General features: G+C 41.1%; 4 protein-coding genes across 5 annotated transcripts in view; 3 read left to right on the forward strand and 1 right to left on the reverse strand.

Moving 5' to 3' along the window:
* The first annotated feature begins 42,477 nt into the window (after positions 1 to 42,477).
* hey1 (hes-related family bHLH transcription factor with YRPW motif 1) lies at positions 42,478 to 48,663 on the forward strand. Its single transcript, XM_012868678.3, is given in 6 exon segments — positions 42,478 to 42,545; positions 44,579 to 44,887; positions 44,994 to 45,069; positions 45,161 to 45,244; positions 45,363 to 45,444; positions 46,871 to 48,663. Coding segments are annotated over 6 exon segments (1,275 nt in total). The 5' UTR covers positions 42,478 to 42,492; the 3' UTR covers positions 47,542 to 48,663.
* A 3,555-nt stretch (positions 48,664 to 52,218) lies between these two features.
* On the reverse strand, positions 52,219 to 65,087 carry stmn2b (stathmin 2b). Its single transcript, XM_012868612.3, has 5 exons — positions 64,924 to 65,087; positions 57,128 to 57,223; positions 56,524 to 56,696; positions 55,773 to 55,964; positions 52,219 to 53,851 (listed from the first exon to the last, which is right to left on the reverse strand). Exons 1-5 carry the CDS (start codon positions 64,940 to 64,942, stop codon positions 53,792 to 53,794), a joined length of 540 nt encoding a protein of 179 aa, XP_012724066.1. The 5' UTR covers positions 64,943 to 65,087; the 3' UTR covers positions 52,219 to 53,791.
* Positions 65,088 to 69,318: 4,231 nt separating this feature from the next.
* Positions 69,319 to 92,005, forward strand: si:dkeyp-120h9.1 (uncharacterized protein LOC566469 homolog). Of its 2 annotated transcripts, XM_036145226.1 has the most exons (13): positions 69,319 to 69,598; positions 77,121 to 77,189; positions 77,315 to 77,467; positions 77,583 to 77,758; positions 78,658 to 78,800; positions 82,270 to 82,395; positions 83,735 to 83,879; positions 84,019 to 84,142; positions 86,334 to 86,437; positions 86,564 to 86,660; positions 86,760 to 86,909; positions 87,551 to 87,734; positions 90,462 to 92,005. In XM_036145226.1, exons 3-13 carry the CDS (start codon positions 77,339 to 77,341, stop codon positions 90,554 to 90,556), a joined length of 1,473 nt encoding a protein of 490 aa, XP_036001119.1. In that variant the 5' UTR covers positions 69,319 to 69,598; positions 77,121 to 77,189; positions 77,315 to 77,338; the 3' UTR covers positions 90,557 to 92,005. The 2 variants fall into 2 exon arrangements, with proteins under 2 accessions (XP_036001119.1, XP_036001118.1); XM_036145225.1 differs by having other exon boundaries at positions 77,121 to 77,467.
* Positions 92,006 to 114,888: 22,883 nt separating this feature from the next.
* ripor2 (RHO family interacting cell polarization regulator 2) overlaps positions 114,889 to 144,179 on the forward strand; it is a 130,948-nt gene continuing 101,657 nt past the window's right edge. The window contains exon 1 of the mRNA XM_036145231.1: positions 114,889 to 115,144. Coding sequence (XP_036001124.1) covers positions 115,066 to 115,144 — 79 coding nt within the window. The 5' untranslated portion in view covers positions 114,889 to 115,065. The remainder of the gene's footprint in view (positions 115,145 to 144,179) is intronic.

Here is a 144,179-nt window from a genome sequence, read left to right on the forward strand (position 1 = left end):
TTTTTTCACCGATACTCCAAAAGGCCTCGAAGGTTGTTTTTTGGGGGGATTTTATTTGGAGATCATTAGTGAACAAACAGGATCATAAAGACTGAGGAACAAAGCAGACCAGGCCAGGCATAAACCTGTTGAGAAGTTGAAAAATTCTAAACATCAGAATTCACACAGTATGAACTGCAAACCAACCAAAGCAGAGTGGGTTAATTAAAGTGGCAGGCCAGGTAAGGAGAGCGTTATTCAAAGAAGCCGCCCAAATAAAATATGTGAACAGGACAACCATCAGCCTCTCCATCAGTTTGGACACTGTGGCGGAGTGGCAAGAGCAAAGCTGTCATAGAAATAAAGCCATAAGTAATCCCATTTGAAGTTTGCCACAAGCCACGTAAGGGACACATCCAACAATGACCCTAAACATGTTCAGATTAAAGAATATGTACGTGTTAGTACAGTTCAGTCCAAGTGCATACCCCAATCGGTGTCAAGACTTGCAGATATATATGCACTGATGTTCTCTGTTCAGTCTGACTGCGCTTTTGCTTTTCTGCAAAGAGGATTGGGCCAAATTTCCAGCCTCTAGACATACGAAGCAGGCGGAGACATTCCACTTAAAAAGACCTGAGGCTGTAACCGCAATTAGAAGTGGTTCTACAAAGCGTTGAATCAGAGGAGGCCGAATCCACATGCACACCACACTTTTCAGATTTTTATTTGTACAAAAAAAAAAAAAAACATGTATTGTTTTCCTCCTGTTTGACATTTTTACACTACTTTGTGGTATTCTATCACATACAATTCCTATCAAATAAACTGACCCCAAACAGCTACTTTTGCGTGTGTGTGTGTGTGGATGCACATAAATTAGTCTCTATATGCTGGCATTCAGATTTCAAAGCTTCTTGCTTTTACCCCCCACATAAAAAATTCGCCCAACCTTGGTTTGTTTTCCTTCCCAGGCTTGCTTTGTGATCACATGTCCACTGTGAGGGTAAAATAAATAAATAAATCTAATGTAACCCTTTAAAGCCCTAAAAGCACACATCGTGACACTGAGCAACACAAACTCTTTTCATTCCTCAATCCGTTCCATTTGTGGAAGATCTGAAACACTGAGGGGGGATAAACCTCTGCAGGTGCAGGTGAGACTTCATTGGTGGATCTGTTTTTCTAACCAGGTGGACAGCTGTGTGTAGGTGATGCACAAGATGTGTTTTACGCCTCTCTTTATCCTTTGTTAAGCTCCTCCAGGAGTCAGGCGTGATCTGTAGCAGCTTTTGATGTCACTTTTTCAGCCAAAGGGTGAAACATCAAGCTTTGGCAGCCGTCACCTCAGTTCTTTTGTTGCTGCAAAAAAAGATCTCGAAGCAGGCTGAAACTGTTTTCTTTGGAACAGGGTTCTGATAAAAAACGTACATCGCTGCAGGCTGCTTTTGACTCATTAAAATAATTGCCAAAGCTTAATACATTCTTTGATACCTTCTTGTGCACATAAAAAAAAAAAAGCGTGGCTGCCTCAAGGCATGCTTTATCTCTTTATCCAAGGCCTGGCTCTGATGGACAGCTGTCTTTTGGGCTGCTAAGCCCCACCACATGTCAAAGCGAACAGAGGATTGTTGCTTTGCAGGAAGGCAGCCTCAGAGTCTAAATGCTTTGGTGTTAAACTGTGGTGCAATCCCAAGGCGTTTAGCCAGGATCCGGCTGGATTTAGGCTGCCAAAGCTGAGCGGCGGTGCAGGTGTCAGCGAATAAGACCTGGGATTCACACACATCATAAAAGTGGATTGGGGAGGAGGGGGGCTAAAGGAGCTGGGACTTAATAAAAATGGACTACTTTTTCACTTTTCGAAACAATGAAACATTACGTTTTCACACAGGACATGTTCCCAAACAAAATATTTCAAATTTACTTACATAAACCATTGCATATCAGTCCATTTTCCTTATGCAGACAAATAGTCAGAAAAATGCTCAGCTCTCATATCTAATTGAACTGAAGTGAATATTATTTTCTGAAGGTATTTTAAACTTTGTTTCCATTAGCCCAGATTATTTCTGAGACACCTAACTTCTGTAATTCTTATCAGATTGTGATCCCCGATAAAACCAGAAAAGCTTTTTACCCCCGTGCTAGTATCGATTATTTATTGGAATCGTATAACTCTGCTTCCTAACAGTAGATGTTGAGTAGATTAAAGAAAGTTACTTTAGACCGGCCAAAGCAGGTACAAAACATCAACGAGGTCATTTTGCTGTCGAGGGCTTCGTTTCGAACCCAGTTATGTTACCTCAAGGGTAGGAAATAATCAGCATCCTCGTATAACAAAACTGGACGACTTAAAAGCAAAAAACAATACAACAACCCACATGAAACATCAGCTGTCACAATGCACAACAATATAAACAAAGCTTTACAAGCCAGAAAGAGCTGAATTTCTACAGAAATACTAGAACCTGCAATCCAAACTGAGCCGATTCTTTTTCATTTAGCAAGTTTTCTTATTGTCTTGCGACAGAATACTTATTCTATTTTAAAATGTGTTGCTGTTGTGTTTTATGAAATCTTGTCATATTCTTGGAACCCTGTGGGGGTTTTTGCCGTCAATGAACCATAAACTTTCTGTTTTTTGCTATTCTTTTGTTTTGTTTTTTAATAAAATCCAGGCAAACTTTAACTTGAATGTTCTTTTGACTTGAGTGTATTGGATGTGAGCAGTTTAACTTACTAGCCTAAAATGCTCCCATTGCACTTGATTGTTTAAGGTTTGCTGGTGAAGATTCTCAGTCATTGAAATTGAATTGGCGCAACTTTAAACAAATAGAAATTGTTTAAGGTTGTTCCACATGAAAATGTTTAACCCTTTTATTGTAACGTGTAGGTATAACACAGCGATCATAATCAAATAACAGCTAATTCATGTCATTTGTAACATTTAATAGCTCCTCATAAATACTTTTAATCAATATTCTAGTCATAGTGATTACTCATGATTAACATTAGAGCCACGTTCTTCCAATCGCACTCACTAGCTATGTTTACCGGCACAAATTTTCGGAATCAGATTCAGATGTATTTAGATTAAAAAACAAAGAATAGTCGGATTGTACTGTTTATATGGGCACAAAATCAATTCATACGATCTTAATGTCATAATTATTCAAACACACTGACATGCGCAGTTATCAAATTTCCCTAAAAAAACACAGAAGAAGAAGAAAAATTTCCGTCTTTGCTGAGCAAAGCCGGAAGACCAAAGTAAACAAAACAGTATTATATGAGTTCGTTTGTCTTCTGAGCAACCATGCTGGACTTGCATGAGGTTCTAATTATGGTTAAAGCGTGACTGAATAAATAACAATTTTCAGCTCTTTTAATATTTCGAATGGAAAGGTTGCTATTCCAATTAGCTTGTTTAGATGACGCCCTTTATTCCGATTACTTTTGTCCATGTAAATGTAGCTACACTTATACACTGATATGCAGCTCGGTAGACAATTTGGGAAAAAGTACATTGCCCAGGGGTCCATTGACACGTGAAAGGAGGAAGCCGGAATCAAACCCACAACCTTCCCATTGCAGTTTTTAACTAGAAAGTATAATGTGAGAAAACTGAGAGGACAAAGGCTGAAGAAAAGGCAGACGTCTCCTTTCCGTTGCTTTGATTTTGTGTGTGCTGAGAACGGTAATCCCGCGTTATGACCGGGTCCGTCGCTCGTGTATTCCCACAGGTTGGAGGGATGAGTCAGACGAGGAAGAAAACAAAGCAGCAGGGAGGAACCTGCGAGGGTTGCCCTCTCATCATGTCACAAACTGGATACTGCAGCTGGAGCTCGTGCAGCCCGCTGACTGACAGCATGAACTGAGCTACTGTTCCTGCAGCACTTTGAATCGTCTTGTTACTGAAAAGTGCTTTATAAATAAACTTGTCTTGCCTTGCCACTGAGTCTGAGTGCACAAGCCTGCAGGCAGAGGCATCATTTTACATTGATGCTAACCAGCAATTGATTACATGAGTATTTTCTGCATGTTGCTTTTTTCCAAAGATTTTTTTTCTTTTGCTTGTACCGTTTTTTCTTGTATTTAATACGATGCTGTAAATATCTACATGATTTGTAAACAGTTTTGTAATGCCTAGTGTGGCTTATCCAAACAAGCCATACTAGTTATGTCAAACATAATTGCTTTACCAAGAGAGGCTTTATACCTATAATTAATACCTTGACCCCCAACCATTGATAATTTATTTTATTGCTGTTAAGGTAATATGAACAAACTGATGCCGAATACAGCAACGGTGGAAGGGAAGAGGGAAAACAAGGACAGAGTAAGATGAAGAGAGAGAGGACAGAGAAACAAGGAAAGCATTTAGGCAAAAAATGACAACCAGCTGTTACAAGAAAATCCTGTTTGGGTCTCTGTGGGGAAACCAAGGAAAGAACACCTGCAAACAAAGACACAAAACTAACAGAGAAGAAAGGCAGCAGTAACATAAACAGCAACGTGGCTATGCACCTTTAAGAAACTCCCAGGCTGTCAAAGATGAGCTGATGATAACGCTTTTGAAACATTTATGATGTTTAATACTCAAATTCATAAGTGGCAAGACAGAGATTTCCACAGTCTTACAGAAAATTTGTTCTATGTCTAACCATTGCTCGTCTAGTTGGCTAGCTTTAAATCATTTTAATACAAATCGCAACCTAATGGCTAAGCAATTTCAGTAAAAAGTTCAGTAAGTCTAATTAACTCACAATATTTGGTCTTCTTTAATTTTCTTTGATTGTTTTTGTAATATTTATGTCTTCTTTCACTCCTTTCTTTTTATTAATTTATTCATCTTTGGTCCTCTGTCGAGTTTTGACCTAATGAGTGATGATTTGTTTTTCCACAGGAATTTACAAATGCAAGAATAATGACTTAAACCAAGTGAAGACTGGACTTGGGGGGAAGCACTGAAAACAGGTAGTTTACTTTGAGAAGGACCATTAGTTCTATGGTAAGCTACACTGTCATTATAAAGGGGACATATCATGTTCTTTAATACCTTCCTTTTCACATTATAATCATTCGGTTGTGGTCTTTATAAAGTGGAACAGAATGCTTTGGTCTGAATTCATTGTTAATCTCCCCCCACATTCCTCCTTTTTACCCCTGTTCTGGGTTGTGTCTGAGAGCAACTTGTTTCGGTGCTATCTCTTTAAATCTAAGGGAGGCATTTCACACCCCACCTTTCCTCTCCGATTGGCTATTTTTGCAGTATGCTGGGGGACAACATAATTAACTGTGTGAGTCAATACACCCGACAACAGAACATTTTAACTTATTCACTTGTAGCTTCGGCAGTTTCAGCTTGGACGACAAAATTGTGGCGAAAAACATAAAAATGGCTGATTCGCAAAGTTATTGAGCAGGAAGACAATAACCTTGTTTAGCAGCTCTGCAGCAAACACTGTGACGTAATTGTTCAAAAAACATAATAGATAGGGGTAGCGCTCATGACCCATATACAGAAGCTTTAGTCCTCGGCGTAGCCATTCGACTCTGGTCCATGGAACTTTGCTGCATGCCTTCCACATCTCCCTTAGGCCCCTTCCACTTTTACTTTAATTAAAAAGGCCACTAGTGTCACAAAAAAACATAGTAAAGAATAGAGAAAACTGAACGGCTTAAAAAATGTAACCCAAACAGAATATAAATATATATATGCACCACCAGGACAAACTATGTTAAAAGTCTGTCCTGCCTCAGGGCAGCTGTGGCTACCAACATAGCTCACCAACATCAGGGTGTGAATGACTGCTTGTAGTGTAAAGTGCTTTGGGGTCGTTGGACTTGATAAACTGCTATACAAGTACAAGCCATTTACCATTTAAAATCTTCTGTTGTCCTAGAGACTCCAAGTACACAACACAACAAAATAAAGGGTTAAAAAAGTTAATTTTGCATGAGATGACCACTTAAAAGAGTAACTCGCCCCCAAATCGACTTATTGTATGCCTATAAACTGCATACATGGATGTCTTATAGTGCTGCCTAGATGCCCCTCTTATTATTTTGACAATTTAATGCACATTTGTGTCCTGCTGTTGTGTCCAAAACCATCTCTGCGGTGCCCTCTTCATGATGGATGAGTGTACAACTTGGAGTTTCAATAGTGAGCTTTATGATCTTTCTATTGATTTCCAGGTTAGTGATTTATTAGCTTAGCATTCAGCTAGTTTATTTGGTATTTATTTACCTTGTTCTAGTAGCCTGGACGACGCTCAACCTTCACCGTGCGCATATTCTCTGGTCCGCCGGGCATTGCCTTCTTTAGGCACATTTTTCAAGTATTAGATGTTGGTGGAGTAAAGCTCTGGGACGGGGGTGGGGTACACTTTAACTTTACTTTGTATTTGACTTTTTACTTTCTACTGATCATTTTCTATTACGTCTCCCTGTGTAGACTACAGCTATCCCTATTGCTTGTGCACATGTTTTTCCTTCCACTTAACTTTACATTAATATGCTAGGACACAGCACTCTGTAACCAGACAACTGCTTTAGCAACGACATTTGGGTTTGGGAATTAATGTAATACATTTATCGATGATTTTCTAATTCTATTAAGATGCACCTGCATAACAGACATAACTGGTTTGTAGTAAAATATCAGGGAGCAACATAGAAACCCAAAGCATCTAGTTTTTAAGAAAGGACCCTCTAACGATTCTCTGCTGAAACATCCCAGAAAGGGGTGAACAAACTTCAGCTCCGCAGGGTTTCTGCACACACAAACGCACGCATTCAGATTCACCGCGGCTTTTTGAGGTCAAGCTTGTCTTGTGTAAAACACAGTGAACCGGTGAGGCGCTCAGGCCCCAGGGGGCCAATTCCCTCTGATGTTCAGACGTTCTCATCTGTGAGAGGCTTAATGCGTGTGTGATTTGTAAATAGTTTTTGGGTGTGTGTGGTTTACTGAGAAAGTGTGTTTTGTTTTGGTAAGCTGTGCTTTGCTGTGGAGAAGCAACAGAAACTAGATGGTAATCATTTTGTCGAAGTGCTCTCCTGTTGTTCTAGAGTCCTGTAGTCTCGGCTCTTTCTCTGTGTTTGTGTGCGTGTTGGACAGAGACTACACATTCTCCCCGCTGTCCCCCTGTCTCCTTTTCTCAGCCAGTGAGTCTGGGACCCGAAGGAAGAGGCAATTATTTAAAAAAAAAAACTCTCTTCATCTTTGTTCTGTGGGCATAAACCACTTCTTTGCCTTTTTGTTTTCATTCTTTCCCCTTCTTTGGCTTTCTGACATTCCTCGTCCATTCCCACCATCCCCACGCTCCACCCCATTACTCTTGCACACATGCAAGCTCTCTCTTTTGGATCACACCAACATTTTTTTTTTTTTCCTAGTTTTGCAAGCAACAGTTCCCAAAGTCTTAAAATAGCCCCAGTGCTTCCTGGTCCTTCATCAGCACCGTATCTTATCATATTTGAAAGAAAAACCGGGCGGGGCTGTTGTCAGACGGGCTGTTGTTGAGGCTTGATCCCAATGCTGAGATGATGATGATGATGATGATGTCATGATGTTTTCTTTTCCTTAGGAAGGTTTTGTTAGACATCACTCCTTTTAGATGCGAAACTACAGAAGGTTTTTTGTTTTGTTGGTCATTTTAAATTTTGTGTGACCTTGCAAACTTAAGATTTATGTTTCCAGTAGAAAAGCTGTCATGTTGTTTTTTTTATTTCTAGCCTTCTTTTGTTCACCTTTTAATGCTCATTAGTTACTTGGAGTTTTCCTCATTAGGTTAACAACCTAGTTTCCCAGTTTTGTTCCTGTGGACAATGTTAATTTAAGGTTTGTTTCTGTTAGATATTTTCTTCGGGTTTTCTTGTACTGCTAATCAGTTTCATTTATAATTATAAGTCGTTCTTCTGTTTCCCGCTATCTGCCGCTCTAACATATTCAGTTCACCTGAGTCTGCTCGTCATCCCTCATGCCACTCAGCAGTTTCCCCCATTATTCAAACTCCGGTTGGTCCTTGTTTTTCTTTGCTGGATTGTTTGTTTTTTGTACATACCTTGCCTGCCCAAGTTTGTGCTTCATGCTCCTGGTATTTTTCTCTGTAGGTTTTGCTTAATTCTCATAAAATGAGAAAAGCGTAAGAAGAGAAAACATAGAAGGAAATTGCATTGCATGGAATAGTAGCAGCAGGTTAAATATAAGACAAGTTGGACAACAAACTTGAACATTAACATTAAAAGACAGAACTAAGCAAAGGTAAGGAGTAAAAATGTGAAGAAGATCAGATTGTGGAGAGCATGAGGTTGTGGATGGCCTTGAATGTGTACAAAAGGATTTTGAATTATATTCTGAACTCTAATCGAGAGCCAGTGGAGCTGCTGTAGGACTGTGGTGATGTGACGAAATGAGGGGGTTTTGGTAATAATGTGAACAGCTGCATACTTAACCAGTTGTAGCATAAGGAGGAATTTTCAAGGAATGCCAAATAAAAGAGAATTACAGTAATCAATGAAGTTGGCGTACAATATGCTGGAATCTGCAAGTTTTCTAAGTAATTTCTTATACTCACGCACTACTCCCAGGGTGTCTATCCCAAATTGGCATGCAATATGCTGGATTCAATGAAGTAGTTGACAAGGCAAGGGACAAGAACTGATGCACAGTGAGGGGACAGGTAGGGACCAAGGTGATTAATGATGCATAGATGAAAATAGACAGAATAGTGTGATATTATTGATGTGAGAGGTAAAGGGTTGAGTGCTATTGAGGATCTTAACCTGAGGTGAGGGTAAGAGTAGTGAAGGGAAAGAGAGAAACTGTCTTTGGATAATATAGACTTGGTTCCTAGTTTAAGGAACTTGGAAGTGAACCAGGATTTTATTTCGAATAGGCAGGAGGTAAGGGAAGGGGGTTGGAGTGTAGAACTTGGCTTACATGGAAAATAGAGCTGGGTGTCATCTGCATAACAGTGAAAATGGAGGCCGAATTTCCAGAAGATATTGCTGATGAGAAGAACGTAAGTAATTAAAAGTTGCGGTCCCAGGACAGAGCCCTGGGGCACGCCAGTTGTGATGGAAACTAAAGGGCCTAAACTGAATTAAGTGCAGTCAGTTAGGTAATATGAAACAAGTCAAGGGGTGTGTGAGTGATGCCAATTGAAAAGAATCTGTAGAGAAGGATGGAGTGGGGAAAATATGTTGACGGCCGCAATCAGATCCAGAAGAATAGAAAGTAGACCAGAGTTAGCTGCCATCAGAAGATCATCAGTGATTTTAATGAGGGTGGGTTCAGTACTGTGGCGGGGAAGGACACCAGACAGGAATTGTTCATAAAAGTTATTATCTGTTAAATTAGAATGAAGTTTGGAGGAAACAGTTTTTTTTTTTTTTTCAAGTGCTTTGGAGATGAAAGGTACATTATAAATGGGGCGAAGCTTATTGTTGTTTTTGGGATCTCAGCCAGATTTCTTCAGTGTGGGGGTGTTAGAATGGCCCTTAGAGGCTGGCTGAAGCAGGAGACTTGAGGCAGAGAAAAGGTGCACCCACTTGGTTTTTATTGTCCAAACTTGGCAAACAGGTCACAGGAGCAGCCACAATCACACTAGAGTCTTACAAGAAGCCTTTTATAGATCACCAACTCCTCCCATTAACCAGATCTACCATTAAACAGGGGAAACACACTCACTCTAACATACAAACACTAACAAATAATATAGCTAAAACATTATACTTTATTTAACAATCATCATCATCTATAAATATCTCAGAACATTTCTATCTAAATTCCTAAAATACTACACCAACCAAAATACAGTTTACTTCCCCCCCTCAATCCATAATGGACTCTTCCGGAACCTTTAAAAGGTGTTCAGGCCCCCGGGGAATCTTTTAGCCTGAACACCCTGCAGAGGAAGAGACATTAGGTAAGTCATTTACACAAACAATCACAATTCTAAACAGTAATCAATGGTTTGGTTTGTTGACAGGTCATCAGTGCCAGCTGAGAAGAACTGCACAAACCATCACAACTGAAAATAAAATACTTTAAATCACAGTGCACTTTATTCATAAACAATATTGTAAAACTACATTTTAAGTGTCATAGAAACAGTAATGAAGCTCTTCATTACATTTCCTCCCCCCTCTCTTCAAGAGCAGAGTACCTCAATCTTCATGAATCCTGGACAAACAGTCAGCTACAGTGTTGGTTTTCCCAGCCTTGTAGTGGACTGTGAAGTTGTATGGTTGCAGGGCGAGGTACCATCCAGCAATGCGTGCGTTCGCATCCTTCATCCGATGCAACCACTGGAGGGCCCGATGGTCAGTCTCCAAAAAGAAATGTCTTCCCAGCAGGTAGTACCTCAATGATTCAATGGCCCACTTCATTGCTAGACATTCTTTCTCCACCGTTGAATATCTGGTCTCCCGGTCCAGGAGCTTGCGGCTCAGAAACACCACTGGCTTCATTTCTCCATCCACCACCTGTAACAGAACTGCCCCCAGACCCACTCCAGAAGCATCTGTCTGCAGTGTAAAGGACTTATCAAAATCTGGGGTGTGCAAAACAGGCTCCATGCAGATGGCACGTTTAAGATCCTTAAAAGCTCTGTCACATTCAGCCGTCCACTGAATCTTATTTGGAGACTTGCCTTTGGTGAGGTCATTCAACACTGCTGAACGCTCTGCAAACTTGGGAATAAACTTTCTGTACCACCCCACAAGGCCCAAAAAGCTTCTCATTTTCTTCTTGGTCGTTGGTACAGGAAACAAATGAATAGCATCAACCTTCCCCACCTGAGGTCTAATCTTGCCAAATCCAATGACATAGCCTAAATAGGCCACCTCTCTCTGGGCAATGGCACATTTTCGGGGATTGATGGTCAGTCCAGCTCTCCTGATGCATCCCAACACTTGTTGTAAATGTAGCATGTGATCCTCCCAGGTATGACTGAACACAACCACATCATCCAAATAGGCTGCTGAAAACTCTGACACATTTCTCAAAACAAGATCCATAAGTCTTTGAAAAGAGGCTGGTGCTCCCTGAAGACCAAATGGCATCACCTTAAAATGGTACATACCAAATGGTGTCCTGAATGCCGTCAGCTTGCGTACCTCTGGTACTAGAGCCACCTGCCAGTATCCTTTACTCAAGTCCAGTGTAGTGATATACCTGGCTCCTCCCACTCTTTCCAACAGGTCATCCATTCTGGGCATAGGATATGGATCACACTGAGACACAGAATTCAAATAACGAAAGTCAATACAAAATCTCAGTGAGCCATCTTTCTTTGGCACAAGAACCACTGGGCTACACCATTCACTTGTTGATATCTCAATGATACCCAGTTCCAGCATAAAGTTGATCTCTTTCTTCAGTTCCAGCACCAACCGCTCTGGAATCCTATAGCTCTTCTGCCGCGCTGGAGCTTCCTTCTTGAGGTAGATGTTATGTTGCACCAGGTCTGTGAAACCTGGAGTCTCTCTAAACAGTTCTGGATCCAACAGCGATGAAACCTCCTCCTGCTGGGATGCTAAGAGATGAGACAGATCAACCCCACCTGCCTGTGGGTCAACAGAGGGCAAAAACTTCTCATTCTCCTCTTCGCCATTGACATCACAAATCAAGAAATGCTGCACTGGCTTCTGGCGTGCTTGAAATTCTTTCAGCAAATTCACATGAAATGTCTGATGTTTTTTCACTCTGTCCGGCATAAACAGTTCATATGTGACCTTACCCACTTGTCGAGTCACTTCATATGGGCCATGCCACTTAGCAAGCAGCTTATTATCTGATGTTGGTAGCAGCAATAGGACTTGTTGGCCTGGTTTCAGGACCCTTTCTCTTGATTTCTGATCATACCATCTTTTCTGGGTCTGTTGTGCTGTCATCATACTCTCCTGTGCCAGAGCTGTCATCTCCTCCAACCGCTGCCGCATCTTGACCACATATGCCACAATGTTCTCTTCTGCTGATTGAGGGTTTTCCCAGTAGTCTTTCAGGAGGTCCAATGGTCCTCTTACTTGGCGCCCATACAGCAGTTCAAACGGTGAAAATCCTGTTGAGGCCTGTGGGACTTCTCTGTAGGCAAACAGCATATAGGGCAACCACTGGTCCCAATCTGCTCCTGTAGTGGAAACAAACTTGCGCAGCATGTTCTTCAGAGTTTGATTGTATCTCTCTACAAGCCCATCCGTCTGAGGATGATACGGGGTGGTCTTAATTCCCTTCACTCCTAACAGCTTATAGACTTGCTGCAAAAGCTTAGACATAAAGTTTGTTCCACAGTCTGTCAAAACCTCTTTTGGTATGCCTACTCTTGAGAACAGTTGTATCAAACAGTTCGACACATTTCTGGCTTTTACACACCTCAGGGGAAAAGCTTCAGGATACCGCGTTGCATAATCACATATTACTAAGATGTATTTGTTACCCGTTGAGCTTTTCTGTAGGGGACCCACTACATCCATCCCTATCCTCTCAAAAGGGGTACCAATGATTGGCAGGGGCAAAAGCTGGGCATGTGGAACCTTTCTTCCTGAAGTGAGCTGACATTTAACACAAGACTTACAAAAGTTTGATATCTGATTATACATGCCTGGCCACACAAACCGTCTCGCTATTCTACACAGTGTTTTCTGAAACCCCATATGTCCAGCCCATGGAACAGTGTGTCCCAGATCCATTACTTTCTCTCTAAACTCCTGTGGTAATGCTAAGGACTGCACATCCCCTTTACACTGATACAGAATTCCCCCTTTTACTACATAAGTAGCCTCAGCAAGAAATCCTGGACTGCCCTGTGCATTTCCTTCAACATCAGTCACCTTGTCAAACCAACATTTTAAAGTTGGATCCTGCCGCTGAAGTTCACCCACATTTACTGGAAGGTTAACATCTAGCAGTTGAGATGGTATCAAAACGTCATCTGGTTGCCTGGCTAAGCCTCTCATCTTCTCTCTTCTTCTCTGAGCTCTAGATTTAGATGGTTTAACAGGCCCCGTTTCCCATTCTTCCTCAAAAAATGGTAACTCCCTCAAGACATTTTGTACACTCTGCGCCCTTGTGGTCACCATGCTGTACCCTGTAGATCTTGCTTTAGACTGAGCCTCTACAGATTGGGCCAATAGGGCATCCCTTACTTCTAGTTGGGCAGTATTTTCTGTGTGTGTCACTGACTGCTCTCTGTGAGGATGTAGTCCTGCCTGCTGGATGAGATCTGCAATAATGGGGACATCATTACCCAGAATAACTGTGTACGGCAACTTTGAGGCAAGAGCTACTGACATGAAAAATGTGTGCCCTCCCACAGTCAGATATACGTCAGCCATTGGATATACATGTTTATCCCCATGAATGCAGCTTATATGAGACTGCTCCCCAGTCCACCTCTCTCTAGGTATTAAGGAGGACAAAACAACGGTCTGAAATCCACCCGTATCTAGCAATGCTATTTCACGCTTACCATTAACTAAAACTGGTGCAGTATGAGCAGCATTCTGAAAAACATGTCTAGTTGGCCTGGGCACAGTGCAAAACAGGGATGGCTTAGACTGATTAGTAAGGGGGCAAAAATACTGAGTGTGACCCAGTCCATTACATAAATAACATCTTGTATCGCGCTTAACTGCACGAAAAGGGGAATTATTAGCTGCATCAGGTTTGTACTTAGAGTTATTCTGCCTACTGCTAGAGAATACCTTGTTCTCGATCTGACCAAAACCCCGTCCATCCCCAGAGGACTTACTTCTATGGGCAAAGTTGATGTCCCGTCCAAAGGTTCCATGTTTTGTCCCTTTTCTCGCAGCTGTGTAGACCTCTGCTAGTTGTGCCGCCTTCTCTGCTGTCTTAGGGTCATGCTCACGAAGCCACACTTCCAGTTCAGGGTTGACCATTAGCAGAAATTGTTCCAAGATCACCGTCTCAGAAATTTCTTTCACAGTTGCCTTGTCTGGTTTAATCCACTTGGAAAACATGTCCTTGAGGCGCACATAAAGCTCCCGTGGCGTCTCCCCAGGAAGAATGTCCATAGAACGGAAACGTCGACGATAGGTTTCAGCTGTAATCTCATATTTTTGCAAGATGGCCGCCTTCACTTTTTCATAGTCTTCTGAATCTTCAATATCCATTAAGACATAAGCACTTCGTGCCTTACCAGTCAGTAGGGGAATAAGCCGGATAGCCCATTCATCTCTTGGCCATCGACAGACTTGAGCCATTCTTTCAAAAGTAGTCAAAAAATGTTCAATGTCATCATTAGGTGAAAGAGGATGCAGTTTAGGTTCTCTGTGCATGCTGAGGTCCCTCTCAGGTCTGACGTGATTGACTCGTTGGCTTGTCCCCTCAACTGGATCATCACTGTCATCTTGAGGCCGCTCCGCTCCAGACTCTTGCTGCTCACCTCTAGGGTCTTGCTTCATTTCATGTACTTGTAGCTGCATCTGCTGAAACTGGTGCTGCATACTCTTCCATCTTTGTTCTTGACGGGAGGCATCTTTTTCCATCTGCTGATCTCTTGCTGCTTGAGACCGAATGAGTGACTTAACCAACTCTGTCAGCTCCTCAATCTTCTCTGAGTTACTGGCTGTGAAGCCCCCTGGATCACTGGGTGGTTTGGCTCCATCATCAGGCTCCACCTGTTGGTCGTGCTTCTTCTTTTCTCTTTCTTTTGTCATCCTTAGCTCCACTTTATGAATCCGACACAAACTCCTGACACCACTTGTTAGAATGGCCCTTAGAGGCTGGCTGAAGCAGGAGACTTGAGGCAGAGAAAAGGTGCACCCACTTGGTTTTTATTGTCCAAACTTGGCAAACAGGTCACAGGAGCAGCCACAATCACACTAGAGTCTTACAAGAAGCCTTTTATAGATCACCAACTCCTCCCATTAACCAGATCTACCATTAAACAGGGGAAACACACTCACTCTAACATACAAACACTAACAAATAATATAGCTAAAACATTATACTTTATTTAACAATCATCATCATCTATAAATATCTCAGAACATTTCTATCTAAATTCCTAAAATACTACACCAACCAAAATACAGTTTACTTCCCCCCCTCAATCCATAATGGACTCTTCCGGAACCTTTAAAAGGTGTTCAGGCCCCCGGGGAATCTTTTAGCCTGAACACCCTGCAGAGGAAGAGACATTAGGTAAGTCATTTACACAAACAATCACAATTCTAAACAGTAATCAATGGTTTGGTTTGTTGACAGGTCATCAGTGCCAGCTGAGAAGAACTGCACAAACCATCACAACTGAAAATAAAATACTTTAAATCACAGTGCACTTTATTCATAAACAATATTGTAAAACTACATTTTAAGTGTCATAGAAACAGTAATGAAGCTCTTCATTACAGGGGGTGATAAGGGCAGTTTTAAAGAGAGGAACAATTCCAGTGGTCAGTAAGGAGTAAATGATTGAAGGTTCGACCGGGGCTGCTGGGACTGGATCAAGCATATAGGTGGAATATTTAGATTAACAGATGATTTTAGAGATTCAAGAGATGCTTGGAAGTTGAAAACTTGAAAATGGCTGAAGGAAAGGCAACGTTTCACAAGGGAGGAGAGGTGACATTTTCGCAGACAAACATAGATGAATCCTGTGGATTTTCTCATTGAAATACTGTAATATAGAATTACAAGAGTCTGTAGAGAAAAAGTGGGGTGGGAATGCATTCAGTGGCTGGAAAGAGTTGTTAAACAGTGACAACAAAGTCCAGGAGTTACCTTCATTGGAACTGATCAATTCAGAGTTGTAACTAGATTTAGTTTGAGTAATTAATTTCTATTCAAGTTTTGTACATTTTTTTGTTAGTCCAGTTTTGTTTTGTAGTAGTTCAAGTTGACGACATTTAGCTTTAATGGATTGGCGTTCAGGAGTGAACCCAAGGGCAGAATTGGAGAAGGACACAAACTTGGGTTTTCACCGGAGCAAGATCATTCAAAATATTATTTAGACAGTTATTATATTTAGACACAAGGTCATCAGTGGTGGAAGAAGGATCTGGAATTGGAGTTCTGAGGATGAGAGAGGAAATGGTCTTCACGTTGATGTCCTTAATATTCATGAATGAGATAAGACGTTGCGTCTTAGTTATGGAGAGACAGAGAGAAGTGTTGAATGAAAGGAGGAAATTATCCGTTATTTAAAGATCACCAGCCGAACAGTTGGAGGGGAGGAGACCAAAGCAACAGCTCAAGTCCAGGATATGACCTTTCATGTGTGTGTGTGAAAGTCAGTAAATTGATCTAATCCAACATTTTCCAGACATGATATGAAATCCCTGGTGAGGGAAACATTTTTTTCTTTCTTTTTTTTTTTGGGGGGGGGGGGGGTGCAGAAGACTGCAGCAATAATGGTAGATGTGGGTATTGTGAGTTTACATGCTACAGATTAAAAGGAGGTAAAAACCGACACAGGAACAGACAGACATTAGAATCCTAACAGGAGATTTTTATGAAGGAGCTTGATTTCTAACCAGTGACAGGGTTCCTTTTTGCCACTCTTGCTCAAAAGGCTAGACATATGGGTTGAATTACTAAAAGTTGTCGTACCAGGAGATTCTTCCGCCACAGTTGTGTGCATCTTGGAAATTTTTTTTCTATCTAAGGATAAAGATAGGACACCCTACCATGCTGATAGCTGGCGTGAGCACTTTTGGTCAAAATAACTTAAATATGCTTCTTGGTCTCTGCCATCAGCCTGAGAAAGGGTCTCCCCACTCATCACTTGCAACAGTAAGATGATAGGCGGCTTTCTTGCACACACATCCGGCTTCAAGTCACTCCACACCATCAGTATGTGATCAAGATCTGAGCTTTGGCCCCACCCAGATCTTCCCGGTTCTCAATTCTCTGCCAATTCGGGTATGTTTTGGGCTGCTGCCATGTTGCAGGATCTAGTTCAGCATCCGTTTTACTTTATTTTTTTACATATTTACCTCAAGCACCCTCTGATAAATGGTAGGACTAATGGTGAAATCTATGATGGTGAGTTGGTAGGGTTGCTGCAGCAAAGGAACTGCAAACTATGATGCTTCCTCCACTATGCTTTAAAATGAGGTCATTTTGTCCCAGAACGCTGTATCTGCATTATACCAGGGGTGTCTTCTTGCTGGTGACCAGTAGATGACTTGAGTTTTTTTTAAATAAGCTAGAATAATGTTCTTTCTGAAGGCCTCTGGGAGCCTTTTTGGCTCTCACCATGGTATTCCACAGCCAGGAGCAGACCAGACTAAACGCCTGAGGTTTAAACAGGGCAAACCTCCCTTTAAATGCTAAAATAGGTCATGGAAAGTGAGACTTTAGAGGAAAAAAAAATCAAGGTCCTCTTGTGTCGTGATTTCAGCTGCTCCTTCACCTTCTCACACAGACTTTGACTCACACATGTTCACACTGGATATGTTAGCACACACTTTCTGTCTCGCTCTCCCACACTCTGACTCTGTCGTGGTCTTCCAGCCTCACATAAACACTCACACATGGAAAAGCTAGAATCGCTGCTTAGTGTCCAGCTCTGGGCGGTGTTCCCATCTCTGTGGCCTTTCCCAGCACAGACAATGCTTTGTGTCCCACAAAGGAAGCTCTCATCCAGGCTCTGGGGCCCTGTTTGGCCCTCAGTGGCCCCCTCCCAGATCCCAGAAAGGCCCCCCGAAACAACCCCACCGCAACCTGCTGAGGTGCCAAGAGGAACATCTGTGTGGCTCGGCCGAGGAGACGCTGCAGAAGTTCTCACACTATTGGGGAAGACTGTTACTTGTGTCCGTCTTGTGTGTGAGTCTTGTCTGAGGCCGTGTGTATATGTGTCAGTGGCCATGTGAGCACAAGTCCCCAGGTCCTGGGAGTCTCCCAGTGCAGATAATAAATTGTGTGAGAGGAAAAGGAGAGGCTGAGAGCGTAGCCAAACTTTTCCAGTCAATGAACCACGTGTCCAAGCGGCCGTCCTGCCAAGCGAAGACTCTGAAAACGGGGTCACGCGAACAAGAACAAACAGCTGAATGAGAAGCGCAGGAGAGATGAGCGATTAGTGAGCAGCGGGGCTGAAAAGATGAATTAAAGCAGGGATGGGATGTTTTAAAGATGTTCAGATGAAGACTTCCGTTTGAACTATCTGGGTTGGCCAGAAACGTTGGATGAACATGTGATCCAGAGATCATCCAAGAATATAAGCACAGAATTATAATGAATTAAGTAAAGCGTCATATAATTCCAGTAAGGCATTCACAACTGATTATTTTATTATTTTATGAAGGCTTCACTTGTACCTGTTATGCAACGAGAACATAACCTTATGGGGTACTCCGGGGGGAAAAACCCACACCATGTGCCACCCTTGCCACCTAAGAACAGGAAACTGAGGCTCATCATGTTGGACAATAACCGTAAATTATTTCCTAGTCTGAGGAGCCTCAATTTCAGCCAGAAGGGTCAGAATTTAACTTCAACGTCAAGAAAGCATGGCTCCATCCTGCCTTGCAGAAACTATTCAGGCTGCTGGTGGTGGCGGCGGCATATTGTGTGTTTTTTGTGTTGTTGCCACACTTTGGGTCCCTTAGTACCAACTGAGCATCATTGAAAGCCACACCCTACAGGCCAATGCACAAAACTCACACCATTTAAAACTGGTTTGAACATGGGAACAAGCACGGCTGTACTCCAATGGTCCACACAGGTGCCAGAGCTTTTTTCTTTCCACAGGGAAATAAAGCTGTTCTGAAGAACGAAGGAGTCGTACTTGGTGTGAGCAACATGCATATAGATGTTTTTCTCATATTCACATTTCCAATCTGTCTAATATGCCGTTTTTAAACGGTGTGTTGCTGTTATGAATTTTTACTTCCGCAGGATGGGTATATAATGTATTCTGTTCTGCTTCTCTTACTGGCTTCCATGTTTGCAAGATGCTGCTCTTTTGCCAAGATAAAATACCAAATGCACCCTGCCCATTGAATGCTGGAGATAGGCACCAGCACCCCTCACGACCCCAACAGGGAACAGGGAAGATGGATGGATGGATGGATGGATGGATGGATGGATGGATGATAGTACCAAATGCTGCGCTCTGTTTTGGGAACCCTGGGAACTTTCATATGCTCAGTAACCAAGAAGTAAACATGGGCTACTTCTTGTTAAGGGTCTGTATTCAAGAAATAAACCATTTGTGGTTGAAATGTCTTATCTAAATCCAGTATAACCTTGGCTATGTCTTCATATCAGTTACTGTGAAGTTTGGTTTGGTTTGAATTTGTGTTTATTGAAGCTTATCAAATTCTAAAGATCGTTAACGTGTGAAATCACTGGGCAATAAACAATCACTACAACCTGAACTGGTTTATATTACTCATAGCACAACAGCTTGACTTTACAGAGAGAGAAGGTGTAGTGTTTAGTTTTATCAGTTGTTTTTACTGCTGGGATGTGTCAGGCTAAAAATCTTTTAGACCGTTGTTTATATAATATAAAATGTGGCGATGTTGAAAAGTTCTAGTTGTCAGAAATCGTTATTATAGAATGTATTTCACTGTTATAAAATGTAAAAGTGATTCTAGGTAATCTTGAGAGCAACGCTTTCAATGCATTAAGAGAGAAAACAATAAAAGTTATATTTCTGACCCATTTTGTTGGGCTGGGTGGGCCTAATATTTTTTATTCTTCAAAGGCTGGTGCAACAGAAAATATTTGAGCACCAGTGCTCTAAATTAAAGGATGAAGCGCTAAGGGTAAACATACTGGTTTAATGGATCAGCTTTGAAACTTGAAGGCAAATTGGGCATTGTTTTATTTGCTTGACTTTCTTTGTTTTAAACTGAGTATTTTACAGTTTCCTGGAACAATTTTTACATACATATAAATAGAGAGAAAAAAGGCGATTGATAGCAACAACACTTTAGCGAAATCTTCCACACTCAAACACATTGACATAAGCAAGATGTTTGTTTACCACGCTGGACTTACCCAATATAGAACTACCTCAAGGTGAATATTGGCTTGACTTGCAAGCATAGCTTTTTCTAGCTACCTAGTCATACTCAAGGCAAACCAAAGGGTTTTATTGACCAAAAAGTATATGTAAAGAGATATGAGCACTAAAATAAATACAATAGTTGACTTAGGGTGAAAAAGGGCAGTTAGATGCATATATAAAACTGATAAATAGCAAAGAACTTGGATAATTCACTGAAAACCTGCCAAAATAAGCTTTTGCCCTCCTGGAAAACTTCATTAAACAATGTACACCATTCTGATTCAGTGGCATAGCCACAACAGTGCATAAGCTTTCCTATGTAAAAGTTAAGGTCTGGGCCCTTGGTTTGCATAGAGGAATTTAAAACAAGCAGAAAAGTGCATGCATTTTTCTGCATGAAGGTTTCCCACCAGAGTACACAGATGCATATGGGACGGCCTGATTCAACAGTGCACATTAAAATTTCTGCTGGAAATGTACTTTTGTTTTGTACTTTCCAGATCCCTAGAAGGAGCTCTATTCTTGGAAGGCTTCCTTTCTTGTTTTTAGACACACCGACGCTGCAGCTGGGTCTCTGTAGGGTCCGCACCCACATAAATACACAAACACATAAGGCTATTGAACGCAGGAAGTGACATCATGCAGCACTGACCACACTAAAGGAAGCATGACGACAGTCTCTGAAGGATATGGGGGGATGCAAGAGCTCTACATAATCCTTCAGCTGCTACTGCAGATCACACACACACACACACACACACACACACACACACACACACACACACACACACACACACACACACACGCACACGCACACGCACACTTAGCTATTTTACAGCAGTGGGAAGACTTAGTCCAGTTTGTTAGAATAACATATTTATAACTTTGGCGCCATTTTCTTCAGTAGCTCAACTGGTCATTCAGGGCCAAATGTTAGTGTGGGAATGAGGTTGTTTTTGATCATCTGACGTGTGGGAAAGCATCGACATGCTGTCTCGTTAGATGAGTAGAGTCTCCCTTTCTATTTGGTCCATTATCCCCTCAACCTTTTATTGACCAGCTTTGAAATTATCAACAAAAAAAGAAAAGTCTTCAATGTTACTTGTAAGCTTCAAGTTTAACATTTAAGCTTTGTCTGTGCCCTTCACATTTCTTCGATTTTCTTTTATTAATCGTAACGTTTTTATCCTTTTCCCCCAAAGAATTTGAGGGGAAGGGACAACTTGTACAATGTCAGGAAAAAAACTGCATCCTTTCCCCCCCTAATAATGCACATGATTGTGTATTTGTCCTACTAATTACATCCCGATGAAGGATCAGGTCCAGAAACAGCTCTTTTTGCAGGGTAAAAAGTTCCATGTGTGAGATATCCACTGATTGCAAAAACTGGATCAAACAGATAAGAAATGACCAGAAACACAGATTAGAAAATACATGAAAATAAAATAACAAAGTATTTTGATTCTGCGTCCATTTTAAACAGCAAATGTCAGTCTTTTGCAGCCTTTGACGGGTTTTCTTTTGGTACTTTCCTGTGCTTAACTCCATCCATCGTCCCATCATCTCTGACCAGCTTTTCTGCCCCTGCTGAAAAAAACGAGAATACCTACAGCATACCAAGTTTCACAGTGGGGATGATGTGTTAGGGGTCATGTGCAAAGGTGAAACTCTTCAATTTGGGATCATCTGACATGAGCCCCTTCTTTGCTGTGTCCCTACAGGGTTAAGAGCAAACGTTAACTTCTTACAGTTTTCATTCAACAATGGCTTTCTTCTTCCCACTCTCCCATAAAGGCAACATTTGGGGAGTGCAGGACTAATAGTTTTCCCATCTCTGCAGCTCCCCCAGAGTTATTATTGGCCCGTTGCCACTTCTGTCATTAATGCTCCGCCTGCCCGGCCCGCCAGGGGATCTAACTGGGTTCTTGAGTGTATATTTGTTGCACGTCTTTATATGTTTTCCTACTCAGAATGGTTTGGTCTAAGAGTGTTTTCTGTCTCCATATTTACCCCTCATACACACTGAATCAGATCCAAAATGTTACAACAGACACACATTCTGCTTGCTTTCATCCACATTCCCACATAAACTCTGTCTTCTGATGTTCTGCTGTCTTCCTCATTATCTGCCAATCCCCCCTTTAATTTTGCTCTGCGTCCATCTTACATCCTTGTTGTTTTGTCTTCCTCCCACAACACTCGCGACAACCCCCCCACTCCACCCTCTGAAGTCCTGACTGGCTCATCATGTCATGCCTTACAAGCGGTATGAATCAATAACCACAACAGCACTCATGCACGCCACACGCATGCATGCGAGCGCAGAGCCCAGGCCCGCTGTCGCATAAACATTCTCGCCGATATTCATGAGAACTGCTTTAAAGCTACAAAGCAAATATGTGTGGTGAACACAAGGCTTTAAAGCTGGAGTCTGGAATGTGTGCAGCAAAGACACAACTTTGATTCTCATCTTCCCTCATTTACCCTCTCTGTGTTTTTTTCCCCCCCTCCTCTTGTCTCCAATAAAACCCACAATACATTCCCACTGACCTTGATCCCATACAAGCTGCAGCGAACTCCTGCAGTGGCACCGCGAGCTCCTGACGTCGTCAGCAGAACCTTCCCTGTTCCTGTCAAACCGCAGCTTGTGTCTATTTCTGTCTGCAGGGATAACAAACCCAAAGGAAATCGGCTGATAAAAAAAAGAAAGAAATACAAACAGACAATACTTTTGTCTCCAGTGCGTGTTTTCAGATGTCCAAAGTGACCCCAAAATCTTCAACCAACAAACAAAAATAAATGCATTTCTTCAATCAAAACTTTCCAGATGTAAAATCGGCCCCTTTGTACATAATACGGTAATGTCTTTGACCAGTTTGACATTTCTGATATTTGATAATGTGACCGTCTGGAAAGAAGTTCACTGTTTAGTTTTGTGTTCAAATATAGCATGCGGGTAAACTTGATATGTTTGGTTTCATCAAAGTGGCTGCCGGCTTCCCCTCCATACTGTGGTCCTCTTTCTTGTTGTGGTACGAACTATTTCCTGCTGCACAGTGAAATACAGATGAAAATGATCAATCAATCTATCTATCTATCTATCTATCTATCTATCTATCTATCTATCTATCTATCTATCTATCTATCTATCTATCTATCTATCTATCTATCTATCTATCTATCTATCTATCTATCTATCTATCTATTAGAATAATATTGAAAAGTTAATTTATTACATTAACTCAGTTCACTAAGGGAAATACATTATATAGATTAATCCAGATGGATTATGTTTTAAAGCCTTTATTTCTGTTTTTAAAAAAGGTGGGAAACAAAATTAGCATTTAAGATAAGAATATTGCATCAGACCAATAAAAAATGCAAACATTTTAATGCAGAAATGCGGGCTCAATAAAAAGTAGTTTTTATTACAAACAAACCGTTTAGAAATGCATGTTCTAATTTATTGAATAGGACTGTAAATTTATTTCACATTGTCCTTGTGACTCAATAAGACCTGACAGTTAATCTGTGGGGTAGATTTTTTTTATTTCTTTCAGTGTTGGATTAGTAGATTTACTGCAATTCATTGCTTCTCTTTTAAAACTGTCCCGGGATATAACTGGGCAATCTTTCATTTCTTTTCTTACTTTCTTAAACTTTATAAGACGGTATAAACACATACTTGCGGTGTCCTCTCCTTTTAATATAAAAAAGGGGTATGAGCCTTTCTGAGCTTATTTGACAATCAAACCGGAGATGATTAAAATAGTGACTTTAACCATGCTTTATATCTTGTGACGTGCACAAAAGAAACATTAAACCTTGGTTAGGGCTGATGCCCAGGCTGTCTGGACAAAATATTTAGGTGTGGATTGGAAAATTATGAGAACACTTCCAAAGTACTATTTTTTACTTTATTTTATGCATTTTGTTTATTTCTTTTGTTTATTTTTCTGTGTTACCACAGTGATTCTTTAATATGATTGGTTTACAGTCTTAATAACAACAAAGGTTGCTACAGTTAAAAATGTACATTTAAATCACTGCTAAGCAAGGCTTGCGTGGTGGTGAGGGTGGTTATCACTGTTGCCTCGCAGCTAAACGGGACTTTTAGAAAATGATTTGCGTGCTTCTGTGCTTTTTTGTCTGTCTTGTTGTGTCTCTGCTCTGTCTTCTGTAACCCCCAGTCGGTCGAGGCAGATGACCGTTCATACTGAGCCCGGTTCTGCTGGAGGTTTTCCCTTCCGTTGAAGGGGAGTTTTTTTTCCCACTGTCGCTTCATGCTTGCTCAGTATGAGGGATTACAGCAAAGCCAATGCAGACGACTCTCCCTGTAGCTCTACGCTTCTCCAGGAGTGAATGCTGCTTGTCGGGACTTTGATGCAATCAACTGGTTCCCTTATATAGGAAATTTTTGACCAATCTGTATAATACGATTGAACTTGACTTTGTAAAGTGCCTTGAGATGACATGTTTCATGATTTGGCGCTATATAAATAAAATTGAATTGAATTGACTTACATTACCTCTGAAACACAAAGCACAGAGGTGGCAGCATCATGCTGTGGGTGAATAGTTAGTACATCTGATTTTGTACATTCCCCAACTGAAAACTAGACAGAATCGAGTCAAACACAAGAGGTGCTGATGGAAATAAACCTGTTTTAAAGTAAAATGGCAACTCATCTTGTCAGGTATCTGACCAGAACCAGGTTCAAATTAAAATGTTTATTATCACAAACAGATTTCATTTCCCTAATACAATCATGAAAAGCTTGTTTTCATTTTTACATTTTGGGAAATGTGTTTTTTTTGTGTTTTTTTTTTTTGTGTCCTTTAAATCAAGACTGCGACACGACACATCATGCAGGAAGAACGACCGCTATAACTTCCTGAAGAATCCACAAGCTCACAGGGTTCCACGTGTGGCTGTCGCTGTGCAACTGGTTTGATTGTCGTGCGTAATCCTTTCCAGCCGTTTCCCCTTCTCTCTTTTCTCCCAGCCTGGGAAGCAGCCGCGGGGGGGATCTCTCACAGCCGCTCGGTGTGTGCGCACGTCGGTGTGTCTACGTGGGAGTGTGTTGAGCGAGCAGACAGCTGCGTGGACGGCCGGGAGCAGCCGTTACAGTGGAAGGGGGGGGGGTGGGGGGGGGGGGGGGGGGCACACGCAGATAAACACACGCACAAACAGCCGTCTCATCCCAGCATCCCGCCCTCTGCGTCCCTGAGGTCATCAGTGCGCTTCCTTCACTAAACGGAGATATCGGCTGAACAAAAGCCGCATCTGGGTGTTAAATGTTGAAAAGTGAGAGGAAGTAAGCTCTAAAGCTTGGAAATATAAATTTTTTTTAGTCTGTTTGACCGTTTCACTGTGTATGATTAACTGTGTGTGTGTGCGTGTGTGTGTGTGTGTGTGTGTGTGCGTGTGATGCGACCACCAGACGGCAAAGCGGTGACCTATTTACAAGTGTGTGTTCATGTGTAGGCAGAGGCAGGGTCATATTACACGGATGACTAGGCATTCATGTACCGTGCACCATCTTGTGCATGTATGTGCATTTATCTTCATCTGATCAGGCAGGCCTTCCACCGTGTTCACCACGTCATGAGACACTAAAGAGAAGGCTAATGATTTCATTTAGAGGTGAACAGTTCCACAAATCGTTAGGATCTACCCGTGTGTTGATTTGACGGCACGCTTGGACTCGGTGACGCTGAACAACGGGCCTCTCTTTATCTGTCAAACCCTGGCCACTCAGGTACCTGACGGTTTTGGGTGAAAACGGACCGGCTTGTTATTTCATCCACCTTGACCAAAAGGGGAAAAAGTAACCCCGGATCATGATACTGCCACCACCCTGTTTCACTGCTGCTATTAGGCTCTTTTTGGATGTTTTCAGTGTTGCCTTTGTGTCACATGCACATTTTTGGCCTGTAGTTTAAAGTCCCACATTCAACTTTACTTTTATTTGAGTATAATACATTATATCATAAGGTTTAAGAAGATTTTAATAATGTCTGGATGTTCACTCCCTCTAGCCCTGCTCCCTATGGTCCAGACGTGAGGAGAATACAGGAGACTTTTGTCTCATGTGGAACAGAACCAGTACTAATCAGGAAATCCTGAAGCTCCTTCGGTGTCACCGTCATGCTCAGCCCTCCTGATCAATTTCCGTCTTGTTTTTCATCCATTTTGAAGAAATGTCCAGTTTCTATAATCTCACTGTTGTCCTATATTTAAGCAAAGTATTGATGACTGCCCTTACAGTGGTAGAGTAAATATATGGCTTTTGTATACTTCTTTGTAAACTCTTTGCAAAAAGAAGGGCTTTAAACAAAGGATGCAAATAAGAAAATGGCAGGAAAATCCTATTTGGACAACTGAACTTTATTTCAATTTAATCAGATTCAATACAAATGATGGCAGGCACGTATTAAAACAAACTGAATGCTGAAATTTAATCTTAACATCATTCACCAAGGTTTTAGTTTAGGTTGTGACCATGTAGGCAATCAGGTTATTGCAGCTCTTTATTTTCTTTGCATTTTGTCTCTAAACAGATTTGTTTATTGTTGTTTTTTTCAGCTGAATTGTACTTTTGTTCCCTAATAGAAATGCATCAATCTCAAACAGAAAACTATCAATCAGTCACCTTTACCAAGACACTTTGCTTGTATCTATTCAATTTATGTTAAAGAATTAGTAACATCAAATCGTATGTTTTTGAATTATTTGTTTAGTAATCATTATTGTAATTTTGGGACACCCTTAATGACCTTAAACAGTAAGGTTAATAACCCAACCAGGCCTAGAAAATGCACTAAAAGACTGGAGGCTATAAAAAAGATAAACCCAGGTAATTCGCTCTGAGTATCTCTTTGTTGATTTGAGCTTTTATTACATGTAAGCCGTTTTCTTCTCATTTGCAAACATGTTATTTCTTCATCCCACAGTGTGGACTACAATTACATGTTGATGGAGGATTATGCAAATTAGCTGCAAATGTAATTTCACTGATATTTGTGACTTCTAGGAAGGTACAAGCTACTTTTCTCACACAGGAGTTTGCTAGAGAGTTTCATGCATCCATTTGACAAAAAAAAAAAAAAGTCTGCCTTGGTTACCAGACTGCTCTGTGTGTTCCCAGCTTTACCAGAAGATGCACAAAACAACCAAATGTTGTCATCATGCAGACGGGTTGTCGGTCTTAGTAAAGCAACGAGAAATAGGTTTGATCAAGAATTAAGTTGTTAGGGCTACGATCCAAGTGTGAGTGACTTTAACACAATATTAGCAGTAACTATTGTCCCGCAGATAAAACAAAAGGCTGTTTATTGCCACATTGCTAGACAGGACACTGGGGAGGAAAAATAAATAAATAAATAAAATAAATTATAATAAGGAGGGGGCCTTAGGTTCCAACTCTCAAAAACTTACAACACAGCTATAGGGTTAATTCCGGCCAATCATCACCTCAGTTCTCACCCTCATACGAGTGATCAAAACATCGCTCATTTAAGACAAGCCAATAACAACCCTAACGACTCCTCGTTACAGAGGAGTGGACCAGTTTCGATCCATTCTGTTGGCTTAATGTCTTTAACGACAGCCCATTACTAAGGGGTGGACCTGTTTCTGTTGTTTGCATGTTATCTAAACCATTACAAGGCCTTTGTTAGGCAGTAGAATAAAGCTTGGTACTCATTACTCCAGACTTTTTGAATTGAGAAAGCTTCCTGGAGAGGAAGCGAAACGTCTTCAACTACGAAAAACAAGTCCAGTTGCTTTTTTTTTTACTTTTTTTGGAGAAAAAAAAACATAATTTTGGAGCAAAAATGTTTTTACTTCTCTCGATAAAGTTGATAAATCTCTGGTTGTGCACATGGGTGATTTACTGTATGCCATTCTGAAGCAGACAGGAACCTCCATGTAGGAGTTTTTTGGTGTGGGGGGACCGAGTAAAGAGCGCGACCCCAGTGTTAGTGTTGGTTCAGCCACAGGGACTCAATAAAAACAGAGCTGTCAGTAATGCTTCTAACTGCAAGGCTCTGTGTCGACCCACAGACCAAATAAACAGCAATCAGCACTGTGCTAACCACTGTGTCACACACACACACACACACACACACACACACACACACACGCACACACACACACACACACACACACGCACGCACACGCATAGCAAACAAAGCTCAGTGAGGGAACCTGGACTCACATCACAGAAACCACACACAATGCACACGAAGGCATACACACGTCACTCACAAGTCCAAAAGCAAACAAACCAGGGAAGTGTGTTTAATTAATGTTTTGAACTGAGCCTCGGAGTGATGTAATAACATCATGTAGTCAGCGATGGTCAGCAACTTCCCACAAAACGTTGATTTGACGTGCACAAAGCAACAGCTTCCCACCTGCAAATCTGATAGCATTATCTGCGTTCTGTTGCATCAGCACACCTCTCGCAGATGCGTAAAAACCTCTTATGGAGCAAAGTGTTGATTTAGTGGAAGTTAGAAAAGTGTTTAGGATCGGGGCCGAATTGCTAAAAGTAATTCAAAGCAAAGCGGATTGCAGGACTTGTTATTTAAAATATTACTTTTACCATATGATGTACAAAAAACATTGAATTAAATCCTCTTGAGTATGGGAGTTTTTGTTTTTTTTAGTAATTCACTATTAGCTTGGATGGACATCCTCCATATTGCTTATTTGCTGTCATGATCCTAGGGTGTGTGGTACAGCTTACGTCCTTCACTCAGCAACTCATTATACCAAAGTATACGAAGACCATGGTGACAAATGTGAAGTGCCTGATTGTTGATCTTGACATTGGTAACCAAGCCCTCCTCAAATTATGCTCTCAGTGTTTGACCAGGCCTCGCTTCTTCTGGCCACTACCTGATTCAATCTACAACTACACTATTGCTGCCTTTCTGCAAGGGAGCTCAGTGTGGCTTCTACCAGTGTTTTTTTTTCCACTCAAATTTGACAATAGACAGTACAATCACTGTTGTTATTCATATTTTTTGTCTAACTTTAAAAAAAAGAACAGCCTTACAAAAAATCTTCAAAATCTGTAAATCCTATTGTCAACCTCTCTCCATATGTTAATGGATTTTGGACTGTCTCTCAGGAATAAAACAGACATTTGTCAGCAATAATGTTAGTTACCAACAAATTAAGCACAGGAGTTCCCCAGGGATGTGTACTCATTCCCATATTCTTTACACTGCTAACAAATGACTGCACTAGCAAATTAAATACGGTTCGATGCACAACTGTAAGTTTCAACAACGCAAAGGTTTGGTCAATTTAAAACTCCAAGAACTACAACACAACTTCTGAGACCCTTGTTCTTTTAACTATTTTGTTACATTCCAGCCTGTAATTTAAATGTTTTTAAATGTTACTTTATGCAATGTAACTGCACAAAATAGTCTAAGTTGGTAAAGTAAAAGGAGAGATATGCAGATAAAAAGTAATTTTATAAATATAAATGCACAAGCCAATATTGAGGAGCAAAGGGGGTAGATACAAGTATCAAACCCTTTGCTAAGGAGCTCCTAAAAATTTCTGGTGCCACAAATTACCTTCGAAAGTCACATAATTAATGAAATGATGTCTACTTGTGTGCAATCTCAATGTAACATGAGAATAAATACCTTTTCTTAAAGGCTCCAGAGGCTGCAGCACCACTAAGCAGGAGGCATCACACCATGAAGACCAAGGAGCTCTTCAAACAAGTCAGGAACAAAGTCGTTGGGACAAACAAGTCAGGGTGAGGTTATAAAACTATCCAAATCTCCGATATTTTCCCAGAGAATCATTAAAGCCATCATCTTTATATGAAGAGCACATGGTACCACAACAAACCTGCCAAGAGAGGGCTGCCCACCAAAACTCACAGATGGGGCCAGGAGGGCACTGATCAAAGAGGCAGCACAGAGACTAAAGGTAACGATGAAGGCAGAGCTCCACAGGAGAGACTAGGCGACCTATCCATAGGACCACAATAAGCCTTACACTCCATAAAGTTAGGCTTTATGGAAGAGTGGACATAAAAAAAACATTACTTGATACTGAAAATAAGAAAGCCTGTTTTAAGTTTGCCCAAAAACACTTGGGCTACTCCCCAAATGTATGGAAGATGGCATTCTTATCAGATGAGACTAAAATTGTACCAAGGAATCAATATGTCAACGCAAACCCAATACATCCCAATACCACGACAACCTCATCCCCACAGTGAAACATGGTGGTGGCAGTATCAGGCTGTGGGAATGTTTCTCAGCAGCAGGGACTGGGAAAGATGGATGGTGCTAAATACAGGGATATTCTTGAGCCATACACGTGTCAGTGTTGGGGAAACCTTTAAATGTGTTGGAACGGCCCAGTCAAAGTCCAGACCTGAGTCCAACATTTTCAAAGTTGTAGGCATGTTCTTTAAATTAAATGGCACAAACTCTCAAACATAAAATTTTAATTCCAGGTTATGTATGTGGTAACAAATCATATAAAAATGCCAAAGGGAGTGGATATCTTTTGCAAGGCATTGTGCATGCTGATAAAACTAATTAATGCACAATAGTTGTGTGAATTAACTTTTATTTCATAAATATACTCAGTAATAATTTAACTAATTTCACTCATTTGGAAAGTGAAATTATATGAAAAACCCAAACATGTTTCTTTTAAATACCTTATTTACATTATTTAAATTCCCTTACTGAAAACTTTGGGTGTGTCTGGAGTTTTTCTAGAAATTTACAAAACCTTTTTTTTGTGTGGATTTATTCTGAACAAAGCTAATACTTATTGCAGCTCTTAAAGGTCTTTACACCAAAACCTTTTTTTCTCTGAGGCCTCTACGTAGTTGACATAAAGTTTCTGTAAACTTTCTCTGCAACAGATGACTTTTGTGTTCCTTTTTGACAGACCTCTAGGAATTTCTGAATGGGGTGTGCCACGTTTTAACGCAGGCCCCATGTACCGCCACAGGATCAGACATCACAAGTCCCAGCTAATAGATGTGATTGCTTCATAATGTCTGTGCAAAGCCTCTAAGAGGGCAGAGACAGACGAAAGACCTCCCCGGGGTTCCTCTGTGATTGAATAAGCACAAGCAGGGATTGGTTTTGTAGCCGCCACAAGAAGCCTGAAGATATGACTGAAGTGGTCGAGTCCAAACAGGCTAAACAGACAGACAGTGGAGGTTTGGTCTAAAGACGGAGAGCTCAGAAGAAAAGCAGATGCTGAAGATGAAAGAGCAGCTTCGCTGGACGAGTCTCTCTCACGGATGCAAACATGCAAAACATTTCTCTCTGCATGCATCTTGCTCACATTAACATACTGATTTTCCCACTATGGAATAGTTCAGTAGCTGTAACAATATAGCATTATACAGTTATGATGTCAAGGGTGTGAATAATTTTTGGCTTAATTGTATGACTTTAATCTTCAGAAAGACTGGAAGTTGAAGGATTTGATTCCGATCAAACATTTTAAACGATTGCTCAAAAGTTTGGAAATGAGATCTATGGTTTGTAACTGTTTTATGAAATTGTAATTTAAATAGATGTTATTGTAAACTGTAATGTAATTTGTAATGTAATCTTTTGCCGCTATCTTGGCCAGGACTCCCTTGAAAAAGAGATTGTTAATCTCATTGGGACTTTTTCTGGTTAAATAAAGGAGTAATAATAATAAAACGACTTAAATAAAAATAAAAAAATTAAAAAAAAACTTTAATCTGGGTCAGTTTGTGCCAACCTACTTGCATTGTGTACACAATCCTGTACTCATGTACCTCGCTGTACATAGTGTCACTTTATTTTGTGGTAAAGACACGTTTTAATGAAATTCAATTTGTTTGCGTATTATTCTCTTAACCTTTTAAAGCCCGTAATAGTGAGGAAACTTCACATTTTTTTAAAAAGAGCATCTTATTTTTTATTTTAAAAAACATGCGGAGGAACAAATGCATAAAAGTGTTCTTCAAAATGCATTTAGGTTTAAAAAAAATAGATAAAAACTATCTAAATAATTGTTTTCTTATTCTCAGCAAGATCACATTGTGTTTAATCTTTTGGATTTTGACCGTTTTAAATCAAAAAGAAATAATGGCTCCATTCTCTTCATCTTAGAGGACATGCAAACCAAATTTAGTAGTCTTTCCCTGCCCGGTTCAACTTTTTCGGCTGAATCTTGCAAACTAGCAAACTCACACACACACACACATGTACACACAACTACCTCCACTTCAACACAAACACACACCACGGCTCCCTTCTGGAAAGATCAATTTCACAGGATCACACAGCGAGCTCTGGTTCCCAGGCGTTCCTCACGCGCTCCGCAGACGCAGACGATTCCCTCACACAGCCTGACTCTTGACCCGCCATCATTACGAGGGTCAGAGGATCGCGAACCCCCTCTGCTGCAGCTGGAGAGGAGGGGGGCTTCCTTGTCTCCCAAGGTTTGCAGAGATGCTTGAAGGAAGGGTTTTTTTTTTTTTTTCTACTGGAGGCCAAATGTCAAACGTTAAAACATGTTTCAACCGTTCGAGCTTGTTATCGAATTAGAGAGTGAAGACGAGCGGTTAGTAGTTTGTAGCGGGTTTGGTGTGTGCCCTTTATGTGCGATTCGAACAAATGTGAGAAGTGGGCGCCGATTTTCGTCTAAAATGTCAGCATACCTTCACATCAGGCTGACAGATCAAGTTGCATTCAAAGTATTCGTTGTGAAGCACTTAGAGCAAATCACGGCAGAAAGCGGGGACTCCTGCAGCTCGTGACCTCAGTCTCACTTCAGCATCGCCTGCTTTCTCTAATGCTGCTTTTGTAACCGATGACTCCCCCTTTTTTTTTTTTTTTTCAAAAAAATGTCAAAACATTTAAAGATTTGTGATTTTCCAACAGCACAAGGCAGGTGTAAAAGTGTGACTGGGTCAAGCTTAACGCAAATAATAGCCTGGAGCTGAGATAAAAGTTAAGTAACTCGCTTTGTTCTCTGTGACTTTAAGTCTCGTCTCAGAGTGACCACCCACGGGGAGTTCCTCTCACTCCAGACATGAGTCCCTCCCAAACACCCCCTAACCCACCCTCACACAAAACAGGAGAAATTATTGCCACTCCACACCCCGTTTCTTACCTCAACATTAAATTCAAAACACAGCCGGTTATGGCCAGCAGGTACTTGACCCAACCCAAGTTGTGGGAGTTGAATACCTTCCTCTACATCCCATCCACCTGTTGAATTTAGGTATCAGATGTACCAGACGGGGGGATTAGAGGCACTTTTCAGAAGATCAGAGAAATGCAGCAAAACGGGTGTGTTGGGATTGTTTTAGTTTCCTGTTGGGAAGGAAAAGAAATCCCTGTGTAACATCTGCTGGTCCACTCTGCCGTCAGAGCTGGACGTGCTGGGTTAAAGAGAGACATTTTAAAAAAATACTCCATCCCACTCCAGATGCACTGATAAACAGATTCCGCTGGATTTATGTACATTTTTGATAAACAGATTCAGCTCAGTAAATAGGAATATAAGCTCCAATGAGGCTCATTTGACAGATTAAAAGCACGTTTAGGATTCAGCGACCTTTAAGCAGGTATTAAGCATTGTTTTCATTTAAGGGGATGGATCAGGCTTTTCTACTCTTCCTTTTTAAATTGAATAATTTAGTTGGGAACTATAAAAATTGGAACTACTGTGTTTTGGTCTGAATTCCTCATTGCTTTACCCCCACATTCCCGAATGGTTTGGAAAAATATGACCCAAAAAGAATTGAAGGATATGTACACAGCACCTGGAGAGGCTACATTCATATTTTCTGCAGAAAATTAACAGTATAATGGAGACCAATGGCTCCATTACTTCATTCAAAGTGACTGAAATGGTGTGATTCATGATTTAGTTATTTCAGATCTTTACTGTAGTTGTGGAGACATTCTGGAGAAGCAGACAGCCCGGACATCCTTCCTGTCTAAAGAGAAAGCAGTTACAAAACAATTTGTATTTTCTTATATAAATATTCACCGGTTACCTCTTTTTTGGTGGTTTATATGTATAAAATTTGATTATACCTTGTTTTCTGATTATCAGTCATGGTTTCTTCATATGGACCACTATGGGTTGACTGGGTAAAAGCAGCTTTCACAGGGTGCGATGGTGTCAGTGTAAACTTGACCTGCAGTTCAAATATAAATCCAGCTCAACTTTATATTATTGTCGCACCTTTCCATTAAACAATGAACCATCAAAACTGACAAACTTACTCAAAAATCAGTCTGTTTGTAATTAATCTGTGTATTGTTTTTCGCTTTGTGAATTAAGTAGTTAAAATGAATGAATTTGTCAGTAATTTTCTAACTTTATTAAATATGTGTATATAATCATAAATTCACACCCCGCTCAGATTTTGATCGTGCATATATTCGCTATTCCCTATGGATCTGTTCAAAGGTCCAAACCTGATTTCTAGATAAAGTCAATGGTGAAATCCAACAACTGGTTTGCAACTTACCAGCCTCCTAATAACACTTTACACATATAATTGTCCCCCCCAAGGTGCATAGTTAAGCTTAATTCGTCCTCTAATTCATTTTTAAAAAATATGACTAGAACTGTAATTATTTCTCCTGCTTCCATATAAAGGAGTCTTTCTTTACAGACAGAAATAAAGAAAATAAACGAAGATAACTAAGTTTCAACAGGCCTTTAAAACATCAAAATTACTGAGGTAAGAGTTTGATACCTAGAGACAGTTTAGATAATCAGCAACAAAGCAATAAAATAAATTTCTGTCTTTAATGTGTTGTCAAAACCTACTCCCCTTCGAAATTTGTTTTAATATTTTTCCTAAATTTCATGGATGGATGGATTTGGTGAATAATATCCAGGATATATTACTGAGTATTTTTTGTAAATGGAAAAGAACATTTGACAACACATCTGGGTAAAAGTATCACTATTTGAGGCACAAATTAGATTTCAAACAACTGGATTAGCAAATCCTAAAATAAGATTTTTATTGACGTACTGGCATGATCAAAGTAAATTGAGTTCAATTATTTATATAGCTTTGATGCACATATGCAAATATTGTCTCAAGGCACTTCATTAAAAGAAAAAAAAATCACTGTTGCTGCATGTTCAGTATGAGGGATTGCTCCAGAGCTATAAACACACAATTCTGGAGGTTGCTGCAAGTCAGACAGCTGGGTTTCCTTAGAAAACCTTTTACCAGTTTGAATAGTAGCTGAAGTGGAGTGCATTGTTTGGTAATTAGGCTCAAAGTGGACTGGATGTACAGCACTTGGACTCTGTCTGAATGATTGGATTAAATTGAGTGCATACATCTAAATCGAATGTCCATTTGTATATTTGTTTTGTTTCTGAGAAGTATCTTGAGACAATTTTTGTTGTGAGGTGGAGCTGTTTAAGTAAAGTCTGTCTGAGTAAACTGAACTTACCTGATTTAACCTTCCAGGTCATCAGGTCTGGAGGGCGACAGTGAAGCAGAGCAAAAATTAAAAAGTCACCTTTGTACAGTAGGTATTATCCTTCTGCTCTAATACGTTTGGCACCAACTTCAAATCAGCAATTGAACCTTAATAGAAAAAGAAATCTGATTTCTTTAAAAGCTGGATTAGAAACTCAGTTTTTGTTAAGGTTTGTGGCTCGTTGAGTCGCTATCTGGACAAATTGACAAAAACCCACTAGAATTGGTTTTATTTTTGAATATTTGGGTAACTAGCTTGGTGTGCGGGTATGTGACAGAGACGGATGTTTGGAGGCCCTCAAACACTTCCCACGGAGGGGACAAGACAGAGCTGAGTGCCACTGGGTCAACTTTGACACGTCCCCTCACTTCCTCAATACACAAACACGCTGACTGATGTGCTCTGTTTGTAGCTGGAGTGGAAGCAGGGGGAAGAATACGAGTCAAGTGGGGTAAAAAAGAGAGGACCCCTGACAAAAAAACAAAAAACTCACACAAGAACTAACAATGATTGACAAGGGCAAACAATGAAACCAGGTTTAAATCCCCGCCCGCCTTAAGGACAATACCAGGGTGTCTCACACACACACACCCTGCATCACAAACAGCCCACGCTGCTAAAGACACTCACATTCATGTCTCATTTTGTTCTCGCTCCCCCCCCTCGCCTCCCGCAAAGGGACAATGGTCGGGTGTCATACACGTCTGGAGGAGAATTAGCCGTTGCTTCCGCTCTCTGTCAGGGGAAACAAAGTTAGCCTTCCTCTGCGCTCCGCGCGGCTCTATTTATAAACAATAACAAGGCCCACCATCCGCAGGGTCTCACAAGAGAACGGCTCGACGTATTGTTCGGAGCGGATGAACATCTGTCTGTGGCTAACCTGCGGACGCCGCGGCGCTCAGCATCTAGGTGGTCGCATTCCAGCGCCGTTTCGTGCATTTTGTGCAAGCGCCGCCGCAGAGACAGGCGTGCGACCAGGAGACATCTGCGGTCCCTGGTCCGCCCGTGCAGTCGCTTTATTTATTTAGCGATCCATTCCAGTGCGACGTGTCTTACGGGAACTACACAGAGTGAATCCGTTTGTTCGATGAAAGTGCAACCGGCTGCTTTCTGAGCAGCGCAAACAGAAGCGTGGAACACGATCCGAGTATTTCCCGGATCAGGATAAGTGTGACTGTGGGAAAATACGGCCTGTCCGTTGTTTGTCTGTCACCTTCTACCAGGCCTGCCTCCGCCTTACCCAAAAGACAGAGAGAAGAGAGTGATCTTAAAGGATCCTCAAGACAAAGGATTTGGTTTTCCTACAAACAACCAGTCAGTCAGCATCAGCATCTTCAGACCCATCCTCCACAGCCCTTTTTGTGCATCCAGCATTACAACCACGTTGCTGATCGCAGGTGGTGCTCAGAGGAATGAACACCAAGGCGCCTCGTTCTCTCGTACTTACAATCCAGGAAGAACTGGTGCTCTAATAAAGTGTCATCTTTCTGGGTCTCCACCGTCACCAGTAACCCTCCCTGAGAACGCTCTTACTGTTTGAAGAACAAATAAAGTCTCTACACATCCTCCAGAGAGGCAGGACGGTCAACTAGTCAATGGTTATGTGGGTCAGCCATTACGGTGGTAGCCCAGGGATACAAGTCTTTGACGGACATCCTCGATCCAAGCCTCACCGTACTCTACTAATACTAGTTCCGCAATCTTTTTCTATATCTAACTCTTTTCAGACCCTAAAAATTCACCAGCTTCATCGGACGTCGTTTCTGTCACCAGCTGCCAGTAAGGAGCTGATTCAATTGAACATATAAGGGGAGGTTTCAAACAGGATCAAACAAAACCTTTAAGTGGCGGGTTCTCTCATTATTACTATTTAGGGAGCACAGTTGCTTCGAATGTTTGTTTTTAAAAGCTAATGTAAGATGAAACCGATTGTTTGGACTATAAATGACTGAACAAACACTCCTAGCATGAAAGTAATTGACGATTAAACGAAAGCTGACACATCTGTTGACGCATTTAGCCGAAAACCCCCCCCGAGCGCCACAAGAAAAGAAAACACGAAGAAGGCTTCGGCTTTTCAGCTCCTGACAGATTTGCGCGACTTAGCGGGCCGAGAGTTCCTGAACGTGGCATCAACATCATTCATCAAAATCACTCTGCCGACGCTGCGGCCGGACTCCATTTACACTCCCTGAAGTCATGCAGAGCCGCCCGAGGTCAGAGCAGGAAGTCACATCCAAACAAACCGATACAGCTAAACACCTGACGGCATGCGGGCCACTGTGTGAACGCATGTAGCCCCAAATGCCAAAGATTTGTGAATTTACTTGATGAAATCCACCTATAGCGCAGCGTCAAAGCCTGAATATCCACAAGCATTTCCTCTGGTGAGACAGTCTAGACGTAATTTGTCTGAAGTAAAGACATGTAATCATCCTCTCCTTCATAAATTTGAATTCCGAACATTTTTATTGTACAATAAAAGGGAAGCGAGGGCAAGGAAATGTGTGACTCACTCAGGAGGGAATTAAAAATGTTTCTAAATCAATGTCTCCAAGTCTTCTGTTTAAACTGGCCTCTGATACACAGTCTGCGTCTCAGAGGATTTGGCTTCAATTTAAGGGTTTCAGACATAAAAGTTACCTTTGTGTTTAAAGTCGGAACAGAATTACTCATAAAGAGAGGAGACGGCCACGGAGAGGGCATGATCCATCACTGAGAGACTGAGGGAAATGACATGCAGTGCTTTGCAAAAGGTTTTCCCACCTCTTGAGTTTTCAGATTTTGTGACGTTACAACTTATTTTAATACGATTTTATTCAATTCAATTAAATTTTATTTATATAGCGCCAATTCATGAAACATGTCATCTCGAGGCACTTTACAAAGTCAGAATCAGTCATATTATACAGATTGGTCAAGAATTTCCTATATAAGGGAACCAGTTGATTGCTTCAAAGTCCCGACAAGCAGCATTCACTCCTGGGGAAGCGTAGAGCTACAGGGAGAGTTGTCTGCATTGTACATGGCTTTGCAGCAATCCCTCATACTGAGCAAGCATGAAGCGACAGTGGAAAGAAAAACTCCCCATTAACGGGAAGGAAAACCTCCGGCAGAACCGAGCTCAGTATCAACGGTCATCTGCCTCGACTGACTGGGGTTACAGAAGACAGAACAGAGACACAACAAGAGAGACAAAAAAGCACAGAAGCACACATTGATCCAGTAATCTGTTCTACATTAGATGGTAATAGCGGGTGAGACTGTCTTCCCTGGATGATGTCACAGTTAACAGAACGCCAGACCAGGTGTACCTACTATGAAGAAAAAAGAGAGAGAGCAAAAAGTTAAAAGCTGAAATGACGACAAGCAATGCAAAACTGGAGAACAGTAGAAATCAGTAGAGTGAGAAAAATAGGCCCTGATGTCCTCCAGTAGCCTAAGCTTATAGCAGCACAACTAGCTCAAGGTAACATGAGCCACTCTAACTTATAAGACAGATTAACACATGTTAGCCCCCTTGTTATAAATCCGAAGAGAAAATTATGCCTGGTTTACAAAAACATATCAAAACATTAAAAAAGCGCGGCATGCATTTGTGATCAATCGTCGTTGACCCTGAAATAAAATCTGATGCAACCAGTTGCCTTCACATGCCACTATAAACGGAAAAGCAAGAGGAATGTTTCCAACGTGACATGAGCTCGCCACAAACCACGTTGGAGGAAAACTAATACTGCACATCCGCCTGCACACACAATCCCACCGTGGTTAAACTCGGTGGTGGCAGCATCATGCTGTGGGGATGCTTTTTTCCCAGCAGAGACGGGGAAGCCGGTCAGAGTTAACTGGAAGACGGATAGAGGAAACCTGTGAGAGGCTGGAAAGTGCAAGGGACTGGAGACGGAGCTCACCTTCATGCAGGACAAGAGCCTAAACATGTAACTGAAAAACAAAAACAAAATTATTGTTTAGATCAAAGCATATGTATGTGTTAGAATGGCCCCGTCAAAGTCAAGAGCTCAGACTAATGGGAAATCTGTGGCAAGGCTTAAAATAAATAGACTGCAGCGTGGCACAGTTGGTAGCACTGTGGGTTTTTTTTCTGCAGCGTGCTGGCATGTTCTCCCCATCCATGCATGGATTCTCTCCAGATACTCAGGCTTGCTTGTAGGTGAATTGATGACTCTAAATTGCCCTTAGGTATGTATGAGTTTCAGTGTTAATTTGTGATAGACTGGCTACCTGTCCAGGATGTATAGCACCAACCCCGGGTGTCCTGTGATGATAAGTGGGTACAGATAGTGAATGGATGAAGATTTTTTTATATGCTGTACCTTGATCTTGAGCTATTTTGTAAAAGAAATGCCAAATCAAATTTTGCACCATTCGATTTCTATTTGTGAAAACTTTTGGGAACCATGATTTGTTTTTCTTCTTCTCTGCAATCATGCACAACTTATTGTTGGTCTGTCACACAAAATCCCATCCATGTCACACAATAATAATAAAAAAAAAGTATTTAGGGTTTTAATATGACCGCATGTGGAAATGTTCAAAGGGGTATGAATCCTGCAAAGCAAAGTGAAAACTTTAGAGTGGAAAAGGGGGAAAAAAAGTGAATGCATGACAGAACGAGAGCAAAGCAGGGGAAACATCACTGAGCTTTATGCGACTTGGTGGCCTGATCTGCAGAAACTGGAAAAATGACGGGTGGAGAGGGATGGGGCTGAGGGGGGGGGGGGGGGGGGGGGGGGCTATGATGATGTGGCGTAGCTGGCCCTCACCTTCAAAGGGCGGCCCCTGAAAGGCCCTACTAATCACAACATGTGATGAGACCCGCAGAACAAAGACAGCCGGGCAGAAAATAACAGCGTGGGAACTCTGGCTGAACTTGAAATACAACAAGAGAGCTCACACACCCCTTCTTCTCCTCCCCTCTACTCCCACTCACACACACACACACACATAGAGTGAGATGATAATATGGATGCACACCTGTTTTACTGGGACAAAAGCTCTCAGGTGGCATGGACTTGAATGTGAAGGCAGCTCCAAGCCACCAAACGAGATAAATTCCCAGTGATCAGGCCGTTAAATGTTAAACTGCGTGTGTGTGCCTGTGCTGCTGGAAGCCTAGCCTCATACGGCTACAAAAAGATGAAAACAGCCCTAAGTGCTTCCTCTCATTCATATAAACCAAACAAGGCGCCCCTCTCTCTCTCTCTCTCTCTCTCTGCAACGACTACTGCGACTTCGGCCCTCGCTGATAAGGATCTCCATAAAAGCGTTGTGTGTGCATGTAGAGGGTTTGATTTTAGTTTGACTTTTATTAGCCGGAGATTAAAATCACAAGCAGCTCAGAACAAATGGTACTCTCCTGCAGATTACAAATAATACCACAAGTTCAGATTTTATGTTTCCTCCTTGCATGCCCACGCTTCCTTGCCTTATTCAGTTTTTTTGTTCATTGTTGTAAACGACATGAACTGAAACCAAAGTTTAGTATGAATCAAGTCCTTCAGCATGCCTTCCAGCATCATGGTTACATAGAACTAGCTAAAGGCTAGCACCATACACCCAAGATGGGTGTTGGTGCTTTGTATTTATTGTAATAAAGAAAGTAATTTTCCAGACCTTAAATTTGCATTTCAGAAACCATTTGAGTAAAAACAACGACTTACACAGGCTTTGTAAAGCAATCTACTTTTGAATAAACAGAAAGATTCCAGAAATCTGCAATAATATCAACAACAAAAAAATAAAAAATAAAAATAAAAATTACATAAAATGATATAATCTACTTTCTTTTTAGGAAGTCATCACATTCTCTTTTTTGTTTCTTTTTTTTCTTATTTTTGGTCAATATTTTTAGTCACATTATAATGACATAAAATTATATAATCTATTTTCATTTTTGGAAGTCATCACATTCTCTCTCTTTTTTGGTAAATAGTTTTAGTCAAAAATATGTAGTCTATTCTGTATTTTTGAATATTGATCCTGTCTACACTGAGCTGTTAATGATTCCCGAGAAGCAATATCTAAATTTGTTTTAAACTTTTAGACATAAATACATGAAAAATAAATGACCTGCATTGGTGTTTGTTTCTGAACTTCTGTCTGTGGTTTTCTTGGCTAAAATTAAGGGCCCATAAAATGCTAAAAAAATATATACCGTTCTTTACGTAACAAAACAATAAAAGTACCAGCTAAAAAAAAACATAAAACACGATGCAACAAGTATGGAACAATGCGGAGCTTGCATCTCGCTGCCTTTCTCCTTGTTCTGGAGGGATTTAAACTGTAGCCATAAGCCACTTTTATTTGAAGAGGTCCCCCGCAGGAGCCCCAGCTGGACTGAAGAGCCCTGCAGCCAGCTTCACATGCAGAAACACGACTCCTCCATGTATACAAACACACAGCAAGCAGCGAATCTGTCAAATCATTTGGGGGGGAGTGTGACCACTATAGGAGCCAGCAGTCGCGCTGCGGTGATGATGTGGAAACTCCGGGGAGAAGGAGGCGGGGGATGGGGGGGGGACCAGTGGACTGACTGCGCTCACAGAGTCCTTGAAGTGGCCACGGAGTCTCCACCGTGCATGAGGTCTCTCTGTGGGGTAAGATTAGACGTGGTGGCTTCCTCTGGTTGCGGCAGCGCTGCCTCTGTCTGTCCTCCCGGGCTGAGTTAGTATTGGATTACAGGTTCACACGCTCGCTCGCAGACCGCCCGTCGCCCCGACCAATTGCTCCATTCATTCCTGCGCCGGAGACGGCCGTCGGCCTCTGATTGGTTATCAGCGCCGGTTAGGGAACTTTCCCACGGCCAGCGCGTGCTGACAGCCGGCCAGCCACTCCTCGTCACCGCCGGGGACGCACGCGCGCGCACGCATACACACGCGCACACGGACTGCAGACTGTGCGGAGGAGGAGGAGGAGGAGGAGGGAAGGAGGAGGTGAGGGGCACCGAAAGTCCACTGGACCGCTGTCAAAGTTTCTTCGAAGATCCTCTATGTCTGGAGAGACCAGTCACTCCCGAACCTGCAAAAAGTTTCAAAATCGACGGTAAATTCTAAAATTAAAGGATAGCATGGATAGCCCAGCATGATGGCAATGAGCATGAGATCAAAACACACACACAAAAAACGGATTATAAAGTTTTTTTTCTGGAACAGTAGCTACGGAAGCCTTGCAAGGTCACTTTTGAAAACGTATAACCTATCAACATGACTCAGCTGGATTGGACATTGCTCTCTACTACGGAGGTTGTGGACATCACTCTAGGGCGTCATTGATAGACCATGAAAGCACTCAGAAAAATTATGTGTCTGCATTGAAAAATAGAAACATGGAAAACTAATGCTTGATGGTGCATTTTACAGCTGTCAGAGCTTGATTTGGGTTTTTGTCTGTTATTCCAAGAGCTCACAAATTTTGTGATCCCCACCATGGATGTCATTCCATCAGGAAGCAATATATGAGCACCAGCAAAAAGTATTTCCTATCGCTTATAATGAAGACCCACAACAAATGCAACTATAAATGCATGAATTACTTACGGGTACTCACTTACAAATTATAAGGTTAATTTAAATTAGGTGCCAAAAAAACAAACATTTTCAAAAATTAACCATCACCTTGAAACAAGTAAGAAGCAGCTATATTGAAAAAAGTGAGGAATCATTTCCCTAAAGACACAAAACTAACTTAACTATCTTGAATTTTCTCTGGCTTAACAGAGCAAAACATGGTAGCCCACAACCACCTTTTGCTGCACGGTGTCAGCTGGCTGAAAAAAGGGCCACTACACTTTCCTTATTGCCGTGTTGCCTTGCTTACAAAAGAGACAAATTTAGCATATATATACCCAGTTGCGGAGAAGCATTTATATATATATATATATATATATATATATATATATATATATATATATATATATATATATATATAGTCTGTTGTCCACTTATCCGGGGTCAGGTTGAGGGGGTAGCAGCTTCAGTAGGGAGGCCCAGACGTCCCTCTCCCCAGCCACTTGGGCCAGCTCCTCAGGAGGAACCCCAAGGCGTTCCCAGGCCAGCCGAGAGACATAGTCCCTCCAGCGTGTCCTGGGTCTTCCCCTGGGCCTCTTCCCGGTGGGACATGACCGGAACACCTCACCAGGGAGGCGTCCAGGAGGCATCCTAACCAGATGCCCGAGCCACCTCAACTGGCTCCTCTCGACGTGAAGAAGCAGTGGCTCTACTCTGAGACTGAGCTCCTCACCCTATCTCTAAGGGAGAGCCCAGACACACTACGGAGAAAACTCATTTCAGCCGCTTGTATCCGGGATCTCGTTCTTTCGGTCACGACCCAAGCAAATTGCTGATAAGTTAATAAATCTCTACACACATATCCATTATGTATTTGCATACTGAACTTTGTTATTTTAGAAACACAGCTTTAGAGTAATAGTTTCCTTATTAGGAAAAAAAACATACATTTCAGATTCAACTTTTCAGACAGGCATTCTGAATCCACGACTGCATCTGAGCTCATGTTTAGAAACAATTCATTACATCAGCTGCAGCGCTTCGGACACAGACGCCACAAGTGCAGAAAAGAATATAGCTGCAGATCTAAAATGTTCGAATATAAATAGATCCAAATGGCAAGAATAGCTGTGCTCTGCTTTTTTTTTTTAGCAACTAAATATATCTGTGGTCCCATCATGGTCTGATTGTGAAACAAAGATTGCCCTCAAACTCCTCAGAAACTCCCGACTTGAAGAAGCTCAAAACGACCACAAGCCACACTGCTGTGTCATTTGTGCTTGTACTGTGTCTCCATGGTTGGTTATTTTTGCAGATGTGCATTCTTTCTTGTTCTTTGTTGTTGTTCTCTAGGATGTTTTTTTTTTTCAGTCTCTTTGCATCTGATCAGCCCTCTTTCACTGTTCTAATTTACTGTTTTCACATCTTTTGGTCCATTTGGTATCTCTTTCTTAGATTTCTTGCAAATGAGAATATGTGAGCATAGCTTTATGTCGCTCATTAGCATCAAAATAATCTCCTCGAGTGAGACATCTCAACTTTTATTCTCTTCTCCGATCTCTTTGAGAGGCGCTGGGGGTGTGCCTACCCTGTCAATCAAAGACCAGACGCATTAGTGATTGGCTGCGTGGAGCGCCGGGCCCCGCCCCCGCTGGCGCGCAGCAGCGTTGAAATGACACCGTGGGAACGCCGAGCGCTTCAAACGGAGGCGCTCCGGGCGAACCTGTGCATGTACGCACGTCTGGCAGAGCCGAACCGACAGACACGCAGGAATACTCTGAAGCCGTGAAAAATGAAAAGGAATCACGATTTTAGCTCCTCGGACAGCGAACTGGATGAGACCATTGAAGTGGAGAAGGAGAGCGCAGATGAGAATGGGTAAGATCTTTCATCACTGATGTCAGCCTTTTAGGAATAATATTCAACTATTGTTTTATTTTAATTAATATTATTATTAAAATGTAAATTTATTCTATTATTTTAGAAATATAAGCTCCCCTCTCGGGTCCATGTCTCCGACAACATCAACTCAGGTCCAGGCGCGGAAAAGACGCAGAGGAGTAAGTTAACAGATTATTTTTTTTTAATATATTGATCAAATCAATTGATGCTTGAGACAGCAGACTGATGTCCTGTTAATTGATTCGTCAGATCATCGAGAAGCGGCGCAGGGACCGAATAAATAACAGCTTGAGTGAGCTCCGCAGGCTGGTTCCCAGTGCCTACGAGAAGCAGGTGAGCGCACTCAGAAGAACCCAGAAATGTCACAAGGATTAAATGCATTAAGACTAAATTGAGCGTGGATGTTGTCTAAATTAGGATGTTTTTTTTCCCTCTCTTTTTCGTCCTCAAGGGTTCAGCCAAACTTGAAAAGGCGGAAATTTTGCAGATGACTGTTGATCACCTCAAGATGCTGCATGCTGCAGGGGGCAAAGGTGAGTACATATAGAAGTCTGCATTGTTTGTTGTTAATGGTCTGTTACATGCAGGCCCTGAACTAAATGTTCATTTTAAGGGTCATCAAACTATCAGGCGCCACAGCTTAACCAATATTCACGTTATGACAACTGCATTTGAATGTTTGTCTATTATATGGCTCTCATAACTGTATATATTTGTGTGCCCTGTCCTGGCAGCTTATAGGCAAACGGTATCAGAAAAAAATAAAAATAAATCAGGGCTCATTTCCACTTCGGCTCATACACGGGCTAGGATTTCTTTCTTTATTTCAAATTAGTTCACAATGTCAACAAACATGCTACATTTGCTAATGGAGCAAATATTTTCAGCTGCGTATAAATATATATACTAAATACTAAATACAAAGTGTTCAAATTCCAAAATCTGGCGGGTCTGGTTGCCGTGCAGTGTCAGTGGAATATTTGCTTTACAAAAAGGTGGGATAAAATTAGATATTCATCTTTTGCATAGAGGACCTTATTAAAATAATGACAGAAGAGGCCTTGTTTGGTTCAGGCAACAAATTGGACGGGCAATTATAGATGACGAATAGTGCAAGGACTAAACAACATAGTTAGGAGTAAGATAGGAAGTTATATCAATAATGACAAAATAACATTTTATCATTGTTAATATTATCATCGTTGTTGTTGTCATTCACTTTAAATGTGTTGTGAATTGATAAAACTTGGTATACATGTTTTGAAATATTAAAATGTATATTTTATTAAAGTTTAATCAATTATTTTGCAGCTTCCAGAGCTCAGATGTTAGTACCGGTTGAACAGGAGAGAGTGGTTATGTAACTAAATGCTTCTTGGACTCCATCTTGGCCTTTTAAATATTAATCCAGATGATTCGAGGCATAGCCAGTTTTCCCTTGAATCTGCCATTGCTTTTTAATGGTTTGTCTAAACTTCTGCGGCTTGGTTAGAAGGCTGAAGCGTAAAAAAAAACAAAAACGGTTTGGATGCTTCTAAATCATTAACTTCCAAAACAGCAGCAAACCAATATGCAGAAAAGGCAACAGGCCATTTACACTGATTTGCATATAATGTCCAATATATCAAGGATGACAGGCTTTAGTTTTGCATGATGACCACAGCAGATGTAGCGATCAGACTTTTGTGGGCAATTTCAGGTCTGCGATTTTTGTAAAGCTTTGACCTGGCAAGTCAAATTTCAGTTCAGTCTGATTCCTCTTTAAAAACAAGCATAAAGGAAGATATTAATTATCTATACACTAATGGACAAAGGGGTCTGACAGCTTATTAGATCCCTTCCACTTGTGGTCGGTTTCGGTCCCAAGCATAAAGCCAGTGGCACGAGCCTCTCTTCAATTACGTGCAAACTTGTTTTGCGATGTAAAGTTGAAGTGGTTTCCTCTCCTCGTCTCTCCAGGTTACTTTGACGCCCACGCCCTGGCGATGGACTACCGCGGTTTGGGTTTCAGGGAGTGCCTGGCCGAAACCGCCCGCTACCTCAGCATCATTGAGGGCCTGGACAGCACGGACCCGCTGCGGATCCGCCTGGTCTCTCACCTGAACAACTACGCCAGTCAGCGAGAGGCTCACACTGGCCTGAGTCACCTGGCCTGGGGCTCTGCCTTTGGATCGCCTCCGGCCCACCTCGCGCATCCCATCCTCCTCCAGCACCAACAGGGCGCTCCTTTGGCACCCCTGCCCCGCAGCACCACCAGCAGCCCACAGAATCCCCTGTCGTCCAGGTCTTCTTCGTCTCCCTCTTCCTCCACCTCCCCCACGTCCTCCTCGTTAGTCGCGGAGACTCACGGACCCGGCAGACGCAGCGACAGCGCCACGCCGCTCTCGGATCAGGGTCCGATCAGGGTTCCGTCCACCTCTTCCGCTCCCACCGCCGTCCTGCACCCGGCTTTGGTCCCCTCGTCCGTGTCCAAGCTCTCTCCTCCGCTCCTCTCCTCACTTTCCGCGTTCCCCTTCGCCTTCAGCGCCTTCCCCATCATCTCCCCTGCCACTGCCATCAGCCCCCCAGCTCAGAGCTCCAGCGTGGGCAAACCCTACAGACCCTGGGGGACGGAGATAGGAGCTTTCTGACTCGAATGAAAAAAAAAACTCGACACGTTCCGCCACACAGACTCGTTTCACCTTTCCAGCTGAGCCGGACTCAAGGACTAGACTGTATGTTCCCCTGCAAAGAAAGTGTTGCGTCTTTTCTATTTTTGATGAAATCCCACAGAGGATAGTTAAAGGTTTTCAAATTCTGCTGTTTATTTTTTATACATAAAAATGACCGATCCCCGTTCCTCCCCACTCCTTCAGCGGTTTCACCTCCTGGTTGTCGGCCATTCAAAGGACAGAATCAGGAGGTGGTCAAGCAAGTTCCTGGGTGAAAGTACCCACCACCAACCCCCCTCCCTTTTGTTGTTTTCCTCAAACTGCACAAGCAAGACTCGATGCCCTCACCACAGTGGGGAGGGACACATCTGAGAGCCATGACAGTACCCCCTCTCTCTTTTTCATGAGATTTTATGGGGTGGATTAACTGAAACCAGGCGTCTGTTTGACTGAACACTGGGAAGAAAAGTCAGATACCAGCTCGGCTTGACTAGGCGTCGCCCCAATCCGTCTTCCCAACTAATGTTACCGTTCAACAGTAAATTTTCACATGTTTTTTTCTCTGATGTAAACGAGACTAGGTTTATTCACCATCTCTCCAATTTATTCACATGCATTTCTTTGTTTAGCGTTGCAGCGTTGACTGTAATTGTGTTGAAAGTATTTCGGTCAACTCAGTTTCAATGGAGCATGACCGGGTGATTGATCAGGATGGCATCTTCGGAGTAGTTCTGCGTCATTCTGCATTGAGATTTTGTAAATGAAGGCTGTAGGTCTGTTCTATTTTTTAATTTTAATTTTTTTTTTGTCACCTCATCTCCAGTTACTTACACACGTTTATTTGTTGAGTGTTACAGCGTTGCCAATAGTCTTTCTAAAACTCTTTTGAGTCAAATCGGTTTCAGTGAAACACGACCACAAAATTGTTAAAAACGAGTCGTTTTGCATATATGTTTTGTGTCTCCGCTTTTAGCTGATGTGGTTTGTGGTTGCACAACAGAGCAACAAACAAATGCCAATAAATTAGAGTTTTCATCTTTTCCACTTCTGTTGCTGTTGTCAATGACAGGTTCCCGGCAATAAACAGTTCATTCTGACAAATGTTGTGGATTTATTGTGTGTGTGTGTGTGTGTGTGTGTGTGCACTCTGGAGTGTGTGTTTGCTTGTTGTGCTTCCCCCCCAACGCACATACACACACACAACTAGGAATGTGTGTGTGTGTTTGTTTGCATGTGTGTGCATCAGTATCGGCGACTGGTATCAGATGCGGACGCTTGTTTCTCTCAGCGACCCTCTGTGTGTGCACAGGAAGCCATTAACAAGGCGGGGATATCCTGGACAATAGCAGGCTTGGCCGGACCCGTGCGCTCCGTGGGAACTGGAGGAGGGAAAGAAAGAAAGAAAGAAAGAAAGAAAGAAAGAAAGAAAGAAAGAAAGAAAGAAAGAAAGTCCAAGAGTTTTGTCACTTTGCCATCATTTCTGCTTGGACCAGCTGCTATGACCTATAATCAATCCTTGATTTTTAGTTTTCTGAAATACATTTTTTTCCCTTTAGGTTTCTTATATTTATGAGCATATTTAAGAAGCAAGGTTTTGGTTGTAGAAAACTTGTGTTTTGTCTCCCTCTAGTGGCCATAAAGTGATTCTCCTCAGTGGAGATCAGAACAACTTTGATTACTTTAAGGGGACATGTCATGCAATTTTTTTTAGCCCGTAATTACACCTGGAGTTATTGTGCACCTGGAGTCTCTAGGAGTGCATACAAATTTAATGTTGTTTGTCCAGAAGCTGCGTAGATACCTTTATATATTTTTTGGGTCCTATTTTTCAAGCCGTTCAGTTTTCTCTGTTCTGCTGGTGAAGATTCTCAGTCATCCAGGTCATGGTCATTCCAAAAAAAGTTAAAAAACAAAACAACTGGACTTTTTTCCGAAGTTTGAAGATGTTTTCGCTTCCCATCCAGAAAGCTTTTTCGATTCAAATTTCTGGAATAGGAGTTCCAAGCTTTATAGTATTGCCCAAAAAGGCCTTGTTGTAGCTTAGATAACATGCAATTAAAACCGAAACTGGTCCACCCCTTAAGAACCAGTTTCATTTCAATTTGCATGTCATCTAAGCCATAACAAGGCCTTTTTGGGCAATACTATAAAGTTTAGAACTCCACACTACTCCAGACATTTGAATTGAGAAAGCTTTCTGAATGGGAAGCGAAATGCTTCAAACTTCGTAAAAAAAAGTCCAGTTGTTTTTTTTTTTTTTTACTTTTTTGGAATTTTCTCTGTTCTCTATTATGTTTTTGTTTTTTTTTTAACAATTGTTAATCACAAGGTCATTGATTTCTGGCTTACCAGTCTCACCAATCTGTCATTTCTATACCTCCGTGTGATTTTGTAGTCCAAGCTTAAGGATGCCAAAGCTGCAAGTGGAAAAGTTAAACTGTTTGGTCACTCATTAGACCGCCCCCAGCACACTAGAAATTTGGTCGACTGGGGTGCTCTATGATCTGGAGGTGTGTGTGTGTGTGTGTGTGTGTGTGTGTGTGTGTGTGTGCTTCCTTTAAATTTAAAGAGACAGCACCAAAATGGGTTGTTCTCAGATGCACCACAGAACAGGGGCAAAAAGGAGGAACGTGGGGGTAAATTAAATAACGAATTCAGACCAAATCATTGCAGTTCCACTTTATGTAGACCACAGCGCAATGATTTCAACTTGAAAAGGAAGCACTGAAAAAAAAAAGATATGTTCCCTTTAAGGAGGCACTAAAAAGCAAAGTACACTGTAGTTGCTAAAACAATTATTACACACAGTTTAAGTCAGAGGTTTGTGTATGCTCATAAGTAGCAGGATTTTTTTACACTTATCTTTATTCTACTAAGAATAGAACACAGTATATTTATTGGGGGTTCCACCTTTCTTCCAAATGCGTATCTGTGAAGTCAGACACTGATGTTGGACGAGAAGGCCTATAGCTCAGCGTCCTTCAAAGCCTTACAAGGTCTTTGACGCCGGACCGGACTCGCTCATCCATGTCTTTATGGACCTTGCTTTGGTTTGTTTAAACAGGAAAGGGCCACCTCCCAAGTTGGGGGCATGAAATTGGCCAAAGCGTGTTGGTATGTTGAAGCATTCAGAGCTCCTTTCAAGTGAAACCATGGGGCCGACGCTTTGCGTTGAACCTGGCGAGGTACTGTAAAGCTTGGATGCACCTGCTCAGCCAATCCACTGGATGAAACCCTGCTGCTCTGTTCACAAGCTGACCTGAAGGCCATATGAAGTTAGGAGGTCTGCAGCTGCTGACTCTGTGACCTCTGTATACCATGAGCCCCAGCGTCCGCTGACCCCACTCTGTGATTTTACGTGGCGTAATATCCCCCTCTTAGTCGAATGTGCTGTCATTTCCAATCCCTTCCTCTTTGCCATTATACCACAAACAGAATATTGTGGAGTATTTAGTAGCAAGGACATTTCGAGATGCAACTTCTTGCATAGGTGGCAACCTACCATGGTACCTGACCAGAATTCCCTGACATCTTCTTTAAATCCTTTATTTCTGGTCTCACTGGACTCTCATGTGAGAAGCATAGATGCCCGCACTGTCTGTAGGGGGCGTGTTCTGTCATTATGGTAACATTATGGATATAATGCAAGAGGAGCAGCACAGAAGTCTGAAAGCATGTTTATTTTTACAACCCTACGCATGGCTGAAAGTAAAGCAGGGGATAAATAAGGCCGAACCTTTTAGTTAAAGCTGTATCAGCAATCCACTTCCCCTGCAATGTCTTCCTCTGCTAACCGCTGTTGAATACAGGCAGATTTGATCTTTAGCGAAACCCTCTGTTTAAAGTGCGAACTGCAGTGAATATTTAGCAACGGTACAAACTTTCTTGACGTCTTAAGTTTTTCGGGATATCCGCCCCATCGAGGTACACCAAGGATTGAGGACAAACCATTTTCTACAAAAGGTTGTAGAAGCAGTCTATCTGCTAGGTGGCTTCGCCCTAAACACCTCCAGCCGGTGAAGAGAGTGGAATGACTGGATTCAAAGATTTGGATAGGTGAGCAAACCCTTTTGGCAATATGACGTATGGCTCTCAGTAATATTTGGATAAACGCCCCTCAGCAAGTTGTAGAAAATCTAATATTCTGGCATAAATGCGTTGAATTTTGTTTTAACGGTAAAAGCTGAAAGCAAAAGCTCTAAGCTCTGGAGGTGTAAATACCCTTTGAAAGCCACTGCAGTTTGATCTGACTCTGACTAACGAGATTCTAATGCACTGAATCGTTTTAATACGAGTTATTTGGCGTGGGTTTGTATGTTTCTCCTCGTCTCTGGGAGCTCTGGCTTCCTCCCACAGTCCAAACACATGCATGTTAGTTTAATTGGTCTCTTCCACATAGGAGGGAGTGTGTGCATTGATGACTGTTTGTCCTTGTTGCCAGGGGTCCTGTCCGGGATCGCCCCTGCCTCTTGCCGTACTCACCAGCACCCCAATCCCAGCCCCAGCCCCTTCCTGCTCACTGCCAGTAATGAAAAGTTTGCTCCACGTTCCTGACCCAGCGGTCGGGGGGGACCTTTGATCAAGACGCACGTAAAAGCAAACGCACGGTAAACGGACAGTTTTTTTGTTTTTGAAAGAAATCGCTCTCAAAGCCAGTTTTATTCACTGAACCCCAAATCTTTATTGACCACTGCTTGCTCACAAAGATATACGTGGAAGAGGAGGAAACACACAAATGGATGGAGGAGAGAAAGAGAGTCAGGAAGGAAACTAACTGTCTGTGTCTAACTTTCTGACAATCATTACACGCTGTACTGTTATTGATTTTTTTTTGTATCGAAACAGATCAACACGCTAACTACCCGGTCTTTGTGCGGTACACTCACACACCCCACTCACACGCAATCGCTGCGACCTGTATTCATGCTTATACGCTCAGGAATCCTGTTCCCGTGGATCGATGGTGCAGTCATGCCTATTATGGCTTAAATATATTTGTTGTGCCAATATTTACTGTGTTTCGGGGGGGGGGAGAGTCTGATGATTTAACGATGAAGAGAACTAGAGGATTCAGAGATGGATCAAGCAGTGTTATTTTTTTCTTCTTCTTCTTCTCTTTCTAGTATGATTCACTGTAACAACTGGAGCTCGTTGCTCCGGGGGGTCGTAGGGATGCGCCCCGACTGTAACGGAGGCGCCGTATGCGACTGTGGCCTCTGAGGACGTGTGACGTTTATGAGGGAAGCTTTTATGAGATTAACGGAGCGTTATTGGTGTTTTCCTGTGCCGTGTGGCGAGGGTGTGAGTGATTTCACTGCCTATGTGTGTGTGTGTGTGTGTGTGAAAAGAGAATGGAAATGAAGGAGAAGGAGGATGAGGATGGGCTCGTTAAATGCTATAGTGTTCTCCTGCGGTACGGTCACTACCTATTTTCACATGAGCGGATGTCCGGGAACAGCTTGCAGTCCCCACAAAAAGCGAGCTTGCAAAATCCAAAGCACCACCCTGCCTTCTGGCAACCCTTAGGGCAAAAAATGCACCCCCTCCCCGACTCTGCGCCCAGATTCCCGCTTTTTTTTGTTGTTGTTTTTTTGTTGGTGGGGAGGTGCAACCTGTTCACAGTAAAACATCAGCTAGCTGGCAAACTCACAACAAACACCTAAGCTTGTTACCACACGAGAGAAAGGAGAGAGAGAGAGAAACGTAAAACAAACATTCTCAGGCTGAAATGAGAGGGCAAAGAAAAGGAAAATGAACAGATCATTACATCCATATATATAATATGCAGGGAGAAGAAACCTATATATAAAAATGGCACACTGCAATCAATACCTTTGCTGCTTGTATCGGACTGTATATAACAAAAAAAAAGTATTTACAAAAACCACTGTCAGGTGTCAATTGGATTTTTTTTTCTCTTCACATTTGAGCAAAAACATTCTTTTTGTTTTTAAAGGACAGCAGATGATAGTTATCCTCCTTTTCTAAATTTTTTTTTTTTTTGCTTTTTTGCAATCCTTTCCACCCCCCCAACTCTATTTGAACCTCTCGCTATCCCAGGGTGGCGTTTCTTCGAAGTTTCGTAGCAATACAAGGGGGTGGGGGGGAATGTCGGGGACACGGGTGGAGGGGTGTGGACATGTAGGACGAGGTGGGGAGGGAGGTGTTCCTCAGACAGGAGGTGGTGACTGGAGGTGGGAGGGGGGTGGGGGGGGGGTGTTGGGGCCTCTCACGGCATCAACTCTTCTCTCAGCTCCTTGTTTCTGCGCACCTCCTGAGCATGCCTCTCCTGGAAGAAGAAGAAAAAAAAACACATATAAAAGATCATAATGTGTTTTTCTCAGTTTCCTTTTTTCCTCATTTGACGTCTGCCCCCTGCAGGGATAGAAGAGCAGCTTATTTTTAATGCAGCTGCACGTCTTTTGGGATGCCTTGCAAAAATGGTTTTATCGGGATTCTATCAGGTGAACCCGCACAAATAAGCACAAAAATATTTTCTTATATATAAAAATCGCTAAATTGTGGCGTTTCCGCTTGACACGGTGCTCTTCTTTGCAAAAATAGTTCAATCTCCATCAGATCTGATGGCTATTATTAAATCCATGGAGTCTTACCACAGATTCTCACGTAGATTTAGGTCTGACACATGTGCTTTGATCTAAATAATCTTCAGGGTGATTTCCTCCAGGTTTGCCCTTTATTTAGCTCCATCAACTCTGACCAGCTTCCCTGTCCTTGCTAAAGAAAAGTATCCCCACAGCATGATGGTCATGCTTCACAGATGTTATGGTGTGTTCAGGCTGAAGTCCAGAGCTAGCTCTCTGCGCTTTGAATGTCAGACCAAAAGTTTAATTTTGGACTCTTCTTGACAGAGCACCTTTTTAACCGTTACAAAGGTTTTCCTATTACTGTTTGTAGAGCGCATGGCCAGTTGTGCAGTCTCCCACCCGAGTTGGGGATCTCTGCAGCTCCTCCAGAGTCACCGTGGGCGTCTCGGCTGCCTCTGTGATTAATGCTCCCCTGGTCAGGCTTAGGTGGACGGCCATGTCTTGGTACGTTTACAATTGTCTGATACGCTTTCACTTTTCAGATGCTAGAGTGAACAGTTCTCATTGAGACGTTCAAAGCTTGGGATATTTCTGTTTCGGATGATGGAGAAAAAGGTTGGGATAAGGTTTTATAACCTAACCCCTGCTTAAAAGCTCTCCACAAATTTTATCCTGACTGGTCTGCTGCGTTCCTTGGTCTACATGAGGCTGTGTTCGCTGATGTTCTCCAACAAACCTCTGAGGCCTTCACAGTACGGCTGGATTTATACCAGGATGAAATTACACATGGTACTTACTAATTAGCTCACCTCTGAAGGCAACTAGTTTTAAGGGCTTTAGAGTAAAAGGGATGAACACAAATGGACGAGGTGGGGAGGACACACTTTTGAAAATTGTATCTAATAATTTTTGACAACATGCATCATTTTCCTTCTACTTCTACTTCATGTTGGTCATAAAATCCCAATAAAATAGGCCGAAGTGTTTTTAAACAACTTACTGTGATCTTATTCTGTCTTCCTTTCTTCTATTGTTATTTATGTTTCTTCTATTTTATAATTGCTTTACTTATCTTTAATGTTTTTAAAATGTTCTTTTGAAAATCTTATTTGGCTTGGCTGTATGTTTTCACATATGCCAATTTAATTGAATTGATTTTGACTTATTCTGCAAACTCTTGAACTTTTTTTCTTGATCAAGAGCGCCATCTGCTGATGGTCTCCACTCAGTTCTCTTTCTTAGACGTTGCAATTAAAAGCCCAAGTAATAAGTCAACGTACCATCTTAAGGAGTCACAGCTACACACTTCAAGTAAAGCAAATAAAACTGACATTTCTAGCAGAAGGAGATGCATTAAAAATGTTTGTTACTAAATGTAAAGCATTGTTTGGAATCAGCAAAGCTTTGTTAAAGTTTTCCAGAGGGCTTTCACATTTCTTTAGACTTTAGGCTGGTTTTACATTCACTTTTTGGTGTGTAGTCCTTTTATCTTAAGCAGTATTGGAAGGAAGGAAAGTAGACAACAGACGAGAATAAACAGATGGCCCTGATTGTCCACCGGTGTGCAGCATTTCCAGGGTTTACCTGTAGCTCCCATCTTTCATCCTTTGTCAATCGTCCACAGTTTCCCATCCCACATTCATCTTTTAATGCACTTCTCACCTTCTCCTGCAGGCGCTCCATCATGGCCGCCAGGAAGGCCTGCCGGTTCTCCTCGATCTGCTCCATCTTCACCTGCAGCTTCTCCTCGGCCATGCGGCTGAAGTTGCTGTTCTCCTCCATGGCCTTCAGCAGCACTTCGCGCTCGTGCTCGCGTTTCTCGGCAAGGATTCGGAGGATCTGCGCCTCCTGGGACTTAAAGAAACAAGAGAGCGACGAGGTGAGCTGGGGGGTTGGGTTAATGCCGTGAGGGCAGCTTCTCGTAAACCGCTAACAAATCGCAGACGGTTGAGTATGAATCGGTGACTCACATGTTCAGAATAAAGAGCTGAAACTACAGAAAGCTTTTGCCTCTGCTCGCCAACCTAACTTTCTTGAGATGTAATCTAGAGCAGCTACGGTTATTTCAATGGATTCTAGTGAAAACCAAGCATCAAACAAATCAATCAAGCAAGTCTCATTGATTGGGTAATGATTGTATTATTGATTTGTTGATGGATTGCCTGAGGTACCAGGTGCTGGACTCACTGCATTGACGTTGGAATCAATGAGATGCGGGGATTAGCCCACAATAGGCTGTTTTTTAAATTCATCTCTATAGCCGTCGTTTGCATTTAGTCAACACAATGCTTACAATCCTTGCTGTTTGGGGTAAAAACTATGAATCTGTCCAGTTTTAAGACCTTTGCGGTTCACTGAAGCAAAGTGATATTAGGCATCTGGCTGCAGTCATAATGACAGGAAGCATCCTTACTCTCCTCCTGTCCTCGGCCGCCTCCAGCTTCTTCTGGATGTCCTCCAGGGAAATGTCCCTCTTTGGGGGGCTGGTGATGCAGTGAGCCACATCCGATGTCGGAGAGGGCGGCTTCAGGATGACCTCAAAGGCTTGACCTGACGCCCGCTTGTTGATTGGCTTGATGTCCATATCTGCATTAAAAAGAAAGAGTTTCAGCCGTCGCCTTGTGGATTTTTAACTTCGATCTGTTTGCCAAAAGGCCTGGGCCAGTATCAAGCTATAGCAAGGTTATGAAACATCTTGGTTTCAAAACGGATCAATTGTTCTATCGCGCGGTCTCTACCATTTGAAGTCCTTTTAATGAGATGCCAGAGAAAGTGCTGCAGTAACTGGAGTTTTCTCCAGCTGCGCAGAGCTGTTATTGCCAGCAGCGTTTTATTGTTTATGAGAGATTATATTGGACGAATTTAGCAGCAGCATGAATAATCTCCACAAACTATTTGATTATGTTTTGCGTTTTGTTTAGTGTGTAACACCATGAAACCACGGTACTGTATATAGACCACGTGAGTCTCATGCAAGCCCGTACCTATTTAATGAGGATGAAAAGACTCCCTCCTACCTTCAAAGTCCCCCAAAATGGTTTTTCGGCTCTCGGGGTACAGGCAGGAGCATATGAGCGAGAGGACGGAAATCTCCTTCATCTTCTCTTTGTAAGCTGTGGAGATGAACGGGGATGATGATTTGTTTTCACACAGATCCAGATATTAACCCAGTAACACAGAAAAAGATGAAACGTCGTCATTAACCTAGTTTCACTTAAGCAGGAGGAGACCTTTGATGTAAATACGAGGGCTTTTTCTTTTCCCACAGAAAGAAAAACCCTCACCATCAAAGCATGTCTGACGCCGCTGAGCTGCTTTCATCTCCTTTTTCTCTTCCTAGCAAGGAGAGTCTGACGGATGCTTCCTCGCTTGGCCTAATTTCCCCCCCGAACGACTTCGGCGTTCTCGTCCCCGCAGGATTCGCCACACATCAGCGACTATGCATTTTATTGTTGATGTATTATTTATGAACCCTGCCAGAGCAACGCCCCTTTTAATCCCAGCAACTCTCTTGCTAATGCAACCAAAAAATCAGAGATAAGTAATCAGGGGGGGAAAATAAAACTGCATTTCATGTAAGCCCCCAGTATGGTTTCTTATCTGTCTGGAGGTTTGCTTATCAGCAATACGCAGCAGCCTGACTCTCAGTGTCGTGGCCTTTTCTTTGTCCAAAAAGTTCGTAAAGCTGGCATCAGTTCTGACTGGCTGGATTTGGCAACATGCAGATTGCTTAGTGGGGAGGGAGAACGTGGTTCAAAGGGAAGATAGAGTGGTAAAAAAAAAGGAATAACTGGAACAACAAAGCTTGTCTAAGCTTGTTGGGTTTTCTTGGGGGTACTTATATTAGTTTGTAATGTGGGTTCAGCAGCAGCCCCTGCAGGGAAAATATGAGAACAGATCTGCAGGTTATTAAACACCCCGCTTTTCCATCAATCAAACAGTCGGCTAGTTTGCAACGCGCAGATTGTCAACTGAGGGCAGACGGAGTAAAAGAATAAAGAGAGCAAATGGGCTTGTATAACCTTGTTTCTTTTAATAGTTTTCTTCTTCTTTTTCTTTTTTTTCTTGGGTTTTGGGGCATATGTAATGCTTAGCGATGTGGTTTCTGCCGCGTTCCCCAACAGAGGAAAAAAAGGTGGAACGATATCTGCAACGCGCCGCAGGTTGTTAAACGTTTTCCTCTCCGTCTGTCGAGGTACGCTGCACCATGGCGCAGGATCTGCATGCCCGGCTGTCACCGAGCAGCAGTCGTCCATCACCCGGAGCCCGCGGGCCTGGAATGTGCCACTCTTGATTCATGGTGTGGAGCTGGCTACAGTAGCAACGAGAGATGATTTACAAGTGAAGGAGCGACACGGTTAGAGGATGATTAATCTGAGTCCTCCTTCTTCTGTGCTGGTGTTGCAGCTCTCTGTTCTCTCTCTCTCTATTTCTCTGGCTCACTTTCTGCCCTGCAGACTGGCAGACGCCCCGGTAATGTGATAAACTCTCACATGCAGCTCTCGCTACTCTCTTATGGTCTTGTTAACCCCTTCCCCGAGGAGTATGTGGGAGAGAGATAGGCGCACAGCAGGGGGGGAAATGAAAACTTTGGAGAAGAAAGGAATGAAGAGGAAAGCAGGTTAAGGTTAAATTTGAAAAAAAAATGGAGTTTCCTTTCAATGAAAGGCCTGAAAATAAGGAAGCAAGTTGCTGACATGAGCAGCTACACTTCTTACATCTGAAACAGGAATCACAAAAAGAGGAATTAGACTCGGCAAGGAGTGAAGCCCCCTGAGGAATGCCTGCCGTCGCTGACTGCCCCCCAGGACAGCCTAATGGAAGCAGCCAGCTCAGGTGGAAAGCACTTCAGTTTGTAATTAGCGGATCGCCCTGTTTCCGCTGATTACATGGGGGGGATGCGGGTGGGGTGGGGGGACACATTTGAAAGGATGCCACAGACTCGTTAGGAGCCGCGTCTCTGTCAAGACTCCAGCAGCCATTTTCTAACACCCTGTTGACATCTAAAGTCTTTAGCGATTCAGTGGAGCAGTTACTTCTTCTTTCAATAGCCTTTATGGTGCTTTTGAAAACATTTAAATGTGTGATTAACTATTCTTTATTTCACAGCCAGTTAATCAGCTGATTATTAAAACAAAGGAACAACTCTTAAATTAAGATATCCTCCTACCGCAGCCGGCTGGAGATATAAGCAAACTCTGCAGCTGCTTAGGGCCACCTTATGGAATACATAATAATTTCAAAGGTTTTGTTAAAACTTAAGCTACTTTTGCCTAAAATAGGGTCACAATACATGTAAACTACAATTCTTTCTACATCAGTCCATTTCGTGGATAAAACATTTTTCTGCATCGTACGTTTGACTTAACGAATACGATATAGTGCAGTTCGCTGAAAAACAACAATAAACTAATGCAGCAAGGGAAAGATTTCCAGCTGCAGCAAAATAACTTCTTAATTTAAAAGACAGCTTTTATTAGAAAAATATGTATTATAATTTCAGTAAAATATAGAATAGGAATACTTCAATGAGACGAAAAAGGTAAAAAATAAATGTACCTTATGAAGGGGAGTCTTTGTAACCGGCCATAAAAAAATATTTAAACAGCAGTTTTTAACATTTTTAGCCCATGATAAAAGTTTTCTGGGTTAGCAGAGGTGAGAAATGGTCATAGTTGATCCAGTTGATAATTGTGAAATAAACTGAGCTGCACCTATGGCTGGGAGCTCCTAAAAACTGTGCCAGTGTTAATCTTTGGCTCACCCGCTGCAGCTCTCTTCCCAAACACTAGGAGTCGCCACTGATGAAACGACACTGCTACGCTGCAGGAATGGTAACACGAAAAGATGCTGACATCATTTTAACTGGTTTGTCATCAGAATAGTTTGCATTTTACCGACATGAACATTTCAAAGCGACACATCTAGAAACTGCCACGACTCAGGGGTCGCTCTGCCGGCACATTTCCGTCATGTGTCTATAAATGGTCACAAACTGGTTCATCTTAACGTCGTTTTCCCTCCACTGTGACACTGTGACGTCTGTATAAAATGTGACGAGCTTTGCTGGAAGTTGGCACCCCCCAAAAACAAAATTCTGCTTCAGGCAACCTTGACGCAGCTCCGCCTCAAGCTGTCAAAATAAAACCCCGTAAAAGAAGATATTGTGCAGAGAAAAAAACCAATAGGTATCAAATTCAATGCAATCAGCAAGTAAACTCAGAAATGATGAGCTGTAATCGGATTCTGTTTCATTTATAGGGTCTGGGGTGAGCTTTTTGCATTACTATGTCAAGGCAGATTTACTTTCTGGGCTATTTTGCACTCGGGAAGCTTAAAATAAACGAAAACATCCCCCCTTACTCTCATTTTTCTGATGTCTGCATAATCAAAAATATATGAGGTTCTCTATGAAAACAAAATACGTTAAACCGCCAGCGGGTTTCTGTTAACGGCTGTAATAACGCACCCTCCCCCCTTGCAGATCCGGCACGTAAAAATGACAAAATGCCCCCGCAGTGACGGGACGACACTGAAGACGAGTTGAAATGAAAGCACGTGGTCAGAGGCTGAGCCTGAGTTTCGCAGCGTCGTCGTCCCGGGCTGAAAAGGGGCTGAAATAATCTCAGACGGGGATGACGCTAACATTTTTAATGCGCCTCTCTCTCTCTCTCTCTCTGCGTCCCACAGGCGGTTCCAACCAGCCAGGTCAGCATGTTTGTGCTTCGCCTTCCGTCTCAAGCGCTGACGCACCCATCAAAGTGCACTTCCGCTTCCGATCCATCAACCAAAGAGCCCCGATCGTCAATATCCTTAGTGAGCGCCTTTCTCGATTTTGCTACTTTCTGCAGCCCCTGTCCTCTGTCTCATCTGCTGCTGATGTATATTCTCACTCACATATTCGCTTCTTTTCTATCATGTTTGATGTTCGTCACCTCACCCTCCTCCATCTTGTATGCATTTCCCTTTGTCAGCACAAACCACCACACCTGAATTGGCTATCTTCCCATCTTATCCTTCCCCCTCTACCGCCGCCATTACCAGGAGAGATTTTTTTTACAGTCACTTTGAGCAACCTAACCATTAAAAGGCCTCCAACAAACACGCAGCCTTGTTCACGCAAAAGGCCTTACAGGCCCCCCTGGGTGCTGTAGCTTTCAGAGCACAGTGGGTTTGAGGGCGCGTGTTCAGCAACTTTACAGCAACAATATAAACACGAAATTATGAAGCCATCACAAGAGCAAAATAGGTCGTTAAATGGATCATTACGGCAACCCAGACGATCAGGCACAGTGGGTGGAGAGCTGCTGATGAGATTCCAGTAACTGAGACTTCCAGTTCGAGTTAATCCGTCTATAAAGACACAGAAATCTCCCGATATATCAGACAGTCGGTTTGTTGGCAGTTGCTTTTACATCGGCGCTCTTGATCTGCAGAATGGCATAAAAAAAATGTGATGCGTTTCCTCATGTTTTACACCCTTAGGATAACATTCTGCCACTAAACAGCTGGTTCGTGAAACATCTTTCTGATTAAAAGCGGCCTCTTCTGTTCAGTGATTTGTCTTTACTGTTGTCTGACTGTCTAAAAAAAAAAAAAAAAGTGCCGTAGCTTTCGCTGCATTGTGGTCTTGAAACACATCAGCTTGCAGGAAGATAACATCCTGTCAGACCAAGCCATCGGTTGGGTTTTAAACCTCAGACGCTTGCTTCAACTTAGTGTTCTTTACTCAGTTTTACCCGAACATTACAAAGGGTGTTGTACAAGCTTTAGTATTCATGCTAAATGTTTTTAGTTTATTTACCATTTACATATATAATGTAGGTCAGAACGTTGCTGATGCATCTCTCCATCTACTGATGACAGTTGTTTGTTGTCATGTTGTATTTGACATTTTTCCATCCATTTTATTTAGCTATGTCCACACACCTCCGTTGAATCTATGTCTTGTTGTCAATATCTTGGCATTTGAATTGATGTAAACCTTGCTCTCGACATCCATTAGAACACCAAACACATTAAAAAGGAAACGCTCTTGTACGTAAAGTGATTTATGGCTTTCATTCAACAAATTCCTGTTGACCCGACCTTGTCTCGTTGACTATATATACTATATATGATCGGCCCTGGCAGTTGTTGTTGAGACTCGCTGTTTAGTACCGTTTTTAATATTTTATTGCTTTTACTTGACATTTGCATTATTGGATTTGTGCTGACTATTGTCTGTTAAAGCAATATGTCTTACCTTCTAGGTTTGCCCCTGTTTCTACCTTTCTAAAAGGTAAAATGAAAATGAAAAACAACCGGCTACAATGTGCCCCGATAGATTTAGACGTGATGAACGCTCAGCAAACCATCACCAGCAGCAGGGCGGATGTCACCTGCTCGTCTTTCCCAGCCTGCGATTAGGGGCGACAGTCATCTTAGGACCAGTAATGTGGGCGTGTCGCACAGATCGATGCGACCCAGCCGGTGATAAATCAGGATGACTTACAAACCAGAGGAGGGGGGGGGGGGCTTATGTAGATATGCCCACAACAACATGGCGAGAAATACCAATGGACAACGGAGTGGACTTTTTTACGTCGGATCAGGCTTTTTGAAGTGAGGTGCTGTTACAAAAAACAGAGTTATCACCAATGAAGACACTCCTGGTGTCTTCATTTAGTGTACATTCAGACTGGTTGGAGCCAGGTGACCTAGGCATCTTAGCAGTTTATGCAAATAAGATTTCATAAACCATTTAACCGTCGCTATGTTGGCATGGCACATGTATTTAGATACAAACTGATTACTTCCATGATAAATGGATGTAGGAATATGAAAAACCTGTGAGAGTTTAAACTCCAAACACGTTTCCAGTCAAAGTAAAACTGTTCAAAAAGCAAACGTATCATATTTTGGGGGCCTCTAGAGTTGATTGTACACCAGGGGTCGAGAGCTATAACCATTCATAACAACTCTTTGTGGAAACATAGATAGTTTGAGTTACTATGACATCTAACTTCCCTTTGGGATTATAACAGTATTGTCTTATTTAATTAAAATGAATAAGCCCACTCCCACGCTGTGCCCTTCCAGCCTGGGGAAAATCCTTATGGGACCCACAAACACAGGTTGGTTGGCAACTCATTTAATACTAAATGAAAATTGCTAGAATGTTACCCTCTGATGTGAACTTTTAATAGAGCTTTGCTTCAAAAAAACCCTGAACTAATCGATTTCAGGCTGGGCGTTATTGGATGATTTCCATTTCTGGTCACAAAGGGATTGATTTTCTGGCCCCAACCTGAAGGTAAATGACTACACCTTATTGGAAATATCACGAGGTATTTATCATCAACCTAAGTCCTTAAATATATATATAATAACAAATGGATGATGATAGTAATAAAAAGCATGAAGATCTGCTGCTGATAGAAATTAAAAACGCTTCAATTAACCAATTAACTTCTTGTTTGCTTCTCTGCAAAAAGAAATGAGTGTAAATGAACTCAGTGACCCGCCGAGTGATGACTGGCATCATGGCTGCTTTCCGTGCCCATCCCACTCTGCCTGTCTGCAGCTCAAATCAAGATCATGCAGGGGGGAGAATGAAAAAAAAAAAAAAGCAGAGGCTGGGGAGGAGGAGAAAAAAGGAGGAGGAGAGGCCAGCGTTTAAGTGTCCCAGAGCTCAGACATCAGGGCCCTTACCGCTGTCGCCCCCCCACTGCACGCCCCTCCGTTACCTTCTCCGTCCACCATAAAACAAACACATCCATCATGCACTTGGATATGAATATTAAAAGCTCTCTTGTTTTGTGTTATTTTTGGGGAGAAATCTGTATCTTATGTCCATTTTTTTTTGTTACACGCCATTGCTCATTATGATCAAAATAAAATGCAACGAATGTCAAACAAGGCCTCCCTCCCACCCGCCTATATTGCAACTCACTGCCACCACCCTATTCTAAACCAGTATCTCATCCAATAACCTTCCTAACAGGATTAGGGCCTAATATTCGTCTTTTCATCGCCAGTCGTAAATCCTTCCCTCGACAGCAGAGTACTTCGTGATAAGGATGCTCCTTTTTTTTTTTCTTCCTCTCCTTCTCTCTCTCTCCTTCCTTCGTGTCTGTGCATGCAGCGGTCACGTTGAGAAAATGGATTCAGCGGGCAAAGACAGAGGATGACCCAGTTTTTTTTTTTTTTCCTTGAAGAAAACGGGGGATTTGTGACGGTGAGACGTCTCACACCCCGGGGAGCGGCTTTTTGAAGGGAGCAGGGATGTTGGGTGGGGTCGCTGGAGCTGCATTATGCTGCGCGGCTCTGAGTCAGGCAGCGAAGGGGGGCAGGTGCTGCAGCGATAAAACCCTGCACCCATAAAGCAACGACAAAAATATCCCATTTCTATCACTATTAATATTTATTTTTTTATATGCATTACCCAGAATGGATGCCGAATAAGCGTATGCGTCATTGGCTGAATTTTTCAGATGCGTCCATATGGCTCTGCGTGGAATTTAGGATTTGATTTATCAAAAAATAAACGCAGATTAAAGCATTAGAGCTGAAACATAAAAATAACAAATGAAGATGCCCCAGTTTCCTAACTTCACCATAAAGAGGAGAGTTGCAGAGGAGTTTGGCCGCTCCCTCCTGTCAGCCCTCAGCATCCTTTTGTGCCATGGGTGTCGCCACTGCCTCTCATCATCATCATCATCATCATCATCACCACCACCATCCCCTTCACCCTGAAACCTGCCTCGTTCTTTCATGCAAGGGGAAATATACGTCTGCTTAAAAAAATAAAAAATAAAAGACAAGAACTCACCGACTGCGGTCTTAGCCATGTCTGAAGAGTGGGTTGGCCTGGAGAGAATGTGCGTCGGTGTCTGGATGCTGTATCACCGGGTGAAGGGACTGCTGGTAAGGCACTGAGTCAGCAGAGAGAGACGGGGGGCTGCCGGTGCGCCTGGTGGTCTGCGCCGAGCTGCAGCAAAGGAGGCGACAAATAACCAGGACGGCACCGGAAGTGTGGATCCATTCCGCCAAAATAAAAGCAGACACGTTCCTTCTTTTTTTTTTTTTTTTTTTTTTTTTTGTTTTTTTTTTTTGTTTTGTTTTTTTGTGGAAAAGCTTAAATTTAGCCAACCAAAGGAAGCATATATTTAAGTGACACCACGTTCTTAATCCACGGGGTTCAATATGACCTCGGTGCATCTTTTGCTGCTGTGACAGCTTCGGCTCTTCTAGGCAGGCTGTGCACAGGGTTCCAGAGTAATTCAAAAAAGGTTACAACAAAGAAAACCACCGGACTCCTATTCTGAAGCTGAAGACGTTTCGCTTCCCCATCCAGGAAGCTTTCTCAATTCAACATGTCTGAGGATGACTGAGAATCCTCTCCAACATAAAGGTTCTGAAGTGTGTTTGTGGGAATTTTTGACCATTTTCTAGAAGCACATTTTGTGAGGTCAGACACTGATGTTTTGACGAGGAGGCCTGGCTTTCAGCCTCGGCTCTTGTTCATCCCAAAGGTGTTCTCTCGGGTTGATGTCAGGACTCTGTGCAGGCCTGACCAGGCAAGGTCACCCACACCAAACTCTGTCATCCGTGCCTCTATGGGCCTTGCTTTGTGCACTGGAGCACAAACATGTTGGAAGATGAAACACAAACGAAGTTCTTGTGAAATATAATGAGAAATTTGTCTTCATCCTCCTGATTTTTGTTCATTTCCTTCTACAGTATATATATACATACACACAAATTGTTATAGAAATGTATAATCAGTTGTTGTATTAATCATGTATTTTTATTAAAGCAGTAAAAGTTACACAAGTTTAGAATAATAATAATAGTTAAACTGTGTGGCCTGGAGTGCAAAGAGGATGGAGCCTGCAGGGTCACTCAAGGCTTTAAACACACACAACTTTCTTGTGGGATACCAGACTCCTAAAGACACCTGGCCAATGTATCAAGAAGCTAACTCCTTGTTTTGACACTGGAATGCGGATCTGTTTTGTTTGTGAGAACACAAGCACAGATGGAGAATGTGTGTATGTAGCCCCCCAACATCATTCAGAGCCCTGGCTATTAGATGTGCGCCCCTGGGCTGGTTCTTCAGACACACGCCTGCAGCCGACACGGGAGGGTGGACTGGGGACTTTAGGATAGAGTTGTAAGTGCGTGTCTACCCTTGGAATTCCAATTGTAATAAATATATGTATATTCCAAGTGATTTGTCTCTGATAACTGCCAAATCTACGAAGAACCGGGTGAGGCAGGCCTTAATGAATGAGACAGGGAGATCGACACACTGCATATATATATATATATATATATATATATATATATATATAAACAATTCATAATTTATGTATTTTACCCTGAACAATATATTTACAAATGAAATATCAATTGGATCTTTGTCCCACATTTCATTTCCGTGCCTTATTTCCCCCAATGCTAAAGCTTTTGTGCTGCTCGTCCCTCACCAATCAATGTTTCAGTCTGAAACGTGATGGATTACTCTATAATCCCACACGGTCTTTGATCTTGTTATCGGAAAGCACACACAGATTTAAGCATGCTCTCTTTGGTTCACTGAATTCATCATAAAAAGCTGCCATTCATGAGTGATCATTCCAGCGGCTGTTAAAAAGGGCTATTTGTCATGTCTTCTCCGAATATTTATTATGAATTTACTAAATTAATTGACAAAAACAACAACGTATGTAAAGCAACTGGGTGGAGGGGGCGGCTGACAAAAATCAAACACAACACGAGTTTTCTGTTGATGTGTAACTAAGCTGCGCTACATTGAGCAAAGTGCTATTTCCCACAATCCTCAAACGCACTTAGGCGCAGGCATTTATTTATCGGCTTTTATTTTGAAAATACCGAGAGGAAGTATCTGTTTATAAATTGACTTCACTGTGGGCCGGTGACGCGCGTTTAGGTGCCTGAAATGCATTCTGCCACACTGCCTGCTCCCAGCTGCAGCCCTGGCTGCCCTCCTGTATTTCAGAGCTGGGTCCTGAGCCAGTGGCCGACGACTCCATGGGTGTTTCCTCCTTTGTGAGCGATGAGCAGATGCACAACACACGCTGTGCATCCGGTTGATTAAAAAACAGGCTTCTCAGAAACGATTATGTGCCTTTTAAAACATTCTTACTTATTTACTTACTCATTATCGACTCAAAATTCTGATGTAATAATTTTAAGGTCCTTTGATCAATCTTCAACAGGTCAAGCAGTAGCTTAGCCCAGTCAAATTAATTGATTACTTAATTCATTGATTAATTAATTAATTGATTAATTACAATATTGGTCATGTAAAAAAAAAGGTGCCAAACAATCTACTTGGTGGTTGAAATAATTATATAAAAATGCCACAAGGTGGCAGCAAATTACAAGACCTTAAAGCTACAGAAATCCACCAATAGATGGCAAACTTTATTTAAATTGAAATAACTTGTAGTCTGTAAGCTGTCATGAGCAGAGGGCAGGTTATGACGCACTTGACCTTCATGCTGTTGAAGCTGCATCTGTCTTTGTTATGCATTACTGAGAGTGAGCCATATGTCGAAATGCTTATCTAAAAAAAGCAAGTGTTTGCATTGATAAAAACGTTTTTACGTTACTGCTTATACGGTCAGAGACCTTGTATGCAGCTACTGATTGACCAGAGAGAGGTTTCTGGCTGAGTTTGGCAACAAAGTTGAAAGACCCAGGAGTGAAATAGCAAAACAACTCAATGTTAGGGGCCAAATAATTAGGTCCTCGTCTGAATTGCGACTGTTTCAGATATTAATGTAAAGCAGAGGTTTGGTTATTCAAAGTCACACAAACAGAAATGAAAACAGGCTTATCGGTCTCTTCAGATATTGAGCTTGAAATTTTATTTTTTATTTTTTATAGGTTTACGTGGCTCCATCTAGAGAGGTATCAATTAGAAAAAAAGGGGAAAAACGTATTGTTTTTTACCCTTTTTTACTAAATTGTAGAAGATGAATTGATCTTGTTTGCCTAATTGACTTAAGTGTGAAAAAGACTTAAGTGTGAAAAAGAGAGAAAGAAAGTAATGCTTTAGTCTGTTCTCTGATAGGTTTAAATATATAAGTATGGAAGCCCATTAGTGCCATCCTAAAATACAAATTTATAATTTTCATTTGGAATTTAAAGTCTAAATAATGATTTTCAAACTCCCAATGAGTTTGAAAATTATAATTGTTATATTAAAAAAAGTTTTAAGGTCACATTTTTGACATTGAGTCATAATTATTGGGTTTATAGTCATGATTGTAACTTTTAAAGTCAGAAATTTGTCAGAGGTATGAAGTCTAAAGCATCACTTAGTCCTTTAGACTAAGTAATAATTTTGAGGTTCCAGTTCATACATTTTTAAGTTATGATTTTGATTCACAAAATTATAAGTTTTTACACTTTAAAGGGGAAGTCCGGTCAACAAGGAAAAATCAGGGTATCATTAGCTATAACTAAAACTAATACGTTTGTGGTTATTTAATTAACTTATCTTTAATCAATAAGAAAATAAAAACATAAATTGTCGTCTAAATCACTGTGTATGGGGGCTGACATTACTGCCCATATTTGGGCAGTAAGGGGCGTTTGACATCACATCCTGGGGCGTGGAAAAGCGGAAGCGGCGACAGCATTTCTCTCCGCTTTCCATGCATAATTAGGACTTTCAAATAATCACAAGTATCTCAATTTCAATGTCATAGTTGTGAGTTTTCAAACAACTATGGGAGTACCAAAGTTTTTTAACTACTTTAAAAGACTACTTATAAGTTTTAAAGTCATTATTAAAACACATATAAGGTCTTAAATATCAGATAGTTTTATATATATGTACGAGGCAGGTCAGAATTTGTATTTTATATATGTGTATTTATTCTATGTATAAATACTGATTACAATATTCATACAAGTATAAATTTCACAGCCGCACATTATGCTCTTAAAATCATGTTTATATTTCAATTAGACTCAAATATGAATGTTTTTTTTTTAACAGAAGATTAGCAACAGCAAAGTTATAAGAGTTAAAAGTCACAATGATCAAATTCAAAATACCAATTTTGACTTTCTAAAATCGTATTTTTGAATTTGTAAACTCAAAATAATGACTTTGTATCTCATAATTATAACATACCGTGTGCAATTAGTATTTCATTTTTTTTCAAGTGGCAGTAATGGGCTTCCAAATACCCGGGTTGAGTCCAGATGCACACATGTCTACTCGGCTCAGCACCCGCGAAGCGATGGAAGCAAGGATCCAAAGCGCTCTACATTTATTCTGAACTCCATCTTAAATTTGTGTGTTTCCATTATTTAAAGACCCCCTCCCTCTCTCCCTGGGAGTCACATCGGTCGTCTTGAGGCGGCTGCTGCCTGAGCAGATGTGGACCAAAGCTAAAGTTTGCCTGGCGCCGCACATGGGCGACTTGATTCCGTCGGCGAGGAGCGCATGGGCACGTAGCGAGGTAACCGAACATCTGTTGTACTTTTATTCGGGGATTCATCCATCAACCGGGGCCTTTTACTGGATTTAGGAACCAGAACCCAGCAGAATGTAGAATGATGCAACCACTACATCACACATCATCACCAGCAGCTGCTTGGCTGGTTAGCTCGGTGCTAACCGGAAAGCTTCCGCAAACTGGGTTTATTGTTAGTGTTTAGATTTAGAGACAAGTTCGGTGGATAGTTAAAGTTGGTGCTGGGGAAAATGCCCCCCTCCCCCATTTTTTGCCTCCACATCAGGCCAGCGGTAGTGTGAAACCGGTCTGGCTGCTAACCATCGACATGAGATCATTTTAGCGTGGCGACGGAACAGCACGAGTATGTGATGCGCGTGGCGCGTCCCGGTCTCATCGGCTGCTTCAGCAGCAGCAGCATGGAGACACGCTGTCCAGGGCTTTCACCGCCCCACCTCACTGTCTCAGGATGGGGCCCGGTGTTACCCCCGGTTTTGAAGCTAATTGAAATATAAATACGCTTTTAAAAGCATAACGTGCAGCTCTGAAATGTGACTGCTCTGGCATTTACGCGAAAAGGTTACCAGCGAACTATTTCCGCCTTCCGGTCTTTATTGTTTAAAATAACTTTCTTTTGTATGAGATTAACAGCTTGGTGTATGGAATGACTATTTCAGATTAAAGATTAAATGTTTGGGGTAAATTAAAAATGTACTTATTTATTTAATTACTCCAACTCAAAAAACCTCACTAGTATTCTCATTCGCTTGTGTTGGAATCTCTTCAAAATTCAAAATTTTTCATTGTTTTTACCACTACTTTAACACATTGTTCACTTAAACTGCATGTCTATGATATTATAATTAACGTTTAGACAACTTGGCATAAAAAGTAAAAATGTATCCAGCCAACCTGAGATGACTCCTGCAGTTTCCATGTTCCACATATGGGATGTCTGGGTCTTCTTTTTTTCTGGGGGGTAAAAAAAAAAGACTTAAATTACTAAAGTGTGTATTAAAGGGGTTAAACGTGTGGAGATTTAAAAGATACAAAATTAAAGAAATATCTCATGAAATACATAAAAGTAAATTTACCACAATATAAATAAATGCATTGATAAATTATTAAATTTACCATTAAATTATGAAATGGGCAATTAAGTAATATGCCGTTAAACAACAAAATATACTGTTCAAATTCTGAAATAAATAATAATGGTATTTTTTAAATAAATGCACATAAATATACTTTTTTTTTTTACTGTATTTCATGGCTGCTGTGCAGCAGTCTTATGAAATAGTTTAAACTGTCACCTTTACCCTTCAAACTCAGTGGGCAGAGTTAAGGCGACTCCTAGAGACAACTTCTTCCAAGTTTGCTATGATTCTCAGGCTGGGGCAAACATTCACTTTCAAGTTTTGGGGGGACAAACGTTTCTGTGAAATGCGATGTTGTAAAATGCACAGATGTGATCTTATCAGTGCTGTAAATGGTACACAGAATAACTGACAACCATGGCAAAAATGGATTTACTAATCATACTAATAGTGACATTAATTATTAGAATTGACCACAAGAAAAACTGTAGGTCAAAAGAGGTTAATTATTTACATCTGAATCAGAACTAGGAAATATCTGATCAAGTTATTCAGCCAAAGTCCAAGTTAGTTTTGACAGGTTTTGCTTTTACGTTTTTAGCTCTCTCTTTCTCTGCCTGCTGTTGTTTCTCTCGGTCTCTCTATTCAGTCACAGATCCCTCCAAGTCTCTCGCATTGCTCCCCCCTCCCTCCTGAAATTTAGCCAGCGGCTTTAATGGCGAACAACATGCAGTCTGATTCCAAATGTTACTGTTTTATTCTGTTGAGAAGTGTAAAGAAAATGTGTGAAAAGTCTTTTTTTATTTTAAGTAGATCAGTTATTGTTGCTTGACAGAAACGGGTAGCTCCTCTCCCCCAGGCGGTCACTGCTGCCTTTTTTCCTGATTCCAGTGTTGCCAGATCTTGCGAAAGAAAACAAGCCCAATAAGCAACCCACGCTGTAACGCAGAGGCTGCTTCTAATCAGTACAAATGTATGTATTTAGTAGGGCTGGACGATAATTCAATGACAATATATATTGATCGATAGACGTATATCGATGATAGAAGAAAAGAGTCATTAAAAAGGTCAACAGTTTTCCTCCCTTTGCTTTCTAGCCATGTAGATTAATATTAGTCATTACATCCTCCCAACCAATCACAAACACAGACCTAGGAACCAAGCTCCACCCCCTTCAAAGAGTTTTTTTTTTTAAACTTTCCCTTTTGGTAAAAAATTGGTTGAATAAAAGGTTGAGTGTGAATTCAGTGTTTGTTGTTCTTTATCTGAAAATAGGTTTATAAGCAACAGCATAAAATGGCCAGGGCTGCACTTAAAATATATGTTTTGAATTTGTTGATAATCATCTGTATCGATCAATATGATTTCTATTTTATCCATAAGCTTTTTTTATATATATATATTTCCCAGCTCTAGTATTTAGTATGATATTTATACACACAGGGACTGGGGGAGGGCGTGGTTGGCAGATAATTTAGCCTGTCACATGGTGCGATGCGACAACCTGAAAAAATAGGGGTTCTGTCTGGATGAAAATCCAAGCCCAAATAAGCGACTTCATGTTCAAAAATAAGCCCAGAGAGACTCAGCTAATGAAATTTTCAAGCAAGTTTAGAAAAAAAAATCTCCAGGTGTCTTATAATAAGCGGACTTGTCCCGCTGTCGTCGTTCTGCCCTCTACATTGGACTGATCCATTGTACCAACAATGACAGAAGGAAGCTAAAAAGGCACCCTTTATTTTTTTCCAAGGTGAATGACTATTTCTTTTATCTTTTTATTTTATTTTTATATTATTTAATTATACAGGTTTTTCTCATAATTTTATTTTCCAAGATTGTGGAGGACCCCGGGATTTCCTCCTATGCTAAGAGACCAATATTTTCGCTGGAAAGTATGGAAATAACTTCAATGATGTGTTGCAATTTATTTACTGCAAACTGGGTCAGCAACTGCAGCCTTTATATACCTAATTTGGTCTGAAATATTGAAGTTCATGAGAGAGCAGCTTCCTCCGGTGTGGAGGAAGCTGCCACACTGACTTCGGACAGGATCAACATCAGCTCCGCCCACTGACTAACACCAACTAACTTATTCCACCTATTTTAGCTAAAACTGGGGGTATAAAGGCTGGAGTTGCTCGCCCAGAGTGTGTGGTAAATAAATTGCAGCACGTTACTGTTATGATATATTTTTCTGGGATGAACCCGGACACAGCACGCACACACAGAGTCAGTTCTTATGAGTGAGTTTTATTGAATAGTTTGGAAGATGGAGGATGAGACCAGAGTCTTTCAACGGACGGAGGTGAAGGGTGTAGAAGCTGGCTGGCACGAGGAGTGTGGAGAGACTGACCGGGAGGAACTCTGGAGCCGAGCACTGGAGAGCAGGACATTTGAGCAGAGCCGTGGAGCGCAGAGCATCAGAGCCGAGCAGAGCAGTGGCGAGCAGAACGTCAGAGCCGAGCAGAGCATCGGAGCCGAGCATCAGAGCCGAGCAGAGGCGAGCAGAACGTCAGAGTCGAGCAGTGGCGAGCAGATCATCAGAGCCGAGCAGAGGCGAGCAGAGCATCGGAGCCGAGCAGAGCATCAGAGCCGAGCAGAGCCGAGCAGATCATCAGAGCCGAGCAGAGGCGAGCAGAACGTCAGAGCCGAGCAGTGGCGAGCAGAGCATCAGAGCTGAGCAGAGGCGAGCAGAACCTCAGAGCCGAGTAGTGGAGCACAGGACGTCCGAGCCGTGCAGTGGAGGGCTGAACGTCCGAGCCGAGCGGTGGAGGTCTGAACGTCTGAGCCGAGCGGTGGAGGTCTGAACGTCTGAGCTGAATACTGGAGGAAACAAAACTGTCGGAAAGTCTATGGGCTGACTGTAACATGACCAGGTGAACGGAGTCTTCAGGCTGACGGGTACGAACGGAGCTGACAAGAAAAACTGGCAGGGACTGAGCGGGAGTGAACGCTATGGACCGGCGACGGGAACAGAAAGAGGTGAGTCTGATAAAGCGGTGGGAACAGGTGGAAGCAGTTGTGGGTTAATTGCAGCCTGCCAGGTGAAACTGATCAGGCTGCGCAGGAACAAGAGAGAGGGAGAGAGGCTCAGCATGCAGCCAATAAGCTGCATCCTGACAGTTACTGAAGTTTTGTCCGCATTTTCCCGTGATAAAACCCTTTACTTCATGATATATTTATTTATTTTTGTCCCTTTCAGCCCTCCATACAATACTTCTTTATTTAAAATAACTTTTTTTGTGGTAGTGTGTGTGTGTCCCAAGGACACAGGTAGAGCACAAAACCAGTGGACCCACAAGGATTACATTTCCCCCAAAAAATGTTAATCGCTTTTTTTTTTTTTTTTCTTTGTTTAGATTAAACTCTGCATCTTGGTTTTTGCTTTAAATCTACAGCATAGCTAGATCCCTGTGTGCTGTTCTGAGTAGGTGAACGTTTGCTAACTGCATCAGAAGGACGCATGTTCCTCATGTTGGGCAGAGTTTAATTGTTTCCTCCAGAGACGTCAACAGGGATCCATTAGCTGCAGGAGCCAGACTCGCCTTGGGATGCCAAACAGATGCTTGCATAATTTTATTGATGTAATAAGGGACACACGGTGGCTGTCTGTCAGAGACTGCTGGCTGCACGTGTTTTTTTTTTCTTTTCTTCTTATTTTTATCATGATTGCAAAAGAGGTAAAAGCAAACTTATCAAATTGCCCGTGAATAATACCGGACACTGTTTGTGGTAAATATAGAAATAATTTTTTGCTTTTGAAGAACTACTTTCAGGCCGTCTGTCAACCACAGAGTTGTCAGTACCTTTACCGAAGCCATTCACGGGTGAAGTGAATAACCCGTCACCTCTGTATCTGTTACTGGGTGGGGTACTTTAAGCAACAAGTGAACAAACTGCAGGGAAATGCGACCCGGATCCGATCTTTTTGCCCATATGCGATAGGGCTGAATGATTTTGGAAAATAATCTAATTGCAATTTTTTTTTTTATTAATATTGCGATATAATGAGTAAATATAAAAGTTGACATTGTTTAAAATGTCTTTGTTATGACAACTTGACATTAGCAAAGACAAGGTTAAGTTTAGGGCTTGATTTGGGATTAGGTTAAATCTAGGGCTTGATTTGGGATTAGGTTAAATTAAGGGCTTGATTTAAGATTAGGTTAAATTAAGGGTTTGATTTGGGATTAGGTTAAATTAAGGGCTTGATTTAAGATTAGGTTAAATTAAGGGTTTGATTTGGGATTAGGTTAAATTAAGGGCTTGATTTAAGATTAGGTTAAATTAAGGGCTTGACTTGGGGTTTTGTTAAGGGCTTGTCATAACAAAGACATTTTAAACAATGTCAACTTTGCTTTAATAGTGTCATAATTTACCGAATGACAATTAATGACAACAGTCCTAAACATTCATAATGAGTCATTTATGTTCATAACAGGTGTTATGTCATGTTTATGACGGTGTAATGTCAGTCTTATGTACACTCCTTCAAATAGTGTTACCATTTTTTTTATTTTTTTGTTTTGAGGGGGTGATTATAAGAATAAAGCCATAATATTTCAGAAAACACACTTGTAAAAGTATGAATAAAGTAGTATGAAAACTCCTATAAAGTAGTGCAGCTTTCCTCCTGCATTTAAATGAGCAACGTTGAGCATCTTGGAAAGCTCTACTTTGTTATCAGCTTTTACAAATAAAAGAAATACAAAATCTGAATCAATATGGTATTATCTCTGCTCAGGCCATGTATTTTCTCCATAGCTGCTAGCCTGGTTGTATCAGAAGGCCTCTGTGATCATGTAAGGAGGCAGTTGCGTTGTGAAACAGTTTGCGTCGCTTCCATGCCTCCCCTCCCTGAAAGCGTGACGCGTGACTCTGTCCTCCGCACAGATGGATTCGGTCTGTTGCAGACACCTGGTCTTCAGGTTGTTTTCCGGCTCCGTCACACCTGAATCAGATGAATGGTTCGTTAGCTGGCTTCTGCAGAGCGCCATGACATGCTTGAGGAAGTAACCCAGCCAGTCGAGCCACCCATGTCGCTGCCGGGTCACGGCTAAAACACCCCCTGGTGTTAGCGGCCTGCGTTGCTGCCTGTTGTCGGGTTAGGCTGGTGTGCGGCCGCTAATGTCGCTCGTTCACTTCAGCTGGTGTTCAGTGGAAGTCAAGTCGGGAAAGCTGCAGAGTCCTTGGTGGTCTAAAAATCCTCCCTTGCTGTCATCAGCAGCATTGGTGCAGAAGCATGCATCGATTTCCCCCAGATGCCTCCTTGCTGCACGCTGACTGGACAATTGGTGGAACAGTAAAGACAGCAGAAATCACTTTTTACAGTTTTTTTTTCCCCCCTCACTGGACTAGGGCTGAACAATAATCGCATTTTCAATATAATCGCGATCTTAAAAAACGCAATTTCCAAATCGCAGAGGTCTGCAATTTTTGGCTATGTAACAATTAGGGAATTAGACACGTCCTTTAGGTGTCGGTAAAATGTTTAAAGTGGGTTTGCCTCCACATGGAAGGGAAGACGGTTGCAGCAGTGAGATAATCTAATTTTATTACTTGTTTTAGAGTTTGCATAAACATACATAGCATTAAGTACAGGTCAATCAGTTTAATACATAGACTTGCTTGTTGGTTGGAATTTGCACTTTATGTTCAACAAGGATCGATGTCCAATTAAATTAAAAGCTGTTCTCTTGAATTCTGATCAAGAGAAACAAAAAAAATATTTTTTTTAAATAGTTCTTGTTTACAAAAATCTTTATTTAGAGGGCATTTTTGTTGCTTGTGGTTAATGCAGAGAAAAGTCAAAATTGCCATTTTGGTTGAAATATATCGTAGGCAGAACTCAAAAATTACTGCTCCAGGTTTAGACGCTGTGGGTGTTTTAGCAACTACTCCGCACGACAGGGAAACAAATGGATTCGTTGTTTGTATATATTTCAAAACACATGATAAATTAAACTGGGGGGAAAAAACTGCGTAAATTCGCAATATTAAGAAAATAAATCGCAATTAGATTATTTTTCAAAATCGTTCAGCCCTACGCTGGACACAGTTTAGCAACATTATAAATTATTAGAGCTATTGAAGCCGTTTGCAAACGTATTGAATTCTCTGTTTTTTTTCTCGGTTTTACGTAGAATATGAGCAAAGGCGTAAATGTGAGTTAAAGGAGAATTGAGTACCGTGTCTCTGCAGCGTGACATAATCTGAAGTTAAACAGCTGGCCAAACTCATTAGTTCATGTTAGGAGGGGGTCTGTGTGCAGTGGGAAATGAAGCGGGCTAATGGCAGAGTGTTTAAGCGATCAGTCTTAAGTGATATTGGACTGAAAAGACTTTGAGTCGTTTTCGAAAACAAGAGTTTTAGAATTTGCAAAGAAAACGTCGACGTAACTTTTTTTTTTTTTCTCTGGTTGTGTCTTGCAGGGTATCCAGCCAGAGACCTACACCTTTGATTCCCCGGCAGCTTGAGATGCGTTTGATCCCGAGCTCCCTGTAAAACTCCCCTCCCCTCCGCTTGTCTTTTGGTTAAGACCAAACCGATGTTCTTTTTTTTATTTTCTCCCTGAATACATTTCTTCTATTCTTAATCCGTCCTATTAACCTTTCCCTATTTTGAGGGCTAAAGCTGTAAATTGGTAAGAATGGTTGTGGAAGGGGACACGATGTCTGTGGGCAGTGGGGTTAGGCTGAAGCAGGAGATCTCCCTCCTCCACGGGGTCTGCCTCATCGTGGGAAACATGATTGGCTCTGGAATCTTTGTCTCTCCGAAGGTAAGACTCCTGCCCTCCTGCGTCAATATTTGATGAACGTAAATGAATCTTGTTACCGTATTTGTTGTCTGTGCAAACACGCGTGTGCATATCCGCACCTCTGTCGTCCCCGCAGGGAGTCCTCATGTATACGGGCTCTTTCGGCTTGTCTCTGGTGGTGTGGGCCATCGGGGGGATATTTTCTGTGTTCGGAGCGCTGTGCTACGCCGAGCTCGGCACCACCATCCGCAAATCGGGGGCTTCTTACGCCTACATACTGGAAGCGTTCGGAGGCTTCCTGGCTTTTATTCGGTATGTGGAAGCGCCTGAAAGCTGCAGAGGTTTCCTTTCTTCTTAATTAATTGAATGCATGAACATCTCCATTACCCAGAGTATTGTCAAAACATGAGTTTAGGTCCAACTGGGGAACTCCAGGTGTTTTTATTCCTGTTCATTTTGGTGATCGTGGCTTAAAGCTCACGAAAAGTGATCAATTCAGTTTTTAGATGCTAAGAATATCACAAAAGACCAATAAAGAGTTTATTTAAATACAGGAAAGTCAGTCTACTAAACGGTATGTCCGTGTACTTGGTCGGAGCTCCTTTTTCATGAGTTCATTGAGGGAAGCCTGAAATGCTCTAAAACTTCCTGGCAGACTTTGGTCTCCATAAAAACTCAGTGGACCAGCATCATCGCAGAGTGTGGAGACGCAACTCTGAACCTCTAGCAACTTGGATTCTGTGTCTCTTCACCTTTCCCCAGATTCTGGGATTCATTTCCTAATATAATGCAAAGTGTCCGTCTGAAAAGAGACAAAAAAAAAAAACAGCAGGCTAGTCATTTTTCTCCTTAGCCCAAGGGAACAAGACTTGTTCTCTCTTTTCTGTTACAGTTTTTTCTTCCACTCAACTTTCTATGAATATACAGCATTTTGCGGCTTGCCCTCCCTGTGGAGGGTGTCAGTGACTAGGACAGCTGTGAAATAATAGTGCAGCTCATAACATTTCTCCATTGCGTTGTTATAAATTGGTCTTGTGTGATCCTATTTTCTGGGAAACTATATTTCTGGGGTTTAAATAAGCTGTAAGCTAGTATTATCAATGTTGACAGAAGTAAACACGTGTTTAAACGAATTAGACAAAGTTTAAAAGCATGGTGAAGCTAGAAATCCAGGTGCCACCAGTCTAACGGCCTGTTCATCTCAACTGTAGGCTGTGGACGTCCCTGATGATAGTAGAGCCAGCCTGTCAGGCAGTGATAGCCCTGACCTTCTCCACCTACATGGTGCAGCCCTTCTACCCCACCTGTGCCGCCCCCTACCACGCCGTCCGCCTCTTTGCAGCCGCCATCATATGTAAGTCTCTTCTTCTTCTAGGCATGTTAAAGGATTTCTTTCATCTATTGTGTGCTCACAGAAACACTCGTGAGCTTAAAGGTATATAGCCACATTATATGCTTAGAAATAAAAGACCAAAAAAAAAATGTTTGATCATGGTAAAATAAAGTTATATACACCAAGCATCCATCCTGATAACGGTCCCTTTTGTTGATTAAAAATAGCCCCAGCGCTGGGCGCTATTAGCAGACGTAAACAGACGTGGCGCCATCTAGTGACAGTACCGCAGAACTATCATAATGGTGGTTAGCTTAATTAATAAATCAAAATTAAATAATGCCTGAACCTCTGCAATGACTCATACTGTATTCCCAGCAACATTCCAGTCTTTTCCCTCTTGGAATTTTTTCTTAACTTTACTAACAAATTGAACAAAAACAAAGCATAAAACACCTAAATAACAACCAATACGCCAGCATGTGATAATCTTTCATAAAAACTTAGTATGCAACCAGAGAGAACTACTGACGTATACATTTTTAAAAAGGTCAAATAACGTGGCTACGCACCTTTTTAAGTAAGATGTTTGTTTAGCAGACAGGTTTACACATAACAATGGCGACCTTTTGGTAACTATAGTACAAACAGAAAGGAGATATTGAAGCACTTAAAGGAAATAATTATTTGCAGTTTAACAACTTTTATGTTTCTATGGTTTTTTGTAATTATATTGGCGACAAAGCGAATAAGAAACAAATCTGCAGCTTTTTTTTTTTTTTTTTTTTTTTGCATTCAGTGCCTTGAAAACGTGTTGCCTCCTCACAGATTTCTTAATAACCAATATCTATTTCCATCTTCTTGCCAGGAAGGTGTCTAGCCATGTGGTATTTGTTGCGTCTGGTGGTGATGCAGCGCAGAATGCCAAGAGTTTGCAAAAAACGTAAACTAAACAAAGGGGGGGGCTTTTTTGAAGACTTAAAATAAAAGATGTTTTGAGATATTTCATAATTTTTGGACGCATCATTTTGATGTCTTCAGTTTGTGTCCACAATGTAGAAAGTAATAGAATAAAGAAAAGCCATTGAATGACAAAGGTGTGTCCAAACTATTGACTGGTAGTGTATAATATTGGTAAATATGGATTATTGACCATTAGAACAACACTTGTGTCAATATCGGCCCAAATATCGTGTCTGTGTACCCCTAAATTTTACGTTTCCACCGATATTCCGAGGAGTGTTGAGAAAAAATGGGAACTTTTGAAAACCTGTGTTTCCATCAGAAATTAAAAGGATTTATAATGATAATGAAACACTCATATGGTGGTTGATGTTATGATCTGGGTCTGCTTTACAGCTGAAGGACCAGGACAACTTACCATAATTGATGGAACCATGAATTTGGCTCTCCGTCAGAAAACTGGTCGATGATTTTGGGGCCTTAAACTCGTTATGCTGCAGCCAGTTGCGTAAAGCACACCAGTGAGTTCACTTAGATGTAATGACCCTGTCCAAAGTCCACACTGAAATCCAGTCGGGATGTTGTGGGATGACATTAAAAACACCGTATGTGCTCAAAAACCCACTGAAGTGGCCAAATAAGACAATTCAACGCAGAAAGGTAGGCCAAAATCCCTCCACAGCCATGCAAAACACTGTTATCCACCCTTGATGGCGGTCCCTATGTGGCAACACAACCACTTAGTAGGTTTAGAGAGCTTTTACTTCCTTTATATATGGCTATGTTGGTATGGATCATATTTTTACCTCCTTTATATATGGCTATGTTGGTATGGATCATATTTTTACCTCCTAATACATAAAAACCTTCTTTTTGTTTTGAAAACTGCATTTAGTTTTAACTCTGCTGTGCTGTTCTTTTCCTAATATTAACGTTTCTTTTATCTGAAACATTTCAGTATTCCTAAAGTCTGTGTTTTTTTTATATGTATGTATGTATGTATGATTATAGAGAATTTAGTTTTTGTCATTCGTCATTTTAGGTGGATCTTACAACTTTTATCTTAAAATCTTTGAGTTTGTGACGTTCACAGTCCCTCAAACACTGAGCTCTATGCAAATATGTTTCACATGCTAGGGGAAGGGGAAATGTCCTCTTACGAACTGTTTTCTGCAGTATATTGGTTATATCGAGCTAAATTGGGGCCACAGAGTTTTTTCGAGAAAAATATTTTTTTTAACTAAAAAAGAATTTTAAAACTGAAAAAAGTATTTGAAAAATAATTTTGAAACTGGGAACTAAAAATGTCTTGAAAACATCAATATTCTATGTTCATGTGATTGGTTATGGAAACATAACAACATGCTTCACTGATCTAAGCTGCTTGTGTCGGCACACCACACAAATCTCATCTGAGAAATTATGATAGTGACAGATTGATTAACTTTTCTAATTCCCACGGTTCCTGAAGGCAACACCTGGGTATACTTCCTCCAGGCGCCTAAGCTGTCAGTCTTCATTCCAAAACCCCGTTTCAAGTCACGCACCCATACTGAGGGGCCAGCAGTTTAGAAACTACTTCTCAGATTCAAGGCTTTTTGCGGCTCAGATATTTTTTTCAGTTTCAAACATTACTCTTCCATTTTGAATCTTTTTTTCTTTTCTTTTTCAGTCTAAAAATAATTTTCAGATTATTTTCATATTTCTTTTTTTCAATTTCAACTAAAATGATTTCAAACACACTTTATGAGCCCAATTTAGCCTCATTGGTTTAAAGTTTGAACATTTCATGTTGCATAGAGGTGGTTAAGAAGCTTGAGTTTTAGAGCCGTCATTATCTCAACGTAACGCCTTAATCCTGGCTCCTCTTTGAAATGATAAAGATTTGTGTGTTTATAGCCGCACAGGTGATGTATTCCTGGTCCCTCTTTGGAGCTCTCCTTTGCAGAGACAGCAGTTGAGGCCTTGTAATGGTTAATTAGGGAACTTAATGAACAAAGGCAATGCAAACACACTTGATGGTCCTTTTAAACCTGTCGGTTTTATTTAAACAACTTGGCATGTTATGGTGACAGATCAAAAGTGACAGAGGCGTCTCTAGACGTGGTGCAAAAAAAAAAATAAAAAATAAAATATATATATATATATATATATATATATATATATATATATATATATATATATATATATATATATATATATATATATATATATATATATATATATATCTATATATATATATATATATATATATATATATCTGCTATCCGCTATCTGTGACTCTACTGCACACACAAAACCTGTAACCCTTGTCCATTGCCTGTTTTTTTTTTTTTATCAGTTTTTACCTTCATTATGTATAATGTGAACCGAAGTGGCCAAATAGAAAATTTGCCACGGTGACAAATAAAACACTCTGATTTTAAAATTGATTTAAAAAAATAACTAAAAAGATCTCAGCCTCTACACTTCTATGGTTTTATTACGCTTCACCTGTGGATTTGTCCCTGTTTTTCCTGCCCGTCAGGTTTGCTGACTGCGGTGAACTGCATGAAGGTAAAATGGGGAGCAATTCTGCAGGTCATCTCTACTGTAGCGAAGGTTCTCGCTCTCATCGTCATCATCATTGCTGGCTTGGTGAAGCTGGCTCAAGGTACTGTCCTGTTGACACACACACACACACACACACACACACACACACACACACACACACACACACACACACATGGCTGCCGTTTGCTGTTAAAGCTCCTAAGTGGAGGACTGTAGTTTGGTTCAGGAATGCAACTTGGAATGCTGTTTGTCGTTACTGATTAGCCTGTAAAGAGGTGGAGCCAAACGGCTTAAACGTGGGTTTTTGTTCTTTGTGTGTGTGTGTGTGTATATAAGGTATTCATGGTTTAGATGTTAGCAAATTAGATTACTTTTCTGCTTATAAGTTAGTCTAAACTGTAGTGCAGGTAATGCCTCTGGTGCTCACTTTCTCCTGCATAATAGGAAATGTTCTATTCTAAATCTAAACTATGTTTTGGACCCAATTCGCCTGAGATTAGTGTTCAGGAGTTTTATCAACTGTACAGCACTTAATGGATCCGGACTGCCGTACATTTTTTTTTGGGGAAATCATAGCACAATTTTATGAAGCAAATATATTTTGTTCAAAGTAATACTTCAGCTGTGTGATTCAGACCATAAACGTCATCGGAAATGTTGGAAAACAATTCGTACAGCTGTGCCCTTCTCTTAGTTATTTAATAGAATACGGTCTGATTTGTGGTCAAAACGGATAACAAATGTCTAAACAAGCACCAGTCAAAGCGCTGCAAATGGACTGTAGATTTTTGTTTACAGTGCATTTAAATTGTGTAATAGTTTGTTTTAATTTCACCACTTTTTTTTTATTGAGGTATGTTAATTTACTTAGAGTATTTCTTTTTAGATTAATAAAAAAAAAACTGTTAATAAATAAATATTTTATTAGGACAACTAGTAGCCCTAACCACAAGCCTGAAGAAAAGTTTGAAACTTTATGCCAACCAGTTTAACTCGACCTGTAGCTCATCAAATCCAGTTTAGCTCCTTGTTAACTAGATTGCGTAAGAATGTGGAGCTAATAAAGGTCTGATCTGAAAAATACAAATCTGATTGTTTTAAATATCAAATGAGGGGTTATGTTGGTGATGTGTTAATCTTGGTAAAGGTTATCATTTCATCCTCACTTAAGAGAATCGGGCTTTCAGGTTGTCTCTATATCCAAACTGATTAATCAGAAATGCGGTTCTAAAAGTATAGAAATGTTATGTCAGTGTGATTTTAAAATGGAGAATTGTCGCTTTGAAAACTAAAATTGTGGTGGTCAAGGAGCTGGGGAAAATGTGTCAACCTAAATCAAGAAGTCAGAGAAAAACGAGTGCAAGCAGTAAACATCTAGTCTGGAGCTGATTTATTTGGATACATGACTGGTGACGGTGTAAACGACTGTTTTGGAACAGGGTTCGACCAGAACTTTGAGGACTCGTTCAAAGGCTCCAAGCTGAACCCAGGTGACATGGCCTTGGCGCTTTATTCAGCCCTCTACTCCTACTCTGGCTGGGACACGCTCAACTTCATCACAGAGGAGATCAAGAACCCAGAGAGGTACCGTCTCCTGTTCTCCTGTGTTCTCCTCCATTTCCTTTACATGACCGCTCACGTGGCATCATACGCTTTTTAAAACTAACAGATCTACACTAAAAGCCGTTAAGCCATTTTTTCCCCTTTATTTCCCTTTTTGTAGGAATCTGCCTTTGTCCATAGCCATTTCCATGCCCATTGTCACAATAATCTACATTTTAACTAACGTAGCTTACTACGTGGTCATGGATGCAGACACGGTGCTCTACAGTGACGCGGTTGCTGTGGTGAGTGTTTGTGCCGTCTTCAACATTAAAAGCAAAAAAAAGCTGTGTGGTGTTATAATAATCTATTTTATTCTAAAAAAACCTGCTGGCTACGGCTCTTCACTACACACAGCCATTTTTTTATTGCATCTTTGTGTTTTATTTAGTGAATCAATCAAAACAAAGTGCTGGATGATTGTGTAGCAGAACAATTATACATAGAAAAAACTAAAATGTGAAATTGTATTCAGTCCCTCCGGAGTCAACACTTCACAGAACCACTTGCACTGCAAAAACAGAACTAAAAATAAGTAATATTTTCTTAAAATGAGTGTATCTCTCCTTGATTTGAGCAGCTAAATAAGATGAACAGCCAATGGAATAAGATTTTTGCATATAAAATAGGAACAGCTCATCTCCATTATCTTATTTCAAGTGCATTATATCTAATTATCTTATTTTAGGGGTAAAAATACTCACTCCATTGGCAGATTACCTTATTTACCTGCTCAAATCAAGGACAGATACACTCATTTTAAGAAAATATTACTTATTTTTAGTTCCGTTTTTGCAGTGTGTTGCTGTATTTGCAGCTGCAGATCCCAGAGCGCATCAATTTCAAAACGCTGGTTTCGTGTTTCTGTGTGTACATGCAAGCCGCATCTTTTCTGAAACGCCGACATCGTGGCTCCACCTCTCTCTGTAACCCGCTTGCGCCTTGCTCTCACAAACAACAGCAAACATGGCACCGTGCTGTGTTGCGTTCATGCCAAGGCAGATGTTGGCTTTCTTATGGCTGCTAAAAGGGTCCTCAGAGTCTTTTTTTACACGGCGTTTCCCCCGCTAACCCACATAAAGGTTATGTTGAACATGTGAAAATATTAGTCTGATCCCCCGCCATGCTGCTGCGTTTACTTCACAAATTAATTTATTGATTCATTTTTTGCATGTTTCTGTGGCCATGTCACAGCGCCACCAATGGGCCCGGCATACCTACTTACACCCTTGTCAGTGACGCACATGTTTTCTTAACCTTAGATGAAATGTTATGGAGTTCGTCTCCGTGTGGACGGCTCCTGAGCGGGCCTCTTCTTCCAGGTGACGGCTTCCTCTTGGCGAGGTCTTTCGTCTTGCCGGTCTGCCGTTAAAGCCAGATTTGTGGAGGGCGAGACCTATCTATCGTTTTCCAAACCTCTGAGGCCTAATCAGAAGGTTGTGGGTTTTGAGTCCAACTTCCCTCCGTCACATGTCGATATGTCCCTTGAGCAAGGCACTGAACCCTAAGTTTGCCTACAGATCAGCGCGTTAGCGAGTGCCTCTTGGTCGGTCTGACTAGAGAAGCGCTGTATAAACTCAGTCCTTCTCAGAGCAGTCGTGTTCATACCAATAATACTTTACAAACAGGTTAGATCGGGTAATTAGCTGCCCTGGATTTTATTTAAGGGCGTCTAAACAAGTGCCGCACTTATTAGAATTCTTTTGTAAAGATTTTTGCTTACCGAATCTTCTTCTAAAACCACTACACAATTATGCACTACTTGGTGCTGCTTTGTCACCGTACCCGGGTCAAATATTGCTCGGCTGCAACGTGACGAGACGTGAAAAGGTCAACAGGGTATAAATGGCACTGTATCTCCATTTATCTGTTAATTATCTGTTAAGCACCTTAGAAACATCAGGTTATGATCCTCGCTTCCTGACTCCGACTCTGCCCTCATTTCCAGTCTGGCAGGCGAGCACTGGCACACGCTTCTGACTTCGGAGGGGTGGAGACTGCGGCGGCCGCATTTAGCTAAAGACGTTAGTGCTCCGCGCAGGAACTGGGGGGGCTTCATGATCCCATTAGCGCACAGCTGGAGGAACAATTGTTCCTGAAGACGGTTGTCGGGGCCATTTTATAATTTGGATTGCCACATCCAGTATGATGGTTTACTCAGTGAGATCATCAAGCTATAATCTGGCTCCGTTGAACTGAGAGAGAATGAAGGGATTCCTGAAAGGCAATCCATGTCACATTACTTAGACATTAGAACTTAGAACCAGACTAACAACTATTAATTGATCCTGTTTTCAGCCAATGACAGCTTGGTCTGACTTCATGCCTAAGTAGTCATCAGTTTTAGGTATTTAACCATAATAATTCTGGTTCAGGCCTAAGAGTTATGACTGAATCACATCTGGGAATGAGCATTAATGTTTGTCGTCCTATCAGACGTTTGCAGATGAAGTCCTGGGCTGGGCTCGATGGCTGATCCCCATTTCTGTGGCCATTTCTTGCTACGGAGGCCTCAACTCCTCCATCATCGCTGCTTCTAGGTTGGTTCAGAAACTGAAAATGATGCGAGCCGTTTTTAAGGTTCCTCTCCGGTTTGCATCAATAAATAATGCTTTTATTTATTTTTACCCCTTGCCAACATGTTTGCTCCCCCCCTCCTCCCGCAGGTTGTTTTTTGTTGGCTCCAGGGAAGGCCACCTACCCAACGTCCTGTGCATGATCCACATTAAACGTTACACCCCGATTCCAGCCCTGCTTTTCAATGTTGGTTTGTTTTAATATTTTAGCAGCTCTCGAGCAGAACTCTGTAACTGGCTTCTGTCTGGACCTCGCTCATGCGCGCGTGTGGTTCTCTTCTTTAAGGGCGGCATGGCCTTAATTTACCTGTCCGTGCCTGACGTCTTCCGGTTAATCAACTACTTCAGTTTCAACTACTGGCTGTTCATCGGCATGTCGATAGCCAGTCAGATCTACCTTCGCGTCAAATTTCCAGAAATGCCGCGTCCTGTAAAGGTAGGAACGCCGTCCTGTAGTCTTATGGTTTATAGTCTTATGGTATCCTTTAGTTCTTATGCTCACACTGCAAAAACGGATCTAAAAATAAGTAAAATGCTATTAAAGTTAGTGTACTTATCCTTGATTTGAGCAGGTAAATAAGATTATCTGCTAATGGAATGAGTATTTTGACCCCTAAAATAAGATGATTAGACATCCTGCACTTGAAATAAGACGATTGAGATGAATTGTTCCTATTTTAAGTGCAAAAATCTTATTCCATTGGCAAATCATCTTATTTTCCTGCTCAAATCAAGGACAAATACACTCATTTTAAGAAAATTCTACTTATTTCTAGTTCCGTTTTTGCAGTGCAGGCGCTTTAGTCTCGCCCTGCATGGCGACCTGCACCTCCAAAGAGATGGAAATATATGTATTCCAGTTTTATCAGTTCAGTAAAAGCATCAAGGATTTGGATTGGAGTTGCATGGACATTTTCTACAAGCAAAACTTCAAGTGAAATAGTAGCCTTAAAACTGATCATCTGTTCATACAAAGCTGACTACAGTAGCTGAATAATTAAGAGTCATAAGGAGGATTGCATGAAGTTCTTTTCAGCTTCTTATCTTACTATGGTTCCTCTGTTTTCTTCGCTGCAGCTATCTCTGTTCTTCCCCGTGGTTTACTGCATCTGCAGCATTTTCCTGGTCGTGGTGCCCCTCTACAGTGACACCATCAACTCCTTCGTTGGAATCGCTGTTGCTCTGTCTGGAGCGCCGGTCTACTACATCTGTATCTATCTACCTCCCACATCCAGACCAGCCTTCCTTGGAAAGATGCTCGGTAAGAAACCCCGCGTTGCTGTGCATTTTCTCAGTGGCGTCTGCTTATACTCTTATCTGTTGTAGAGGCTATTTATCTTTCATTGAAATAAATGACGCATCCAATTATTTCAGAAAATGAACAATAGCACTATGACCATGTTCAAACATGGTCATAGTTTTATTTATTTTTTCCTAAATCCCTCATAGGAGGAGGCTTAAATGTTTCTAAAACTAGTTGCTGAAATATATATTTTTTTTCCAAATATTGGTTTTGAAGAATTTTAAACACAGAAGATGCCATTTAAAGGTTTATCAAACTTGGCAGACTCTTCGGGGGAAAAAAAAAATCTACAGGCTGCACATATGTTCTTGCTCCGCCCATCATGTCCGGTGTCCTTGAACACTAGAGTCGTACCTTTCCAACAACCCATCACACGTCTTTTGCCAACGTTGTCAGGCGAGACAATTCACACGCATAACAGAGGTTATAAAAGTCGTACATTTTTTAACCTCACTGTTGGCTTTACAAACTCTTCCGGACACAGTTGATCAAATATGCTTCAGCTAATTCAGTAAAAGAATGCTGTGGTTATGGTAGAGATGTTAATAAATACAATCTGAGGAATGTCCAAGGTTTTCAGAAGGACTTTCTTGGTGGTGTTCAATATTTATTTAGAAAACAAAAATGTAGGCGTGGCTAAATAAAAAATAAAAAAAAACTAGGCTTTCTTAGTTTAATCACAAATAAATCAAACATAACAGTTGTGATAGTGGCTCCACTGGAAAGGTATTATTTTGTGTTTTCCCTTAACACTGGTACCAAAATGTTGCATTTAGACCAGATAATTGTGGAGCTAGTCTTGATTTATTTCACTTGTATATTTTCCAGCGGAAATTGCTTCTTAAAGCTTCTGGGCTTAACAGGTTTTACCATTAAGAGATATTTTCACATTTGTCAATTAAATGTGCCACTTTTTATTTTATTTTCTATTTTATTTAATATTACAAACTGTAAAACATCTTCTCTTCAGCCCATAGAGCGACATGTGATCTGTTGAAACGCCTGCAGCGCTCAGAATTACATTGAAGCTGAAACATCCTACTGATATTTCAACCGAGCAGCTGATTTCATGATCTAAAGACACTTTTTGCTTTAAACCCCAGCACTGCTACCTGCCAAATGATGGAAGAAAACATTTATTTGGTGCAGGACAGAGTAGAAGAAAGAGAGAAAATATAGACAAGAATTACACAAGCTGCTACAAAAAAAATCCTCCTACAGCCACCATAGGGGGAATTGTGAAAAGAGACAGAGCTAACCAAAAATGAAAGAAACTCAGGCAGCAACAAGAATAAAACACAGCTACTGTGTAGAGATCGACCGATACAGTATTTTTAAGGCCAATGCCGATATCGATTATTTGTGACATCAGTCTATCTGATACCAATATTGCCAATATTGATGTTTCTTCCTCCATTTACGTGGTAAAAATGACACAATGATAACAAATGTCGCACAAGTCTCAAAACTTCCACTAAAACCAGCTAATATTAACAGCTTTAGCTACAGTTTGAACGGCACACAGAATAAAACCTGCATTGCAACTTATATGGCGGTGGCACTTTGCTCGCATTTAATGAACGTGTCAGGGCAGGAAGAGAGCTTCTTTAGTTCAGTGGGGAGAAAAAACACGTTTTATGTAAAGTTAGATGCCGTACGTGTAGTGATTGGTACTTGTTTTCATGTGCATACATGATTCTCCTTGGGAACAAACATGCACACCGGTGTCAGCTCGCCAGCAGGTGATCAGACGTTGGTTTTTAGATGATGGATCGGTGACCGGATGCACGTACCGCACTGCAAAAACGGATCTAAAAATAAGTAAAATGTTCTTAAAGTTTGTGCTTTTGTTCTAGATTTGAGCAGGTAAATAAGATTATCTGCCAATGGAATGAGTATTTTGACCCATAAAATAAGATATTTAGACATACTGCCCTTGAAGTAAGATGGAGATGAGTTGTTCCTTTTTTAAGTGCAAAAATCTTATTCCATTGGCAGATCACCTTATTTACCTGCTCAAATAAAGGACAAATACACTCATTTTAAGAAAATGTTACTTATTTCTAGTTCCGTTTTTTCAGGGGCGGCTGTTACAGATACAGGAAAAAAAAATAAAAAATATCGGCCCAAAATATCGGTCGACCTCTGCTGCTGTGTTATAAATGCATAAGTGTGTATAAACATGCAGAATATGTGGTGTAGGCTTTATATGAAAAATACAGGAATTTTTTATTATTATTATTATTATTATTATTACAGATGGATGCCGAATTTATACACAGCTGATGTTATGCTAGCTATGTTTAGCATCAGAATAATAATGCTCTATACAGGGTTGATGTCAAAACGAATCAGAGCTACTTGGTTGTGTGTTGTGTAACTGGTCTTGTGTTCATTGTGTTCCTCTGAATAACTTTCTGTAGTAAGTAGCTTATTTTGACTGTATTTCAAACAGAACAGTGTTGGGAGCTAAGAAGGGATTTAGATTAGTGTTTCAAAGTCCAGTCTGCCGTAAAGTCTGCATACGTTAAATAATGAAGCGGTGTGTACGTGCGCTTATACCCGAGGAACACGCTGTCCCCTTCAACTGCTGCTAAACGGTTGGAAATGTGAGAGTCCTGGGCCTTTTGTTGTTGTTTTTTTTTTTTTAAATAAACATCATTCTTTTCATTCCTCTCTCTGCAGATAAGCTCTCTCTGTTCACCCAGAAACTGTGCTTCTGCTGCGTGGCCTCGCCTGATATCGATCTGGACAACATAGACCCGGAGAAGATCGAATGATGCAGTGACGGGAGAACCCCGAGGAGAGAGGCGCGGCCTAGAGGATGGATGAATGGGCAGATGAAGGAAACTCGAGTTACACGACGAAGAAGCTCCGCCGTGCTCCTCGCTCTCCTCTTTACTCACGTCGTAGAATCAGAAAAGCATCAGCAGGGTGTCTTACACACACGGTGCACATGAGCAGTTTACAGAGTTTAACGGTGTGTGTGTGTGTGTGTGTGTGTGTGTGTATGTGTGTGTGAATGAATGGCGGCGGCAGAGTGAGTGCAGAAACTCACCGGCACTCCTCAGAGATCACAGAAACAGCTTTGCACATCCTCCATTGACTGTTTTGCGGGTTACAAAGTTTTATGTGCTCCTTAACCCATAGGACCAAATGCAGATATGAAGAGATTATTTTAAGTTTCTCAAGAATTGTCAACTAAGGTGCTGTCGCGTCAGGCCGTTTTTTTTTTTTTTTCCACCTGTATCACTTGACATTTCGACTTTTTCATTTTGTAGCCTTCTCCATCCAGGTGACGTTAACGTTCATCTTTGTCTTTGTTCACCATATTTTTGTTAAAGTTGTGCCTTATATATATGTTTTTCCTTTTCTTGACCTTTTTTTCCACACCTGCGCAAACAGCTGAGGTTGGAAACTTTATTTTTTTTCTTGGAGTTGCAGGGATTGTTGGAGGATTAAATGCTCCTTGTAATGCTCAGAGGCAAACCTCAGGATCGGTCATGCTGTTTCTGCTGATCCCCCCCTCCCTCACCACCATCAGTCTTAAAGGACTGAATAACATAAAGGACATTTAACGTTGCAGCGTTTCATCATAAAGCTTGTAGAATTATGTTCAGACCGTCTCCTGTGTTATGCGGATGTCGTGTGTTGAGCTACGTGTAGAAATGTGGTCCTTTCTGAGCTGTATGTGCCTTCTGAGTGGTGAAATAGTTCCTGCCTGCTGCTGGAAGTCGTCTTGAGCACAATAGATGAAACGTTCCTGTAGCATCGTCCAGCTGTTCTTCTTTTCTGAAGCACATGGTGCACCAAGCAGCCCTTAAACGGATCCGCCGTATTTACATGAGCACTTCCGCAGCAGTAGTTGAAAACCGGCACAAATATAGCTGATGTGCTCAGTCGCTTCCTCTGGGATCCTAGTACTTATTGAAACATTGGCTTTGTTTTATAGACGATATAACGCCACTATATTCAGTCCATTTCCACAGATATGACCTTATGGGACGTGAATGTTGCAATTTAAATGAGTGTTTGCTTTGTCAGTGGGCGCCAAGTGTTTGGTTGAAGATTATTATAGTACAGAAGAAATGTCAAGTTGTCGTTTTTAACCTTTCTATGTACGTAGACAAACCAAATGCCCAAAACGGTTCAGCTGTAAGTCTTGTTTCACCAGAAGGTGTTTGCTGTGTGTTTTTATCCAAATAAAGTACAATATGGGAATCAGTGCACCCTGCCTGGCCTGGAGTGTTATTTCTCAGATGTTATACTTTTCACCACTAGAGGTCAGTGTTTCTTAATAACCTCACACAACTTCTGCAACCTTTATCATCCAAAGAGCCATTTTTGGCCTCAGTCTGGCTAAATGAACTTTATTTAGAGCTACAAATGTTACATGACGTTTTGCAAGAATAAAAGGGTAACTTTTATCTATCTATCTATCTACACTATAGGAAATGTCATTTTATAGAACCAACATTTTATGTTTTCTTTCAGCTTATAAAATAAAGGGAGAAAAAAATATTATTTTATTGGATGTCATTTATAACATTTTGTTTTGAACTTAATGACAGGGAAAAATGGATGTGAACAAATGTTACTAGTACTTTTAATGTAGTTTTGTAATAGAAATTCAGTGTAGTTATTTTGTGAAAAGGTAACTCATTTGTAGCTATATTTTAAAAACGGTAGTTGGTTCTTTATCATTTTTTTGCCAAAGTCAATAAGGAAGTCTAGAGTTGCGGGGTGTAGTTCCCTGGTTTAGCACATTGTTATCTTCTGAATATTCCAATAAATGAAAACCTGCTTCTGTAAATGTTTAAAAGCAATGTTTTGCTCATTTGATAAATCTGATTTTAAATACTCTAGAGAAAAATGTGGTGGCAAAGCTTCTTCTGACTAAGAACAATAAATTTGCCCTTAATTGTGGATCAAGGGAAGGGGGCATCAGAGTGAATAGGGTTTAAATCAGGGTTTCAAAACTCAGACACACAGCGGGCAAATAAAACTGGCAGATTTGGGAGACTGGTAAACCGAAACTCTGACCTTGTTCAGCAGCTCCTCAGCGAATACTGTGACAAAATTGTAAAAAAATAAAATAAAATAAAAAAACGTAACGTTGAGCGGCTTGAAAAAATGTGACCAAACAGAATATAAAGATATTAGCGCAGCACCTGGACAGACTACATTAAGCTTTTCTGCATTCCCAGAAACTTCCTAAGTACACAGTAAAATGTATTTAAGGGCTAAAAATGTGGATTTTGCATATGTCCCCACTAAATCACTTTTTTGGGTCCCTTTTGGCCTTATGCATATCTTCATATAAGCTTAAATCATATCAGCATTCACAGCTTGAGGTTGGAAACTATGCAGCTGATGTTCAAGTATTTGCGCACAATGTATGTTTACTAAGAAGCTTATGATTCAGACACATTCTTAAAACTATTTACAAAGGGATCTTAGAAAAACGCTAAACAGAATTTACACGAGGGGAGGACTACTTCAGAACTCATATTTAGTGGTTTTTGTTCTACTTTTGAGAGGAACAGTGAAGTTTCTACCGATGAAAGATGTCTTTGTCCACCTGTCTACCTTCCCGCCTCCTCAGGTAACCGGCCGAGCCTCGCCGTACAACCAGCTGCCCTCCAGGGAGGCTCAGCTCTGAGGCATCACATTTCTCCCGGCTGTGCACCTCAGACGCTGCCTGTGGATAGGAGCCGTGTTCCCGGCCAGAGGCCTGACTCCGTTCCTCCCCAGAACCGAGGGAGTTGGGTTCCACTGCCTCATGCATAAAAGATTGGGGCGGTGGAAGGGAAATGTAGCCGCTGCCGTGCCTGCCGCATCCTTTCTGAGTGGAAGTCAGACAGCAGCTGGGGAGGGGGAAAGGCTCTTTTTTTACCTGGTTGCTGAGGTGGTGCCTGGCACTGGCGATTCTCTGGAGGAAATATCTGTTCTGGGGATGGGAAGAAGGAAAGGTTTGCTGTTCTTTGATGGGGTGACTGGATATTACACGCTGGCACCGGCTCGACAAAATGGAGCTTTCTCGACGTCTGAACTGGATGCGAAGGCGGCCCTGGAGGCCTCGTGTGTCCCGCAGGAAGTTCAACCGTAAGCAGACAGAGAGTGAATGAGCGAATCTTAACCTCCTTTCTATTACTTTCTCACAACGACTGAACGCGTTGTTGGCTTCTTTCTTGCTTTTTGTGCTCCTCTGGTTGCCCTACCCGGCCTCTGGTGCCTTAAGAGCTGTTGTGAATACGAGAAGCTTCCAGTGAAACGTGCTTTAAGGCGTGAGTGAAACCCCAACACAGACTGGTGATAATGCTCAAATGTTATTTCAACAGGTGATTGTAACACCGTTACACAATGGCACATGCTACGACGAGCTGAAAACCAATCAAAACATTGTCACTGAGAAAACTATGTACCAGGTCAGGAAACGATCTGCTCCTACAATGGCTTGGATTTATTTAGAACCCGTAAAGTTTTTCTCACGTTTTATCACATCAACACATCAAACTTCTGTGTCTATTATTGGGATTTTATGTGACATGCCACCATCATGCAGTGCTTGATTGTGAAACAGGAAGATAATGATGCATGCTGTCATATCTCTTTTCTTTGTTTTTTGCTAATAACCTAAAAGCTATAACATGAAAATGCTTTGATAAAAAGCACATTCTCCACGGTTGTTGTTCTCAAAGGAACCTCTGCTCCAGTCTCTGGTTCTTTATAACCATTTTTCTTCCATCATTGCCCAGTGTTTAGTTCTATATTTAGATATTTAGGACTATCCATCTTTGCATCAACTCTGGCTGGCCTCCTCATACCATGATGCTGCCCCCCTCACCATGTTTCACCATGGGGATGTTGTGCTCTGGCTGAAGTGCGGTATTAGTTTACCAACACACCGCATTATAAGAAGTTCATCTCACCAGATCACTTTCTTCCACATGTTTGCCATGTCTCTAGATTGGTTGTGGAAAACAGGACTTCTCCTGGCTTTCTTATTCGTCCTTAAAGCCCAGATTGTTCTTATTCTGTCATCATGTTGTCCCCCACCTGAAGCTATGTGTCTCTGTAACCTCCTCCAGAGTAAAGATGAGCCTCTTGGCTGCTTTTCAGATTAATGTCCTCCTTACCTGGCTTCTTGTCAGTTTATGTGGATAATTGTATATTAACGCCGTATGTTACGCTCTTAAATTGTTAAAAGCCTGATAAAATACTCTGAGGTCTGCGGGTAAATTGTGTCAAATTGTGGAAAAAGGTGGAAGGCCTATGAAAACTTTGGAAAGGTTCTATAAATGACAGCCTGTTAAACAGTTCTATCTTCATATAGAAGCTTCAGAAAAAGTGTCAAATATTAATCTGCTTTCTATAAAAATCATTTCCCTCCTTTGTTCGTTCAGCAAACAGGTTGGCTGAGGAGGTCTCGGCAAAGTTTTGGACCTGTTTGTTCGGACCAGTAAGCAATGTTTGTGTTTGTATGCTGAAATTGGGAGGAGAAAATGGATGCTGCCCTTTTGTTTGTTCAGCATGTGAGCAACAGCATAGTGCAGAAACAAATTTGGAGCATATCCTGGCTGTAACCAAAACTCTCAATGGTCGTCCTGTTGTTTCAAATGTTTCGGATAAAAATCATGAATTTCTTCTACTTCTTCTGTATTAGATTTTTTTTTTTTACTTTCTCTGTGTTACGTTTAGTTTTTCAAAGATCAATTAAAAGCTTTGCTTTCAGTTCACTGACAGCAAACATTAATTTATGATTAATTCTTAGCAGTAATTATCCAATGCAGGTTGTTAATCAAGAGATGCTCTGCTCTTTTGATACACTAATGGTTGGGGTTTCTTTGATGTCAGTAAAATCAAATATATGAAAGCTATTTCAAATCATGTGAAACAATAAACCAAAAATGTACCTTAATTATGGCTCGATACAGCGGCCCTTTTTTGTCACTCTTCAAAATGGGAAAGACATGAGAGCAAAGGGTTAAAAAAGACTGACTAATCTCCATGAATCAGGGAACTCCAGTAAGAAAATAGCCGCTCGCCATAATTTGTCTCCACAGCTTCCTGTTGGAGAACCAAGCTTCTTGGGGGTCACCAGGTTTCCATGACAACCAAATTTCAACAGTTTTTTAATGCATCTCAGAAAAGTATTTTCTGTCCAACCCTCCTAAACACTCACAGATACAGCTAAAAAAAATAATAATATTGTGTAAAAGTGCTATATATTTTGCTAGTCAACTCAGAAAATGAAGCTTCATTACACATAGAATGATATATTCCATATTTGTTTCTTGTAATTTTCATGATTGTGGCTAACAGATAATGAAAACCCAAAATGATGTGTCTCAGAAAGTTAGAAAACTGTTATAAAGTTTGTTATTGGAAACTCGTGGTGTCACATCTTAATCAGCCAATCAACTCAAAACACCTGCAAAGGTTTCCTGAGCCTTTAAACGGCCTCTCACTCAATCATGGGGAAGACTGCTGATTGGACAGATGTCCAGAATACAGTCATCGACACTTTTCACAGGGAGGGTAAGTCATAAAGGGCCATTACTGAAGAAACTGGTTATTCAGGGTTCAACCAGACCCGTTTTCAGATGAAAGTAAATTCTGCATTTCATTTGGAAATCAAAGTCCCAGAGTTGTGGCACCAGCCCACACTGCCAAAGGAACCAAAAGTTGGTTCAATGCCCATGGTGTTCTAGTTCTTGACTGATCCAGTAAACTCCCCTGACCTGAACCCCCATGAAAATCTATGGGCTGTTGTCACGAGGAAGATGAGACACACCAGACCCAACCTGGCAGATGACCTGAAGGCGGCTATTCTGGGCTTCCATTACACCTACGCAGCACCACAGGCTGATCGCAGCGATGCTGTAATTCATGGAAGACGAGTGCATAGAAATGGTCATACTTTTCAGAAGCCTGGCATTTGTGCTTAAATCAAACGGTTTTGATTGGTCTAATGTGAAATTCTAATTTTCTGATACTTTGTATTTTGGGTTTTTATTAATCTGTAAGCCATAATCATCAAAATTACAAGGAATAAAAGCATTGAATATTTTACTCTGTGTAATGAATCTCTATAAAATAACGTTTTCACTTTCTGAGATGACTGTCAAAAAATACTGCACTTTTATGTAGTATTCTAATAGTCTTTAGATGTACAGTCTATTAAAAGCTGCTACAACTTTGATTAGAAACATTTGCTTTGCTTAGATGAGACTAAGATTAAACTTTTCCATAAACACTCAAAGTGAGTTTGATGTGAATCCATGGATGTAAATGTGGATTTTTTTGTTGTTTTTGTTGTTACGTATGGGGTACATTCTGGGCTTCTTTCTTCTCCAAAATGCCTCAGGAAGCTTGTTAGATTTGTAGCGCGTATTAATATCAGGGGTACCAATAAGTGTTTTTGTTTGATAAAATAGAATAAATTTACTGAAGCTGAAGGCTGGATACATTTTGTTTTGATCCTGTTTACACATTTTCACCACAGGTGGCAACGATTTTGAAGGGCACTCCACTCATTTGAGCAATTTAGTCACTGATAAAAGCCCAGTACATTTTCATTTAAATTGAAAGTCAGCCTCTCGGCAGAAAACGGGGATGTTTTTCTGCACTGGGTGATGCATTATTTACAGCGTTCCCAAAATAAGCTCCTGTTATATCCTCTGGCCTCACTCCAGGCATCACGCATCAATGTGTTATTTTGCTAATCTTTTTTTTTTCTTGGATTAGCAGTGGCATCATTAGAAATATTGCACTCAGAAGGCATCATGCTTTTAACATATTATGTAGATAAACTACTGATCAGTGGCTCAAAACTGCACAGAAAATCCATGTATTTGCTTCAGTTTCTTTAGGTAACAGCTTTTATAAATGGGCCTTCATCAGCAGCCCATTAAGGATAGAAACACTGAGCACTTCACAGAATAGATGGCACCAAGCAGAAATACCATTATTATTCAAATACTAAAGCAGCATCTCAAGATATAAGGCACAAAGTTAAAATTTGAGCTCACATAGAGCTTTAACATGGGCAATGATTAGTTAACTCAATGTTTTAGAGTGACCGTCACAAAGCTTTGATGTTAGTATGACAATAAATATTTGTGGCTAGAGCCAAAAACCTACAAAACTGACTAATAGTTTGAAGCTAGTTCTCCCAACAACTGAAGAAATCTATGTAAACCTATGGGTTTGAAGAAAAAAAAAATCTTCCAAAAAGGTCTAGAAATAGTGAACAATAACCTAACCAACCCAAAAAAGGAAGAGTTTAGTGTGACATAATGTCTGACAGTGAGAGATAGAAGATATTATAGAGTGTATTTGAATATTTGGTTTCACACGTGTTTCCCAAATTACATTGAACAAAGACGCAGATGTTAAGATTGAAAAGTTTTCAATCAGCCATAACTGGGAGGCCATCATGAACAATAAAAGTTACGGCTAATTTCAAACAATGATCAAAATTTAAAGATTGTGTTGCTAGGAATTTAACCTGAATAATTGTATTGAACAATTTCTCAACATTTAAATTATTTTGTTGCTCTTTAAATGCATTTCATTTCACATTGTCTCTCACTCTCGCTTGACTTGACCATTCCAAATTAGTCAATTCAAGGACTTTTCAGACACAGAAATGACTTTCTTTGCATGATTTTCCTTAATGTGAAGGCACTATATATATATATATATATATATATATATATATATATATATATATATATATATATATATATTATTCTTTTGATTAAAACAAATACGGTGTTACTTGAGGATACTTTTTAATCCATCAGTTCTACTCAATTGCAACCATCTCATTCTGCAGCAGGTAACATCAAAACAATGTGCAGATCTGACAGGTATGGATCTAGAATATCACAGAAATCAGAGATGTCAAATAATATGTAAAAATGCATTTATTTATTTTAACATGTCCTGTCTGGCTGTGTAGTATTAACATTGCATTGATTGAATCTAAAAAACAAAATGTAAATGCATTTGCAAAGAAGAATGTGGCCAAATTGATTTTGTTTTTACTTTTTTAGCTGATTTATATTATTTTTTCATCGTTTGGTTGGAGATGAAATCAGAACTACAATAAAACTTTACATAATCACACAACATAATAACGACTTGGATTCATAATGGCTACACAGAAAGACAGAATTGACCACATAACATTTCTGAGAAACTTCCTTTACTTCAATTAAAATAAGGATTTGCCACAAATAAAACAACAAGGTAATTCAAGATAATCTTGAACTAAATACAGAAATAAAACTACAAAAAATGCCATGAATTAATGCAAACTTCTGAAAAAGTAAACAAGCGATATCTGAGAAGTGTTTTGTTTTGATCTACTTTGAGACAAGTAGGAGGCTTTATAATCATCTTGTAAACATGTGTGGATCCGTGTGTGCAGGATGAATGATAAATTAAAAGATAGCCTCATATTTACTAAATAAACGTACGATTTGATCTCATTCATACAATCAGAACAAGTCAGAACATCACCTCCTTTCTAACAGTGGGAAACAGATCAATATCATCCAAGTACAGAAACATATTTGTATTTATTATAATGCGTTTTTATTTATTGATGAGGGCTTTCGACTACAGAGGTGTTGCATTTGCTAATGTTATTTATGAAACTTTTGTCGTGATGATGATGATTTTGAAACAGTTTTTTTTTTAAAACATTTGTGCTTCCAGCAGCCACCAGCAGGGGGCCTCCGCAGTCGCATGATAACACCGTGGTTGTTTCTGTCTTTCCCTCAGCTCCAGGCATAAATACCAGTCTTTGCTCATGCTTTCACTCCAGTCAGCTGTGTCTTCAGGTGATCAAAGTGTTTGCTTCATCCTCTGAGGATTTATTCTTTCCTTTGTTCGCTATCGCACTGAGGGTGAAGAGCCATTTGATTTTCCTCATTTCATCCAGTCGTAACACGGGCCCTCGTTTGTTATCTGTCAGACTGGTGATTATTTATAACTGGAAGCCATAATGGAGGTTATGAAAGTAAACCACTTTAGCAGATTGTGTGATTGTGCTCCTGCTGACCTCCCTGGCAGCACTTTTCTCATCTCTTTTATTCTCTTGTTTCCACCTCCCCTTCCTCCTCTGCCTCTCCACCACTCACCTCTGCCCTCCTCGCACTTACTTTATTGCTTCCCTTCTCTCTCACCCCTTTCCCCCTTCTTTATTTCTCCCGTCTCCTCCCCATCCTCCTGATCCTCATCATCTGTCCCTCCTCTCTCCTCTCCTCTCCTCTCCTCTCCGTCTCTGCTCAGATCCGTTACGGTGGTCCACGCTCCGAACATCTTCCCACTCCATGGCAACGTGCCTCCTCGCCACTCTGCTTTAGCCAGTGCAGGAGGCTTCGCTGGGATGTTAAACTACGCTGGAGGAGATTATCTGCCTTTTCTTATTTCTTTCACTCCATCACCTTTTCCATCTTGGTTTCTGTCTCCTTTCAGCACATTCTTCCTTCTCTCTTCACACCGAGAAGGATTTGTTTCACAAGCCTTCGTGTGTGAAATGGTTCTGGCCCATTTTTTTTTTTTTTTTTTTTTTTCTGCAGTTTCACACAATAAAGTCAACAAGCAGAGCTGCTGCGTGGGCTGCTTATGAGCACAGAGAGAGAGTCTAATGGAAAGAGAGGGAGAGTCATGGAGAGCAGAACAAAGGGCACGGGGCACCGTTTGCTCACGCATGCAGATGCGTTCAGAGTCGTGGCCAAAAGATTTAAGATTTCATTTGCAAACTTTATGCAGAGGGAACAGATGCTTCTGAATGCATTCAAAACTTTTACTACCTGTTGACCAAAACAACTTGTATTGTACTTTATTCATCAGATAACTTAATTTTGGTAAATCCATATCAGCCCAGATAAAGGTGTTGAAAAAATAAGTGAAATTAAAAGACCTTACAACGGCTTCACCAACACCTGAAGGAACTGTTTCCGAACTATTTAGAGCTTAAAGGTGAAGCAAGGGAGGTAGAAACGGGACGTCCAAGAGGGTCCACCAAGCTCCAAGACGGCCTCTGATTGAGGAGTTGGCTATTTCAATGTTTTACCACCGGTGCAGAGCTTACTGAGCCATGGATCTAAGCACATCCTAACCCACGATGTGGTGCATTTTCAACAATGACTTTGAGACAAGAGCAGAAAACCAACTTATGACCACAATAAATAAATACATGAATGAAGAAATAAATACATAAATTGTATTTTATGCAAAATAAACTACTATCAGTTATAAAGCTGATAACTGGCTGTGCCACGCTTGGCTGCAGCAGCTGCCACCAAACATTTGGGACAACTGGAAATCAGTTTTCTGCATCGCTGTGGAGGAATTGCTGCCCAGTGTTTGTTTCTTTTTGTTTTTTGTTTTTTTTGTGGGATTGTTTTAATTCAAACTGGAGGGTATTTCAGCAGGTCAAGCTGGACCGAAGCCCAGACTCTGACCAGGTCTCTCAAAAAGCTTCATTTTATACATTTAGTCATTTTTATTTTTCTGAGTTGGACTAGCTGTTGTCTTGCTGCAAATCTTTAGTGAACTCATGGTCACAAACTGATGAACAGACGTTCTCATGCAGGGTTTAATGCTGGAGGGCAGAATTCATGGCTTCATCAATCAGAGAAAGTCGTCCAGACACCAAATAAGCAAACCATCACGCTACTGCCATGGTTACCTGTTGGTATGATGTTCTTCTTCTGAAATGCTGCGTAATTTTACAGAATTGTAGTAGGACCCACAGCTACCACAAAATCCCACTCTGGTCAGGATACAGTGTATATTCCCTTACGTCTGTGGGATCTCTGTTTTTTGTTATTTTTCTGTGGTCATGGAGCCCTATCATGGAAGCCATTCTTTTTCTTGTGTTCAGTCATGAAAACTGAGATTACCTGAGGTAAGAAAGGCCTGCAGTGCTATAGAGCTACTTCTGGGTGATGTGACCATGATGTGCTCACAAGGTAGTTTGGGCTGACCTGCCACTCAGGATAACGACACCAGTCGATTACATCAGTCAGGGCTCAGAAATATCTTTGCAATCGTTTCCAGACTGACAGATGTCAATGAGTTTCTTAATTGTTCGTGAATTTCTTTAGATTGCTTTTGAAATCTTTGAACTTACTTCACGGCATCAGACAGGCTCCATTTAGGTATTTTTTTCAATTCTTCAGGTCAGACAGTACTCAAGTCTGGGCCTGGTCGGTGAAACTGAACAAAAAAGGAGGATCTGTTGTTTTTAGGTAGGATTTTGCCCTCAAAAAATTAAATAATTGTTTGAAAACGCTTTTGCATTTACTCTGGTTGTTTTTGTCAAAAAAATACAGTTTGTTTGATGATCTGAAAAACATATGTGTGACTAAAGAAAGGAGCAGCAGAAGACGTATTTGGGGCACTCAAAAAGGACTTCATCTAGACAAGGAAAGGCCGCCATGACGCCCGTTTTGTGCCAATACTGAAGCATCATGATTCACTCAAGGGCGGGTCTGCTTCTTGTTCAACAGTGTGGCCTCCACAGGTCTTAGCTCCACGGAAAACAAGTGATTAATTCTAAAAATCTGACAGAAAAATGGAAAACAACCAATTCCTGGATCATGTAATGGGTGTCCACTGATTTTGAAACACAAATTGATATCCACCGTGCCTGAGAATCCTCAGTCTGATGTTAGAATGGCATCTGACACTGGGATTTATTGTTCTTTAGTACACTATTTAACAAACGGTTTGTTAAAACTAAAAAACTAATTGTTTCACTGAGAAAAAACAGAGACCAAATAAAGTCCCTGCTGTTACTTTCCGATACATACCACAGATATTTCATTTTCCAAATGGGTAAAACCTTTTAATTTCAGCTTATTCCAAAAACAGTTCCCTGCAAACACACAGTCACCGAAGCTCGCTTTTTGTCTGATTTTGGGCAAAATGCAAGAAACCCTGACCGCTGATCTGTCTGTGTAAGGTTAGAGCAAAGGCAACCAGTGAGGAATCATTTCTTTGTGCTCGTTCATGTCCTGGAGCAACTTGACCAAGGTTCAGGCTGACCTTGTCCTTTTGGCCGTGGATCTGTTGGCTTTGTTTGTGATGACTCACGAGCCTCAGACTGGAGGGAGAGAAACATCTTAAAAAATAAGGTCACCAGCATTCTCAAGCTGTGCAGCTGTGGATTAGGTGAATATTGCTGCTTTACTGAATGAATAAGAATATACTGCTATAAAAACACATAATGTGAAAGAGTATAACAAAGGAATTTTGTGTGATGGGTCAACGAAATGATGCATAATGGTCTAGTGGGAGGATAATGATACATCGTTTTCGTAATGTAAATAAATAAATCTGAAAAATGTGCTTTAATATTCACCCCCCATAAGTCAACACATATACAAGTATTTTTGGGTTTACCTCTATCAGCTTTGAGCATTTAAAGATTGACATTATAGCTTATTCTCTTTTGCAAAACTATCTCAAACTCAATCAGACTGGATGGAGAGAGACTGTCTTATAAACTCTTGCCACAGATTCCCTGTTGGATTTATGGCTCTAAACCATTCAACTGTATCCCTGGTTTCATGTTTATGATTGTTTTCCTACTGGGAGGTGAGCCTTTGCAGCCCCTAACAGGTCGTTCATCCAGGATTGTCATGTTTCTAGCTCCATCCAACTTTTCTTTAACGTTGACGTTAACTCTGGAGAAGCTGCAGAGATCCACAGCCCATGTGACACCATTAAGAACAGCATTTCCAGGATGCAGGATACAGAGCAGATGTATTTATACTGAGATTAAATTACACTCAGCTAGACTCTGTTTATTAATGAATCAATAGTTTGCATTGTATTTGATTTAAGGGTATCAGAATAAGGGGGGTGGGGTGGAATACAAATGCTATAGCCACAGTTTTCACACTTTGTATTAAAAAAAAGAAGAAAAACCATGTGCTGTATCATTTTCCTGTTTAGTTATATATAACTTTGTTGGTTAGATTAAATTCTAATACGAGACACTGAAGTTTGTGGTTGTAACTTTTTTAAAAAAAATGGAAAAACGAGGTATGAAGACTTTTGCAAGGTGCAGTGAGAACATGATTTACAAAACCTAAACTGGTTCTTTCTTCCCAAGTTGTCTGAGACTGAACACAAGGCCCGCCCGGACAAAGTAAACAATGTACCCCCCACTGTCTCCTGCGTCAGCCTCATTGAGACATGAATAATAAGTAGTTGATGAAAGGCACAGGCCTGACCGGACAAACTTCATGCATACTCCCAAGGACAGCGCATGAAGAGCTGGCATCCCCTGAGTACCACCCTCTCATGAGCTCATGGTTCCCATATCTCTGGGTTTGGATCGGGCTGCCAGCTTCTTCTTTGTGCTTCTCAGTGGAGCTCTCGGATTTTCATGGTGGCCAGGATGTGGCTTTATTGAGAGTCCATTACTCTCAGAGAGATGCCAGTTCAACATAATCGAGTGTGTGTGCGTGCGTGCGTGCGTGCGTGTGTGTGTGTGTGTGTGTGTGTGTGTGTGTGTGTGTGTGTGTGTGTGTGTGTGTGTGTTCACAAGTTGCTGGATGCTGGCCCTGCTAAAAGCAGATCCGGCTTTTCTGATGAGAACCAACATTCAAATGCTGATGAACCCGAAAGAAAAAGTGGGCTTCCTTCTACGTAACTGTGTTACCAAGTTTCTTTTCCTAAAATCTTATTTCTTTTACCATAAAACAAATGGATTTTGGACTAAAGCACAAAAACTGCAAGGACATCTAATAATGAGTCAATACTCATAAAAAATCAATACTATTGACAAGGTTAGGTATTCAGTAAACATGCGTTCATGTTGGCTGACGTCTCCAACACAGTCTTCTATACCATTCTTAGAAAGTGACATAATGTCAGGGAGCCATAAGTCAGGACTGCCAGATTGTTCGATTGCGTAAGGTTATGATCCAAGAGCTTTTAAATGTATTAACTGCTTAGTTCTCTGCATACAAAATACGTTAGCTTCCTGTAGCTAGCATGTTTATCTCGTTTACAGAGTCAGAGTTGTTTCTATGGAGCCATTCAAAAGCAAAAGCACTGCCTTGCCTTGCTAGCAGGTAGAGGTAGTTTTCTTATTACAAAAAATGTAATCTGCTGTAGATTTTTTAAGCCATACTCTAATCTTTTGTCCTTTCCTTTCTGCTCAACTAATTGTTAAGAAACTGCAACACAATATGGTGTTATAGTCAGAAACTGAACAGAAAATAGGGAAACAGCTAAAAAAAAAAGTCCAAAGAAAAATCTCTGAGGCTTTAAAAATGTATTAATAAAGTAGGATCAATTGGAGCCTAAACTGCATTTAAAAAGCAGGTCTGGAGTTAAGAATAATTTGCTATATGAGACTAATGTTGGTTTGTGCAGCATCAATTTTATGTAGGTCATGTGCTTGTGGCGTAACTACTTTTCATTCTCCAGGGAAAAAGACAGCTGTGCTGATGTTATTGAGTTTTCTCAAGTGAGTTGATATGCCATCATGCAGAGTTTTAGACATTTCTTAGAAGCCTTGTTTCATGATGGCGGAGTCACTGTAACACGTGTTCCCAGTTCTGCTCTTCTTGTCCATTACCAACCAGAGGGCTCCTAATTCATTCTCATAATCAGAACTAACTGCCTTTCCTCTATTTCGTCTGTGTTGCATGTGTATTACAAGACGAAGCTGCAATCGGTGCTTGATGTTTTTTTTACACACCATTGCTCAACCTTTGCTTCCATCCCCACCCAGTTTCTGCGAAACTGTGCTGTGAGATCCTCCCTGCTCATCCGCTTGGCAGAATTTGTGTAAACTTTAAAAACTACCTCCCATTTCTGTGGCAAATGCTGCCCGTTTAAAATCTGGGTTGCCTGTATTTATTTCATTTTGAAACCAGACTTCCCCCTTTGTGTAACCAGCAGGTGTAAGCTGTGGGTTTTGGAGTGATGGGCAGCGTGGGAGAGGAAATTGGGGTTTTCAGAACTATTGCCACCTTGCTGCCCCACCCTGCTGCAAACCTTTTCATCTTCATGTCAAAAATAGACCTGGATTATGTTATATATGCTCATTTGCTTGCATATATTTCTTGTAATAAGCATTTCAGTTGCAAACAAGCTATAGTTTTTTAGAATATTCCCATGAAAGTGAAAGCTTGCCACAGGTTTGATCAGAGAAGCATTAATGAGGCCTATGCTAACTCTGGTGGAGCTGCAGAGATCCATAGCTCAGCTGGGAGAATCTGTCAACAGCACAACTATAAGTCACCCAATCCATGGAAACATGGCAGCAGGTCCTGTTTGCATTTTCCCTTAAGCTATTCAAGACACATGATAAACATGTGCATAAATGATGAGTAATGAATAGATTGGAAATATTTGTTTTTTTGCTCACACACAATATAATGTTATGTGTTGATGATGCTGCATCACCATGTCAGGTTTTTTTGGGTTTGGAAATGGACCAAAACGTAGACTGGAACTGGGGACGCGCTAAGTGAAGATTTTAAGAAATGTTGAAAACAGGAGTAGCACAAGGAGAACAGTACATGAAGCATTGGCAGATATTCAGGCATTGTGGATCATGAAACACCAATAACTCACTTTTACAATGTTGTAACTTTGTGGCGGCAGCATCATGCTGTGGGAAAGTATTGCATTACATTAAGCAAGCCGATCCGGGTTCATGTCAAAGCCAGTCAGAGGTTGCAAAAGACTAGAGACCGGGGTTGAGATTAAGGTTCCCGTAACTGAATAGTTTAGATCAGGGGTGTAAAACTAATTTCTATATGGGGCCACTTTGGCGTCATGAAGTCATTTAAAGGGCTGGTTGCACGTGTATAGACGATACTTTTCATTCCATGATTTCATTCCAGTTCACATAGAAGTATAAACAATGCACAGTGACATGAAAGTAGCAACCTTAGGCCCAGTTTATACAATTTATCTGCAAAAAAGGTTGATATTGGGGTGAGTTACACTTACAGGAGGCACCATTTTAGCCACTTTATACACTTTAAAAGGATATATGCCTCTACTTTATGACATGATATGCCTTTTTTTTGGCTCTTGAGGTGCCGGATAATTTACCTTGACGGGCCAGATTTGGCCCGCGGGCCTTGAGTTTGACACCTGTGGTTTAGATCAAAACATTTTCAAGGGACAGAATGGCCCAGTCAAAGTCTACATCTGAATCTAAAAGAAATTTCCTGAATTGTAAAAAGTATGCTAGCAGATGCTCTCCTTCAAATCCAACAGGGAGTAGCAGGAGTTATTTTGCAAAGACGAATGGGTCAAAAATGCTTGGAAATCTGTATTTAGACTAAAAGACTTTGAGCTGTAATTGCAGCAACCTTGTTTTCCCATCTCGAAAGCAGAAAACTTTTTTTTTTTTTTAAATCTGCAAAGCATTTTGAAAAGAATATATCTTTTTCCTGCCCTTTTGAATCACGCAGCTTATTGTGGTCTATCACATAAAATCTAAACAAAATACGACGAAGCTTGTGTTTGAGCTCCAGAAACTGCAATGCATTGTAGGACATATGTATAAATGTGGAGTTGCAGAGATTAATGTACGGACATGCTGCGGTCTACTGATTCATTCGGTTCAGTGCGTCAGCGGCGTGTTATCGCCTCCCTCCAGGTGTACCCAGCAGGCGAGGAGCAGGCCACATGCGTCGCTTCTGCCATCTGTGCGGTGCCAGTCTGCACAGCTGGAGAGAAGCGGCTGCATTGTTGTCATTGTCTGATGCCCTCTGTGCACTCTGAGACAGCGACGGAGTGAGGAGAAAAAAAAACAGGGGAAAAGGAGGCAATTGTGAAACAAGGACAGACAAAATACAATGGCGGCAGGGAGAGACAGGGAGAGAGCCCGGAAATAAAAGCTGGTGAAAGCACCAAAAAGGAGCAGTTTCTGAGGAGGCTCACAGCCGGGAGTTTGGTGAAATGTATCGCAGAGTCAGGACTTTCAACCATGTGAGGATGAAAAGATACAGATATGAGTACAGTAGGTATTTACTGTTCGTTCTCTTGCACAGTTACTCTTTATCTGCACAAATCTAAGTCCTTTGATTCGGCTCCCTTTTGCTTTGTGTACCAGCTAAATGATCTCACACCTTCATTGGTTTGTTAAAAGTGGAACTTCATGTGTTGTTCTTTTCAGTTCCAGGCTTTAATGGAGCGTTTCTGTCTGCAGTCTGCACTGCAAAGGATTTGAATGCAATTTCACTCTTGATCGCCGTCTGCGTAGCTGATGCAACTGTGTGCAGGATATTTCTGAGTTTCACTATTGTTAATTTTGTCGCAGAAAGTTTGAGCTTAAAGTGGCCGCGTACCATTAATAACGTGAATCAGTGAGCGCCACTACAAACTGTGTTTTCCACGCACTGTGCTTCCTGGTCGTTGCTCGGGCAACCAGTCATCCCTCCACAATCATCCCATTTGGTAATTTGTTTCTCGCCGCCCGAAATTTTTACATTACAGAGCTGTTTCAGGAAAAGCTTATTCAAGTTCTCTGGACTCGGGCATCCAGCTTCCACATGATTATGTGAATAGGCTGTGTTCTGCTGTTCTTCACTTAACACTCTGTGATTTGGATGTTCTGTTCCCTTCATTTATGCTCGCAACTTGCAACCCTTTCCATCTTCATGTGTTTGTGAAGCACGAAAGGGCATAAGGAAACATCCGGAGAGTGCCCTGGGACTGTATGGGAGGCACGCTGCTCTAGCCTTTTCTGTTTCTGCACAAGCAGAACGAGAGCTTAGTATTCTTTACTGGCAGTGAAGTGTTGAAACTTTAAAGAGACAAGCACCCAGGAAAAGGATTAGTAATTGAACTTGTAGTTTAATAAATCAAAGAAAATAATGAAATTAAGTAACAGCACATCTCCACCACGCATGTGTGCCACTGCTACAGGACAGAATAACTGCACTAATAACCTGATAATAGCCTTATTTGATTCAGCAGCATGCTGTTTGCACTGACAAAGAGTTACGCACCTTGGCAGGCAGGTAAATAATCCCCACACCTTTTAGAGCTCTACATCTGATTTAGCAAAAAACTGTTAGCTGTTAACGAGGTCGTCTATATATCCTGGTCAATATTTTGACAAATTAGAGCATATTTGTTGAAATCCTGTTTTTGGGTCTAAAATCATCAGTGCAGAGCCCTCCTAGGGTTAAACGGTGTTCTCGCAATGAATTTAGAGAAACTGACCGCTGTGGGTATATGGCAAGATAATTTAACATTTAATCAGTAAGTCTACCCATCCTGAAATTACCATTATAGACATTTAAAACGTTATTTGACGAGTCGTAATGTCACTGTGACTAGTATGTATTCTGATGTAAGATATCGCTGATGTCGGGTTGGGTGTTTTGATGGTGCAGGGGTACTGAGCCTAACCTGGGTTCGATTCTGGCCTGAGGTCCTTTACCGCATGTTTCCCCACCCCCACCCTCCTTCTCTCAAACTCCGTTTCTTGTAAGCCTGCTTTGAAAAAACGAGCTACTAGTGCAACAAACCCCCCAAAAAAGAGTAAAAAGAAGATATCGCTGTAATGTCATTCTGACTTGTCTAAACTAAATTACAAATATATATCATGACCAATGATACATGAATGGCAAAGTTTTTTTAATCTTACTCTGCAAAACTGAATTACAGGTATCTGTAATAAGATTTTGACTTGTTGAAATCTTATTACAGATATTTTGAATAAGAGTTTTGACTGGGCCAAATTATGTTGCAGATCAGTAATTAATATTTAATTAATTGTATTCTTACCTGTGAAAGGTGAAGCCAGTAAATTCTGGTTTGTACTGTGTATCGGTTGGTACAAATCCATGCAGCACACGGATGAGGCGTCTACATATATAAATATGTCTGTGATGGAGCCGGGCGAATCAGCAACGCCTAGGGGAGGTTAAGTAACCCCAACCGAGTAAATCGGGTTGGTCTTCAACCATGTTGAGTTGTCACTTTATTGCGAGGCATTGAAGGATGGTCTACTGGTTCTTACACTAGCTGCTTCAATTGTTGCCATCGGGCTTTCTGATAGTTTCATGGTACTGCCAGCGGATGACGCAACAGTGTTTATGTTTGCTGATCGTGTTCGGTTCTTATCAGGCTCAAAAAGGACAAAGTAAACACTATCAGGACGAACGCTTGGAGTATATTGTTTTATTTGAAGATGAGTAGATGGTATTTTGTGTTTTCTTTTTATGGACAAAATACATGACTTAATGCTTGCCTGGGCTGCCAGATTGTTTTACACCGTATACACCGCGTATCAGTCTGGTAAGGAGCTGGTAGAGCCCGATTTTGAAGGCGGGATTAACAGGGTCAGAGTCATAAGGTCAGAACCAATCAGATATGTACAGATGTGGTGCAAAAAACTCTAAGCAACGCGTTCTGTTTTTGGAATTTGTAGTCCGTGAAACATGTGATGCCATCGAACAAACACTTTTTTTTTTGACACTTTTGTCTAAAAACTCTGAGTATACTTGGTTTACTCACAAGCACTTTCCTAATTCTCCAACAAAAATCTCCATATTTCTCCTGACTGTTATGGTTACGGAAAATCATTCTGCCTTATGGGTAACTCTGCCGCTGAGAGTGACGCACTGTAAAGTCCCGCCTCCCACGTTGTGATTGGTCCGGTCTGTTTTAGACCGGAGAATATTGAGGTTTACCAGACATCTGGCCAGGCAACTTTAATGGAACTATTCCAAAAACTGCAACTCCATACATGTCTGTGCTTAACCCACCTAAAACAAACTCTTGAATCTCAAAAGATGTGGGGAGTCATCAAATTCTCAGACACAATCAGGCTAACCTGAGTTGAGGCTGTGGAGGAGACAACAAAGAAAGATATGAGAGTACAAACAAGCACAGATGTGAAAAGGTTGCAGGATTTAACATAAATATGAAACGTACGTGCAAAAATAATAAAAAAAACACCATTATTTTTACCTTCTCAAGGGAATGAAAGGGGAAAGGCAGCATCTTTTTGAGTTAGCACACCACCATTAGCCTGCATGCAACAGTACATTACATCTCCAGTTTTAACAACCGTTATTTCAGTCCACAGTGACAAGCGTGCTGATGCATATATTCAGGGCCAGAGGAGGCCGTGTGTAGGAGGCTGAAGCCGCCTATTCATTCCTGGGATACTCATCATCTGGCTTGATGCAGAGATACTAAAGAGCTGCATTGTTTGACCTCATTCAAACAACACTATTGTACCAAGCGGATCTGATTGTGCTTTTCTTTGCATGTGTGTGTGTGTGTATGTGCCGAGTGGGTGTTTTGCGTTTTAGTGCTGTTGCTGTATGATTGTGCATCTCCGTAAGGGTGCATTTGCAAAAGCAGTGTTCTGCATGGTGACGATGTTTCCAGTCACTGAAATACGGAAAGCCAAATGCAATTCAAATGTGACCCCATAACTGTCTACAAAATAAATTAAAATAATGATAATAATAAAATAATGGATGCAATGAAAAATAAACAAAAAATAATTGTATTGTAATCTGTGTAAACAATTGTGTTGCACTAGTTTTGTTATTAATCGGACTCTGGATTTAAGCTAGAAAACGTTTTGCACTATGAGTCATGGTTTAATCACCAGGACACGAGATGGTTATAGGAGTGAACAGATGGAGGTGGGATGAAGCTGCAGAAGACGGCAGGCTTTGCTTTGCATGTGTAATTTTACTGTTGTTTTCCTGAGTTGTCGGCACGACCTGTGATTCTTCTTGAACCATGTCAGTGGCAGGGGTTCATTTTTGGCCCTGCCCTGCTTTTACAGTCCACCAGACCTTCCATATGTGCCTTTGTAATAATAATAATAATAATAATAATAATAATAATAATAATAATAATAATAATAATAATAATAATAATATCACTTGTATGCTTGTATCCAAACTTTCAGCATTGCCTTAGTGGGTGCCGGGGTCCAGTCTTCGAGAGCTACTTTCCTGCAACTTTTACCTGCATCCCGTCTCCAACACACCGGATTCATTGACTGAAAACTTTCTTGAGTCCTTTTGCAGCTTCTTACAGCTTTTTTTTTCCAGAGTTGCGCTGAATATAGCTCAGCCCATCTTTCTACCAACTCTGAGCAGCATTGTTAAGCCTACTGAAGCTTCTGCAAAGCATCATGCCACCGCCATGTTTCAAGATGATGTTGTGCTCAGATTGAATAGCAGGGTTAGTTTTCCGGCTCGTTACATTTCATATGTGGGCCATAGAGTTACATTTTAGTCTCATTTGACTAGAGCCCACTGTTGGCTGTGAACAGGACTTCTATAAAGGCTGTTTGGGAAGTGAACAATCAGTGGTTGTGCCGTTGACAGTCGCCTTCCTTTCTGAGTCAGTTTAGGTGGATGTTCATGTCTTGGTGGGTCTTGGTGTGTGGCTGTGTGTCAAACATGGAGGCTGTGTGTTGTACATATAGTGGAGGATCATGGAGTTGACATAGCGAGATGTTCATGCACTGCAAAAAGAGAACTAAAAATAAGTAAAATTTTCTTGAAATGAATATATTTACCCTTGATTTGAGCAGGTAAATAAGATTATTTGCCAATGGAATTAGTATTTTTACCCCTAAAATAAGATAATTAGATATACTGCACTTGAAATAAGATGATGGAGATGAATTGTTCCTATTTTAAGTGCTAAAATCTTATTCCATTGGCAAATAGTCTTATTTACCTGCTCAAATCAAGGGCATATACATTCATTTCAAGAAAATGTTACTTGTTTTTAGTTCTATTTTTGCAGTGTGGGTTGGGATATTGTTTTATAACCCCACCCTGCTTTAAATACACAACTTCTTCCCTGATCTGTCTGATGTTCCTTGTTCCTCATGGTGGTCTTTTTGTTCACTAATGTTCAGAAACAAAACTCTGAGTCCTTAACAGATCAGCTGGATGCTACTTAGGGAATTGGTTACATAGGATTTTATTTCGGGGTACCGGAGTAAAATGAGTTGAATACAAACGAACGTCACAGTTTTCAGATTCTAACCTAGTTTGAAAACTGAAAACCACACATCACTTTCCTTTTTACCTCACAATTATGTGCTATTTAAGTTGGTTTAACATATAAAAGGCAAATAAAATTAATTGGGGTTTGTGGTTATAATGTGGTCAAATCTGAAAAAGAGAATTCAGTTTGTATTATTTTGGCATGGCAGCATACATCTGTAGCTTTTGCTTTGCAAAGAAGACACATTGTACTGAAATTAGATAGACTGTCAGTCAACCAGATTATGAACTGATTGTTGCAGTTTTAGCATTAATTATTGTACAAAATGAATTCAGTGATATTTATCTGAGCTGACATCAAACCTATTAAAGGAGGAGATGAGTAAATGTGCATGCACACCGGTGTTGATTTCACAGAGTATGAGGCCATTAAAATGTTTACGCAAACTGGTATCAATAGCTTTTGTTTAAAATATTAAAGAAGAGGAGTTGTAATGATGGTTCTGCAATGCATATTTAAAACGTGCAAAGCTGGAACTTCGCCGATGTTTCTGAAACTGCACTCCAAGTTTATTTATTATGCTTTAAACTGAATAAACCAACACTCTGCAGCAACACTAATTAAAATGCATTGCATTATTGACCAGCGGTTCTCCTTAATTTGATTTGATGGCTTGTGTTTTGCTGCTACTACTAAAAAAAAACATTTTGTGGAGGAATAAAAACTAATTTGGAGAACTGTTTAAGGTGAATGAGAATTTTGTCCTGTGTTATAGTTTCAGCTCAAAAAGTTATTTACACAACCTCATTCCCATTCTTATTGATTAAAAAAACCCAACAACAAATCTCACACAACATGAACCAAACGCTGTGTCCATGAGTTTGTTTTTGGATCCACAAAAGACCTGTCAACAGTTTTGACGTAGCAAGGCTGTCTGAACTTGCACTGTGGAAAATGAGCATGCTGCCAGGTTCGCTCCCCCGAGCTTCAGCCTTAAAGGGAAGCAGTGACAGCGGAGGGCAGGTCTGAGGGAAATGTGAAAATTAACTGACTTGAGGCCTAGTTTCTATTTTAGTTTCAAATTGGTTTGTCTAAATCGGGTGAGTAAGGGAAACCGCACGGAGAGTAAAGAAACGATGAGACGGGTCGTGCCCGAAAAAGGGAGGAAAAACACAGAGAGTCCCTGCTGGTTCTGATTTATATAAACAAATAAAAACAATAATCCAGGTCAGTAGTCCCTGGGGAATACTTGCTTATCAACGAAAGAAACACTGATGAGGGATGTCCCTGGAGGAGTTATGCAAAGCCTTTGTTTTTTTTTATTAGTCATAAATTACCAGATTCTGGAGCCAGATCCCTTCATGGATAACAACAGGGAGCTTTACCTCCAGCTGGTGCCGCTCTGCAATTTTAGCTGCAGAGCTCGAGGTTCAAGGGGTACAAACAGTGTTGCTGCAACCGGCAACCTACTGAAAGGCCCTCTTTACCGCCCTTAATAGATAAATATCCTGCTTGATTGAAATCGTCGTCTTCTCAAAGCAGGTGAGCGTGTTTACTTGCAGCATGTGCAGCTCTGGGAACAGCAGATGAAGACGTTTAAAGACACTGCCAAAGCCTCCTCGAAGTGGGCCAAATGAAAAAAAAAAGAAAAAAAGAAAAACTGAGAGAGCAATCAAGAGTTGTCCCACGAGGCCCGGTGGGCTGTGAAACAATGGCCAGCAGAGCCCACTTCATATCCATGTTAGACACACACTTTCACACCTTCTACGCATGTTGGTGCTGGCTCCAAACACGGCATCTAATTATTCCTGTTGATCGCCGAGCACTCCAGCTGACTCACCGCGGCGAGCTGTACGGTGGACACGGACACGCATGCACACACACACACACACACACACACACCCCACTGACGCTCCTCTCGCAGCACTTGCAGCACTCAGAAACACACACATGCGCACACTCGCTCGCACAAGTGCTCTCCAAACGGCACACTCTCACTTCAGCTTTTGCACAGGATGTTATGAAATCGGCACTGTTGCTGAAACTTGGTGAAGGTCGCTGGGTGTCCTCTCTCGCAGCCAGCCGCCCACCCACTCCTCACCTGACACACACACACGCAAACGGAGCCGAAAGCTCGCTCCGCTCAGTCGCAGTCCCGGTCCTTTCCCTGCTGGTGGATCGGAGCGAAGAGGCCACGGGCCGGCGTTGGTACACTTCTCCAGGCCAGACGCTCTCTCCTGACCTTAGCCGCAGTAAGACAGACAGACGGGGAGGAATACTGATGGCTGTGACCGACATCCCAGAGGACGACCTGGATGAGATGATGCGTGAAGAAGCGGAGGACGTCTTCTATGAAGACGGTAGGACCGCCTAAGGGGGTCAGCTGGTGGGGGGGGGGTGTTGGGAAGCAAGCGTGGGTTTACTGGTGGGCTGCTGCAGCTGCTTGGGCAGTACGCCGGTCGTACCGGTTGGCTTGGGACCTGGAGTTGTTGTCGGGGCGAAGAAAAGGGTAAAAGTGATGGATGGATGGATGAATGCTGGCCCAGAGGGATCTGCTCAGCTGTGTAGGTGGGGTTCACCGCTACATGCTTGAATAGACTGAAATGTTGCTTCACTTTTGTCAGCGGGGGGGAAAATCACAACTAATCTGATGTTTCTGCTGGTAGGATATTTATTAATCAGTCTTTGCACGGAAGACATATTATTATTATTTTTGTCGCTATGAACTATGCAGGGTTTTTTATTTCCTGTTCCTCTTCTCAGGAGTATTTTTTTCTTTTTTAATGAGCCTTTTTTTTTTTAGAAAGCAGAGAGTAACCGTGCCCTCTGCGGTGTGGGCGTTCTTGTATAACAGGGAGAGGTTTGTAACCAAGCATATAAACCACAGAAAAAATCCACTTTCTGCCAGAGTTCATGAGGAAAAGAGCCCCCAGTAGCACAGCGTGATGATAACCGTGGGACAAATGAAGGTGTTTTTAGTTATTTAATTTATCGACCCGGGTTTATTCAGTGCAATAATCAGAAGCTCTTTAACGCTGTTGTTTCAGGAAATCTGACCGACGTTTGGTTTTGTCTTCACTTTTAACCCGTGTGTTGGTAGCTGCGATAATTTTCGGCTATGGACAAACATAGTTTTGACACTGAAAACCAAAACGACAAGATTACTTCCAAAAACATCCATACGTGTTTTCTAACGTCAGATATGGACCACTTGACGAGGTCTCTCATTTCACTTTTGGATTATTAAAACTCTGCTGCTTTACACAAGTAAAGTGCATTTATCTCGCAGCTAGGGAGACAGCTGCACTCGACTTTGTTAGAGTTTTGTATTGTTGTGTTATTTTGCAGACATTCTGGCAGAGGCAAGAAGATTTTCAATTAAAATCTGTAGGGTTTTAAAAAAAACTACCATGCCATGGACTTTAACAAGGTTTCCATGGACTTTGGAAGAGAAACAGGCCCACAGCATCACAGATCCTCCACCATGCTTGACACAGGGAGCATGATATGCTTTTTTTGCACGCATACACATTTTGTTTTAGGTCAAACCCACCTGGGGAGCTTGTTGCCCAAAAAGCCAAAATGCACACTTCCAGTTCAGCCCTCGTAATCCGTATTAAAACGTATTGTTGTTAAGGTAGGTCAGTTAATCACTACCACACATCTGGTTAGATAAACTTCACTGTTATTTCTCTGACTCTAGATATGGGCAGGTTTAACGGAGTAGCTCCTGCATACAATATATATATATATATATACTTACTTGAAAATGTCTTTTTTTTTCTCGGCCGTTGTGTCGGTGTCTGAATGAAATGGGCTTGTCATATCATATTTGTACCCCAAGGAAACACAGGATTAATGATTAAAATGTCTTAAAAAATAGTAAAATAGAAATGATTTTGATACTTTGTGTGGAAGGTGCTCTACATCTTCGCAAGAAAGTCAATAAGTGAATAGCTCTTGTGATTGTGGATGATTCACCTACGGTGTACGCTCAACAGCATCAACGTGGTCTGTTACCCTCATTTTAACCAATTTTACTGATCATCCTTAAAGGGAATGGTTCCCTCTGAATTATTTGCCACTTTTATCCAAGCTCAACCACTTTAGCCACCAAGTGACTGGAGATCTGCAAATAGTGTGGCATGTTTATGTTTCAGACTGCTCTGACAAGCACAGTTTGACGTCTTTATACCTTTTTATTTAAGGGAATCTGAAATAGTCAGTTTATTAGGTTATCCCATCATTGGATATGATCTCTCTGACGATGCCTCCTCTGACCCAGTTTTGACTGATATTCACTGCCGGTAACGTGACGTTTGCTTTGAACAGCTCTGCCAGATGACCCTCTGCAGCAAACCAGCCAATCACAGCACACAGATTCATGTAAAGTTGGCCAGCAGGCATCAGTGTGTTTATTCATAGACACATCTGAAGGTTGCAGAATGTGGACCACTTATATTTTCTGTTCTAATTAGCTCTCTGGATTAGCGATAGAAACTATTGAGTGTTGCTTTGTGTTGAATAATCAAGAGTTATTTTAATGAGAATTTATAAAGGCTGTCCCACTTTCGTCATAATAATTAGCCGGATTATTAATGGCCAGTTAGTAAATCTTGTCTTCCCAATTAAAACGTCGGTGCTTGGGATGCCTCAAGGGGTCTACCTGTTTTTGCTTTGCCATGTCAGCTCTTCTCCAACTGAGCATCGTTTGAAAATGGCTTAAAACAAGCTTTCATGTGTCAATCTGATTCCATGAGGTGCCATAAGGGTGGGTATCATCCAAGACTGTATTACAGAGAGAGTCCGCCCAAAATGCTGTGCAGCAGCACAAACGCACCACAAGGCCTTGTGCTCATCCAAAGTAAGACCCCTAGCAGAACCCGTTCGGCGCCGCACTGTGTACCATCTATAAATGGGTGTACCTGGTTGTCTTCAATGTCTGTTTTGAGTGTTAGATGAAATGTAAAGGTCAATATTTTGTCTCTTATAGTTCTATATTTTGATAATTATTTTGAACTTAGCAAAAAAATTTTACCTAAAGGCCTTTTTGCTTTAAAGGTGACATATCATGCTTTTTAATGCCTTCCTTTTCGCATTTAAATCATTCGCTTGTCGCCTGTATGAAGTGAAACTGCAATGCTTTGATATGAATTCCTTGTTTTTCTTCCCCCATAGTCCATCTTTTGCTGTTGTGAGGTGCGTCTGAGAGCAACTTGTTTTGGTGCTGTCTCTTTAAATCCAAAGGAGGCACATACCACCCTGCAACCCTCCAGGTTACAGACCGTTCCACTCCACCCCGTTTGGCTTTATTGCTGGGGGAGAGAGTATTGAACTGTGTTAGTAAATACACCCAACAACTGAACATTTCAACATATCCACTTGCAGCTGCAGCATCTTCAGCTCAGGAAATTGCAGAAAAAAAAATAATAAAAAGGGCTGATTCGTGAATTTGGTATGCTGGAGGTCCATGACTTTTTTTAGCAGCTCCACAGCAAATACTGTGACATAATAGTTAAAAAAATTTGAAAACTGTACGGCTATAAAAATATGAGACAAACAGAATATAACAACATCCAGGAAGCAGCTGGACAGACCAAACTCAACTCTTCTGCATTCCTGGAGACTCCAAGTGCACAACAAAAATGTATTTAAGAGACTAAAAAAGTGGATTTAACCGACCCAACAGCGTTAGTCCAAGCACAAGCTTTTAGACACCTGAAAAAAGGTTGAAAATCTTAACCCTTAAAACATATATGTTTTATCAATTGTCAAACTCACATAAAGATCTCTCAGGAGGAGGAAAATATTATGCTTCAAGAAAAACTGATCATTTTCAGGCATCAAAAAGCCTAAGTTTAGACTAATATTAAATTTAATCAAGTTGAGTCAGATTAATAGTAACTTAATCAACCAACTTTCATTACATATGCAAAAGTAGATTTTTTTTGTTAAGTTTTTGACATGTTTGCAGAAAACGAAACCAAACATTTTGCATCCACTTGCACAAACAGTAATGATTTTGTACATTGCAACATGTCCTAATCACCTAAAGATGTCTCAACGAATGGTTGCCAAAGATCAGAAATGGGCCTTTTCAAGTCAGTGTTTCTTTTTTAACCTTTTTCTTTTAATAGTGACCAACCTTTGTTCTCCACTTGTCACCGATCTTCTCACACTGTTTTTGATCATCGTTTTATCAAAAAAAGTTTCTGAACATTGAATTCAAGGCTGAGAATTTCTTCAGGGATTGTAAAGTCCAAAAATTACAGTCTTGAATTAAGTCCTCCATCTACTTATTGGCATGCCTAGTAAAGACATGAATAAACCCCCAAATATATCTTTATATTCTTTGGTTGTGGGTTAACCTCGCTAAATAAAATTTTATGTAGTCGAGTAAATTAGAATTTCTTTTTAACTTGTCTTAATACACATCTGCCTTGCTTGAATGTCATTTCCTCTTGTCTCTCCCATTTTGAAGAGCAATTTGGAGAAATTAACCTCTGTAATTGCTTCATATTTATGCCTCAGAGAATAGATAATTGCAAACTACTATAAGTGGAGTGCCACATTTTCGGTCGATGTTTGTGGACTAAAGTGCAGGCAAGAGTTCGGCAGTCGCATGACTGGAAGAATAAATAGGAGAGGAGACAGGAGAAGGCAGTTGAAGCAATTAGCACAGGTGAAAGGTATGAGGGTAATTAGGCTGAGGAAGAGAAAGAGTGCAAAGATATGACCAGGACAGGAGGAAAACAGATCCTAACAAGAATACAGAAAGCACAAAGAATAAACAGACTCTAAAAACCAACTAACTACCAACTCAACTAACATGAAAACAGCGATCTAAGAGAAACAGGACAATAACTCAATCCACAATGAACAAGATACCAGCTAGTGCCAGGAAACACCAAGGAAAGACAGGATCTACCAACTAATAAACAATACTAAAGTGAAAACACAGACAGACTGCTCTACCCCTAGGCTCCTATTTCAGAAATCTGGGTTAGTGGATATTCAGAGTAATTTCTGGGGTAAATTCCTGCATACCCTGGCTTTTCCATTTCAGAAGTTCAGAAAACGTTACGCTGAGTCAAATTATGACAACAAATTACTCGATGAAACAGCACTGCTACCGAGCAGAGTGGTTTGGGCTAACTCTGAGTTTTTCCTACTTCTAAGCTGAGAACTGCACAAGGACATGTCAGTTCACTGTTAGGGCTACAGCACATTTTATTCACTTAAATAACGCCACCTTTACTTCAACCAAAAATATGAATATAGCCTGTATGATTAATATAAAGTGAGGCTGGCACAAATTATACTCCTACAAGAAAATCAGTATCAACTCATTTTCAGGAGGGTGGTTGAAGCCAAATGTTGGCAAAAAGATGAACGAACATATCCGTTGTCGCAATAACTCACACCATCCCATCATTAATCGCACATGTTGATTATAGCCAATTAATGCTTTACTTGATTAAGGTTTAACATAAGAATAACTGATAACTGGACCTTATTAAACTATATTTTCATACTTCATCTTGATTTGCAGCCACGTACTTTTTATGTCTGTCGGATTGCACCAATAGACGCGTAATCAATGTGTGACAATACAGCTGTAATTCCACACACATTTACTTTTTCAGCAATTCTCTGCCGCTAACTCACTTTTTTTCAGCAGCACAGCATTGTTTTCTTGTTAATTATGGTTTAATAACCTTCATAAAGATTAATAATAACCTAATTAAAAATTTCTAATTCCACTCGCTGGAAACGCTCACACCAATGCTTCTTATTTCCTGCCATTGCCATGGCGAATTGCGTTGTGTACGTTTTATTGATGAGGGATGGCTTAATGCTTGGTCTCGCGCTTTACTCAGGGATGATAGGACGCTGGGTTTAGTTACCTGATTGGTATCACCTGTTCTAAAACAGAAAACGCTGAGTATCACAGAGTGAGGTAGAACCACTCAGAGTAGCTGCTTTCTACTCAGGGTAGATCGGCCATTCTTTCTGAAACGGGGCCCTGGAGCCTAAACATAATCAAAGACCTGGGGATTGTGACATGGAATAGAAAATAACAAAAATGCTTTAGTTACATATATCTTATAGGAATTTTTACAGGTACCACTAATTGCGCCACTAGTTATTCTGATTTTTTTCATTATTAAATGGACTCAAGTTAAAGGTCGGACAATTTTCCTGTTTTGTATTTGTGAGACGAAGGTGCTGTAATAAATGGTTATCATGCATCTCTACCAGGGGATGCCAATAAGATGATTTAGTGCAGAAAGAAAAGAAGCATTTAAAATGACTGCAGGAATACCCTTGTTTGGCCTTGACCTCAGCTGCCTTCAGTAGGGGGAGTGTGTATGACAAACGTTTGCTGTCACTGCTACAATCTCAGGGACAATTGACAGCGTAAGGCGTGGTTAGCCTTGCTTGTAATATTGAGCTGAATTATGATCTGAACAGAGCAGGGACAGCGGGGCTTTGCTTCATCCTATTCACTCCGTGACTTCAATCCAGAATGTGTGAATGAGCAGAAAGTGTAGTCTGGTTTTACACCGAGTGATTGATGTGTTTGAGTTCAGTCCGTAAACGCACGAGGAAGAGGCTCACTGGGAGAGGACTCCCTTTTTCAAGTCATCCCGTTAGGGACGCATGTCGCCCAAATCCTTTTATCTGTATGTGGGAATGTGATTCCAGCACAACTTCACACATTTTATCCCGCGTGGTGCTTTATATCAGGACGCTGTTGTTACCTTTGGTGGAATCCAGCCAAGCTGGCAAAGACGAGAAAAGCCACATGAAATCAGCTTCAAGCAAGCAGGATCCAAAGCAAATTCAGATTAAACTGCATTCCCAGGCCTTTCAGGCTAGACGTTTTTGCTCAAATCAGACGTTAGCGTCTTGTTGGTCACGGCCAACGACACACAGAAGGACGTCAAATCCGGTCCACTGGCAATGCTGAGCTGAATCACTGTCGTTTTATGGAGAGTAAAGAAGAAGAACAAAAACTTACGGAGGAAAGAAAATAATATTCTGCTGCATTTAACATTAATGTTTCAGCCTATGTAATATGGAAGAGCAACCAGCAACACTCCTCAGTTACTACATTTGCTATAGTTGGCATTCCTGGTAAGGATGTGTAAAAATGTATCCTTTATCAGCAACATAAACTTAAAATAAAAGTTAGATTAAAAAACACAACCTCTAATTTGAGCACATTTTTTTCAGTATCACTTGGGGTACAGAGTTAGGAAGGTTAGAGCACACAGAGAAATGGAGTCTTTCACCTTCGGTCAATCTATATGGATCAGGGGTCTTAATCTGCAACCTTTACCATTAAAAGAAAAACAATTTCCTTACTTCTCCTAAATAAACTTTGCCTGGAGCCACAAAATTTATGTGACCATTTGATGCTTGTCTCTCCAGCTCACCCCACAGGATTAGGCTGTGTTCTGTTTTGGATCATTGTTTTCCTGAGCAGCAAATTAATATTAGTTTTCCTCTAGAGCCCACCATATTTCCATTTAAAATGTCTTGATATCTGCAAGATTTCATCATGCCAGGGACTCTAAAAGGCTCGCGGGGCATTTAGAAGAGAAACAGCCCCACAGCATCACACATCCTACTCCTTACTTAACAGTAGGCATGAGGGGCTTTTTACCAGAGATCCAAACCATTTTTTATACACCAAATCCACCTGTAGTGTTAAATGAAGAAAGCCCCAAATCTGCCAAAAGCATCCCATACCAGTAGGGTTTAGAAAACTTCAAAACTTCAAATGTTTTGGACATGAAAGGCTTTCTTTGGACATGCTGCTCAAACAGCTGGTAGGGTTGTAGATCCCATCTCATGGTTGTCATGGAGTCTTGGTGTCCCCAAGATGTCAGTCTTTGCTGCAGTTCTCCAAGAGTAGGGCTGGGAAAGTTGTTTAACCTCCTGTGCATGTTGGCATGATAAATAATAAATTAAATGTATAAATAGTGGCTTAGAGAAATTGCCATCTGTGCTGTGGCACATTATCTGCCCAGAGGAATGACAAGTCAGAGATTCCTAGTGACAAGTTCCTAAATACTCTGAGTTTGAAGAAATGAAAAATAAACATTAAAAAAATACATCAGTTTTATAGGATTTGCTGTTGCTATCAGTGATTTTGTTAAAATCAATCTTGTCTTAACATAAATGTTTTTCCCCAACTGAAGTTAAAAGTTGGAATTACTTGTGTCTTTTTTAGCTCTTTTATGATGTTCATGTAATAAAATATTAAATCATTTTATGGCTTTCAACATATCAGTGGTGCCAATGATGATGGAAATTATTATGAATATCTATCCCGGCCTCTCACCACGTCTCTCCTGATGACTGATGTGTGTTTTTCTGAAAGAATGCTGTGACTTTGTACCTCCTGGAGAAAAAAAGAGAAGATACAGAAAAAAAACAAGGTCAAAGCACAACAATGAGAGATATGTATATGTCTTATTCAGCTTTCGCGCTTCAAAATCTCTGTTAAAAAATACACCTTTGAACATTTTGTATTTTTAATGAAAACTAACAACGGCTCTGCACGAAACTCCCAAAACCTGCACGTACATTTCTGCTAAGAGCTCAAAGAAACTCCAGTTAGATTCCCAGCACGCTTTTCACGCACAAGTTAACACAAACACAGCTCTGCTATATTTCACACTTTTATCACACGTGCACGCATTAATGTCCCCTTCAAAAACATGCCGCTGTTAAAAAGCTGTATCAGTTGACTGAAAAGTGCACAGGAGCTGCATTGAGACCAGAAATAATCCCAATGGTTTCTTTAACGCCCACTTCCTCCTCATGAGGAACTCAAGAGGCTGATTTTGGTCTAATTTTACAGTTGTGTGCAGAAAAGCTCGAGACGGACCTGTCCCTGAGGAGAGAGGCGGTCAAAGGACTTTAATGACGGTAAAAAAAAAAAAAAATATGGCTGAGCATGAGATCGATGGCGGCGTAGTTGGACGTGGCAGGTTTGTGTTTTGTGTCTAAATAAGCCAGTGTTTGACTAACTGGGTCAGGTCAGATGCATGAAGAGCCGCTTTCAGTCATGACTGAGAAAAGCTGCTAGAAACACTACTTGACTATTAACATGCTGGCTGAACTTTAGATGAAGCTCGGAGCGGCGCAAACAAAACACATTCTACTTTGACTGGCCCGTTTCAATTAGTATTCAGATGCCGACCGTCCTGCTGTTGTCCGAGCAGTTTTCCCTCCTTTAATGTGTTTTTCATGTTTGTCTTGCCGTATTGTGTATGTTAAACCCCTCTCTTTGTTTCAAAATGCATATCTAACAAAAATCAATTAAGGTGGCAGAATGATAAGGTCATTGTCCTAATGGGGGTCTCTTGCAGCCTATAGCAGGTCTTCTTCCAGGATTGCCTTTTATTTGGCTTCATCCATCTCCCATGCAGAGAAAAGCTGCTGGAGGAAAGCCTCCCCACAGCCCCATGCTTCCACCACCGTGTTTACTGATGCAGACGGTGAGTCCAGATTGATGCACATCGTTAATTCTCCCCCACACATGGCATTTTTTCATGGAGGCCTGAAAGCTACAATTCGGCACATGTTTGCTGCGTCCCCTAAAAACAAGACTTCGAATGGATGTCCAACGCCTAACCCTGCTTTAAACTTCTCCAGGACTTTATTTCTCATCTGTCTGCTGTTATTTCTTGCTCTTAGTGTTGCTGTTTCTTTAGTTAGGATCGCCAACAAACCTTTGAAGCCCTTGATTTGGAAAAGAAGAGGACACTTGTCACAGCCATTAAACAATGATACACTGTTTATTTAACAAAAACTATATAGTTTTAACATATTCAAAGTATGCCTCCTCTGTGTGATTAGACGGAATAAACTTCAAATAGGCTGTCAGATGTCTACAAGTGTGAAAATGACTTGGATCTCTCAAATATCGGGATTTAAATGATAAAAATAATTACTATTCTGTATTAGAAAATTAACCTGTAACAATAAAAGGCCAATTTTTGAAGCATACTGGACAAATAAATAACCAAAAAACCCAAATAATCTTCTGAGGAAATGCGTATTCTATTCTTTTCTTTTCTTTTCCATGTGATGAAAATGAAAAGCAACAGTCTCACGAAGACACTAAATTAAGAAACAAAAACATGCACATTCCATTCTACAGTTTTATTAATAATTCTTCTCTTCAACCTCACCCCCATCCACATTTTGCTGCAGAGCCAATTTACTTCTCAGTTTTTGGACGCTCAACAGATGAACACGTCTTTGCAAAGGTCGTTGAAATGATTTTGAACGAGCAGAATCCCCGTCAGTGACTCAGCAGAAGGCCAGCTCCTCTCCTTGGTGCACCGGCTCTGCATCGGTGGCTATTTTTTCAAAATATTTGGTCCTATTCTCATGCACCCTAACCCTTTTCCCAGTGTAACCACAAACACCGGAAAAACCTGAACTTGAAAACCGTATTTTATTTCTTCTGTGACCATGTGACAATGAGATCTATGACACCTTCTCCATACACAGAAACACATACATTATGCCAGTTTAGCTTATGGTGCACTTTGCCACCGATTTGTCCTGTATGATGGGAATTTCTATCGCTGTTTCTTCGTTACAGCTACACTTGCATAACAAGCTGTCAAAGCTCGAGGAAGTGTGTTCATTAATCCGTGTATCCCAACCCCACCTGATGCCCCCAAAGAATGTGAGAAGGGGTCATGTCCAGGCAAGAGGAAGTTTGGTCCCCGTAACTTTCGTTTACTAACTAAATGACCTCCAAAGACACAAAAGTGCTACATTCTGTTGTCTACCTCATGAAACCCAAGGAGCCGTCGCCTCTGCTAAAGGCAAGGCAAGTTTATTTGTATGCCACGTTTCAGTAAAAAAGCCAATTCAAAGTGTTGTACATGAACAGAACATGAGAAAAGAAAACATTACCGAGGTAAGCACATTACAGTAATCAAGATATAAGACCACCATTTTAATTGCACATTTCAATACAGAGACAATGCAAAGTGCTTTACATGATTAAAATACAGGGAAAAAATTAATAAAAAGCAAGTTGGAATAAAATGTAGAAACAAAATAAAACATGGAAAAATAGAAATTAAAAGCAAAAACAGTTGGACTACAAACTTAAACTAATGATGTTTCAATAAAACAGTTTAACTAGAACAGTCAACGGCAATCCTAAACAAATGTTTTTTTAATCTTGATTTAAAGGAACTCATGCTTTCCGAACTTTTACAGTTTTCTGGAAGTTTGTTCCAGATAAGTGGAGCATAGGAACTAAATGCTGCTTCTCCATGTCTGGTTCTGGTTCTGGTTCTGCAGAGTAGGCTGGAGCCAGAAGACCTTAGTGGTCTGGAGGGTTGATACACTGATAACAAGTCTGTGATGTATTTAGGTGCTAAATCATTCAGGGATTTATAGACTAACAGAAGTATTTTAAAGTCTATTCTCTGAGATACAGGGAGCCAGTGTAAGGACTTTAGAACTGGGGTAATGTGCTCTACTTTCTTAGTCTTAGTGAGGACGCGGGCAGCGGCGTTCTGGATCAGCTGCAGCTGTCTGATCCACTTTTTAGGCAGACCTGTGAAAACACTGTTGCAGTAATCAATTCTACTAAAGATAAACGCATGGACCTCAAAGTTTCCTCCTCTGTTCTTGATTTTAAGATGATCTTTTTTTCTTTTTAGTCTGATCCAACACTTCCCTTCATCAAGCAGAAAACAGAGGGGTCAGGTCTCCCTACAACTCTTTCTCCCAAACCTTATCTGAATCATGTTGACGTTCAAACCATGGTGACAGTAAGTCACCAATGCTTCTCTTGATGACTTTGGTTTCCAGAGGGCGCCAGATCTCTAACAACTCCCATTTATAGCTACTGTGCTGTGATATGTTACTGGGAGTAGTTTAGGAGTGGTCCTGCTCCAAAAGTTTTCATTATTTCATATTTTCACTTTATATTTAAGCGCATTCAGAAGAATAGCTCCAGCAGTTCTCACCGTGTAACCAAGCTTCGTGCGGAGGCTCTAGTTCCAGCCTTGCAGTGATCTACTTTTCTGTCTTTGGCATCTTTTCACAGCTCTTTAATGATAATGTGGATGGGTGGGTTGTACTGCTTATACACAACAAGTTGAGACCAGGCAAACCTGTAATTGCATGAGTTGATTGTGTTTCATGTGAGGCAGTGACCAATCGGACGTGTGGAGGAGCAACACTTCTGGCTGGGTTGTTGGGGACAAGTAACTTTCTGTGACTCAACTTCATGCAAATCAATATTTTTATCTTTTACATAATGCATTTTTTAAGCGGATGTGGTCAAACTTTGAAAACCACCCGACCTGCTGCGAGTTCAGAAGCTGCTGTGAAGCTCAGAGGTAAAGCAACGCTTACTATGTTGTCAGCCTTCAGCCTCTGATTCGCCAGAGGGCTTTTCTTTAAAGTTTGTCAACAGAAGCAGCTGAGATTTAAAGAATAAGCGCATAAATCAGAGCGCGCCGAGACACGCAGCAGGCTGCTCTTTAAAGGGCCAGATGTTAAACTTTTTCCCACCGTTCGTGGATTCTTCCCCGTATCGAGCGATTGTAGTGGAAGAACCACATTCCTTCAGCGATAAAGTCATAGGAGATAGAAGACATTTTAATGCTTAAACTGAGCCGCCTCTAGTTTAGGTTTGTTTGGGCAAACTTGATGACGTCCACAGTGTTTCAAAAATACATGAGCTCTGATGAGATCATATGTAATCCTTATGGCGACAGATGCTTCAGCTCATTCCTGCAGGTTCAAAGCTCAAGCCCAGAGGCTGAATCGCTCAAACCAAACTGCTCCTATCTTACAAGACTTGTACACAGATCTTGAACAAGGAGGTGGCCTCGTGCGAAGAGCTTGAACACGCAGAGAGCCTCGGAGCCAGGTTGAATTTCTCAAATCCATTTTCTCTTGCAGACTCTTGTCTGTACTTGCCTCGTGGAGCGAAGGAAACAGTATCCTCCTCCTAGCAGACACGCCGGCTGCCAAAACACTGGATCAGAGTTTATCTGCGCTCTTTGGACTGGAAAGCTGGGAGGCCGGCATAATTTAATGGTAGCTCTGAGGCGTTTTATAAATAGCTGCTAACAGCTGTAAAGAGGTGGCGTAGTGATGAGGCTCTCTACCTCCGATCTGAATCCCTCTCACTGTGTGCGTGTCGAGGGGACCAGGTTTAGCCGAGCTTGCATGTTGGAGAGCCTCCGTGACGCGTTCACCTTCGGGAGACCTTCCAGATTTACCTCACCTGGATAATTCGCACGCCTTGGAGTTTAATCGCTGTCAGAGAAAGAGAGGAAGGAAAGCCGAGAGATGAAAAGCGGATGCATTACTCTGCAATCGACCGATGGGCTTCAGTTTTACCAGTGAATTGCAGCTAATGACGAGTCCAATTTCACCCCCGACTACATCACATGCTATACAACGGGAGGGATTGTCCTGTTGTTTTATGCCATTGGTGGAGGGCAAAGTTCTGAGGATTCAAAGCTGCAAATAAACTCACAAATCTGGGCAGAAGATCGTCTTTACCATTTCATTTAAACATGCTATTGAACATAGCAGCCAGTAACAGGAAAATTTACTCATAAACAGTATTCACATGCTCAAAGGAATGTGTGGATATAATGTAAGTATAAACTCATGTTAACCTGCTTATGTTAACCAACCCCTTCAACATTATCCCCATCACTTCTTATTTACCAAACAAATTACTTAATTTTATACAAAATCCTTTAGAAAAAATAAAAATAAAAGGTATTCCTTAAAGTAGAGTCCCTGTGACAATCATTTAGACACTAATACAATACAAAGTAAGTTAATATAACATAAAAATAACATGAAAATAAACATGCTTATTCAATCCAATTCAGTTTTATTTATATACATGAAACATGTATAATCAGATTATACAGCTTGGGTCAGATTATACAGATTGGTCAAAAACATTTCCTATTTAAGGAAACCCAGTAGATCAAGTCTTGACAAGCAGCATTCACTCCTCCTGGAGAAGCGTAGAGCTACAGGGACAGTCTTCTACATTGTCCATGGCTTTGCAGCGATCCTCATACTGAGCAAGCATGAAGCGACAGTGGGAAGAAAAACTCCACATTAACGGGAAGGAAAACCTCCAGCAGAACCAGAACCAGGCTCAGTATGAACGGTCATCTGCCTCGACCCACTGGGGTCACAGAAGACAGAGCAGAGACACAACAAGAGACACAAACAAGCACAGAAGCACACATTGATCTAGTAATCTGTTCTACATTAGATGGTAATAGTGGGTGAGCCGTCTTCTCTGGATGATGTCACAGTTAACAGAACGCCAGACCAGGTGTACCTACTATGAAGAAAAAAGAGAGAACAAAAAGTTAAAAGCTGAAATGACAACAGTCATTTCAATGTAATACAATGGAAATCTGGAGAACAGTAGAAATCAGTAGAGTGAGAAAAATAGGCCATGATGTCCTCCAGTAGCCTAGGCATATAGCAGCATAACTATAGAGGTAGCTCAGGGTAACATGAGCCACTCTAACTATAAGCTTTGTCAAAAAGTAAAGTTTTAATATTAGTCTTAAAAGTAGATAGGGTGTCTGCCTCACGGACCAAAACTGGGAGTTGGTTCCACAGGAGAGGAGCCTGATAGCTAAAGGATCTGCCTCCCATTCTACTTTTAGAGACTCTAGGAACCACCAGCAGACCTGCAGTCTGAGAGCGAAGTGCTCTGTTAGGAACATATGGGGTAATCAGAGCTCTGATATATGATGGAGCTTGATTATTAAGGGCTTTATACGTTAGAAGAAGAATTTTTAAATTCTATTCTTGATTTAACAGGAAGCCAATGAAAGGAAGCTAAAATAGGAGAAATATGATCCCTCTTGTTGATTTTCATCAGAACTCTTGCTGCAGCATTTTGATTCAGCTGAATACTTTGAACTGCATTTTGTGGACTTCCTGTTAGTAAAGAATTACAATAGTCCAGCTTTGAAGTAACAAATGCATGGTCTAATCAAGTCAGGTATTTAGCTATAATTATCTTTTTTATAGTGTTTTAAACTGTTTAATGTTTGGTCATAGCCTAAGCTTCATTTTCAGACTGTAACAAAGTTTCACCCCAAACACAGAAATACAGAAAAATGTAGCAATTCTAGATATAGTTTAATGTATTCTGATGTACCATATGGAATAATTTTCTTTCTCAACGACAACAAATATATATTTCTGAGATACGGCATGTTTTACAAGATTAATGGCACAATAGCATATTGAAACTTAAGCAAAAAAAATCCAATGTTTATACAATCAAATGTAACACAAAGTGCTTTGAAAGAATAAAAGCAATTAGACACAAATGAACCACTCCATCTGAAAATGCTAAAAAGAGTACATTAAGTTAAATCATCTTGCCCACAGCAGGCTCCCAGTAAGTTATTGTGATGCATGGTATCTCTGCAGATGTGCAATTTGTATGCTCCAGATGTTTTGTCTGCAAGCAAAAAGATCTCACCAGGCAGGTGAAACGAATCAATGATTTCCACTCCAACAAACACAGTGAGGTGATCAGGTTCCTTCAACACAGAGATTGGTATGCACTGGATGTTTATGCATCAGGTCCACCAGCTGTGGCAAAGGGGACACGCCTCCAAATTGCATTTATTTTGGCTGACCTAAGGAACCTGTGAGTTTTTCCGTCTGCAGCTCAAGAGGAAAACTTACTTCTCACGCTTTCAGGAATAATCTGAAATTATATTGTTAGTGCTGAGGACGTAGGAGGAAGAAAAGGCTCAAGCAGCATTTAGTATAGTTTGGCACCATACTATTCCCAGGCTGTCAAGTCTCTGTGTGATCAGGGGAAAAGACAGATTTAGAATTGAATTTACATGAGTCCTTTTGACCCCGATTGCAAAAATACACACAGATTTAAAACATGCGGGAAGACATGCTCGTCTGCATCCTCTCTTGCGGCTCAGAACCTGATGAAAACACCGCTGATGCTTTCGCCCTTACAGCGGAGTTCAGTTCCTTAGAATATGGAAACATCCCAGTGCAGACGTGTGACCCTGTTCGTCAGGTACTGAATGTGCAGCAGCATCTTCTGCACTGAAATCGGGCTTTCCGAATTTGCAGTAACCAGCTAACCTTTTTTTGAAATGCCATGAAGGTCCTGGAAAAGTGGTGCTTATCTCATGTGTATTGGCTGTTAGGAGCAGAAAAAAACAACTTTAGGCAGTGGAGGCATCCTTATTCTGTGAGGCTGCTGCATTCAAGTGATCTAGTTTGTTAAATATATAATTTTGATGCAAAAGTTACATATCGGGACTTTTTAACTAAATGAACGGATGTTTTTCTTCTTTTTCTAATTTACGTTTAATCAACCATTTCATCCAGACTAATTTTAAACTCATGCTCAGTAACAGGAAATAGCAATATTTGGATTATTGGATTCTCCACCAGGGCACATTTTCCTTCCTGGAAAACTGTTTTATTTATTCTACCTTGGATTTTTGTAAACAAAAGAGTTTCTCATCCACAGGATTTGGATCTATCATTGGACTTCTTTCCAGTGGACGAGTCTTTTATTGCTAAACGCGCCTCTCTTCACAGCCAAGCGGCCTGTGATTCCAGCTCAATCACAACAGCCCTAAAAGAGCTGTCCCCGCAGCAGCAGCACATCGGGTTCATAAATCAGTTTTTATGGCTGTCCGTCTGCTTGACCTTAACTTTTATTTGACCAGCGCCAAGCAGCTCCGCGCTTTCCTTAAAGCCAATGAAAAGCTGTTTTCTCAGTCAAACGCACACAAGTAAGAAGGTTTGTGTTGGCAGGAAAATGGCCCTAAAACACTCCAGTTTGACCTTTTCATCTCTAAACTCATAAGCATCGTCTTTTATCACGCATAAAGGGACCGCTGGCAGTCCACCCACACACGCACACACACACACACACACACCTCCCCTGTCTGGAGGCAGCCATCATCCCTGCGTGCCCACAGCAACACGACGCGCACAGCTCACGGACTGATAGGACGGAGATCTGGTTTGTGCGTCACTTCGTGGCTCTGTGATGGGGGAAAGCTCTGACCTGAGGGGACCCGCTGCAGCCGGCATCTTACTGCCCTGCTTCTCCCTCTTTCTACTTCTGACAGTTAGCTCCAGTGACCTACTTTAGCCCCAACGCGCTGCAGCAACCATTATTTTCTGCCACTTTCCCCGAAAGACTGGAGAGGGATTACAATGAGAGGGAGAGAGAGAGAGCCTGATTTGCCAGTTTAAGTACATTTTAATGGAGCAGCTGTGAGTAAATCAGGTGATGCAGCCTTTTCGTCTTTAAATTGTCCAAATGAAACCTAATTTCAGGTTGTTTTTTCTGGTTACTGTTGTTTACACGAAGCTTCTACCTTCTGCTAAACTTTTCTTTCCTATGAAGCTCTTCTGAGGGCAACGCAGGGCGTGTAAGGTTTACACTTAGTGGTTTGGATCTTCTTTCACAATGAGGTAACACCGTTCGCAGCCACGAGCGTAGCGGACCACCCAGGAGTCTTTTACGAGGGAATAACCTGCAGGAAAACCTTTGGGGAACGTCAAGAGAGATGAGTTGTTTCAATCCCGGTCACGAGCGCAAATTAGCGAGCGCAAAAGTTGGTCGGTTGATTGGTGTTCTCCTTACCAGCAGGAACGCTTACATGCAATTTGAATCACGTTGTTTAGCTGCGTGTTTGTTGAATGAAACGGCCTCGCTAAATCTAAATTACACCCAAAAGCGGAGAAGAATCACAGAGCTGTCAAACAACTGGGGGCTAGGAGATTAATCCATTGTTTAGTGTGTGAAAGGCTAAAACTTGACTGTACACTGAAACAAAAACAAACCCTCATTGTGTTTTTTTTTCTCTCTTCGCGCCATGACCGATTCGAAAAGATCTTAAGGGCGAGTCACCCAAAAGCTGTTATGTTTATTTTTTTTTTATTTCCTGAAACATGACAGCCTCGGTGCAGGCATGCCTTAATTTGAAATAAGAAATAAAAATGTGGAAAAAAGTGAAAAATATAGAGAGGATAATTTCTTTCTCCGTGGGTCATTACTGCATAATTTGCTCAAATCACACCTTTCCTTTTCTGCTAGCACAGCGGTAAGATGGGGAGCACTGTTACCACACAGCAAGAAGGTTTTAGTCGCAGTGAACAGAATTAAGGCCATTTCGAAGAGAGATGGATGAGTCTACTTTGCGTGCTGTTGGTTCTTGTTATTTATATAAAAATAATCAACTAATATCACAAAAGGTGTTTTTACAAACTTGCAGTACCGGCAGGTTAGGCCAAACACACGAAAACGATCTAAGACACCTGTACATACCGTATTAGGGCTTGTGAAGAAAGACGTGCATTCACATTTAAAAGAAAACATCAAATTCATGGCTTCCAAAAACAACAATTCAAAGATTTTATGTAAGTAAGAAGATGCCCTCTTTAAAAAAGCAGTTCATCCTTGAAACTGAGATTTGCAGCATCTCACCTCTAGAGAGCGCTGCCTAAAGTGGCGCCGCATCACTGGTCAGTTATTGCCTTAAATGTGGAGCGCTACAAGGTGTTTTGCTGAGTTTGTCAAAGGCAGATGGTTAAAGTAAATGTTCCCCTCCTGTTGGATTATTTCTGGTCACTCCACAAACTCCAGCGGCAAAAGAGGCAGAACAAAGGGAATCACAAATATTTATCTCCTCCTCCCCCTTCTCCTGGCCGACCCCTAAAATTAGGCACACACCCCCCAAAGAGGATGTGTCCTCCTCATTTGTCATCTGTAGGAAGAATGCGTCATCACGAGGGCGTTATCTATATTTTAAATACGAATCCTTATGTCTGTCTCAAGTGTTTAAATAAATGTACACATCTAATCCACACAGCGCAAATGTTCCAACAATCAATCCCACTTGATCTCATAAATGTTTAACACCCAAAATAATGCAAGAATTTAATGAACAAATTATCAAAAGAAGGACAGGGTATTGAGTTACAAAAAATACAAAATACTTAGAAGACATGTCTAATGTAGTTGTCGATATCCATAAAAAAAAAAACATTTTTAAAGGGGACATATCATGTAGAATCCACTTTTTTGCCCTTAAATACATTTTGTTGTGTACTTTTGAGTCTCTAGGAGTGCAGAACGTTTTGAAAAACTACAAACGTAATTGTTCAAAACAATCACAAAAAGGAAAAGGAGGAACGTGGGGGGGGGGTAAATGACTGAGGAATTCAGACCAAAGGATTGCATTTCCACTTTACATAGACCACGACTGAATGATTTCAATGTGAAAAGGAAGAACTGAAAACCATAATGTGGCCCCTCTTTAACCGAGTTCTGTTTGGCTCTGTCTGCGTGCTCCAGCATCGGTTCGAGATGTAAAATCCTGGACTAGAACTGCAGAAAGCCTAAATACAGACAGACAGCTCCTAGTTATGTATCTCGAAGGGCAGCAGACATTTTCAGTCTCTTCTATGCACAGTGCAGTCAGCAAAAACTCTGATGTTCAGCGGCTGCATGCAGGAGCCATGCGTGAGAGTTGTTGTTAAAATATTCTGAGAAAACAGTAAGAACAGAAAAAAAAATGTCTCTTTGTCAGTTTGAGTGTGATGCTATTGTTGATGTTCTCTTCTATGTGTTGCCTCTAAGGCAACGACTTCCCCCCCCCTGCAATACACCAGCTGTCATTAAAGCCCAAAAGCAGCCGAAGCATGTGGCTGGTCCACAGGACAGCACGCAGCGTGTGACTGAGTCATGATATCATAATATCTAGAAAAGATTAGCTACATAAAATAGTTAAGAGACAATAATGTTAAACCCAAATACAGCGTGCCTTCTGTTTCTTCACGTTGCTGCATTAAAAATAGAGAAGAGCTTTCAGCACATCTCGCAATAAGTCAACCTGCACAGCATCTGTAACCTGAGCAGAGGTGACAGCGAGCATCTCCCACTTATATTTCAATGCCGCGCGCACATTCACACCATCAGCTGTGCCTGCGCGGCCTGTGGCCTTGATCCTGCTCCGCCCTGAAGCCGTGTCGCCTTTCTGGCTCCTGCACAAACAGATCGGCACAAGGACAGCTCCCGCAAAAGAAGTGAAACAAAAGTTTTTAGATTGGGGAGAAGAAAATGGATGTAAATTCAAAACAGGATGTTGGAGGTAGAGAAAAATCTGGTGAAATTAAACAAAAAAACTGTACACTTACATAAGGTATACATTTTCACAGAATAACACAAACATTCTGCAAAAGGCAGCTCTCAATAAATCTCAAGCCACGTAGACACAGCTCTATCAAAAATCATTGAAAAAAATTTTTCATGTTCAAATGAAGATATCAATGTTATGCTGTTACGGTTATGGGACCTTTTTTTTAGACTGCAAGCCCCTCAAATATTGTAAGTAGATTTAGACTTAATAGGAACAACTTTTATGAACAACACTACAGTTTGATACATGAATAATTTAAAAGCATTTCCTTAAAAAAAAAAGCAGGCTCTAAAACTACAATGAATGCAGCATGGAAGGCCAGAAGTAGTACAATCCAAAAAAATACATCATTTGCTCAATTAAAACGTACAACTGTGATGATTTCAATAAATGAATAATGCATTTTGGCAGTCTGAGATGAGCCTTTTTTTCTGAAAGGGTTATTTTAACATATTTTAACGTTCTCTTATTTTATGGCATTCTTTGATCACAAAAATAGTTTCGTATGAGAAACAAACAAACAAAAGTTCTGGAAATGTTCTGGTTGATGTGGTTTGTTACTCTGATAGGGACAGACACGCGTAAGCTTATTTTCCCCCATCTCAATCAGCCTTCTTTAAATTTGAAAAATATGTACTGATCAGGGAAGTTTTACTTTTCTGTGCATAATCAGTCTGTTTTTCTTCTTTAACTCCTCTATGGCACTGTCGCTGGCAAATGTTATTCCTAGGACACCATCTAGCACAACACTCAGACTCTATAAGTCTATTTGCATTTTTTTACTGTGCAACTTCACGTCATGTGGCCTCAAAAAGTCTCCCCCAAGCTATGAGTCACAAGTGGTTAATATAAGTGAAGTTGCATTCACCACTACAAATTTAATGATTTGGGCTAAGGCACAGAGACAGAAAATGTCACTAAAGCTAATTATTTTGGCATAATATGCACAAGGATCATTTGGAGAGAGGGTTTATTGATGTCATTTGATGTGTTATGCAAGAAAACAGTCCCGTAGAAGAAGTAATGGTCTTACTTTACAATGTGCTCACAAACAACACCTGCAGTCTCTCCAGAGGTCTGGCTGTTGACTCCCTGCTCAAGTTGGTGGTCATAGCTGAGATGTGTTTCCTGCCCACCGCATTTGGTTGCTTCTTCCTTCAAATTAGAAATTACAACAGTTTGAACCTCTTGGGGTAAAAATATGTTTCCAATTAAGAGACCGTTTTGTGATGGATGAGAAGAAATCCATCTTTTTCACCCGTCTACTTCCACTAAGCTCATTCAAATGCCTTGCATGTGTATTCTTTTTAGTGAAAGTGCTCACTGTAAAGTCTTTTTGTTGTCCTTTTTCTTTGCCAAGAAAACAATTTGTGCTTTGATTCCATCGAGAACTTTGCAGGCGGTGCTGTTATAGACGTTACATCATCATCATCATCATCATCATCCATGTGTGGTAGCGCTTTTCTCAGGCGTGACTCAAAAGACTCTTGTTCTTTCAGAAGAGAAGGACGATGTCAATCTAAAGTTCAAGACTAATATTTTAATGTTTTTTTTAATATTACCTATCAACTTTGAAAAACAATGGAAAGGTTCACATGATTATACGCATCCTTTAATCTATAGTTTGCATTCTGCATCGTATCATATCTATTTAGTGAGTTCTCCTTTCATGTTGCTGCATCCATATGTGTGCACTTTTTATACATTCATTTTCCTAAAGAGTCTCAGTAATAAACTTATTCTTAACTCAGACGGATCCACTGTTAAAGCACCCGTCAAGATCAGCTTGCAGCTGTTTTTCTTTGCTTCCCTGACTACACGTGAGGATGGTGTTCTCTTTGCAGTGTGTCTGAACATGCTGGTTGTCCCATAAATATAGCTGCTGGTCAGTGGCTGCTGATGACAGCCATAATTACAGGCTGAGCTGTCCAACAGCTGAGGAAGAGAGAAAAGAGGGGGTGTGTTTGTGGAAGTGTGGATACTGGTGCTCGAGCCGAAGGGCTTATAGAAATCCTGCAGAGCTCCCCGAACGTTTGCACTGTGAAACGGGCAGAACAAAGTAAGTTGCAGTGGGGGAGAAAATCTGCAAAAAAACATGCATGTAATTCTCGTCATGAAAGCCATTTTAGAGAGCTTGAATTTCTCCTATCCATTTCTAACAAGGTTGCTGGAGCTGTTATCATTTAGGAAGGCAATGGATTTTTGCACATTGTGAACACAAATGATGTAAACCGATCCAAGTTAATTTTAAAGTAACTTAACGAAACGCACGAGCACCTCGGATCCTCCCCGCTGAGGTTAATCACGTCAAGTTATTTCAAAAATCTGTCTTCTTATAATGATGGATTAAAAAGGACAAGTCATTTTCTGCTCCCGTCGCTCTGGCGATTGGGCGAGATGAATTGGATTTGTCTGGACTCAGCGGAACAACATATCCACTTATGGAGTCCAATTATGCTGGCAGGAGCACTTTGAGATGAGTCACTCCTCAAAATCCAGCTGCAGAAATGGATTTTACCTCCGCCTCAAACAGCAGCACCTGTGTTTTCTGCTGTTCGCAGCTTTTAAAGATGGAGATGTTTGCCTTTTTTTTGTGGAATCCTGTCAGCTAATTTAATTTGCTTGCTGCTCTCTTTCCAGGGAAAAGCACTCTACCTGAGATAAATGGATTGGCAAGATAAATAGGGAGCATGCCTTACTGTTAATCCCAGATAATGATGCCCGGTAGGTAGTTTGTTACTTTGAAATAGGAACAAAGTTGTTTTTTTAGATGCATTGTACTGAAGATAACACCGTTTTAGTCCTAAATAAAATTAGCTCCGTCCCTCTAAAGCACAGGTGACAAGCTCCAGTCCTCGAGGGCCAATGTCCGGGAACTTTTAGATGTTTCTAACTCACCTGAATCAATGGCTGAATTACCTCCTCAGTCTACGGTTGAAGGGCTGCATCCAAAAAGATCTAATTGGAAAGGACTCATCAGCCAAAGCAGAAGCGCATCAGTGTTCGGCATGACAAGTGCTGCCAGAATAGTGCAGTCAGTGAGGAAGGAGGAAGGAAAAGGAGCCTGCATGCTTCCTATCATTGTTCCCTTACCGTAAGGAAACATGGGGTCCATCCAAATACTCTTATTGAGTAAGGACACCGGCTTAGGATGCACACAAACAATACGTACTGGTGGACACAACAGACATAGACTTAAAAATATAGTGATAGTGCAGTCAGCAAGGAAAGAGGTAGAAAAGTGAGCCAGTATTCTTCCTCTCGTGGCTAGTTTAGCACGAAAGCCTTAAGGTATCCCACAATCCTTTGTGTGACATGACGTACAAGCACAGCCCACCTCACAGAAATCAACAAAAATGTCCAGAGAGAAGAAAGCACACACTTTTTTTAGTTAATTTTTGGAAAGGCTGTAGGCCCGGATTTGACTCACATCATCAATGTGCGTTTCGTCGTGTAATGAAGTTGGAGTTAAAGGCACAGAAGTCGGCACAGAGGTCCGAAGCTCCTTTCCTCCCCACCATAGAGTTCTTACTGATGACCCGTGAAAGGTCGAGTAACAGGAGGTAGGAGCTATTATTAATGGTATTCAGAAGGAGCCATCTTGACTAATTGTTGTACCAGACTATTAAAGAATTGGAATTATTAAAATGTGAAACAGTTGCAACTATGTTTATTAATGCAGTTACCAGGTATGTCTTACCACTTTCAACAATTAAACATTTTGAAAGGCTCCTTTTCTATTCTTTGGCTTTTTGTTTTGGTTAAGTGTAAATATTAGAGGTTTATACTCTGCTAATTGTCATACCTCTTCATTTTATGCCATAAATTTACTGGTCAAGTTTTATTGTTCTTTCGTTTTATTGTGCTTTATCTTCAACTCTTTTAATAGAATGATTCAACTCGACATGAGATTTTCAGATTGCGGTTGGTGAAAACCTTTCGTCTTTTCCAATCATGATTTAGTCGTGAGGAGCAGTCGATTCAGTTACTAAGAGATTTTCAAAAACTTGAAAATCAGGAATTCAAACGTTCAAGTACAAATAGAAGACAAGCATAGCCCGAAGGTATTCATGGTTTGATGTGCAGAAAAAGCAGAGCCAGGGTTCCATTGCTTGTTACGCTGCTCTCTATTTTTTACATTCTTATCTTAGAAGACATGATATGCGGAAAATGTAAAAGAAATAAAAAGAGAGTAACTTGCTCCTTCCTGCAACCCTGACATTAATTAAGCTGGTATAATATGGATAGATGGACAGATGCCAGATCTTTAGATGTGAAAACTGTTCATTGCATGATTTTAACAAAGCTAAAGGTCTGTTTGATACATTTTCTTATTTCTGGTATTATGGTTTAGGGTTTTTGGGCTATTTAATTTGATAACCAATAATATTATTTTTCTCAAGTAATCTTTTGTTTTATTAGAGTGTTTATTGAGTGACAAATGTATTGGATGATGTTTATTTGGATGAATGCACTAACTTTTCTTTAAAGAAGCAGAGACATCATAAAGACTCCTACTCATCATTCTCCGCTTATCCGAGACCACATTCTGATTTATTTTATTCAAGTGAAATCAAAATTAAAACTGAAGAACTGAAACATGCGATAGAACGAAATGAAACAAAAATAATTATTTGGAGCATACTGCAGCTTAGACACAAACAAACTAAAACGTTACAACAGGTCTATATGGCAAATAGCTGAACTATTGCACTGAATAATTAATCCATTCTGTTTTTCTTAGCTTTTGCATAATTATTTCATCATTTGGTAAAAAAGAAATTGCTTTTAACTGGGCCAAATGTTTATATGCAATTTTGAAATAAAAAGAGATGCACCGCAGATACTCTAACAATGACCCAAAACAAATAAAGTGATAAATAAAAATTGTATTTTTATCTTAATGTGCTTCGTGTTTTTTTTTTTAAACTGAAGGTTTTAAATTTTTTTTTAAAAAAGGCTCATTCAGTCTGATTTATTTTGAAGGAAACCCAACAAAAGAACCTTCACATATCATTGACGTTCAACCCCCAACGCCCCCCACCACATGATGGAGTCTTGGGGTCTTTCTTCTCAGAGCTGGGTAGCCCCGCCCACTCGGTGACATATCTGGCCTCTGATTGGTCCGCCGGTGTCGAGGAGGAGCGCCTCGAACACAAACTGGAATGTATGAGGGTCGGCTCAGCGATTTGTGTGTGTGTGGACGCGCTGCCTGCGACGTCTGGTTATCAGGGACGAAACGGGCGATAATCTATTCACTGCTGCATGCTTTTTCTGCTGTAAAGACTCCCAATATTTGCTTTAAAGCTGCTGCGTGGGAAAGAAAAAAAAAATCCTGCAGGGAAATCAAGATTTTTTTGCGCTGAAAGCGAAGACGCACTTTCTCCTTTCTGTGTTTTTTTTTTTTTTTTTTTTTTTCTGAGACGGATGGGTGGACGGGCGCAGGTAGACGGGAAGACACGCCGCTGAGGAGCCGCTCTTACTGGGGAAGTTTTGCAGAGGTGAGCCGAAGCATGCGAGAGTACGGATTCATGCGTGGCTTGTTGGTTAGGAAGCGTCTCTGAGGATCAGGCAGGAAAATGTCCCCCCCTCAACCAAACAACACACACACACACACACACACACACACACACACACACACACACACACACACACATACAGCTGTGGAGGGGGGAAAGCTCCCATTCTCTGGGGCACTGGGTTAGTAGATCAAGGCGATGCATGGGATGCATCAGCCAGCAGTAATTTAATTCTCAGCAGATTATTCTCACATATCCTCACTCTAGGTTGGCAGATGACAAAGGATTATTACATTATCAGCTTTCAAAATCGACGTTCTTTTTTTGTATAATTTCCCTATTGAAAGCATGACACCCTTAAAACTAAGTAGGTTAAGTAAATAATAAATGATTTCTGATTTATAGATTCAGCAATCAGGGTTTTTTTTTTGGCCAATAAATATTTATAAACAGCTGATCTACTGATATAGATTTTGACTACTAAAATTTCTTTTCAAGATATATAGATAATATTTTTTTTTTACCTGCTTTCTGTAAGTCAAACAAATGCGTTTGTTTACAATAAAATATCCAAAGCAGGCTATACTATACAGGAGCTTTAAGGAGACTTCCTGCCCCAGTCAACTATTTGACATTTGTATTGCAATCGGAGGAGACGTCACACTGTGTGCGCCAGCGAGAGTAATTGGTGTTGCACAGCTCTGCAATTAAACAGCGTTTCAATATTATTTCAAAACATGATTAGAGTTCGAATTAAAAAATGTCTTATATTTGTGATTAGCATGGTTATCGCAGGTAGTGTCAGTCTCAGATTTTCTGTTAGGATTCTGCAAAAGGCATAAAAGAGACTTTGATGTTCTATTGCCAGCTTCTTGTAATTTCCTGATGTCTCACTGTTTGCATGTAGCAGCCTGAAGGAACAGCTGCCATGCCTCTGTAGACGACACAGCTTCCACTCCAGAAGCTTCCAACACGTTACTTATTCTGATAATGGCTAACTTATAGTCTGTGCTCCTTAGCAGCAATTTCCAAACAAGAGAGTGCTGTCAGTGCAACCTGTTAACTTTTATGTACGGTGCATGAACTGATTGGTGAGGAGATCCGATTTTTGGTTTCCTATTGGCATGATTCCAGTGAGCACGGTTATTCGGTCTGTTCAGTAGGTTTGCCTGTTGGTATCCACGCATGTGTGCACAATCATTTCTCCTCGGTGAGACTCACTCCGCGGCTGCAACACGAGACCCAGGCTGCTGATTTTAGGAAATTCCTTCGCAGGTTTGTGTTGATTATGAAGGTCAAAGGTTATCAGTGCCACCCACTGTGGAGCTGCCAGTTAAACCAGAGTAAATAAACAAAGCAGCAGCTCCGCTGTCTTTGAAGTCCCACGCCAGTTTCCGTCCTGCTAGGACACCTTTTTAAAAAAAAAAAAAAAAAAAAAAAAAAAAGGCCGGTCTGCTGTGCTGGTGTTGCTTTTCCAGCTGCATCTCCCTCGTGCCGATCGAAGCCTCGTCCCGCAATCGCAAAGCTCTGACATATATTGCGCTTTTACCCAGATAACAGATTAACAACGCGGCGTAGTTTCTCCCCTAGGCTGCTTATGCTGCTTCTAGGTTGAAAGTTTGACTTTATTTTCCTTTAAACATAGCGCCAGCCAGTCAGACTTTGATATGGTTAAGTGGGAGCGCTTTGCTTTGCTGCCAGGCTGTTTGGGTTGTGTCTAAGCTGAAAAGGAGGGTTGGTGTGCGCTTTTCCTGTGCCAAGCTGAGACAGGGATGCAAGACCAGCGTCTGTTCCCACAGGCTTTCCCATCACCTTCTCTCCACTTTACCACAGCCGGCTTTTCATTCACTTGCGTCTGCAGCCCTCGGTCTCAGCCCACTTTCCTTCTCTTCCTTTTCTTTTTCTCCCCGTCTCTCACTTTCAGTGCCTCACACACATTCAAAGGACGAGAGCGAACACACACACACATGCGCGCGCCCATTTCCTTCTTAATTCCTCCCAAACCCTCATTAAAGGAATTATGAGTATGCGGTTTGGAGGAAAATCAGACGCGCTGTCAGTTTTGTTGGGTTTTCCCCCAAACTGTAAAAAAAAACAACAACACAGCAGTGTTGACGTGAAGAGAGAAGACCAATTGCGCCTGGAAGCTAACAGTTACGCTTTTCAATTATGTTTTTTATTCTTTGAAGTCTTTTAGTTACTGATGGGGGTGGGGTGGGGGGGGGGGGTTCTTGTTCTGTCCATGTCTGTTGTAGCAGGAAGGTAGTCAAACCTCTGCTAACTGGTCTGAACCAAAGAGAATGTGGTATTTTTTATTTAATTTTCATCTGTTAAAAATGTTCTTTTCTCATGCAAGGCGTTGACACATCACATCTGTGTGTTGATTTTTACAAATCTTGGATGTTGAATTTCATTTTACACAAAACAATACTTTGTCTTTACTCTAACGCTGCATTCAGACCAAACTGTATTTGAGCATCAAAAATGCGTCCGATGCTTTAACTTAAACGCTTGTGCAGAGCCTGTTGACGCTCTCAGCAAAGTGTGGATAGACTCAGTTCTGTCTCGTCGGAAAATGAGCCACTAAGTCACGTAGCGGAGTCTCTCTGATTGGTTGAGGCTCTGCGTCCAGCTGCAAAAGTTACGATTTTCCAACTCCAGCGTCTGCTGATTTGGATGCTCAGATGCTTGAAATCTCAAAACATGCTGCGCTTGACGGCTGAAACACACCGCAGGACCTTTCGATGCTCCTAGATGAAACTTTTTGTTGTTGCCGATTGAGATGTGGTGTGATGCAGCTGATCCTTGTATCCAAGGGAGATTAATAAAGATACTTTGACTTTGATGTGTGAAGGTTGGACAAGCAAATACTCTTGGCAGTATAGTGTATTTCTAAACAGGTGAAATTGTATCCTTTTGGAGGTTTAATTTCTATTGTAGCTTTGTTTTATGCAGCTGACTGGCAGCATGCAGGAACTAGTTGGGTAGGAGCAGCACTGCTTCTCCATGCTACAGAAACTCTTTTCACTCCAAAACGTGTTGTCTTATCACTCCTATAGTATGACAAAACAATTCAGAGGTTTAAGAACCTAGATTCTGGTAACCAGGTCATGCCTAGTATTTAGGCCCCTTTAAGGAGTCTGTCACATTTTGTCCCTATTTCTTTAGTTGAATCTATGACACCCATCTGTCTACAACACCAAAGGGAACACCTGTCCGGCAGGCTGAAAATATTTTTCTATCCCCAGGAAGATGATCGGCATAGAGATATTTTCATAGAGGATCAACTGAACGATGAGGATGTCCTGTTTCTTAATAGAAACTCTTGTGAAACTCTTTTGTAAACACTTCTTCTTTTAGGACTGAGACTTTCTCTTCCCTGAACGAACACAGTGAGGTCTCGCTGATATCCAAAGATAAAGTTCCTCCTCCTTTTAAAAACCATAAAACATTGTTCAAGAACTCCTTAAAATATTACAAGATAATCTGGCTCCTTAGGAAGAGAGTATATATTAATCAAGAACTGTTTTAAGTCTTTAGTATGGTGCTGTAGGGATTATCTAACCTTTGTAAGAAGTAACATGCAAGTCTTGCTTACGGATTTGTCCAAACAT

This window comes from Fundulus heteroclitus, chromosome 13 (assembly GCF_011125445.2).
Source record: "Fundulus heteroclitus isolate FHET01 chromosome 13, MU-UCD_Fhet_4.1, whole genome shotgun sequence".
In the NCBI taxonomy this organism is placed as follows: Eukaryota; Metazoa; Chordata; class Actinopteri; order Cyprinodontiformes; family Fundulidae; genus Fundulus; species Fundulus heteroclitus.

Coding starts and splice junctions, on each gene's coding strand:
- stmn2b (XM_012868612.3), bottom strand. Junction 56,697..57,127: donor CATTTTGGGGGACTTTGAAG/GTAGGAGGGAGT, acceptor TTTTTAATGCAG/ATATGGACATCAAGCCAATC. Junction 53,852..55,772: donor TGGAGCGCCTGCAGGAGAAG/GTGAGAAGTGCA, acceptor TTCTTCTTCCAG/GAGAGGCATGCTCAGGAGGT.
- si:dkeyp-120h9.1 (XM_036145225.1), top strand. CDS start 77,339: ATGGTTGTGGAAGGGGACACGATGTCTGTGGGCAGTGGGGTTAGGCTG. Junction 77,468..77,582: donor GAATCTTTGTCTCTCCGAAG/GTAAGACTCCTG, acceptor TCGTCCCCGCAG/GGAGTCCTCATGTATACGGG. Junction 83,880..84,018: donor GAGATCAAGAACCCAGAGAG/GTACCGTCTCCT, acceptor CCCTTTTTGTAG/GAATCTGCCTTTGTCCATAG.